The sequence below is a fragment of the Takifugu flavidus genome, chromosome 1 (genome assembly GCF_003711565.1).
Source record: "Takifugu flavidus isolate HTHZ2018 chromosome 1, ASM371156v2, whole genome shotgun sequence".
In the NCBI taxonomy this organism is placed as follows: domain Eukaryota; kingdom Metazoa; phylum Chordata; class Actinopteri; order Tetraodontiformes; family Tetraodontidae; genus Takifugu; species Takifugu flavidus.
The window spans coordinates 20,889,846-21,034,024 of record NC_079520.1 but is presented as its reverse complement, the minus strand read 5'-3'; the positions used below and the strand labels follow the sequence as shown (position 1 = coordinate 21,034,024).

Sequence of the window (144,179 nt, the reverse complement as noted above, 5' to 3'; positions counted from 1 at the left end):
TCATGAGACATAATATCCTTAAATTATGTTACACAAAGCTTGACATTATTTCTTCTATTTTGGCCATGTAACCTTTAATCTTTGGAAATATCTCACTATCTCAATATATTTTTGACCAAATAAGTGCCTCATTCTCCTCTCAGCCATGTCCTTCTCTCATCACTGACACCTTAGGTCAAAATATTAAATAAAAAAATGTGTGCAGTTTCCTGTCAGCAATAGTACAAGTAGAGATTGTTTGGCTGTTGACGTTGTGGTGCTGATGTTCTGTTGTGCAGACTCAGCCAGATGAGGTAGAATTATAAGAAACTAGCTCTCAGCCTGGGGCCACTGATGCTGGTTCAAATGAATATTATCCCTTTAGACTGTGATATCACAATGACAGGTATCAGAGTGGGACACTCGCCAGTTGACTCCACGTGTATGTGTATGTGTGTTTAGTAGTTTGTTTTGATGAAGAAGAGCATCTACTCCCATCCCAGATGTGTGTATTAACAAACCACTGTTCTAGCTTGATGCTCAGTAGTGTGAAGTGCTCTGTTGGAGATGGTAATCTGCTCTAACAAGCATGACTTCAGCATTTTGTCAAACAAAAAGGTAAAATGTTTAAAGTAGGCCTTTCAACATTAGATTATACTTTGACAAAGTCAGCCAGAATGAAATAACAAAGGCATTTTGTGCCCTAAAAATAACTATCATTTCCATTCTTCCCATCCCATCAATTTTTATTGATGAGAAGAAGCTTACTTAATTTGAATGGAGGTTAAGGCCTTTTAGTTTTGGGAATCTAATGCAGTCTTTTGACTTTGCAGACTCTGGTTTTATATGATGCCACCTGCACAAGAGCATTGCTTTCATCCTGATTTTTCATACAGAAAGTAATCTATTATCGATAGCACTGTGGTTTGTCTTTTGTGTGGTCAAGTCTTTTTACTGTTCTTCTGAGCATTTTCTCAGACAGATCAGCAGATCCAACGACATTTGTTAATGTCTGGACAAATGTTAAAGTTATTTTTTTAATATCTTAGAAATTAAGCATTCGTAAGCATTCCCCTGATTGAAAAGGGTGAAAACATTCATTTGATTCATTTGTTTGTCACTTATTTTCAAGCATATTCATGGTGAATCAGGGCAGTGCAGCCTTCCTGTGCGACACATTTTTCCGAAGTTCTCTAGTTGTTTTTATGAGTTTAATTAGAGGCCAATTGGGACATTTACCTAGTAAAGTCTAATGCATTAACAATACTTTATGTTGATGCTGCCCACATCAACATTCATAAAGCACTGTAGAAATGATTCATGATAGTATTTAAAAGTGTCTAATGTCTCAAAGTGTCTAATTTAAACTCTTGCGGGTTTATAAACTAGAGATCAAGCAATTGGGCTGAAAATATATGGTTGGTTGTATACACCTCAGCTAGGCTAGTGTGATCATATCACTGGGTGTCATCGTAACCATTGATGGTGTGTAGATTTCTTTACCTACATTACTGACCATAGGTAGTGAGCACCAAATGAACATACACATTGTTGATGTGAGAATATACTTACATTTTTTTCCAGTTTGTCAGGCTTATTCCAGAGAGTGCCTAAAACTTGTTTCAGGTCTCCAAAAATCTTGTTAGCATGGCTTTGAAAAGTTCTCTTCAACACGGTTCTTTGAACAACATGCGTGCTCTGATTTAGATACTTTAGATACTCTGATTTAGCGATGTTTCAAATCAGGCCCAAGTTATCCAACTGCAGCACTCTGCCCTCACGCTGTTAGTCTTCAAATGTTCAACATGTAACTCACTCTCTCTATATCATTCTAGGCAGGACAACCATTTTGTTTTTCTGTCTGGACTGTGGTGCTTTAGCGTTTTTATGTTTGCCCTCTTGAGCTCTGAGTAAACATGTTGCGAAAAAGAGACGGTGGGCTGCGGTCAGCTGGTTTACACTACACTACCTTCGGCAAGAGGAGTGAACCGTTTATTGAGACGAACAGCAGCTGTATTTTGTTCCACCCTTTTCCTTCAGAAGTGGTGATGTATTTTTGAGCCAGAGTGCATCTTTACATGTATGTGTGGGTGTACCTGTGTATGTTTTTTGCCCCCTCCTCCAACATTTTGTGACAGGACCAGGCTGTTGGGCTTGCCTGCAGCATTAACCCCTCACCTTAAAGCTCCACGTTCTCTCACACAACACTCCCAATGATGTCTTCAACCTCCATGCGGTAATGTTGGAAACTATGTGACCCATCTGTTAGCAGCCACTTGGACAGCGGATGTGTACATGGCTTACAGATTTCCTGTAATTCTGTCACCTCAATCTGGTAATGACAGTGAAGACTTATATGAGCAGCCAATAGAAGAGATAAAGCTCCTGATATATATATATATATATGCACATGTAAAATCCTCATGTAAATAGGGCAGTCCCCATTGAAAATTATGTATGCAATCATAATAGATAATGCAATCACCCCACTACTCGTATGTGCAGTTTTGTAGTGTCCTCAATTTAGCGCTAGTAGATCAGACCATAACTGTCTTTGCAAGTCCATTGATGTTTGTATGTTATGTCCTGTGTGTGTGTGTGTGTGCATGCGTGGTGTGTATGAGTGAGGGAGAAAGAGAGAGCGAGAGAGAGAATGGAGCTATGATTGAAACCAGGGTCTATTCCTGTCCTCTCACATGAATGCAAAATAATGTTATATCATTACTCACACACATGTGAATATCATTAAGACATGCGCGCATTCATGCACTCACACAAGTCAGATAGCTAATCTAAAGCTGGGTACACTCCAGCCAATCAGCATTATTGTGGAAGTAAAGTGGCAATATCAGGTTCATATCCACACAATGTAACACCTTTGGGGTTAATGTTGCACTTGGCATCAGGGATCAACAAACAGCATGTAAATACTACCGCAAGGTGCCCATAAACAACATTCATGGCAACAATCAAAGGGCAGTCTCTGCCCATTGTAACCTAGCAGAATATAGCCCCCAAATGTTTTTGCCATTTAATGTAATACTACTTTATTCATAAAGTGTCTATTAAATTAAATTCTTAATGATTAAATTCTTAGTCAGTTTACAGAAACTCAAAAACTGAGTCCAAGCCAACAGTGGCAACAAAAAAAACCTCCCTTTTAACAAAGAAACCTTGAGGAGGACCAGAGGTCAAATTGGGGGGCCTTCCTGTTGATGGCTGGTCTGGTAAAGGAGGAGGAGAATGGGGCATAGAGCAAGGAGAAGGATAGAAAGAGCAGAGGAGCAACACATTCATTATACATAAAAATTACAATTAACATGGCCTTTGACCCCTAAAACTAGGGAGTCAGTGGGGTCAGAAGTCAGAAGAAACATTACTACAATTCAAGATTTTCACAGCAGTCACAGTTAAAGAGCTGATGTCCTGCTTGTCCAGAGATCTTGTCTGAAATGAATACCGTTGTACTTTCTTCGCAGTAAACCATGGCAATTTCCCAAAGCAGGAGGATTCCTATGCATTCGAGGAGGACAGCAGCAGTGAGTGTTTGTCCCCCGAGCAGCACAACAGTGATGAATCGCAAGGATCGGCATGCCCTTCATCTGATGTTGTTGGCAGGGCAGCCTCCTCATCCTCACCTGAACTTACCAGCTCACAAGAGGTAAAAATAAAAAGCCTTGTTTTCTTTATGTTAATTTTATTATTTTATATACCTTCCAGAAAGAACTACTTTGCACCTTCTGCCTTCTGGTGGTGACAGAGTGAACTGCACCACTAACTGGCAGAATCAGTTGAACTGGTGACACACTCCTGCATACCAAGCCTGCAGCCTTCACAGCTGCTGTTATTTTTACGTTGCTTACCTTGCTCCAATGATCGTCATTTATAACGGTCACAAAATTCCTCGTTCCTCGTGCCAGAAAAGGTCCGTTCATAGTCGTCTCCAAAATGTTCTCCTGTCAGTGGAAAGTTGGTGTTTGGAACTTTTCGGGATAGTTCTGTAAATTGAACATCAATACATGTTCATATTTGTGTATAATTATTCCATTTCATGTAAACTCTCTTGTAACTGTGCCTCCTCACTTCAGCTATAATTCAGATATAGTATGTTAAGGAAGGATTGAAATCACAAAATATGAGGAATCTACACAGAGAAAACTAAAGTAAATAGACATTATTATAGTATAGTATAAGATTTAAAGACGCACTGTCCAGGTGTTATTTGTATGCATAAAATAGGCCTGCTTGGACATGTTTTAATTTAACAATTACACAACCATTAGAGCCTACAGTGAATGCCCCCCCAAATTTATTTCTAAAAAATATGGCAAAATGTACTAAAAATGGTAAATCAATCAAAAGATTTTTAAGTGTTGGTTTTATGTTGTTTGACCCACTTTGAGGTAGATTTATTATATAAATACTGTATATACATAAGCACTATAGCTTTTTTTAAATTCTTTTTTAAATAGGGAAATGTGACCCAAGATCCACCTGATCAAAATGGGGATCAAGGCCTGTCTGGAGCCAACGGCCCTCAGAATACTTCTCCAATAAGTGTTCCTGCCATTGTCAAGGTCAGAAACATGTATCATTCTTTTCATTCCTCTGTGATAGTTAATTTGAATAATTTAAAGTGGCTAGTTAAATCATGCATGTTGACAATGTTCTCATTCATAACAGTCAAAGACATCAGACAAGAACCGCCATAAGAAGCCCAAAGATGTGAAACCAAAAATTAAAAAACTCAAGTACCATCAGTACATTCCTCCAGACCAGAAAGCAGAGAGGTCCCCTCCACCCATGGACTCTGCCTATGCCCGACTGCTCCAGCAGCAGCAGCTTTTTCTGCAGCTACAGATCCTCAGCCAGCAGAAACAAGCTCAGGCACATCAGCAGCCATCACAGAGCCAAGCCCAAATCCAACAGCGACAGCCTACATTCAGCTACCAGCCTCACCTACAGAGCCAAACTCAGAAGTAAGTTACTGTAGATGCCTCTAAATAGGTTTTTAACCAAAACTAAATTACACAGAAGGGTCTTTTACAAGTGTCAGTCTGATGAAGTGCAATTTGCAGCTCAGTGTCGACGTCAACTTTCAAATTTCACCCTGCAGAGGTGTCAGTGAGCAGCTACTGGGCTGCAGCTCCAGTGGTCCATCCAATCAAGCCAACAGCAACACTTCCTCTCCAGTTAAGAACACATATCCTAACCAGAACATCATCTCACCAGTCAAACCTGGGCCCCTGCCACCTAATCTTGATGACCTGAAGGTAAATGCCTCGAAGTGAAAGAAACTATTTAACAGAAATACCTAAAGAGGACCTGAGAAACTTTCAAATCTTGTTGCTGTAGGTATCAGAGCTCAGGCAGCACCTCCGTATTCGTGGTATGCCTGTCTCCGGCACCAAGACAGCTCTCATTGAGCGACTCAGACCATTTAAAGATTCCACCACTGGCTCCTCCCCTTCGGGTTGTTCTGATATCACCACAGTGACTTTCCCTGTCACGCCCACGGGATCTCTGTCCTCCTACCAGTCCCCGTCCTCCTCCAGTGCTGTTTCCCAGGGAGGATATTACCCCTACCCCAGCACCTCCTCCACCCCTCCTATCTCCCCAGCATCCTCGGACCTGTCCCTCAGTGGCTCCCTTCCCGACAGCTTCAGTGATGTGCCAATGTCTTCGCCAACCCAGTTTGGCCTCCAGCCATCCCCACCACAGTTTGCCGTAGAGGACGGTCTCGGGGGAGGCAGTTTTGGCACTGGGGGACTAAGAGCAGGTGATGGTGGCTGTATGGCGGGAATGGAAGCTGAGAAGGATAAGATGTTGGTGGAAAAGCAGAAGGTTATTGAAGAGCTGACATGGAAGCTCCATCAGGAGCAGAGACAGGTGAGCTACAATGAACTATGCGTTATTTGAAAATATACAAGCAAAATGCCAAATGTGGGATTTCTTTTCAGGTTGAAGAACTGAAAATGCAGCTTCACAAGAGGAAACGCTGTTATGGAGCAACACAAGACTCCATTCCCCCTCACTCTCACCCCTCCATGCATCAGCAGCAAAGCCCAGCAATCATGGATCAGCACTTCTTCGGGGTGACCGTCAAACAGGAGTCAATATCATTGTCTTCCAACTGTCCATTGTCCTCTCCCAAACAGCTGAAGAGTTCTTCCCGCAGCTGCATGGAGGAGATGGGACATTGTGCAACTCCCCTCTCTAACATGCCAGGCCATGATGGGCCAGGATGCATGGACATCGCCCCATCCTCTGGCAGCCCATGTACAATGTCGGCTTTTCTAAGTCCCCAATGTTCACCACAGGACTCCCCTACTGGAAAGCCTTGCAGTAGCCCTCACCCACCCTCTCCCCGGAACACCTATTTACTATCACCAGCACTAGGAAGAGATGGCTCCATTCACCCCCACTCTCAAGCCAACAACAAAGTACACAGCATGCAGGTATGATGTGCAAATGGAAGGTTCACTAACTGCAGTTGTGTGTGGATTTTGATGTGTGTGGATTTTCTAAAATTTGTCTGCTTACTCCAGGTACCCCAGAAGAAAAGTGACCATGCAGCCAACTGCTCTTATCTGTCAGACCAAAGTGGCCTTAAGGGAGTCTTTTCAAACTCAGATGAATGTGAACATGGCTGCCCAGCCAAGCCTGACAACTCAAATGTTCACCCAAAGGTGAGGTGAATGAATTACATTGCATTTTTTGCCATGTCAGTGTTGTGTGTGTCCCCCGGATCGTCTTACCTAACATTATTCTTTTTCTATTACTTTGTGTTCTGGCTTCTCTGATGAGTTTCGGTATTACTTAAACTTTGATTAAATCACTCCTTTCTTTACACGTTAGTGGCTTTTTCCCCAAGAATGACCCTACACCCAAACCTAGTTCCAAATTCGAAATGTATGAAGACTAAAATCGGCAGTTCACATAAAACATTTAGCAAATACTCCTCCAAAAATTGGTTGCTAATATCGCTTTTCACCTATTTCTCATATAGATGTCAATAATGCCCTCTCTGTGGCATGTTGGCCAAAAGGGCCAGGTCTCCCCACCTTCCTTCAGTAGCTCAGATTCAGATGCTTCTGACTTAAGACAGCCCCCTTGCTATGAGGATGCAGTCAAGCAGGTAAACATAAATTCATGCTGAAATTCAGTAGCCAATGGCTGGTCAGAGATTTTAGTAAACCTACCGGCATTGCTCTTATCCATCATTCCACCTGACTCCTGTGTCTCATCATCTGTCTTAAATCATTTTTTTCATTTCCAAACTCCAATGAGTCTGAAGCAGTTTAGTGTTTTCCTTGAATAAACATGTTTACTGAAAGTGAGAGCTATGAGAATCTAAAACAATGGACACTCTGGTGTTCAAATGTTATTTGCATCAATAACAGTCTAGAAATGTCCAAAATATGTTGACAGTAATTCGATCAATTTTGCTTAAACTTATAGGAATCTGCAAAGCCAATAACCAGAGCAAGGCTGCAGACATCCATCAGTTGAGTCCCTCAGTATTCTGCAGATGAGAATTTGTGACTATATGCTGAGTAGCTCTAAAATTATTCATATGCAATATCTAACGATTTGGTCACCTGACAACATATTATAAATTCTTATCAAAAAATTTGCTCACAATTGACAAGCTAATTCCAAAAGTCTATTCTCTGTATTGTGCAAAAACTGAATGCCTATATTTGTATATTTTATATGTTGTGCATTGTAAGATGCTGATGTGTAATCAAATCATTGAGACACTGGTTAAAACAATCAGTGTTTTTATTACTGTTACAGCAACTGAGTAGAAGCCAGCAAATGGATGAACTACTGGATGTGCTCATAGAGAGTGGAGGTAAGATGATATTTAATATTGAATAGTATTGTGTTTTTTGTTTATTTTTTACCTCTGGAAGTAAAGGAAATCTACCATATAAGACAACAGAGCTGCTGATTTCAATGTATCATTTTGCTTTCTTTTTTCATCATCATCATTTTCAGTATAAAATGTGCCAATTTTAAATCAAATCAAAATCAAATCAAAAATCAAAATCAAATCAAATCAAATCAAATCAAATCAATCTTTATTTATATAGCGTCTTTTCTAATCAAAATTGTTTCAAGGCGCTTTCCAGAATCCCAGGGCCTAACCCCAAACAAGCAACAGTGGCAAGGAAAAACTCCCCTTTAACAGGAAGAAACCTTGAGCAGGACCGGGCTCATGTAGGGGGACCCTCCTGCTGATGGCCGGCTAGGTAGAGAGAGGAGAAGGGGGAGGACAGGTAGAGGAGAGGAGAGGAGAGGAGAGGAGGAGAGGAGAGGAGAGGAGAGGAGAGGAGAGGAGGAGAGGAGAGGAGAGGAGAGGAGAGGAGAGGCACAGAGCACAGAAACACATATAAAAATACACTATTTATGCAAGCCGCCGGCCGAGTGGGTCAGCGGGGCCGGAGGTCATCATGCAGCTCTGACATTTTGACATTTACACATTTTGATGACTAGCAACAAGACACACCAGTAAATGATGGATGTGCTCCTGTATTTCTCTTTCTCTTCAAGAGATGCCAGCAAATGCCAAAGAAGACCGGGAGAGGTCCTCCAACACCAAAGGTGCACCTCATATAAATGTATCTCAGGTGTGCCCTGGACTCCGCATCCCGAGGTTTCACAGACTCTATGAACACCTGTCCCCTGCCCAGCTTACCCTCGACCATACGACCAATCCTGCAAATGATAACCAATTTGAGATTATTCTGGGAAGTGCATCTGGCCGTGGAGGGGAAGTGCCACTCATTAAATCAGCTACTGAGGCTCGGGGACAGGAAGGTAATGGGACCCGGGAGCCTGAAGAATACAGCAGCCCACACAACCTCCACTGTCACCCTCAATATACCCAACATGATAAAATTTTGACCAACAGAGACCTGGTTGAGACACCTCTGTCACCTTTCAGCACCAAGCTTTTGACCATCCCCGAAGTGCAAGGGATGGTGAGTATGACTTTTAGCGAGACATCCTGGGAGACAATGGAGTGGCTGGATCTTACGCCACCCAGCTCAGCCACAGCCTTCAGCATTGCACCTCCCAGTGCTCCCAGCATATTTAATGCAGAGTTTCTGGATGTCACTGACATTAACTTGAACTCTGCTATGGACCTTTACCTGGAGCACTGGTGAAAACCAAAATAAATATCATGCTAGTGTGAAACACAAGACACCAGCTTACATTAGCTGTTCAGAGTAATCATATCAACCACACCAAAGAACTATTGAGTTCTACCAAAAACCAAGTGCCAGACATTGCCTCTTGTTATTTATCAGAGGCATATTGACCATTCAACACTATTGCTCAGACTAACTTGTAAAGTGTGCAGTTCACACTACAGGACTTGCTGTTTTGTGATCAGGAGTCATGGAATCTTTTACTTTTAAACGAAAGTTACTCAAAGGAATTGGTGAGTGAATAGTAAACAGACAGCTTAATTATAAAATAGACATCCAACAAAACACTTTGGGTTATAAAATATGGGAGATTATCATGTTTATACTTACTTATACATTTTCTGAGTACCCAGCCATTTACTGTTATTGACAAGTTCAAGATATTTAGCCATAATAAACAGGATTTTGTAAGCGATCTGCAAAAAATTGGGATCAAAGTTGTGTAGTGTGAACAAAAGACACAGAATTATGGGTGTTATACTTTTACATAAATGGGAACATGTGATTTATTTCACCACTTTGTTTTATATCAGTATTATGCCACCTTAACTTGAAGACACATTTTGAAAATCATTGTATCTTTTCTAAGATGTGTTACTGGAAAAAAATTAAAGGAATTACAAGGTGAATTGGGTTGCCATTATTAAGGCCATTATGTAAATATCCTGACTAGCTGTACTGAGAGAGACAAGGAGACGTCTGCACATATTTGTCTGTAGCATGAGAGTACACAAAACACGATTCAAGTGTATTATGTAAAAGGTTTATTATTTGTAATGTAAATATAACTAAATCTCACTTTATACCACTAGCTAAATGCACATTTATCACAGTTTGATTGACTTTAGTTCTTGTGTGTAGAAATGGCTCTTATTGTTTGATTGTTTGTTTGTTTTTTTTGGGGGGGGGGGGATTTTTGTTTATTTTATTTTAAATACAGGCCTCTTTTCACTGTCTTTTTTATATGGAGGACCAAAAATGACTTAAGCATGAACAAATACATTGATAAATTAACACAGGATAATATACAAATATTTTGGTCCATAAAAAATTTATATAGGCTAGTACATTTGCTATTTACTGTTTTTACATTAATTTTTATATTTCTTAATTTATTCATTTTTTGTGTCACTATGTGCAATTTGTTGGGTGGTGCTGAACTCAAATTAAGACAGCTAGTATGGCGAGATCTCTAGTCTTGATTTTTACTGCCTGTTGTTGCCAAGGTATTCACTTGCCTTTAGCTAGCTAAGAGGCCCTTTAATTCGTTGCTGTCTACACTTTGTTTAGGATTCTGATGGCAGTTTTTATGGGCCATTGCCCAGCAGTTAAGACCATTAGAAAACACATAGGATAAAAAGGTGAAAATAGATAAAAAATAAATCGTTTCTATCTGGTTACCTTGGCTGACCTACAGCCCACCAATCTCACCCCACAAATTAGCATACAGTGGCACAGAAATAAAGAAACAAACAAAAAAAACCTGGAAATACAGAAAGAAAGAAAAAAACAATAAATGTGAATAAAGAAATGAAAAAAATCATAAATGAATGTAAAAACAAATGAATAAGTGAAACAAATTAATATACATATACACAAAGAGCCCATATTCAATTTCTACTGACCAAAATGTTTTCATTTTGTATATATGCCTGCATTTATATATCAATTTATGCTTTGCTAATTTTTGGTTCTCCCTGTTTTAACACGTGTATAACTAAGATAAATGTTTGGTCTTATAAGTTGTAATTGGCAGAAAAACTGTGCCTTATTTTTCAAAGCTTTTTATTACATATTTTTATATTTCTTTCCCTCTCACTTAAAAAATACTATTCCCTGAATATGTACGTTATCAATGAGCGCTCCTAAAATGTCTGCATTTTTTTAATGTTAGACTATTATTCAGAATTAAAACTTCATCTCTAATTTTTCTGAGTTCCAAGTTTCACCCTTTAAATTCCCAGGCCAAACAATTATTTATTTCTTATTTTTATATTTATATTTTATGCTGTATTTATACTGACATTCCTTTATATGCGCATGTAGCTGATTTAAACAAAAAGCCAACTAAAGCCAAAAAAAGAAACATGTGTAGCTCAGTTATTCTTAACCAATGTGATGCAAAGTGAATGAACTACTCCGAAAAGCCATGCTTAATTTTTAATCTTTTTTGAAAAGCTCAAATCATGTAGGGGTGAATCATTAGCACTTGACAATAGAACAATGTAATATATTCAGATCTGTGAACACAGTGCAAATGCTTGTAGCTACAATAATACCATCATTTCAGACTCTAAATAGCATTGGTCCAATAGCATGGTCCAATTTTTCACACTTAGAAGAGAGCAAACAAAGTAGTTAGTATGCAAAAATTGATGCCACTTGCAGCCTGCAGTCAGTTACTACGAACTGATGTTAAAAAAAAATAAAAATCCAAAAATCTGCTTTTGGCCTCAGTCTTTCCATGCAGTGATCTTGAAAGAAAATTTGATTACACACCCTAAAATGCCGAACTATTACCTGAAGCAAACTACCGTGCTTGCATTCACATCCATACAGATCAGACTTGTGTTCTGTTTCGTTTATTTTTAATGGTTGATAAGTGTTGCACTTGATAAATGGGTTTTATTTTCTTGTATGTGGTTCAGCATCAGGATATTCTTCGTTAATGCTGTCTGGCCATTTTGCTCTTACTTTTGCAGGGACTCATTTGCAACACATGACAGAAGCTAAAATGTCGCTTTGCCACCAACTTGATTTACTATTGTTTGAAATTAAACAGTATTTGCCTATGACCCTGTATACTACAGAGCAATAAACACACAGTAAAAACCATTTCTGAAGTCATTTTTCTTATATTCATGTCCAAACACACAATAACACAAAATTTCTTTTCAATGGAAACTTTATTTGTAACCCTTGATAAAGATACAATATAATATTCATCATTCTTAATATTATTTTAGAATCTACTAAGAACATTCTAGGTAATTGAAATTTATATAAAAAAAAAAGATACCCTGGAGTTGACCAGTGGTAAACTAGCTTCCTGGAAATGAGTCTTGTGACAGGAGCATAGATCTGTGATCTGTTGTGTCACATGAAACTAGGGTTTTTAACTGGGCATGCACCAATGCACTGAAGAAGCTGCATCAAAGTTCCAACATGAATATCTGACCTGCACTGCATGTAAATTGACTATTTTAATGTTTCATCTCTATTAACTCGTCAGTGGTGGCCATTTCTGAAGGATGGCTTGTGTAGAGATCTTTAAACGAAAGTAAAATAAATTTCTTACATTTCCAGCTCACAGGATGAGGATTTTTAAAAAAATTAAACAATGATAGTGTTCATTTTTACATGACATGATAACACTTTTCCTCTGATAAGAGTACAACCTGTTTTCTATAAATGTATTGAAAGATTATCAATTCTGGAAAGTCTAGAGGAAATAAAGTTACAAAAATACACTAAAAAGCAATGTCAAGGACTTTGCTAAATTAACAGGGGATTTTATCCCACAGATTTGAAGTTAAATGGCAGATTATTCTTTTGACAGTTTGGGATTCATATTTATTTTTAAGGAAAGTAGTTTTATCATTTAGAGACTAAAGTGGGCTGGTATAAAGTGGGTCTTTAACCACCAATAAGGACCATCACCACCATGCGCCATATGGGGCCAAATTCGAGCAGGTGTAACATTCCGGGTGGAATTTCAACAGTTTTCATTAGCACATCTCTACTGTGGGGTTGTAATTTAGTACAGGGTCTGAAAAAAATGAGTCAGACTAATAAATCTGTGCTTTTGTATCCCATTCTATCAGTGCAAATCAGACACACCGAGTGTCAGAGCAACAGTCTTCAGGGTCAAAGAGATGCTGTTTGGTGAAAATATGTGGTGTTTAGCAGCATTGGTTGATTTTTTGTTTTGCTCCCTGGGAGGGAACTCCCTTGCTAGGAGTTTTAATAATGTACTTACTACTCCTTGCCTCTGTGTGGCAGCAAGATGGATCAGTGAACATTGTCAACTGAGCACTTCAACTGTACAGTGCTAGAACAAGCTGCTGTAAAGGCTCATTGACAAACTAAAAACATGCACGGAATCTCAGCGGGCACCCTAAACCTAAATATCCTCACTGTCGCACTTGAGTTGTCTTCATGAGTCTAAATTGTAAAGCAGAACCATCCAGGAACAGCAGACTAGATGTACTATATACATACACATTTACATCAGTGGACATAAGGTCCACCTAAAGCAACTTTATATTAGGCAATGTAGCATCAGGTTTTGCCCTGTCTGTATGCATCAAATACTGTCATCAATGATTTGAGTTGTAGGACTGAGTGTCTGAAATAAACAAACATGTTCTAATAACTTTCTGTCCCTCTGGATTGCAAAATCAAATCTCTCATATTAGATTTTATTTCCATTACCATTTTTTTTTTACCATTTCACATGCTAGTTTAGAGGCATAGACACTGACTACTCAAAAGCCTTGTCTACGGAACATGCAGGTAAGTGAACAGAGCTAACGATTGCACGATTATGCTGACCATAATTGTCTTGGTTTATGGGGACATTGTTGTGTCCTTTTTTCCTTAGCTGAAAGTATATTTGTGTAATTGTGTCTGCTTGTTGACAGAAACTCATCTACTTTAAAGTTTTGTTTGACTATTTGAAGGCATGTCTCATATAATCTCCAAAGTATCTTTGTTATAGATAATGCACCTGACTCATACTTCTTTTTGATGCAAAGCACCTTTGTTGGTGTGCCTGTTTTCTTGTCTTTGATGTCTTGTCTTTGACAGTGAGTCTAACAACCAAAGTGGAGCATCAAAGACACCAATAAAAACAGAGACCAGGCCAGGAGGGGGCATATGATGGGAGGTACAATAACTTTGTGATCATGCCAGATTAATCCACTCATACAAATATAGGGTTAGGAGAACAATGAGGTGTGAGGAACAGACAGGGTCATGATTTTAAGGTATAAAAGATCAGACACAATCATTAGTTTACAGTACTCCCTTTGGAACTCCCATGGGAATGCTAACTTGTCCACAGCTGTATCGTCGCTGTCTTTGGGAATAAGCATTTTGGATTTAATTTTCCACGTCAAGATGGTGAGCCAGTCAGGAGGGGCGCAAGTCTCGAGGGCCTGCCTCACACTAGAGGCTCCTAAATTAAAGGTAAGCAGAAACTTGCACAATTTGGATGATGTTTAAATGTGCAGCACGCTGGACACACCATGGACAAAGTACGGACGGACTAATCCCTCAAAGAACCTAGCACAAATTTAGAACAAACCTATAAAGTGTAAAATTAACTAAAACAAGCTGAGGTAAAATTAAAATGCACGAGTCCAGCAGAAATAAGGTCAGGTATATTCTGCATGATCTGTAAGTCTGACCTCCAAAGCTTCCTACATCGCCAACCAGACAAGCATACATGGGAACTAAATTAACAAAGGGGATATGTGCGCCATACTCGCCTGACAAAAAAAACAAAACAGCACCATCAGTATGTAGTGACGCCAGCACCTGCTATGGGAGAGGCACCAGGAGAATTTAGTGGAAAGTTGTCAGGAAATTTAAAGTGACTGGCAAAAGAGACAGAAGGTGAACACACAGTGAGGGGAAAACTGACACTTCTGAGAGAGAAGAGAAATCCTATCATCCTTTCATTACTCCATCAAGGCAAAGTAGATGCCCAACTCCAGAATCTGAGATAGAAGATTACAGAGAAGTCAACTTGATGGTATTCAAAGAAAGTTGGAGGGTGTTTTAGAAGAGACCACGCTTGAAGAGAAATGGAGACAGGAACAGGAGACTGTAGCCGGTGCCAGAAGAAGCTGCCTACCAGACCAAAACCCACATCAAGCTGCTGCAGCATGTAGCACACCTAAGCCTACAAGAGAAACAGATCAGCAGCAAATAGAAATAATGCAACATTCAAACAACCTAATAAAAAAGTGTCTACAAATCCTTGACAAAGAATTAAGAAAGATACCTAGAGAGCTGAAAGAAAAATCAACAGATCCTGTTCCACAAACAGCAACAATGCAGCTGTCAGGCACCATGACGGAAGTGTGTAGGTGCCTGGTATCGTCAACTAGACTAAATTGAAGACACCCTTCAAGTTATAACAAGATCACAGAAGAAGGAAGAAGAGAGACTTCAAGAGAACGCAGAAAAGTAAAAGTCAAACTAAAGGACCAGCTGAAATGAACCGAATTACACAATGAAGTGGGAAAGTGCTCCACTAGTAATACAGCATATTTGGCAGTGATAGTGATATGGATGAAGACATTGAGGCATGCTCTATGTTCCCGAATGTAACACAGACTTCAGGTCAATAAGAATGTTGCATGGTCTTTTTGTGAAATAGTAGGCCTCACTTGGAGACTGCAAGACCTTACTGAAGGAGCTAACAAGTGGATCATAACTGTGGAGGAGAATATGGCTGGAGTAATTCTGACATTGGGAGGCATAAAAGCATTACTCGTGCACATTGTTGGAAAACACACCATAGAAGACAATTCCCAGAATGCAGAATTACAAACGCTGATAAAGGGCAAGACTGTAGTTCGATTCAACACTTCAATGGATATTGAAACAGAGTGTGGATGGTATTGAGAAAACACTATCCAGAGAAGATGAATCCATCAAAGCTGGAAAAAGAATCTCCAGCCTGGGCTCAGGCTGGACATTTTCGAAATGAAAGGAGAGAAGAAACTGGCAGTGCAGGGAATGCTAACACCACCACTGAAAGCTTGTTCAAGGCAATGGTGACCTGTGGTCACAACCAAAGGTTCAATGAATGGGACCTCGACAATTAAGTCAGCCATTCCTTCAGCACAACAGCCGCCTGCAATTCATGTGCATTTCAACCAACCAGAAACGAATGGACAAACATTACCCTGAAGAGGTACATTTTGATTACCTCCATGGGGAGTGTGTCCCCTGTAACAAGAAGAATGCTCACGATCAACCTCTCATCTGAATTATGGACCAACTGACAGAAATGCATGTTGGGGATGTATCCAGCAAGGCACCAGCACAAAGATTGCCCAGATAACTCATGGAGGCCCAGAGAAGCTTGAGGGGTGATGAGAATTGTCTTTATCTTGTTGTATGTTTTTTACCATATGTTCCTGTCTTCTCTTAGAAGTTAGGCATGGTAGATTCATTGGCAACTATAACAAGGATCAGAGACATTCCTTTCACAGGATTGTTGTTTGTTGTTCCATTGTAATCTCAGGAACCAGTCAGGCAGGGGGTGCTAAACACCAATCATAAACGGGACATCATGGTGGGGTTGGTGATCTTATTTGCATAAAGAATGGGAACTTTGATCTGGCCACCTGGGAAGATAATGGACAAGAAGGACTGTATCAACACCAAAGGAGGCTGGAAGAAGAGGACGAGGTCATCCCAGCAGAGGAACTGGATTGGATTGCATGAACATTGAGAATTTGCATGTGTGTTTCTATAAAAGACTGGGCCAAGGGATAGTTAGGTTGTCAGACTTCGTGCCCTGGCAATTGACTCTGTTGTTGCTAGGGTTATGAACTGGCCCGGAGCTCTGTAATATTTGTATCTCGAATTGGTTCTATTGTTAAATACATTTTGAAATTGGCATTTTTCTTCTTGAAGTCTTCATTCAAAGAACACGCGGATTAGCAGCTACATACGAGAGGTATTGCGATCCAACAGGGGGAAATAATGGCACCTGGAGTTTCGATACAACTGCAAGCTGAGCCAACTGTAGCTGTCACATTACAACGTCAAAACCATGATTGCATGGTACATTTCATATATGATGAGTGTCACACAAGGACTATAATGAATTAATGTTGGCAGAACATGATGAACCAACAGTCTTTTTTTTTGGGAAACGTGAGATATTTATATTGGCCCACAAAGTGTAGCTGCAACTATATATTATGTAATGTTTTATTTTAAGTCATTGATCTGTGAAAGCGGTTTCTCCCTGGTAGGATGCAAAGCCTGGCTAGATTCCAGCCTTCATGGATTGGACTTGCCCATCAGAGGAGGTCAAATCCATTCCTCGAGGGTTGAAGGCCGGGATTTACATCCTACCAGGCAGGAAATGCTTTCACCAAGGTAAATGAAACCCCAGGTGAAAGTGTTTACCTGTAGGACAGAAAATCTGGCTTGGATACAGCCTTCGATGCCCACCCCTGAGCCAAGGGGAGGCCTAAGGTTAGTAAGGAAAAGTTACAATTCTGTCAGGATGAGGTGGAATATTTGGGAAGAAAATTATCAAAGGCACATATCCTCGTCACATATAGAGGCACTTACTAAAATGCCCAAACCACAAAGTCTGGGACAGATGTTGTCTATTCTGGGAATGGCAGGATATAGCAGACCTTGGATTTGCGATTTTGCAATTTAATTTAATTTTTGCTCCTTTGTGTGCGTTCGTGCTGCAGGGCAATCAGACACTTCATTGGCTTTCAAGCACTAAAACATGACTTGCAAACTACAGCAGCTCTCAAAAATCCAGATTACAGTAAAGCATTATTGTTGTACACCGTGTTCTAAATTATTATGCAAATTATATATTTCTATTATTTTTTGTCGTCGACAGTCAGCATAATTTTAAAGTCTAAAGTGAATGTTAATGAACAAACCTTCCAATAATAACAGTATTTTATTCAGAAATTAAAAAAAAAAAGCGCCGTTCCAAATTATTATGCACAAGAGTTTCAAAACATTTTATAGATTGTAAAGAACTGAAAATGGTCATTTGTGGAATTTGCTGCATTAGCAGTTCATATTTACTGAAACCAAAAGTTATTTCAAAAACATCTTAACAGGTCAAGTTACATTTTAACAGAGGAACCCTTATTTGATAGCAGCTTCACAATTCTTGCATCCATTGAACTTGTCAGTTTTTGGAGAGTTTCTGTTTGAATTTCTTTGCAGGATGTCAGAATAGCCTCTCAGATATTTTGGTTAAGGATGCTCCAGAGGCTTAAAGTTATGCATAAGCCTTATATTTGGCCACCCCCAAACAATGCTCACAAGCCGATATGGCTGAAATACATGAAGACTAATTCTCAATCAGTCACTGATCAGTCCTGGCTGTGCAACCCAGGATGGTCCAGATGGATGGAGTAGTGGATGATTGGTGGATGGCCACCATGTCCCAGTAAGGCTGCGAGATCAGAACTTAGGTGGCGAGAGAGCTGATTGGCCACTTTAGGGTCACTGAAGATGTGAAAATGACCTCTGAATTGCAATAACCGTGTACATCCCTCCATCGGCTGATGCTGCCTGCGAGACCATACACACCATAGTGTCAAAGCTTCAGACATTGCACCCCCAGTCCCTCCTCCTCATCTCTGGTGACTTTAATCATGCTTATATGTCCTCTACTCTCCCAACCTTCACCCAGTACGTGAAATGCCACACAAGAGACAATAGAACTTTGGATTTAATGTATGTGCACACCAAGGATGCATACACCTCCTAACCCCTCCCCCCGCTGGGCCGTTCTGATCACAACCTGGTTCATCTGTCCCCTGTATACATACCTATGGTGAATAAACAACCACCCCCTGTCCCTCCTCCTCATCTCTGGTGACTTTAATCATGCTTATATGTCCTCTACTCTCCCAACCTTCACCCAGTACGTGAAATGCCACACAAGAGACAATAGAACTTTGGATTTAATGTATGTGCACACCAAGGATGCATACACCTCCTAACCCCTCCCCCCGCTGGGCCGTTCTGATCACAACCTGGTTCATCTGTCCCCTGTATACATACCTATGGTGAATAAACAACCACCCACCAAGAGGTATGTAAGGAGCTGGTCTGAGGAGACCAGCATGGCTCTGAGGGACTGCTTCGACACCACAGACTGGGATGTGTTATGTGAACCTCACGGGGAGGACATCGACGGCCTGACGACCTGCATCACGGACTACATCAACTTCTGTGTGGAAAATACTGTGCCTACCAGGAAGGTTCTGTGTTTCTCCAACAACAAACCCTGGGAGACCCCTGATCTAAAAGCCCTGCTGAATGAGAAGAAGAGGGTTTTTAAATCTGGGGACAAGGAGGAGCTGAGGAGAGTCCAGAAGGAGCTGAGAAGGGGGATAACGAGAGGCAAGGACAGCTACAGCTACTGGAGGAGCGCCTCAAGGGGAGCAATGCCAGGGAAGTCTGGAGAGGCCTAAAAACCATCTCAGGCCACACAAAGGACAGCGGGAGGGGCCCTGAATCTGGGGGCCTGGACTGGGCAAATGAGTTGAATTCCTTCTTCAACAGATTCGGCTGTGCTGCCCCTCCCTCTCCCACTTATCAAAGCCCAGACCTGACTGTGCTGTCACACCACCATCCCGCCTCTTCCCCCGTAACACCCCCGGCACCAGCAGCTCTCTCCTCACACTACGCCACCTCCCTCCACCCCCTGCCAGATCGACCCTCACACTCCAACCCTCATCCTCACCCACCAGGAGTGATCAGGTGAGGAAGGAGTTGAGGAGGACCAAGACGAGGAAAGCTACTGGCCCTGATGGCATCAACTCCAGACTACTTAAGGACTGTGCAGATCAGCTCTGTGGAGTACTCCTGCACATCTTTAACCTGAGCCTCAGCCTCGAGAGAGTTCCACTCCTGTGGAAAACATCATGTGTGGTTCCTTTTCCTAAGATTGCGCACTCCAGGGAGCCCAACCACTTCAGGCCAGTGGCTTTAACCTCTCACCTGATGAAGACCATGGAGAGGATCGTTCTCACCCACCTCCGGCAGCTGGTGGACAGCAAGATGGACCCTCTACAGTTTGCATATCGACCGGGCATTGGTGTGGATGACGATGTCATCTACCTGCTGCACTGGTCACTTTCACACCTAGAGGGCACTGGGAGCACTGTGAGAGTCATGTTCTTTGACTTCTCCAGTGCCTTCAACACAAGGGTACAGTTCTCTCTCCCTTCCCCTTCACTCTCTACACATCGGACTTCAGCTACAACTCAGACAGCTGCCACCTCCAGAAGTTCTCCGACAATACAGCCATCGTTGGACGTGTGTCTGAGGGGAACAAACTGGAGTACAGGGAGGTCATCACCAACTTTGTCGCCTGGTGTGAACTTAACCATCTGCGCATCAACGCCAGCAAGACAAAGGAGGTGGTGATCGACTTCAGTAAGGAGGCTTCTCACATTGCACCCGTGAACATCCAGGGTTTGGACATTGAGATCGTGGAGGAGTACAAATACCTGGGTGTTCATCTCAACAATAAACTGGACTGGACTCACAACATAGACGCCCTGTACAAGAAGGGCCAAAGTTGTCTCCATCTGCTGAGGAGACTGAGGTCCTTTGGAGTGTGCACTGCTTAGGACTTTTTATGACACTGTGGTGGCATCGGTGATCTTCTTCGCTGTGGTCTGCTGGAGCTGTGGAAGCTCAGAGAGGGACAGGAAGAGACTTAACAAACTGGTCAGAAGGGCTGGTTCACTCCTGGACTGTTCTCTGGACTCCATTGATGAGGTGGGTGAAAGAGGGATGTTAGCCAAGCCGACATCAATTATGGACACCCCCTCTCACCCCCTACACGAGACTGTGGGGGCCTTAAGCAGCTCCTTCAGCAGCAGACTGTTACACCCACGGTGTAAAAAGGAACGGTACCGCAGGTCATTCATCCCAACTGCAGTCAGATTGTATTTTCACAACATTCACAATTCAAAGTTTATCCCTATCCCCTATCCCTGAAAAGCATGTGAAGTTTCTGACTGACCACTTTCTTCCATGGTACTAAAAGAAGAACTGTACTATTTGTAACAAAATCATTTTCATGCATGAGAATGCACCATTTCATGCTGCAAGGAATACCTCTGTATTGTTGGTTATTGGCATTGAAGGAGAGAAACTCATGGTGTGGCCACCCATCCTACCCTGACCTCAACCCTTTTGAGCATCTTTAAGTAAAATAACTATGAGGGTGGGAGACATCTACAAGGTTATCGTAACAACCCCAACTGCCTTGATAGTGCAAGTTAAGACAGTTGCAGAGCAAGAAGCCCAAGTGTTTCAGTGGAAACAGCCCGGGTTCGGCGAGGGTGACAACGTCTCCCTGCAGGGAGGAGGTCAACCAAGAAGTGACAATCACAAAGAATGCAATGCCACCCCAAGAAAGATGCCACTCCCTTGTGGACTGTACAGCGAGCACTGCAAGTTGGTGCAAAGTGGCTACAAGCTGACGAGAAGCATAAAGAAATGCACTGCCAGAACAAGAGGAGAAAAAGTGGAAAGGAAGGTTCCTGACCTGCCTAGACAGTGTAACAGATTCCGACGCTGAGCCTGAGTAACAACGGATGTTTTTGGGGTTTTTTTGGGTAAATTGGGGTATATGACATGCTCTGCCCCGTTAGCATGAGGCCTCACTACCTGCCGAGGGAGTTCACACATGCCCTCGCGGTGGTTGTGTACATCCCCACCCCTGCTAACGCTGATGCAGCCCGTGATGTCCTGCTCTCAGCAGTGAGCAGGCTGCAGACACAACACCCTGACACCCTCCTCCTCATCTCTGGAGACTTCAATCAAGCCTCTCCATCATCTTCTCTGACCAAATTCACCCAGTATGTCGCATGCCACACCAGGGACAATAAAACACTGGACCTCTTCTATGCCAACACCAAGGAGGCATACCACTCTCTCCCTCTTCCTCCCCTGGGCCGTGCCGACCACAACCTTATACACCTCCAGCCTGTGTACAAACCTCTTGTGCAGAGGCAGCCTGCTGTCATCCGCACAGTGAAGAAATGGTCCGAAGAAGCCGAGGAGGCCCTGAAAGACTGTTTCAACACAACCCTGTGGGATGTATTCAGCGACGCCCATGGGGAGGACATTGACAACCTCACCAACTGCATCACAGACTATATTATATATTATAACTTTTGTGTGGAGAACACGGTACCCACCAGGACTGTACGGAGCTTCTCCAACAGCAAGCCCTGGATCACCCCAGACATAAAGGCCCTCCTGAAGGAGAAGAAGAGGGCTTTTGTGTCTGGAGACAAGGAAGAGCTGAAGAGGGAACTGAGGAGGAAGATCAGACAGGAGAAGGACAACTACAGGAGGAAGATGGAAATCCAGCTGCAACAGAACAACATCTGTGGTGTATGGAAGGGACTGAAGACCATCTCGGGCTTCAAGGAGCAGAAGTCCCAACCTGTGGGTGACCGGGGGTGGGCTAACGACCTGAACTTGTTTTTCAATAGATTTGATCAGGTACCCACCCCTCCCCCAGCCCAGTCTCCTCTGCTGCTACCCCGCCACTGTCTGTGCCCCCAATAGACTGTTCCTCCTGTCCCCCCTCCCCCTCTCTCATGAACTTCAGCTCACACATTCCCGACACTTCACATTCTGGCCCATGCCCATCCCCCCCACCAACACCTCCCTGCTCCAGCCTGTCCCTCACACCACACCAGGTGAGGAAGGCCCTGAAGAAGAATAGGGCCAGGAAAGCAACGGGTCCGGATGGCATCAGCTCCGGGCTCCTGAAGTCCTGCGCAGACCAGCTGTGTGGGATCTTCAGTCACATGTTCAACCTGAGCCTGAAGCTGGGGAGAGTGCCACAGCTGTGGAAGACGTCCTGCATCGTCCCAGTGCCGAAGACACCGCACCCCAAGGAGCTCAACAGCTACAGGCCAGTAGCTCTGACATCTCATCTGATGAAGACGCTGGAGAGGCTCATCCTCGCCCACCTGCGCCCACTGGTGAGCTCCTTCATGGACCCGCTACAGTTCGCCTACCAGCCGAGCATCGGGGTAGACGATGCTGTCATCTACCTCCTCCACACCTCCCTCACTCACCTGGAGAAGGCTGGAAGCACTGTGAGGATCATGTTTTTTGATTTCTCCAGTGCATTCAACACCATCCAGCCCAGGCTGCTGGGGGACAAACTGCAGGTAGCTGGAGTGGATCACCGCCTCACAACATGGATTCTGGACTACCTCACACAAAGACCACAGTTTGTGACGGTGAAGGTCTCCGAGTCAGATTGGCTTCTCTGCAGCACTGGTGTCCCGCAGGGAACAGTTCTGGCTCCTTTCCTGTTCACCCTCTACACCGCGGACTTTTCACACAGTACATCTTCATGTCACCTCCAGAAGTTCTCTGATGACTCTGCTGCTGTCGGTCTCATCACTGATGGGGACGATACGGAGTACAGAGAACTTATTCAGGACTTTTTGGACTGGAGCCTGCGGAACAACCTCCAGATCAACGCTGGCAAAACCAAGGAGCTGGTGGTGGATTTCCGCAGGCGTATCAACCCCCTGCCTGCACCAGTGAACATCCTGGGAACTGATGTTGACATGGTGGAGTCCTACAAGTACCTGGGTGTTCACCTAAACAATAACCTGGACTGGACACACAACACAGACGCCCTTGTCAAGAAGGGCAATAGCCGACTGTTCCTGCTCAGGAGGCTGAGGTCTTTTGGAGTGCAGGGACCACTCCTGAGGACTTTCTATGACTCTGTGGTGGGATCAGCCATCTTCTGTGGGATTGTGTGCTGGTCCAGTAGCATCACGGACAGGGACAGGAAGAGGATGGACAGACTGGTAAGGAGGGCCAGCTCTGTCCTGTGATGTCCCCTGGACTCGGTGGAGGTGGTGGGAAACGGGAGGATGATGGCTAAGATGTCATCCATGTTGAACAACACGTCCCACCCCCTACAGGACACCCTGACAGCACTGGGCAGCTCCTTCAGTGAGCGGCTGCTCCACCCTCGCTGTGTGAAGGAGAGGTATCGCAGATCTTTCCTGCCGGCTGCTGTCAGACTGCACAATAACAATAATGCCCGCTAGCACAATCTGAATATTATATATTCTGATATGTATATTGTATTCACCCTCTGTATTATGTACAGGTATACAGGGGCCGAGTATCCATTTACCTGAATTATTGTAAATATACATCCTCTTTGTATATTCCAAATTCTATTCTATTCGATTTTATCTTATTTTTCTCTGTGTGCTCTTGCTGTTGTTGCACTGTAAATTTCCCCGTGTGGGACAATAAAGGACCTGAATCTGAATCTGAATTTACCGCATACTACCTTCCACGAAAAATGCCTGTAAAACTCTGAACTCTTACCTCACTATTTTTTGAACTGTTACAATAATCTGGAATACCAAAGTGTTGTTTCCTGCTGATTTAATTCCTACTTAAGTCTTTGATCATGCTGTTTTATGTTAGGTGCTACTCTTTGGTTCCAAATATTCTATGCAACTACATACATTATACAACTAAGTTTTACATGTTCCTTCTGTTCTCAGCTAATTATTAGTAAGAGACAGTAACACATTTACTGAGTAGTTTAGTGATTTTTATCTCAGCATTTTCCCTTTTGACCTGGCTTTGATCTTTTCAGTTGAGGGGATAACTAGACTATACAGTATATGTGATGTGTTGAATCCGTGCAGTTGGTTTATTTACACCCTGCATGTTACAGTGAATCAATGGGCAAGACATTTAACGCCTTTTAGTGAGAATATATCATGAAAGGGGGAAATGTAGCGTAGTCTTTTTCTCCCCAGCTGGAAATATGCGATTTGTGTAATTGTAAATCTGTGTAATAGTTGTGCATCTTGTGGAAAACACCTGCTTGTTGACAGAAGTGCATCTACTTAAAAGCTGGCTCTGATGGCATGTTCACACCAGGCGACTGTGTAATCTCCAAAGTATCTTTGATATAGATAATAATGCACCTGACTCTTACTTTGATGGTGGGCCTGTTTTCTTGTCTTTGATTTAGACAGTGAGTCTGACAACAGTTTTATCTTTTACAAAAAATAAAAATAAAACAAAGCAGAGCAGAGCATCAAAGACACCAATAAAAACGAGAGGGGGCATATAAGAGGAAGTCCAATAACTGTGACACTAAATAAAAAAAGGTTTGTGTTGTGATTATACCAGATTAATCTGCAAATAGAAATAACTTAGATAAGGTTAGAAGAACAAAAGGAGGAGTGAGGAACTGACACTATCACCCCTGTTTGTAAGGTATAAAAGATGATACAATCATTAGTTTTCAATACTCCCTTGGGGATGCTCACATTTTTCCCTCTGCTGTACCATCACTGTCTTTTGGAAATAAACATTTTGGACTTAATTTTTCTGGACTCCTATGCTCATTTTAGTCTTTTTGGGAATTTTCACATCAATATCCTACAGGAAAATGTCTGAAAAACCATATAGAGCACAAAGGCCTAATATTAAATTTGTAACCTATAACAAATAATTTCTTCCAGATGGACAGAACAACGCTATGTGCTGAGCAGTGGGTCTGAAAGCAGTTCTCTCAATAAAGTGTTTGGCAGAACTCCCATAGGTTGCATATTGAGGATTAAAATAAAAAATAAAGACCACACTACCGAAACCACGAATGTATCAGAGAAAACACTTTTGCATACTTAAAGAGCCCAAAACAAACTATGTGATAGGTGCACGCTCTATCAGGAGACATCTGTACATGTTAGCGGCTTAGAGGTGAGCAAACACATTAGCACACATACAGTCCACAATGCAAAATCCAACAGGTGGCTATTTTTGTCATGAGTGTCACTGCTCAGTGACTTATTTGGTAAATTCTATTTTTATATACTCTTTTTCCTCACATAAAAAAAAGTGTTGCATTTTACATTTTACAATCTGTCTTAATGTTTTTTTTTTCTTCTGGGCAGAGATACTATTCTGGATTTTTCTTTGCTTGACAACGCTCTTTCATGTTGCACTGGGTAATTTGGACTCAGTTCTTTGGAACATGCGGATACATGGGTTAATCTAAAAAACTCCCGAGAGTCAAGGTGTCAAACATTGCATCGGAAGGCTCAGTGGCCTCTTCTATGAGTCAGTCCACATACATAGGAGACACGGGAAAGGCTGGGATCTGATCCAGGATGTGACACACATAACTGGCAACGTCCACGAAACGTTCTTCGTACATCAGAATGAAGGGGTGTTTCTGGAAGAAAGAGATAAATCACAGAACATATTAAATTAAAAACATACATATACTGTATTTTTGTGACCATAAGGTGCACTTAAAAGTCTTTAATTTTCTCGCTTTTTTGTGCACCGAGTTCTAAAATCTGTAAATGCTTTTCGGCTTTCGCAAAAGCTATTTTCAGATTCATTTCGGATACAGAAGATGATGTATGTGAGTACTTTGCTAAATACACGCTAGCATGCATGTTTTAAGCTAGCGTACTGGTATGTTTTACCATGCCAGTGCCCTATAATCCAGTGCACCTTATGTATGTGTTAAATACAGAAATAGCTCCCGTAACTGAAACTGTGCCTTTTAATACGGCGTGCCTTATGTCGCAAAAATATGGTAGTTTAGAAAATGATGGTTGCCAAGGTAACACCTCGACTGGAATTATGGAGTCCTGTTAATCTGATAAACACTATATGAACTGAATGAATGGACGCAAAATTATCAGAGGTTAATAAGTAAAAGAGTAAACACTAAACAAATTATTTACTTTCATTAAATAATTAATGAGTTATAATTTATTACAAATAAAACAATTGCACTGTGAGGTCATAACTGAAACAAAAAAATGAGGGAATATATGTTCATTGTGAGAGCTATGGATATGTGAAAATTAGTATTTTCTTAACATCACTATTGGCTCCTGGATTGTGTATCCACTTAAAACTGTCAGTGTTTCTGAGGAGGCACCAGGAGTATCCTGGAAGGAGACCAATGAAGATGTGAGGTCTGTATAGTCCAGTTCCCGCATTCCTGATAGGACCAACGCTAGGTACGTCGTTGAAGTGCTGATTAGACATCATCTTAACATTGCTTGACTGTTATCCTTAAACCAACAAAGTGCTACAATTCCATTTTCTCTCTTATTGTAAAGCCTATCAGTTAGGTTAGCATTACTTGAGCTAGGTGTTGCACAGCCACGGAGTACTATCAGGCACAACGGCACAACTGGGATATATGCTCATTATACTACTTCACATTAGGTGAATTCACCTTTCCATTTTAGAAAGTGTTTTATATCATTCGATATCAACAATAATTGATATTTTTTATGATCTATTCAAAATTAGGACCAGGAGACAAATATATTAAATTTAGGAATAAAGCAAAGGCTGAGGGAAAGGAGGATACGTGTACTGTTGGCCACAAAACTAGTACTAATACTTAGTATATGGTTACTGTCTGGTGATTTATAAATCATTGACACGTAACTATCAAGGATAATCAATAATTACATTAATCATTCAAAACAAACCAGCTGGATAGTAGACTTCTCTTAAATACATCTGTGGCATCCGTTCAATATTACGGGGAGACATTGTTCAGTTTAATGGCACATTAATTTTGTGCAATTAGAAGCTTAATTATTAACAATTAGTTCTCTCATATTAATGAATATCAGCAATATGTCCGGTTGTTCAGACTTGAGTAATATTCACAGGTTCTGCACTAGCAGATAAATAAAAACACATTTTCCAAAAGGACCTCACCATAATTGTTGCATTCTAAACTACAACCTGATTCTTAATTTATAATCAGAGTTATTCTGCAGATTAACACCTCTAACATAAACACATTGTTGTTTGATATTATTTCTTGTTTTGTTTTTTGTTAGTCTTATACATTATATTTTACAGTATAATTTACCTAACTGCCCTCTCTTCATAACGGTCACAGCAGCTCGGGCACATTCAGCCCATTAACAAGCTCATGCACGTACAGTGATAACCACAGACACTGTCAAATGAGCCCGAGAGAGACCTAGCAGCAGTTTGGCTTGCTTTTTGGAAATGCTAAAATGCTATGGGGCTATGGAGCGTGCTCTCAGACTCAGAAGTCTTCGTGCAGCATTGAGAAACTTTCATGGAAATGAAAGAAGGCTTCATCACCAACATGTTATCCAGTTCTCTTGATAGATCCATACTTTTTTCAGGCAACCAACCTTGCTACATTAATTCTGGCTTTGTCCGATGAAGAAGAAAAAAAAAAATCAAACGTTTTATCAAACACATTTTTATTGATATTGATTACGTGTCTATAAAACATATCATTATCAATTTATCACACAGCCCTACTTCCTTTACAAATTAATGAAAACTTTGATAATTTAGCAATATTATCACTTATAAAGTCCTTGACTATCTGCTCTTTCAGTCGAGCAGCTTTCTAAGCTTGAGGCCCTAATTATATTACTTAAAATTAAAGATGCTTGGACTCAATGCCAAATGCCAAATATTTTTCACGCTCATCTTCAGATTTTTTCAAGAGTGAAACATGTGCGGCAATGTGCTGTGTACCATGCCAAATTTGTGGCTTGTGTATGCACATTTCTAGTGTTTTTCAGCTGTTGGCCACCACCAGTGGTGAAGCTGGAAAACTGTTAATGTCAAAAGAAGCACTCCTGAGGTTGATGTGCGCAATGACAGTAAACAGATGAACAATTAACACATCCAGGTGTTTGCAATTACATTTGTGGATAAAAAGCATGAAATAGTGCAGAAAATCCTGTTAACATAAATGGCAGCTTTGGCACTATTACTACACTCTACAGAAGATATTGCCAATGGAACATTGTACAGTGAGAGTTTAAAGAGACAAAGAGGATTTTTTTCATTTAGGACGACAACTAGCTCATCGGCTACTTTAGGTTTCCAACTGTGAACTGTGTATGGAGCTACGGCCACATTTTGAGTGTGACATGGCCAGGAGTCTTGCCCTACCTGTGCTCATATAGGTTCTAACAACACTGGGCTTCTTAGTCATGGGGTCATTTCAGAGAGGGCTGGGCGACCGATCAGCACTGAGCCAGTTGTGTCATACCAGCTGTGTGGGATGGAAGTATCCAAATGTCAGCCACATATATCAAATTCCCATATACTGCAGCAGTTGAACAGGCCAACATAAAAGCGCAATATGTAGCATGAGCTGGTCTTCATGTAAATGGAGCTATAAAGGGACCATCAGAAGATGTCTTTGGGAAGTATTTTCATTCAGTCAATGTACGGATCATTTTTGATGAGCAAATGAGATAAAACAATATTATTGGGAGGTGGCCTGGATCAAAAGACATTTTTTTCATTCTGACCAACCATGGTTGGCAACAGGCTACAGTGCAGGATGGGTGGCTTTTTGGGTCCTAAAAAGAATCCCCTTGACAGGTGTTGAGCATGTGCACCCCCGAATATAATCCTGTGTTCAGCAAAATGACTCACCAGTGGTTAGTGACTTGCTGTTTTTTTGCTGCTTACACTAAGGAGTCAAAGCTTTCCAACATGCCCCTTATTGTCTTCATCTTTAAAGTATTTATTAAATACAAATGCAAGGCATTAAAGTGACTTGATCGGCCTCAAGTTTTTAACTCATAATTTTTCACTTCATGTTCAAAGCTTACATGAGGACCAAAAAAATGCACTTATTTCTCTTCTTTTATAAAAGAACATAGAAATGCTGGAATGTTCCACCTATTGCTCCTTATCCATCCTGAACTGTGATATAAAACTGTATGCAAAAGTCTGGAAAATGACCGGACATTTGTATCTCCTCCTTGATTCATCTAGACCAGGCTGGCTTCATTAAAATCACTTTGGCTATTGATAACATCTGCCAATAACTGCAGTTTATTAAAGCAGCACTGTCTCTCGAGCACCCATCTGCTATAATTTCTGTGTGCAGAAAACGCTTTCAAGTGTTTGGAGTGGGACCATCTCTGGGCAGTCTTAAAACATTTTGGATTTTTTTCCCCACATTTATTAATATGGAGCATAACTTGTATACCAGTCCCACTGCATGTGTTGAGACTGGCCACCCTCGTTCACCGGAGTCTGCACTATACAGATCTACTAAACAGGGGCCCTCTCTCACCTGGCCACATTGCAATTTCTTCAGAATCCTTGGCACCAGCACCATTAACATAACTCACCTATCTCAATCGCAGGAACATTTCATTCTATTTAAGTTTAGGAGATACATTTTTTCTTCATCCAAAATTCTTGCTCATTAGCTGAGTCATTTTAAAGCTGTCTGCAGAGGTTATTTTACCTCTGAATGGAGAATTAGAATGAAACTGGCTAGAAGTAATCTTTGTGATACTAGGTGCCCTCAGTCGAAACTAGGTAGCTCCATACATATTTTCCGAGACCGTGTACCAGTAAAAACTCTTCAAGTCTATGTTGCTCAAATGCTGTCAGATTTGTTGGATAAATAAATATCTACCACTTTGGTCAGCCTTTTGGCGTATTGGAGACTTTTTTCTGGAGACTCATATTTGTACAGAATTGTGTTTTCCATCATGTTTGCAATTGACTGCATGATTTTTATCTAATTGCATATAATTTATTGGTCAGTGTTGTATGGATATTTAATAAATGTTCTTCATTAACAGTCATTAACACAACTAATGCTACTAATGCTTTAATAGTTTACTCACCATATGAAACAGTAAAGAATTTTTTTTATTATATGAAATACTGTATATGATTTCCATTTTAGTTATTTTTTGTGGTTTGTTCTTATTAGTTTTTAAGCATTAATCTTTGGTTGTATCTCTGCTAAGGGATTGTATTGTTTAAAAATCTAATAGTACTACAGTGAGAGTAAAAAGTATTTGATCCCTTGCTGATTTTGTTGGTTTGTCCACTAATAAAGACATGATCATTCTATACTTTTAATGGTAGATGTATTCTAACATGGAGAGACAGAATATCAAAAAGAAAATCCAGAAAATAACTTTAAAGAATTTATTTTAATTTATTTGTTTTTCATTGAGGGTAATAAGTATTTGATCCCTCTATCCAAAAGCACTTAATATTTGGTGGCAAAGCCATTGTTTGCAAGCACAGCGGTCAAACGTTTGTTGTAGTTAACCACAAGGTTAGCACACATATCAGGGGGAATTCTGGCCTACTCTTCTTTGCAGATCCTCTCTAAATCATTAAAGTTGGTGGGCTGTCGCTTGGCAACTCGGACCTTCAGCTCTCTCCATAGATTTTCAATTGGATTGAGGTCCGGAGACTGGCTGGGCCACTCCATGACCTTAATATGGTTCTTCTTGAGCCACTCCTTTGTTGCTGTATGCTTTGGGTCGTTGTCATGTTGGAAGACCCAGCCACGGCCCATTTTCAGATTCCTAGCAGAGGGGAGGAGGTTGTCCCTCAGCACTGCACGGTACATGGCTCCGTCCATCTACCCAGTGATGCGGTGAAGTAGCCCTGTGCCCTTGGCAGAGAAACACCCCCAAAACATAATGTTTCCACCTCCATGCTTGACGGTGGGCACAGTGTTCCTGGGATCATACAGTGCCTTGCGAAAGTATTCGGCCCCCTTGAACCTTGCAACCTTTCGCCACATTTTAGGCTTCAAACATAAAGATATAAAATTTAAATTTTTTGTCAAGAAACAACAACAAGTGGGACACAATCGTGAAGTGGAACGAAATTTATTGAATAATTTAAACTTTTTTAACAAATAAAAAACTGAAAAGTGGGGCGTGCAATATTATTCGGCCCCCTTGCGTTAATACTTTGTAGCGCCACCTTTTGCTCCAATTACAGCTGCAAGTCGCTTGGGGTATGTTTCTATCAGTTTTGCACATCGAGAGACTGAAATTCTTGCCCATTCTTCCTTGCAAAACAGCTCGAGCTCAGTGAGGTTGGAGAGCGTTTGTGAACAGCAGTCTTCAGCTCTTTCCACAGATTCTCGATTGGATTCAGGTCTGGACTTTGACTTGGCCATTCTAACACCTGGATACGTTTATTTGTGAACCATTCCATTGTAGATTTGGCTTTATGTTTTGGATCATTGTCCTGTTGGAAGATAAATCTCCGTCCCAGTCTCAGGTCTTGTGCAGACTCCAACAGGTTTTCTTCCAGAATGGTCCTGTATTTGGCTCCATCCATCTTCCCATCAATTTTAACCATCTTCCCTGTCCCTGCTGAAGAAAAGCAGGCCCAAACCATGATGCTGCCACCACGTTTGACAGTGGGGATGGTGTGTTCAGGGTGATGAGCTGTGTTGCTTTTACGCCAAACATATCGTTTTGCATTGTGGCCAAAAAGCTCGATTTTGGTTTCATCTGACCAGAGCACCTTCTTCCACATGTTTGGTGTGTCTCCCAGGTGGCGTGTGGCAAACTTTAAACAAGACTTTTTATGGATATCTTTGAGAAATGGCTTTCTTCTTGCCACTCTTCCATAAAGGCCAGATTTGTGCAGTGTACGACTGATTGTTGTCCTATGGACAGACTCTCCCACCTCAGCTGTAGATCTCTGCAGTTCATCCAGAGTGATCATGGGCCTCTTGGCTGCATCTCTGATCAGTTTTCTCCTTGTTCGAGATGAAAGTTTGGAGGGACGGCCGGGTCTTGGGAGATTTACAGTGGTCTGATACTCCTTCCATTTCAATATGATTGCTTGCACAGTGCTCCTTGAGATGTTTAAAGCTTGGGAACTCTTTTTGTATCCAAATCTGGCTTTAAACTTCTCCACAACAGTATCTCAGACCTGCCTGGTGTGTTCCTTGGTCTTCATGATGCTCTCTGCGCTTTAAACAGAACCCTGAGACTATCACAGAGCAGGTGGATTGTATTTATCATCATCGCTCATTTAGGACAACATTGGATCATTCAGAGATCCTCGCTGAACTTCTGGAGTGAGTTTGCTGCACTGAAAGTAAAGGGGCCGAATAATATTGCACGCCCCACTTTTCAGTTTTTTATTTGTTAAAAAAGTTTAAATTATTCAATAAATTTCGTTCCACTTCACGATTGTGTCCCACTTGTTGTTGTTTCTTGACAAAAAATTTAAATTTTATATCTTTATGTTTGAAGCCTGAAATGTGGCGAAAGTTTGCAAGGTTCAAGGGGGCCGAATACTTTCGCAAGGCACTGTAGGCAGCATTTTTCTTCCTCCACACATGACGAGTAGAGTTTAGGCCAAATAGTTCAATTTTGGTCTCGTCTGACCACAGAACCTTCTCCCAATCACTTTGTGCATCTTTGAGGTGATCATTGGCATACTTTAGGCGAGCCTCCACATGTGCCTTCTTAAGCAGGGGTACCTTTCGGGCACTGCAGGATTTTAATCCATTGCGGCGCAAAGTGTTGCCAATTGTTTTCCTGGTGACTTTGGTCCCAGCTGCCTGGAGGTCATTCACTAACTCCTGCTGTGTGGTTGCAGGCCGATTTCTCACTGTTCTCATGATCATTACCACCCCACGAGGTGAAATCTTCTGTGGAGCACCAGACCGAGGTCTATTGATGGTCATGTTATACTTCTTAAATTTTCTCACAATTGCACCAATAGTTGTTACTTTAATACCCAGCAATTTGCTAATGTTTTTGTAGCCCATCACAGATTTATGCAGGTCAACAATCCTGTCTCTGAGGTCCTGAGAGAGTTCTTTGGTCTTACCCATGGTGGAGAGTTTGGAATCTGTCTGATTGTCTGATTCTGTGAACAGTTGTCTTACATACAGGTGATTAGTTAGACCTGGTGTCTTCAATTCAGGTAACAAGTTGTTTGGGAGCATCTAACTGGTCTGTGAAAGCCAGAACTCCTAATGCATACTAGGGGATCAAATACTTATTTCCCTCAATGAAAAACAAATAAATTAAAATAAATTCTTTAAAGTTATTTTCTTGATTTTCTTTTTGATATTCTGTCTCTCCATGTTAGAATACATCTACCATTAAAAGTATAGAATGATCATGTCTTTATTAGTGGACAAACCAACAAAATCAGCAAGGGATCAAATACTTTTTACTCTCACTGTATGTCACATTCATATTGGCTAGGTACTGTTCAAAATCAAATAAAGAATTGTTAAAAAAATAAAAATAAAAAACACTGTATGAACTGGCAGTGTCTTGTTGAAGGCCATCACAACTTTACAGCCTAACACAGCCTTTAATATTCCCATGATTCCTGGGGAAATTTCACTGTTATACTTTTTAACTTTCATAAATGTTAACAAAATCTGAATATTCCTAAGCCTGCGCATCCAAGGTAGTTTTCTCTGTCAACTGGACTGGGTTTCTTCTCTTGAAGACGTTTCGCCTTCTATCCAGAAGGCTTCTTCAGTTCTGAAATCGCTTGGGAGAGAGCTTGAAAATATATAGCCCCTGTGGACCATTTGCATGCTAATGATCCGGGTGGTCACCTGAGAGTCGTTAGCAGGGTCGTTGGTTGGGTCGTTCACCTAGTTTCTGTTGAGGTGTCTCCCCTTTGTCTGCTGGGTCACATGGTGATGAGTCACTGGGTCTCCTGGAATGGTGTGAATGTTTGTTTTGCTGTTGGAAGGAGTGGAGGACTGCATTGTATGTGGGTGATAGGAAGTGCCTCAGGCCACCACCTCTGTTCAAGGATGGTTTCTCCAATTTAACATGGATAGCTTCCTTAACCCCCCTTTCAAACCAGCGGTCTTCTCTGGCCAGTATCCTTACTTGGCTGTCCTCGAAGGAGTGCCCACTCTCCTTTAAGTGTAAGTGGACTGCTGAATCCTGACCCGAAGAGGTGGCACGTCTGTGTTGTGCCATTCTTCTGTGGAGAGGTTGTTTGGTTTCCCCAATGTTTCAAGCTCTCTCCCAAGCGATTTCAGAACTGAAGAAGCCTTCTGGATAGAAGGCGAAACGTCTTCAAGAGAAGAAACCCAGTCCAGTTGACAGAGAAAACTACCTTGGATACAATGACCTGGATGACTGAGAATTTACACAGACATCTAAGCCTGCGCAGTTACACTAACTTGTTGGTATATAAAATAAAAAGCTTACCAAAAGCTCCCTGTACTTTGGCCTTTTTGATTCATCCTTTGTAAGGCTGGAAGATAGCAGAACAAAATAATTTTAAATCTATTGGCTTCAACATACAAGTGAAATCTTTGCTGTGACAATGCTGAACTATTCTTACCATAAGTTAACAAAGTTGATGAACTTGGGGGAGAACTGCCTCTCCTCTGAGTTGCTGAGTTGTGGAGGTTCACCTTTCACCACTTGTGTCAGCTGATCAAAAACACTGTTCCACTTGGGGTAAGGAAACCTTCCTGTAGCCAGCTCATACTGAAAGCAGACCCACAGCAGACTGACAAGCCTACCCTCTCCACAGCGCCTCTTCAATTCAAACTGACCCACAAAGAAGAATGTGGTTTTCTGTGAAAACCTGTGGCTTACCAGGGTGATTCCCAGGCTCCATACATCAGAACGGACATCGTAGCCTTGTCTTGAAGCACTGGGGTCTATCCTTTCAGGCTGAAACACACAGAAGAACAAAAAAAACCCCAAAAGGTCAAAGGTCAGTTTCTTCATTTCTGAGAGTGTACACAGTTTATCTGATAGATTTAACTGTTGTTTGCATACTGCCATATAAGGCCTGCAGCCTGCATCTCTAGTTTTGGCTATGGAGTCCACTAGTTGACCACTGATGCCAAAATCACACAGCTTGATGTTACCCCGTCGATCCATTAGAATGTTGGAAGGTTTGATGTCTAGGACACCAAAAAGAGACCAAATTATTGAGTTGAAGCAATTCAGACTGCAATAACATTTGAATGCAGAATCGATTATTTAAAATTACCTCTATGAATTATTTTCAAGTTTTCTTTTAAGTGGTTCAGTGCTTTCACAGTCTGTTGGGGGAAAAATAAAAATGCATTTAATTTTTGCAGATTATTTAACTGTACAAAAAGTGAAACACTACTTACCGCTAATGTTATTTTGCCTAATATTTCCTCTGGAATGACATTATCTAATGCACAGTATACATATTTGTAGAATTTGTCTAATGAGGTAGACATAAGTTCCATGCAAATCCAACAGTCCCCCTAAAACACAAGAGCTGTGGTTAGTTTTTCTTAGGGCATGATTCATTTCTGCATGTCTGAGGTTCCCTTTGCCTTTCACAGTTCTGACATGCCCCGCCTGTTCTCTACCAACATTGCTGAACTACAGTATATAGCAACCAAGAGGTTTCTGTCTATATAATTAGTGTAACAAGTCACACCTCCCTGAAGAGGGCGCCGTAGAACTGGACGATGTAGGGGCAGTCACTGCTCCTCATCACCACATCAAGATCCATCAGTAGCTGCTTCTGCTCCTTCTCATCCACAGTGGATCGAATCCTCTGATGAACAAACAGCAAGAAAAATCATTAAATGCAACTTTTCTCCCTCTTCCCTGTTTCATTTATCTCAGTCTGTAAGATTTGGAGTCACTTATGAGGCTGTAGAGCTGTTCTGTTCACTGTTCACTTAGCTACAATTACAGCTTCAACATGTTAAAAAGCACCTTTACAGCCATGATCTGGCCTGTGGGTTTGTGAACCATCTTGTTGACGGAGCCATAAGCCCCACGACCAATCTCCCCGAGGTCTTTCAGGTCTTCTGCTGTGAAGTCACAGTGATGCTCTGGAGAGATCTTCAACTTTCCTGACGACTCGATGCTGTGTGTACGCAGGCGTTCTCTGGAGAACAAGAGGACATTAAAGGATTGAATCAGGAAGTTAAGACTCAGGACAAAACCAAAGGCATGCCAAGGAAAGTAAAGAAAGACAGAAGCGACTACAAAGCCATTAGAGGAACATGGGTTTTGGATGCAACTAAAAAGAAATACGTTTCAGTTATTAACTCAGTAGCATCGTAGGCTGACATTTTTAATATGTGAACATTATTGGGGACGTTAATCAAAATTAGTATCCAACAAGGATAGAATATAGGACAACCTGACATTACTTTTGGATGTGGTTATTTCCATAACACACATCTCCCCATGTTCTAAAGCCAGCTGGACTTAAACAGAAGGGCAATAGCCTGTGTTTCACCCTCATGTGGTTAAATATTCTATTTGTCACTTATCAGTTCTAACATATGACATCTGAGGTAATTCAACAGAGGCAGTGTATGGAATCTTAACATCCACTGAATCTATGACCCCCTTTTCAAAAAAGGGGGGTGTTGCAGGTCCATTTTTATTGCCTGGAGGCAAATAAATCTTCTGTGTGCTCCTAAACATTTTGAATAACGAATAAAAAATTGTATTCTAAAAAAGACATATTTTCAAACAACTCTTTTTAGACTTTGTGCAGAAATGTAACTGGTAATGCAGCCTTTTTTATAAAGAGATCAGCCAGGTGATAAACTAAAGTGAGACTGTGCCAGAAAGTCCATGTCTGCCATACTACTCACATGTGTGGGTTTTGGAAAGAGGGGGGAGTTGGAATGGGCGGCAGCCTCGATGTGGGTTTCACCGGGGGGTTGGCAAAATTCAGCTTGAGAGCTTTACGTTTACCTGGAGGCAAAAAGAGAAATAAACACTTCCGGATTCCCAACAACATGCACACCAGGCTGGACTCAAGCAACTGTCGCAAATCTTGCTTCAGTAATTTCTGTGTCTATGCACTTGAGATAAACCTTCACCTGTGCCAGAAGCAATAGTGCACAACTAGCCCGTCATTATTTCAGCAAATTAATGTTGCTAATAAGTCAGCAGAGAATGGCAAGCAGAAATATTGTTCCTGACAATGTTTTGGAAAGATTGAAGGATCCAGATTCTTGAGGAGCTGCTTTCACCCAGACTGACCATTGGGTTATCTCAGGCTGACAGAGGAAGCCCACAATTCACAAGCAAAGTACCCACAAGAACAGAGGTTCCCAATACATCTTTGTTTTCAACCTGTTTACACATTAGTCTGAAGAATCCACTGCTCTTCCTCTGCATGATACCTGCTCAGCTGATCCTTACTCTCAATGAATTTGATCTGGACTACAGTGGCATGAGAAAGTTTGGGCACCCTTGACATTTGGCATTATTTTTATTCACCAATCATTGTGTGTTTTAATTCACAACTTAATTTTGATATATCAAATAACTGATGAACACAATCATATTTCAGCAGTGAAATGAGGTTTATTGGGTTAACAGAAAATGTGCAATATGCCACAAAACAAAAAAAGGCCTGTGCATAAATTTGGGCACCCTAATAGAAAAATCATATTAGTGTTTAGTAGAGCCTCCTTTTGCAAAAACAACAGCCTGTATGAGTGTCTGGATCCTGGATGATGGTATTTTGGCCCATTCCACCTGGCAAAACCTCTGCAATTCAGTGATGTTTGAAGGATTCCGAGCTTGGACAGCCTGCTTCAAGTCATCCCACAGATTCTCGATGAACGCTCAGAAGACAGTGGAGATGATTGTGGACTTCAGGAAAGTCACAGCCCCTTTGCCCCCCCTTGCCCTCATGGACTCCCCCATCACCATCGCGGACTCCTTCAGCTTCCTGGGCACCACCATCACCCGGGACCTTAAGTGGGAGCCAACCATCAGCTCCCTCATCAAGAAGGCCCAGCAAAGGATGTTCTTCCTACGGCAGCTGAGGAAGCTCAAACTGCCTCCCAGGATGTTGGCACAGTTTTATATGGCCATCATCGAGTCCATCCTCACCTCCTCCATCACCGTGTGGTATGCTGGTGCCACCGCCAGGGACAGACTAAGGCTGCAGCGCGTCGTGCGCGCTGCCGAGAAGGTGATCGGCTGCAGGCTTCCATCCATCCAGGACCTGTATATCTCCAGGACCCGGAGGCGTGCAGGTCGGATCACGGCCGACCCTTCCCACCCTGGTCACGGACTGTTTTCCCCCCTCCCCTCAGGCAGGAGACTACGGTCCATTCGGACCAAAACCTCCCGCTACATGAACAGCTTCTTCCCCTCTGCCATCAGGCTGCTGAACACCAAGTGACTTATCACTTAAGCACCACGTACAGCAGCCAGTCGGACTCACGAACAATACATCACATTACTCCTGCATTGACCTGCACTATTTCTTACTATTTATGTATATACTGTATATATGTCTTATCTTATTTTATTTATCTTATTCTAGTGTTGTCTTCTTTATGTTGAATGTCGCAGCGTCACACCAAGACAAATTCCTAGCTTGTGTAATACTGTGTATTACATGAACAATGGCAATAAATCTGATTCAATTCAATTCAATTCAATGATATTCAAATCTGGGGACTGGGATGGCCATTCCAAAACATTGTACTTGTGTACAATGTTTGGGGTCATTGTCTTGTTGAAACACCCATCCCCGGCGCAACTTCAACTTTGTGACAGACTCTTCAACATTATTCTCAAGAATCTGCTGATACTGAGTGGAATCCATGCGACCCTCAATTTTAACAAGATTCCCAGTACCAGCACTGGCCACACAGCCCCACAGCATGATGGAACCTCCACCAAATTTTACTGTGGGAAGCAGGTGTTTTTCTTCGAATTCTGTGTTCTTTTGCTGCCATGCATATTGCCTCTTGATGTGACCAAACAATTAAATTTTTGTTTCATCAGTCCAGAGTATCTTATTCCAAAATGATATTGGCTTGTCCAAATGTTCTTTCGCATACCTCAGGTGACTCAGTTTGTGACGACTGTGAAGAAAAGGCTTCTTCCCCATCACTCTTTCGTACAGCATTTCCTTGTGCAAATTGTGCTGTATTGTTGACCGATGCACAGCGACACCGTCTGCAGCAAGATATCCTTGCAAGTCTTTGGAGGTGGTCTGTGGGTTTTTTTTAACCATTCTGACCATCCTTCGTCTTTGCCTCTCTGCAATTTTTCTTGGCCTACCACTTCTGGGCTTAACAAGAACTGTGCCCGTGGCCTTCCATTTCCTCACAATGTTCCTGACAGTGAAAACTGACAGCTGAAATCTTTTGGACAGCTTTTTGTAACCTTCCCCTAAACCATAATGCTGGATAATCTTGGTTTTGAGGTAATCAGAAAGTTGTTTTGAGGCTCCCATGTTGCAGCTCTTCAGAGGACTGTCAAACAGAATGAGAACTGGCATTTGGCCACCTTAAATACCTTTTGTCATTATTTTATGCACCTGTCAATTAAGTTCAAGGCTTAACGAGCTCACCAAACCAACTTTGTGTGTCCAGTTATCTTGTGATGATTAGTTACAGGCCATCAAAGCAACAAAATGACAAGGGTGCCCACATTTTCGCACAGCCTATTTTTTTTTTTAACATTTGATTTAATTTCATACAATTGCATACTATGAATACTTAAAATCTATGTTTGGAAATCAAGCTAACACTTGGCTCTTATGAGCAAATGAAGGACATGCCACCAAGATAATTTTGTGTGAAGTCAGAGTCCATTATTACACAACCTCAGAGGGGGTGCCCAAACTTTCTCATACCACTGTATGTCAAAGAAACATGTGTATTAATAATTAGAAAAATGAGACTGAATGTAACAGAATCCAATTGCATCTAGGGATGGTGACACTGGTCAGTGAATACCTTGCAATGATTTATATCAGTATTTTATTATTGCCTACTTAATAAATGATTCACTGTCAAATATAGCAGCTACCAAGTCTACCAATCAGTTGGCAGAGATTGTATCATGCAGGGGTAATAGTAGTTATAATTGTAAAACTTGTCTTTGGCATGAAATTCTAGAATGTCAATATTGGGAATCCCTGCTCAAATAATGTGAACTTTTGAGTACAGTATGCAATTCAAATTCAAACAGTGCCCTTGAGATACAGAAGTGACCCAACAATTAAAAATCACACTTATTTAGTGCTGCATTTGACAGCATTGTTTTTAAGTGCATGATATGATTTCAGGAGAGAATTATTAATTGATTGTTGATTTAAGTGTTGAGTCCTCAATGCCATGTCCTCATCGATCAGCCCTAGAGCACAAACTGGGCCAATCCAAGCCCAAGTGTGAACGGATATCTCGCAGCCAGAACATTGGACAGAATCCTCGATTATCACATAATTACACAGATCTTTTCAATATGATACAGAGGCATCCTTTTACCAGTTTTCCCCCAGTGCCATATAAATGCTGGTTAAATACACAGCAGCAACGTATCCATGCCTCAATTAATCACTGATCAGAAATATGGCTCAAGAAAACCACTTTCTGAGGTGTACCAACAAAGAATAGAGGGTTTAGTGTGCAAGCGTCCTGCTTACTTTGGGAAACTCCAGACAGGCTTTTCTGAACTCCTGAGGTAAAAGGAAAAAAGGATTTTACAACAGTTTCTTAGGTCCTGTTTTCGTGATTTGTGGAAGGCAACGCAGAAAATCTGGAACTGATGCTACGTTACTTTAAATGTGTTAAAGAAACACACATTAAAAATGTGCTTTGACGGTCATGTCTCATCCATGACATATAATGCACCGGCTGCGGCTCTATTCCGATCCAACTCAAGCCCAGCTACCAGTCAACCACCATCGACCAGAGCCCTTGGAAAAACTACGCACAACTTGTTGCTGAATGGTGGAGTACATGGCAGCCATCTGACTCAGCAGCACATGCAAGACAGCAAGTCGGGTGCCAAATTTTTTATGTGGGCGGATCATTTTCAACAGTGTCAAAGGGACCCACACACAATATATTTTAATGAAAAATGAATAATGATACAAAATCTGTCAATTCAACATTTGGGTGGAAGTAAGGAATTTACGCATTTAAAAGTCTATGTAGATTCTCACTCATCCAAGTCATAGTTATCCAAGTTAAGTTTTCTGTGTCAGCTGGCCTTTTTTTTCTTCTCTTGAAGATGTTTCACCTTCTATCCAGAAGGCTCCTTCAGTTCTGAACTTGCTGGGGACAGAGCTTGAAAATATAGCCCTTGTGGACCATTAGCATGCTAATGATCTGGGTGGTCACCTGGGTCAGCGACCCTGCCAACAACTCTCAGGTGACCACCCAGATCATTAGCATGCTAATGGTCCACAAAGGCTGTATTTTCCAGCTCTGTCCTCAGCAATTTCAGAACTGAAGAAGCCTTCTGGATAGAAGGTGAAATCTCTTCAAAAGAGAAGAAAAACAGTCCGGTTAACACAGAAAATTACCTTGGATACACATTTAAAAGGCATAAAAATCCAAACAAAAATAAATGTGTAACCTTCTACTCCTCTGGATGTAGGAAAGGTTTTAAATAATGTCTACTTTTGTGGCTCATTTTATATACTATATAGTGGAAATATTACACGACCGTACTTGACCAATTCACTACTGCCTGCGGTGCTGCATTGAAGATGCAGCCAATGCATTTTAGTAGAGTGAACAGAGGACAGAGTGAACATGCAGTAAAGTCAGCCCAGACTGCAATCGCCTTCAGTGTGTTGTAAGTGCAATTACACGCACATTGAAATCAAACTACACTTGTTACTCAATTGGCATGCATAATTTATGCAACTGAACTTTGTCTACAAAGCAATTCACAGTACTGTATTTTCACAACTATAAGGCGCACCTAAAACACTGAGATTTTCTCAAAAATCGACGGTGCGCCTTATAATATGGTGCGCCTTGTGTGTGGACTGGGTTCCAAAATCTGCTGTGTGCCTTTGGTAGGTGCACTACGGTAAACGCTCTGCCCATCGATTAGTGGTACACCTATGTGTAAGGATCCCCTAAAATGGCGCCGGTCAAGCGACACGCGTATCAGGCTTACTTTACTGGAGAAAACAAGAAAGTGAACTGCGCCAATTGAGGAAGACGAAGCTGAGTTTCCGCGGGAACAAAGCAAGGTGGCCCGAGCTGGAAGACCGAGTGGAACAGTTGGTTGTGTTACAGCGAACAACTGGAAGGGGCGTCTCTACTGTCACCATTCGACAAAAGGCCAAAGCGATTGCTGAAGAAATGGACATGGAGCACTTCCAAGGAGGTCGGCCTTGGTGTTTTCGCTTTATGAGGAGGCAGTATCTCTCCATACGCGCAAGGACAACACTTGCGCAGCGGCTGCCCGTGGATTACCAGGAGAAGGTGGCCATCTTCCGCACCTACTGCCGTGACAAGATAACCGCGCCCAGCCACATCAAAGAGGCAGCGGAGGGCAAGTTATGCCACCATATGCGGGTGGATTGTAGACGCATGGGCTATGATACCGACTTCATGTATTGTAAGAGCCTTCACAAAAGCCAGCATCAACACTGAAGCGGAATCAGTCGGGGAGTCTGATTCAGATGATGAAGAAGAGGAATTCGGGATGGTGGACATTGAAATAGTGCAGCTGTTTAATTCAGATACAGAAGATGAAAACCTTGATGATTTTGTGGCGGAAGAATGAATATTTTGTTCAATAAATGTGTCGAAACTCACTGTTTTACTTCCGTTGTTATTTTTTACTGTATGTTTTAGCATGCGCCTAATAATACGGTGCACCTTATGTATGTTTTAAATACAGATATAGCACCCATAACTGAGACTGCGCCTTTTATTACAGAGCACCTTATGGTCGTGAAAATACGGTAGGTGTAATGTGGTTGGAGTCAAGCCAGTACAACAAACTATAAAGAAGTTAGTAGGCAAGGTAATAGCCACAGCTGAATCAATAGGAGTGATAGTTTGTGTCAATAGTCGGTATACTGTTTGTATGTCTTATTTTTGGAACGCTAAAGAGCCATAAGTGCTGTGATAATGGTGGTGCACGGGGCAAACATATATTGCAACGGGTTTGAGGCAGATACAGTCTATCGCCAGAGTCTAACCCATTTTGGATTTTGTGCCCATCCACAGACTTTAAATTGAGTTCTTTCAGATGCATAAGCACCGTGGAGGTCTTCTCATCCTTTCAATAATACTTGGCCATACTGCTAATGCATACTGTTTCCCTGTCAATGAAATATAAGAGAATGTAGTGCATGTACGGATTACATCGGCCAGCAAGCTGTCCACATACTCTGGAAAGGCAACTCACATCATAAATGTGCATACTAAATAAAGTCTTTCAAACGTATCCTTAGTAGAATTATATTGATGAACTGGAATGTAAAAATAAAGCAGACATTGTGATATCGCAATTTTTGAAATGAGTACTACAGCTGATTATGACATAACATAGCAGGTTTTGAAGGAATAAATGATAGGGTTGGGTTAAATCCACTCATCCTGCTCTTTTTGTCTTTGTCCAACAGAAGAGTCATCCAATTCATCTATTACACAGGGGCAGCAAATTAGGCTCAACTCCTGGAACTACCTACACCAAACCACTTTACATTACCTCTTCCCCCACACACAGGTAGTCTGCAGCCCAGTTTTGTTTTGTTTTTTTAAATCTTACTGCAGTTCTAGTGCAGATACGTTTCTAAATCAAAATGAGTGGTCATATTCAGAAACTCTGATCTAATGAAAACCCCTAAGTCAATATGGAATCAATGTGCAATTACAAAAACATTATGCAGAGCAGCAACTGATCATGTTGACCATGTTTTATTGCAGATTTGGCAAGAAAGGTTGACCATAGTGTCATCCTATGCACTAATTATTGTTTGCTGATTTTTTTTACCCCCTTAAGTTAAAGTGGCAGATGAATTTCAATTAATTCTGTATTTACACTGTGGCAACAGCACCATAGGCCTGTCTGACATCTTCAGCCTATTATAAAGCAGCAGTACTGCAGCAGCACACTGCAACCTATTACATCTCCCACATGCACCCACCAGCCTGAGTGACCAAAAACATGCAGGAACTGCTGTGTGCTGTATGTAGAAAGACAAATGCGAAGAAACTCCTGATGATATTCTTAGCAGATCTGCTGGAGTCCATGTGTGAAAAGGGTTTTAAAAATATTGGCACGAATACCTGTTTCATTTTGACATCTCCAGTAGGTTTTGGTTTCTGTAAGGTTTAGATAAAACATTTCAGACTTTTGACACACAGAAAACAACACAGATAGCTTTTGCACTTAATATGTTATAGTTATAGTGTTCACAAGGTCGATCAGTGCATGGAAATATTGTTATACGATGGCTGCCATCAAAACGACCTTTATGGGTTTATGACCCTGTATCACCTGCTTAAAGTATTATACATCATACTATCTGGACACAGGCAAGTTTGTTAAATGTTTTAGATTTTGATTCAAACAATTTGAAGTCAAAGTAAATGTGTCTGAAATCAGAAGCTATCCCAAATAAGTCAACACTATACATCACTGATTTACCCACAGGCAAGCAGCAACAGTGATTAAATGGGAAATCTTAAAGATGTAATTTTGAGCTAGCCAAGTTTGCAGGGTTTCATTAGCTGTACTACTTACTATCATCTTTGAATTTTATTTCATTCTTCTAATTCTCGTCATAACACAATTGCTTTTTGTACATAATGCAGTTATGCTGCTAAATTGACCCTGATGCTGCCTGACAGAATTCTATCATATGAAAATGCACATCTTTTTTATCATTGTGATCATAGTACTTAAAACACAAAATAGTTACAACTGTGTTGTCGAAAACGTAAAAATATAGTTTCTGTTTAGAAGCGTAAAGGACGAACCTCATCTACGTAGGAAACGTGTTTACGTTGCAGACATGCTACGGAGAAGCAAAACGAGGCCTTTAGGGTTGAATGCATTATCTTAATTGTTTATATCGTACTACTTAACGTCTTAGAGTCTCGGCAAAGTAGCAGAATAAAGCATTCCCGAGTATTAATTACCATTTGAACAATTAATGTTATGAATAAACACCAGTTCAAACTCCAATACTACCGTCATATTTGAATGAGCGCAGACAGAAATGCATTTAAACTGTGGCCTTGCTTCAGAGAAATATTACTATGCAGGCTTTGATGATACATGTAACAGCCTGGTGCTAGTAATATCGTGATGTTTGAATTTATGGTTGTGTTTTAATGTAAACCGTGTTGGGAACAAATATCCATCACGCTATCTGCTGATCTGTTGGTTTAATCGCTAGCAACACAAGCTACAAGCTAGCAAAATAAAGCAAGATTCTTTAAAGGAAACTGGTAGCTCTTGACATAAATACGACCGTTGGATAAATCGACCTGGTTCAAAATACAAGTAAATGTTGCGACTGGAAACGAAATTACCATCTTAAACAAAAGCTGTTTGATATTTTACATCTTATACAGGAGATATCGGACTTCCAAGAAATTATTAAATTCGCCGAATCGACTTTTTTAATGATTACCTAACATTTACACGGCAGCAAACTTAAATGGTGCGCTTTATTTTCAACAAGGCGATTTTATTTTGAAAAATCTGAACGGAACTATTAATTTCCATGTTGATTTCGACTAACAGTATTTTGTTTCTGGAAGCTAAACACTATCATTTTCTCATAACTAGATGTTTTTAATTGAAATCGAATGAATGTTTAATATAGACCACTGTCAGATACCTTGCATGCTGCTGCTCTGCGTCTGCTGTTGAAAATGATGCGAAGTAGACCTTAAAATGCTGCTGTTATTGGAGCTAGTCGAGTTGCTATCGGGACTGGGAGTCGCCATTGTTGTGTTGGATTCAAGCGTCGGCACCAAAATCCGCACTCTGGCAAAAGTGTGACCACAGGGGGGCGCTATTTTGCACTTCAATTCAGAAATAGTTTATAATAGTTGATATTAATATTAATTGATATTAATTAAGCTGCCCAACCCCATCAATTTAGTTAACTTTGAATAAATTGCAATTTTGAGTACTGGAACAAAGCATTCGTGGAGCAGGGCAGAGAACCTGGTACTGATGGAGTTTTACTACGGGAGTAACCCCAGCGAGAGAGGGTACATGCAGAGGATGTGGGAGGAATGAGTTCTTCGAAACCCCACATCCTCACTGACTAAGAAGCAGCTCTTAGCTCAATGTTCGAATATCCGCAATAAGAAGTTGCTATCACAACTAGAGATTGATGAGGCACAGCATTGTACCTCATCCATAGTACAAATATGCAACAGCAAGGGGGAGCCAGGACGTCAGGTCAGCCTGGGGGTGATTTCATCATGAACAAATATCAAATATCAAGAATGGTTATAAAGCCCCAATGACAGAGAGAGACTCAACACAAGGGCAGCTGAGAGAGAGAATCATGAAGTCCTGGAGGAACTCAACTACCTCCCTGCCAAGGCTAACAAACGAAGTACCAGACCAATCTCTACTGGAGGACATGAACACGGCACTGTCAACCATCCCGACCACTACCATCACTGAGACCAATTAGCTGATGTATCCAGCGGCAACAGTAATCCTACAGATGCTTGGCTACAAGATGAAGAGCATGAAAAGGCCAGAAGGAGCAAACGGCCCCATGGAGGAGAAGGTTAGAGGCATGGAGAGAAGTCAGCCTTCTAACAGAACTCAGTAGAGGCATGAATCTAAGGACAGAGCTGCCCAAGAAATATAACTAACTGTCCACAACTGAGGCACTGGAGACTGCTAAGCAAAGGCTCACAGCCCTAGCTACCCGACTGAAGAGGTACACAAGAGAAGTAGAGGCAAGGAGAATAAACAAGGTGTTCTCCACCAATCCAGCTAAAGTCTACTCTAAATGGCAGGGCAACCAGATGATAACAGACCCCCCTCAGGGCTGAGAATGAGCAATACTGGAAGAGTATTTGGGAGAAAGACGCCACACACAATACTAATACCCAATGGCTGTAAGACCTACAGACAGAGCACAGCCAACTTCCAGAACAAGACCCAGTAGTCATCACCTTAGCAGACATCCAAACAAGGGTGTCCAAAATGAAGAGCTGGGCAGCAAGATTCACACCTACTGGCTTAAGAATCTGACTGCACTCCATGAAAGCCTGGCAGCACAAATGAACCAGCTGCTAACATCAGGGAACCACCCAGCGTGGCTGGAGGACCCCCAAAAGGGCACAATACCATCCAACTACCGGCCCATAACTTGCCTCAGCACCACATGGAAGCTCCTATCAGGCATCATAGCGGCTAAGATCAGGCAGGCACATGGATCAAGAATGATGAGAGCACAGAAAGGCATAGGGAACAACACCAGAGGTGCCAAGCACCAGCTGCTGGTCGACAGGGCAATCACCCAGGACTGTAGGACATGACACACCAACCTGTGCACTGCCTGGATTGATTACAAGAAAGCCTGACTCAATGCCACACACATGGATACTGGAGTGCCTAAAGCTGTATAACATCAACAGAACACTAAAAGAGTTCATCTAGAACTCCATGAAGCTGTGGAACACGACTCTGGAGGCCAACTCAAATTGCACAGGTGAGCATCAGATGCAGCATATATCAAGGAGATGTTCTGTCCCCCCTGCTGTTCTGCATAGGCCTAAACCCCCTCAGCCAGATCATCACCATGAGTGGCTATGGGTACCAGTTCCGAAGTGGAACAACCATTGACATTGACACTGCGTGACATTGACTCCCTGATTCACCTCGCTGGTACTAGATAAATGTGGGCGGATGATATCTAGAGGAGGAAAGGTCCCTGTTTATACTGTAGTGTAGGCAAATCCAATTTGTTGCTCAATTCTGAACTTGAACCCCAATTGTCCGCACTGTTTTTTGCAAGTGATCAAATCAGTTTGTGTTGCTTTCATACATGTTGTATCCAGATTGGTTTTCTTGATAATGCCGTGAGCTTCGGTACATGTGCGAGTGATGTGGTATAGCAAATGGAAGCATGGGCAGCAAGACAATGGATCCACAACAGCTCACTTTCCAGTTTCTACTTGCTGTGCCTCTTGTTAAATGTTGGGCTGTTATTACATCTTTGTGATGTCGGCTGTAGTTTGTCATGCTGCAGAGACACAACGGGCTCGTCAGATCCAAGCGTTGATGCATATTTGGCCAAAAAGTTTGTTTAGGTTGGACTGGAGACACAGATCTTTGTGTCTCTTGCTCCAGAGAGCTGCATCTTGCGTTCCATCAATACCTATACCTATTCACATGATACCCCAAGTGTAATACAAACCCCGCATGACAAACCCCACAGACCATTGATAGAAATAATATTACCGGTACCTTTTGACCAATTAAAAATTTACAGGTTTTTTGGAATTTTGGGGTGGAATATTGACTTTTGTTATATGTGTAAAGTCTGTGCCGTAATAAAACAAATGTCACACACTTCAAAATACCAGATGAACCTGTAATTAATAAGTAATTCCAGACAATTGAAATAAGGTGGTTCTAGAGGGAAAGAAAGGCTGAAAGAACAGTTAGAGAGGCATTCAAAAGCAATATTATCCAACACACATTCTATATTTATTCTTACATTTAACACAGTAGCATTTACATTTGAGTTACTTCCAAATATATTAGGACTTTTTTTAATTTATAGATAATAAAACTGCAACAATTTTGCTTCAATTAAACTAGAGAACAGTAAGGCAATTATTACAATATGATACGACACGATATTCAGTATACTATATATTCACGTACACATTCACTTACATATTCCCATACTACTGCTGGGTACTTATGATTAAACCAGTGTTACTCTATACCAGCAAGAATGTCACCACACCAGTTCAGGAGCAGGTGAGAGGGTGGCCAAAGGATACATCTCCTGCACTCCAGGACTGCTTGGAAACTACGGAGTGTGTTTATACAAGCAGCCAGTATATCTCAAGTCCCTATCACACTGCATGGAAATAAGATGATGCGGGCAAAGACCAAAGACCTTCCTCTTGCTGTCATGATTGCAAAATCATGGCAGCAAGATCATGAGATCTCCAAGCTGCTCAGTTTCTGTGGAGAAGAGATTCACCTGGCAGATTTTGGGCAATGTGCGAGAAACAGTTATTTATGGCAATTTTGCCAGCCTCACTTTTTCTTATTTAAAAAAAAAAAAATCCTGATAGAAATTCTTTACGAACTACTCTTAGTAGTGATTAGTAGCCTAAACACTGGAGCAATAAATTTAACAAATAGACAAATGTTGCCCATAGAAATCTTTCCACAGAAGCCACATATTTCATCCATCTTCGCTGCATTAGTGCTTGGACATTGTTCAGTCCGCACAAGTATGAAAAAAAATGCTGATTTAGGATTGTTCATGCTGTCCATCCTTTACCTCGAAGTGCTCCAGCAGACGTAAAGCTAAAACTGAAAAGGTTAAAATGACTTTTGAAATAAAATCTTTGCTTCCACTAAGAAAATCACCTCTCTGGCCTTTTTCCAGTCTTATGATCTGCAGCTTTGGGGAAAGAAAAATACTCGATCTGCCACTCTGCCACTCCCTTTCAGTTCCATTCTATCCTCATACACAGACACAATAGCAAAAGCATTGCTGTCAGGTGGAGTCTCTATTACACCCTCAAATGTCACATGATGTATACCTGTGTCTTCATCAAAGTAGTATCCTCCATCATGGTCATGTCCCGCCATGAAACACACCACACTGCTGTGGGACCGTATCACAGCCAGGACTTCATCAAAGTTCCAAAGCAGACAAAGAGGATCTGTGGAATTGGGGTGTACAGGAAGGTGACCTGGATATGGAATAAAAGAGTAAATAACCACAATATCTTGTAAATTTCAAATGCTAAATCAAAGCGACAAAGTGCCATTAAAATGGATGCTTTGTACCCAGCTGGCACAGCAAGACTTCATAAGGATAGAAAAATAGAGGTAATAAAACATGTCATTTTACAAAGGCCTACATTAATTTTAGTTTTCAAACTGTATGTTGATACGTAGTGGGGGTTTCATTTGAGGACTATTTTCTCTGGGTTAGAGATTTGTAATTAATTTTAATCCCAATTTATATTACAGATTCATCCCGACACTGGAATTTTCCTGCACAGTACTTGTAGACTAAAAAACGACTTGATTTTTGGGCTGCATGCCAACAATAAACACACACTCAAAACACAAAATCAAGTCTAATTTGGCAGCTTTGTACTTCAAATGTACCAAGGTTTATGTTACTTACAGGCAATCGTGACCTTTTCATGTCTTTCATCTGTAGAGGTCAGAACAGAATCTAGCCAGCTGAGTTGTTTCTTGCTGAATCCACCATTGAACATCACAAACCTCTGCAGCAAACCCACACCTCAAACACAAAAAGTGTCACTAGCAATTCAGATCTGTTTTGAATGAAAAACATCTACTATACGTTTTTATTTTATGCTGAGATAAACGTAGCGTTCATTTTGTATTTACCTTTACAATTATATTGATTTATACCTTTGTATGAGGCATTATTGATACTGAGGCCCAAATTACAAATTGACTGTGTCACATTAAATAGTGGAAGACAAATTCGTGTTGTATTGAAACTTATTCATAGCATAAAGGCTAATGACATCAGCCACTGTACCTGGTGGACAGTTGAGATTGTCGTTTTTGTTGAAGCGTCTCAACAGTGTTAGAGCCTCTCTGTACCCCGGACTGGACTCTTCTCTGCCCAGCAGGGCCACATCATAGGCGTCCAGGACGATGAAGGTGAACCCGGGGTACGGGCTGAAATGGTAGGCATACACGTTACTCCCGACTTCTTTCTGACTGCCTTGGGGTGTGCTGTTGAGTTTGGACCTTAGCAGCCAGTCCCTGCTGAAGTTATAAAACTCGTGGTTGCCCCAGACGTGGTGCGCGTCGACGGAGCACAGCTCTTTCAGCACAGCGTCTACCGCTCGGTCTGAAGCAGCGAGAAGCTTATTATGGCCGTCGATTAGGTCCCCTAACTGTAGAATGAACCCTGGTCTTACCGCTGCCTTCGACCAACTGTCCAAAGCATTTCTGAGCAGCTCGATGCTGCTTCGGTAATATCGCCGATTTGTCCTCTGGAAATTATATCCGTCATCGATATCGGCATATTGAATGTCGGCGATCACTCCGAATGCAAATAGTGGCTGCTGTGGACGAGCGTCAACCATGACTGTCTGCCTGCGGACTATTGGCGTCTTTACGAATTTATTTCCACAACAGGAGCTGACTTTGTAGGGTAGATCCTAGCCCAACGCTTTAACTTTAACTGTGCTGCAACCTATTAGAGTGTAATCAAAGTTAGCTTTCGCTTTATGTCGCCTTCACGAGTTGTTGACATGGATGGGCGTGCTGGTTACGCCAGGATAACGCCCCCTTTTTGATGAGAACGCACGTGATTGGTGGTTCAGATGGGGAACGTCTCCTCAATTAAATATTTAAAAAAGTTAGAGGGTAATTTTAGCGGAGTAATACTGGAAAATGAGAGTTATGAAGGAGTGCTTATTTGTCAAAGTAATAATTTGAATTTATTCTAGACATACCTAAAATGATCATGTGACTTGACAGTTAAAGTAAATAGTGTGTGCGCGTGCGTGAGCATGCGTGGGTACCTTTGGCAGGAAAGAAAATGAAAATGCTGGTCATGATTTTAAAAAAGCAAATTTATGCAGCAAATTTCAAAAGTGTTGAAGATACGTTTGTTTAAAATTTACAGGTATGTAAACTGCACTCATTTGTCTCTTATACATATCTGTATATTTTTGCTGAGTATAATTTCACCTCCTGTTTCAGTAAGTGTACATGGGGATTGGACAGCTCTGAAGTCCTATTACCTTGATCAAATGACACCACCTATGAGTTTTGCAATGACATAAAGCCACATTAATTTTGTCATTTGCTCTCTAAAAATCATTTACTATAAAAAAAAATAGATTTGCTGTTGATACGCAGGTCGACTGATGCTGGGATTTAGGCTGATCATACGGATGAATTCTCCTTTGATTCCTTTCCAGTTGAACTAGATTTCTCTTGTCCAGCTGATAAACAGATATGCAGATCCATGCAAAGACCCACATATGCATGCGCACACACAGACGTACACACACACACACACACACACACACACACACACACGTTGTTTTTCAATCAAATTTAAATTCATACCAAGAAGTTTAGCCTGGCTTCACAGTACCTGGAGTGATAGGAGTAATGCATATGGGAATCCACTTGAAAACAGAGGGGGGTTCGGCATATTCCAACTCATCTGGGTCCTACATTAGAGCCAAAAAGGAAACAAGACTTCCAGTTTTGTTAAACAGTATTTTCAGTATAATTTCATCTACCAATTTGGTAATTCAGAGAACTTATCTTAATTAAAAATGCTACATTGAAATGTTCATAAATTACCTGCAGTATTTGATGATATTCACCATGTTGCTCGCACCCAATGTCAAATACAAACTTTCCAGAACCACAAGGCTGAAATGAAGAGGCAAAAAACCACTGAAAATTCTTTTTATATGAGCCTGATACTTCTATGTTTAGTCATTATGATATCATACCCATCAGTACACTAATTCTTGATTGATAACAGCAATTTGTTTATTTTGCACGTCACAATGTCCCATTAGAACACAATATCATCAGTGTTCACATTAAAAATGAAACATCAATCATTATTGTATACTGTGTTGCATACACTATTTGCTGCATACACTATTTCTGTATTTGGTTGTTGCGTTTACAGCATGAACTGTGTTTGAGGTTTTTTTTTTCTAATTGCATTGTTTTGTGTATTGCATGGCTAGTAACCAATTTTTCTGTTTGAGCTTCACTTGGATGTTCATTTTGCCATTTTGCAATGTTACTGTTGGAACCCTCCCAATCATCCTAAAAGAGCTAAATCGGTTAAGAAGATGAGACAAGACTGTTGGAAAAGTAAAACCTAACTGAGACGGTAGAGAAATAAGTAGTTACATCACACTTACTTATTTACATAAGCAGGAAAAGAATACTAATTAAACATGAAAAATTTACATTGTTGTTGCTAAAGTTTCCCTTGTATCTGTGATTGGAATGAATGTATTCTCCAGCATGTTCCATTTTGCCATTCATCCAGCTGCCTTTGTACTTTGAGCCAGTGGCGTGATAGTGATAAACTCCCTGTCCATGCCTGATGATTAAACATCAAGAAGCATCTGTAAATAATTGTAACTTGACCGCAGCCTGCCTTGACTATATTGACTGGGGCTGTACCTCATATGATTCAACCACTCCCCTTCATACATGTCTCCATTGGGGTAGGCATAGACACCATGACCCTCTCTCACATCCTTAACCCAGGTTCCTGACACACAAACAAAAGCACCAAAATGAAATCAATTATTTATCAGTACCTTTAGACATTTATCTAAAATGTATTACCTTCAAATTTAGAGCCATCTGGATAGTACAACGTGCCTTGACCATGTTTCATGTTCTGCTGATAGTTTCCCACATATCTAGAGCCATTCTTGAAGTGATATGTTCCCTATTAGAAGAAAGCATTAAATAATAGATGAAGTGATAACCAGTTTAGTACAACCAATTTAAATCCATTCAATAATGTTGCTCAAGATGTTTTTTTACCCTTTAGTCATACCTCCACTAAATCCATAAAATTAAGTAGTTCTATTGTATTTTCAACCCCAAATCTTTTTTACATGAAGGAAGAACTTTTTACCTATCACACACAGTGAGTTTTCCATTTTCACAATGTAGAAAGATTGAAGTTAGCATATGAATAGCATTTGTATTTATTTCAACATATATGATATTGTTTTCTTAAGTGTAACAGGTTTTACATTATTAGTAAAGACACTACACAGGTAATCTCCAGCATGCTCCATTTTGCCATTAATTTTAATATTTATCAAAAGATTATATTAATGTACAATCTCTAAGCGCCAGAATGTGTACAGAAAGTTGTTTTGAATGCACTTTATTAAAAGGAACAGCATTCTTGCAAACTGATATAATCTTAAATGGGGATCCTACCTCAAACATCTTAACCATTAAAAAATATGTCTTACAAAATCCATCTCTTTTTACACGAACTTGTGTCTGATGTGTCTGGTGTGTTTACGTCTGTGAATGTGTCAGGTGTTCGGTCATGGATGGGTGATGCTGCACCTGTGAAAGAAAGTTCTAGTGTTTTGATGATCTATCTAAATATCTGTGTGCATTTGCCTATATATGATTTTTGGTATAAAACTGATTTTAACTGGTGGGACAAAACTGACCCTACCATTGTACTCTGTTGTCTCTTTAAGTAAAATGGAGGTTCAACTAAAAAAAGGAATTACCGGTAAGTGTTTTTTTCTGCTGTTAAGTGGTAAAAGTGGTGATCAGGTCATTTTGACCCTAAGACAATGCAAGGGAATGCTTATTAGTTCTTGTCTATTTTCCTTTTGATACATAAATGATGGATACAGATTTTGGGGTAGAAAGCTATAAAAATCCTGATTATTTTCTTGTTTAATGAGCTGGATGAAATCACAGTTTGTTTGACGAGGGGTAGTCTCCTTTGGACATGTAAATATGTATAGTATATAATTCCTTGATATGAATTTGACTAAACAATACTTACCTCTCCATGTCTTTTGCCATTCTCATAATTCCCTTGATAAATATCTCCATCGCCCAGAACAGCTCTACCAACTCCATGCCTCTCATCAGCCTCATTTCTGTCACCTTCATATTCCTTAGTCAAATTAAAAAGTACAGCTCATCAGCCCCTAATAATGCCCACAATTTGCCCTGTTTGTTGTCAACATCTTACCATGGTGTCCTTTTATATTTCTTTCTGTAGGTGCCGACTGTGGTTGAAGTAATTGCTATCAGTGATATAGAGGGCAGCTGTAATACACTGTAACAGTTTTGATGTAGTACTTTGGGTCAAAGGTCCTTTGATCATTGTGAGATCACATTTCAAAACTTCTTAGAGCCTTTGGGTTTTTAGAGATGTTTGATTGGTTAGGCATGGTGATGGCGATAGTGATGGTGCTGTGTGTGTGTGTGTGTGTGTGTGGTGTGTGTGTGTGTGTGCGTGCGTGCGTGCGTGTGTGCGCGCATGTCACAGCCAGGACTTCATCAAGTTCCAAAGCAGACAAAGATAATCTGTGGAATTGGGGTGTACAGCAAGGTGACCTGGATATGGAATAAAATAATCAATAATCAATAATGGAATAAAAGAATAAATAATCACATAATTTTAGTTTTCAAAACTATGTTAACTAGTGACACAGTTCATTTCCTCTTCAACCCAGAGAAGATTGTCAAGATAATTTTTAATTTTGACCTGTTAAATTACATGACACATCAATTAAATGCTTCTAACTAACCTCTAACCCAATTTATATTACAGATTCATCCCCACACACTGGGTTTTTCCTGCACAGTACTTGCCGACTAAAACATTTGACTTGGTTTTGGGGTTGTGTGCCAACAATAATCACACACGCACGCAAAAATCAAGTCAAATTTGGCACTTTGTACTTCAAGGTTTATGTTACTTGTAGGCAATTGTAAACTGTTTATGTTTCCATCTGCAAAAATGAGCAAAATGTGGAATTGACAGTCCAGCTTTGTTTTGAATTAATCACCTCTATGTGTTAGTTTATATTGAGGTCTTTTTTTATATTGATCCTAATTACTGATAGTGTGTTGCATTACTTATGATATTCCTAAAATACTACGTTCCTTACAAATTAAATGTGAGTCAGTCATTTTAACTCGTGGAAGACCGATTTATCTAGCATTACAAAACACTACTGCATTTTATCTTGTGCAGAAAGTTATTTAGACTTTAAACTTATTTACCTGGTGGACAGTTGAAATTGGCATTTTTGTTGAATTGTCTGTGAAGCATTAGAGCTTCTCAGTACCCCTCCTTGGACTCTTCTCTGCTCATCAGAGCCACATCATAGGTGTCCAGGACGATGAAGGTGAACCCAGGGTATGGGCTGAAATGGTAGGTGTACATTGACTGCTGCCCCTTTTCTGACTCACTTGCCATGTGCAGTTGAGCTTTGACCTCAATAGCCAGTCCCTGCTGAAGTTCTGAAACTTATGGTTGCCCGAGACACGGTTCGTGTTAGTGGCACAAGAGCTTTCGACACAGTGTCCAGTGCTCAGTTTGGGGCCATGTGCTTGTTATAGCTGTCCATAGCCACGACAAATAGGGCCAATTTGTTCTCTGGAAATGAAATGCAGCATCGATATCTGCATATTGAATGTAGTTAAGGGTGGGCAAAAATTCAATATTAAAAAAGGCCAATTTTATCAACATAAGCTACAATACAGACACAAAAGGTATCAAGATAAAATACTTTGTATTTTCAAAATACCATGCAAAAGAATGACTGGCAGTCTATGAGGGCAATGCACTACAACAAAGAAAATCACCCTTGTTCGCTTCTGTCAGCCTACTTAGGAAAGGCATTACCATGGCATCAGTCTGGACTCATCACATAAGCTGTTTTTGTACAGTATTTCCACCTTTGGCTTTAATCAGCATTTCAGTAACCATTTAACAGGGCAAACAATTCATTAACTGAAAATTTACAAAGTGTGGCAGCTTAACAATTTATGTGGGCCACAAACAATTTCTGTAATAAATTCTGTTTAAACCAACAGTCTAAACACTTCAACCAAGAGTTTGTGATTATGCCCTCTAAATACTTGGCTAACCAAATTGATCCCTTCATGGATCCCTTCACAACACGTCCCACCCCCTACAGGACACCCTGACAGCACTGGGCAGCTCCTTCAGAGAGCGGCTGCTCCACCCTTGCTGAGTGAAGGAGAGGTACAGTATCTCAGATCTTTCCTGCCGGCTGCTGTCAAACTGCACAACAAACATAATGCCTGATAGCACACACTAAATATTATATATTCTGACATGTAAGTATATTGTATACACCCTCTGTACAATGTACAGGTATACAAGGGCTGATTATCCATTTATCTTAGATTATTGTATATATGCATCCTTTTTTTCTTGTATATTTTCTATTATCTCAAATTTTATTTTATTTTATTTTTTCTGTGTGCTTTTGCTGCTGTTGCGCTGTAAATTTTCCCGTGTGGGACAAATAAAGGAAATTTGAATCTGAATCAAAGCAATTAATCAAGACAGTTCTAACATGCAAACAGCATTTTACAAGTGGTTAACTACATTATCTATTTTGACATTAATGGTATGTGTCATTATGAGAGTTGGTAAATGGAGGACAAGAGGCCCATATTGCCTATATTATGGGAGGTTCTTGTAATGTATTTTCAGCTGATGCTTTTCAGCACAACTTTTTAAACATTTTGGCTCAGACAGCAGACAATTAAGAATAACAGCTATACCGGAGCAGATGATGGAATGGTCATACTAAACCTTGAAAAAAGGAGTTTGATGAGACAATATTGGTCCAGGAAGCAAGGCCTTCCCTGGGTCCTACAGAAGTGAAGCGTTACAATGTCATCTTCTCAACAGACCTCAACATCTTTAAAAATGAAACAGTCTTCCTGTTCCTGTGTTGAAGTAGACAACATTAACATTAAAACAAACTTGTCCAGAATGCAAACAATTCATGGTTGAGAGCAATAACATAGGAAATAATCTGTTAAATAACTTGACAAATCTGTTTGTCTTGTTTTGCGTTTTCTGTTTTATTTTGAAAGTAACTTCTCCAATTGTAGATAACTTGACTTCTGAACCCAGGGTGTTTCCCACCTGTATGATTGTCTGAACTTCCCTGATTGTTTCCACCTCTTCCCTGCACATAGTCTGTGTAAAATCAAATCAAATCAATCTTTATTTATATAGCGTCTGTTACAGTCAAAATTGTTTCTAGGCGCTTTACAGAATTCCAGTGCCTGAAACCCAACAAGCAACAGTGGCAATAAGAAACTCCCCTTTAACAGGAAGAAACCTTGAGCAGGACCGGACTCATGTAGTGGGACCCTCCTGCTGATGGCCGTCTGGGTAGAGAGAGAGGAGAAGGGGGAGGACAAGTAGAGGAGAGAATAGGCAGAGATCAGAGAGATACATTACAAGCTGCTGGTATAAGAGTAGAGTGGGTCAGCAGGGTCGGAGATCGGCAGGACATAGACACATAGTCTGTGTCTCCCTTGTCCTGCGCCAGTTAGTCTCGTCATGTCAAGTCAAATACTTCATCTTAGTGTTCCAGCATGTTAGCGATTGTAAAATCAAGTTAAGTATTTTCAAGAATCCTCTGGATTGTAAATTATGCTTGAAATAATTCGTGCTTGTTCTAGCATTTGAGTCCTTCTGAGATCTATAGCTTCTTTTAAACTAGCAAAATTAAACCCCTCACTCCAGTAGGCCAACATCCTCCACAGTGAGAACTCAACAAGCCCAATTAGCATACCGTCAAATACTGAGGCAATTTCTATACAGTTAACTCCTTAAATATCAAGGTATTTTTATTTGCTTTAATAAAATACAAATTTTGAAATAGTATTTTGTATTTGAAATACATATTTTAGGTATTTGAAATACTGCCCATCCATGAATGTTGGCTATAGCAGCATAAGTGGTGGCTGACAGGCAACAATAGCTGTGCTAAATGTATTTATATCAGTGGCAGGAGCTGACTTTAAAGAAAACAAGTAGACACTGCCCAAGCCTGGCCAGGGAGTAATCAAAGTAAGTGCTTTATGTCGTCTTCATGAGTTGTCATAAATGGATGTTATTGTGAACCAGATTACCTTTGAATTTATAATGGGAATGCATATGATTGGTGTTTTAAGAGGGGAAACACCCCTTTTGACGTCATTTTGTAATAGTTACACCCTTCCCTAACAGCTCTTTTGGGTTGGAAATTTGTGGCCTTTCAAACATTGCCATTTAGTGTGGGCTATCAAACAGCACCATTACTTCCCATTTTACATCGTTGCCATTTAAAGTACAAACATCTTGACCGACCATGATACTCGTATTTTTGTACAAATGTTTATTATTTTTGCTATATCTCGTATTTTGTTTGATGTTAACTGCTAATATGCACTCTAATTTCCTAAGGCATTATTACAATTAATCAATTTTAAAATATAAACCTAAGAAAATCAGAGAGGCTATATTGTAAGGAGGTAATACTGGAAAATCAGGTAGTTTTGAAGGAGGTGTCTTATTTGCTCAACAGAGGAGTCATTTGAACTAGTCCTAGACATAGGCGTTAGTAACTCAATCTGGAAAGGCGCCTTCCCCTACTACCACAACACCTTCAGAGCATTGCTGAGGTACCCTTGAGCAAGCTATTGAACCCACATTTGCTCACATAGGGCCCTGTTCTGAACTGGTGAGCCATCCAGGGGTGTACCCAGCCTTTGTCCATATGTTCACATTCCCCGTGACCCCGAAAGCAATAAAGCGGAATAAAGGGTTCAAGAAGACAAGATGAGACTTCGTGTTATTTGACAGGTGTTAATAAAAGAAATCCTGCTCACGATTAAGAATGAATATTTTAAATTGTTAATGATATTTAAGAGACAGTTTACCAATTACATTACCCATTACCATACTTATTCACAGCTGCATGTTCTTGTTTACTAGGAAAGTCACTTCCTAGGTGTTTCAGTAAGGGGATTGGGGCTTAGACAGGCCACATTACCTTAATGAAATAAACCTGCCTGTGAGTTTTATTATGACACAAAGGCACATAAATTCAGTTATTTTTTAATTGACATATTGATTCAAACAAAATGTTTATTTGCTGTCACTACAAAGGTTGGCTAATGTTGATTGCGGAATGATCATACAGGTGAACTATCCTTTCTTTCCTGTTTAACTACATTTCTGTGGTTGAGTTGAGAAATATATATGCAAATACAGGTGCACATACAGACAGAAACACACACACAGACACAGACACACACAGAGCATGTGAGACATTTGATTGTGTCAGACAATTGCAGGTTTAAAATGAAAGTGTGTCAGTATTTTAAATCAAACTCTTTGCAGCCTTTACGCTTGATTACAAGTAAGTAAATATAAACTGATACTTAAACTGAAGACTTTTTGGGTGTGTCACAATACCTGGAGTAACAGAAATAATGCATATGGGAGTCCACTTGATTGAAGTGGCTGGTATGGTATATTCCAACTCATCTGTGTCCTGGATGGGCCGAAAAAGATACCAAACTTGAGTTTTATGGAACATAGTATTTTTTGTATAATTTAATCTAAAAATTTGGTATTTGAGTGGAAATTTTCATTCAAAGTGATTTGATTCCACTTGCTTGAATATGCACCATTATCAAAATAAAATAAAATGTCAGAGAATGTTTTAGAACCACAGACCACTGCACTGAAACTTTTATATAATGTATTTCACATTGGTAATGTATTGTTGTACAAAAAAGGACAAAAGCGCACGTAAGACACCAATGCAGCACCAACGCAGTGGCACTTCTATGGAGGCAGGAGGCAGCACCTCCTATGCTCCTCCTGTGGTCAAGTTAAGAAAACTCTCTGCTCTGGCTCTGGCTTTGCATAGTTCTACTCACCAGTGGGAGTGAGTCAAGAAAGTGTTAAAGTGTTCTTTCAGTGTGCCCTTATAAATGACCAGATTAAAGACTATGTGTAGTTGTGTCAAATAAATACCCAGACTGAAATGCTAATAAATTACCTGATGTATTTGTTGGTATTCACCATTTTGCATGCAACCAATGTCAAACACAAACTTTCCAGTCCCACATGGCTAAAATGCAGAAATGAAAAGCAGATCAACCACTGAAAAAAATAATCTTTCATTGTGTAGTTGCTACAAATAATCATCATCTCAAAACATTAGATCAAAAACCTAATCTTAAAATCGAACAATAGTTTATTGCAAGCATAATTATATAACCCCTTATGCTTAGTCAGTATGACATAATACGTATCAGTACACTAATTTGTAGTTGAAAAACTTTAGACAATTTTTTCAGTATTAAAAATAAAACATCAATTATTGTATACTGTGTTACATGAGGAATTCGGTAACTGGATCTGAGTGAGTGTTTACATCAAGTACTGTTTAGTTATACAGTATTCTTAATGTATTGTTCTGTGCTTCTTTTTTCTGTTGATGCTTTGGATTTGGATTTTTTTGGCTGCTGGAAACGTAAAATCCAACTGAGGCTGAACATAGGACATAAATAAATTGATATCAGTCATTTGTCAACAGAATGGAGCTGCATTAGCAGGAAATGAAAGTAAATATTCATCTTTCACAAAAATTCTTTAAAAACTTACATTGTTGTTGCTAAAATTTCCCTTGTATTTGTAGTTGGAATGAATGTACTCTCCAGCATGTTCCATTTTGCCATTCATCCAGCTGCCTTTGTACTTTGAGCCAGTGGCATGATAGTGATAAACTCCCTGCCCATGCCTGATAATTAAATACCAAGATGCAGTTTTTCAAATTTCCAGAACAAATAATTGTCACTTAACTGCAGACTGTCTTCTGTCTATGTTAAGACTGGGGCTGTACCTCATATGATTCAACCACTCCCCTTCATATATGTCTCCATTGGGATAGGTGTAGACACCGTGACCCTCTCTCACATCCTTAACCCAGGATCCTGACATGCAATCAAAAGCAATAAAATGAAAGCAATTTCAGATTTCAGCTATCAGGACCGTTAGAAATTTAACTAAAATCTACTGTGTAATAGTACCTTCGTATTTAGAGCCATCTGGATAGTAGAAAGTGCCTTGTCCATGTTTCATGTTCTGCTGATACTTTCCCACATATCTGGAGCCATTCTTGAAATGATATGTTCCCTGTTAGAAGAAAGAATTAAATGAAATATTTAAAGTCATGATTTGACTGTTCAGAAGGAAGAAAATAATTTCGTAAATTTCCTAAACCATCTTTTTCTCTGTCTGCAGCCAATATTGTTCCTACCAAACCACATAAGATTCCAAATGTTGCTACTGTGGTTGTTTTAAATAGAAAATGCAGTTTGAAATCGCTTTTTACTTCCTTTATGATACATGAATGATGAATACAGGTTAGAGGTAATAGAAAACTGTAAAAATCCTGGCACGTCTCCTGTTTACTGAGCTGAGTGAACATCTAGAGTTTGCTTGAGGGGGGCTAGCTTTCTTGTGTATCACATATACCTTAATACGACTTTGACTAAATAAAACATAATCCTTACCTTTCCATGTCTCTTGCCATTCTCATAATGACCCTGATAAATATGGCCATTGGCCAGAACAGCTTTTCCTACTCCATGCCTCTCACCGGCTTCATTTCTGTCTCCTTCATATTCCTTAAACTGTAAAACAAATATAAAAGTGCGCATATTAAAATAGTTACATAGTAGTTTTTATAAATGTGTCATGATTTGCTGATTTTATTTCCTGCACTACAGATCAAAAATCCCACATTTATTCTTTACTGGGGTAAAGAAACTAGACTTTTACTATATTGAGTGATTTTGTATTGACCTAATTATAATTCAAATTATTAAAAGTTTACACATTCGGGTACTTACTTTTGCACAAGACAGGCACATTTTTCTAACAACAATAATAATAAAAATAATGAGGTAAAGCAGTAGGAGCAGTAGAATATTTGATTTCTATAAACACACTTTATTTACAATTTCACATAGTTGTTCACAAACACAAATACACTAAAATACCTGAAATAAATAAATAAAGCGGCAATACAGTCATTCATGAAGAAAATGTACAATTGGTCACCAACAACAGTGCAAAGAAGATTCTTGTGACACTAAATGTCTGAGAATTTGTTTGTCATTTGAAATAAACCAAACTCCATTACAAGTCTGCACCAGACATTGCAGCGCCACACTGAGGCACCATTCTGAACTGCTTTGTCCTCTTTTTTTTCTCGAAGTGTAAATTGCTAAATTGTACCCTGCTGCCAGAATAAACTTTTTAAATAAAATATTTCAGTAAAATGATTAAAAATATTTGTTATAAACACTGAGTCTCTCACACTCGCCATACACATGAAACACTGTCTGATGGAGGCAGCAGAATGGGCACTAGCTCGACACAGCAGGATTTATAACAAAATAAAAGCATTTGAGCCGATGGCTTAGTGTAGAATCCTCCACTGTAGATTGGCAGGTTGGCAGTTGGCAGTGTCGCCGACGACACGGTCGAAGCCGGACGACCAGGACAAGCCCTACCCCACATCAGCCGGCCAAGACGCTGAAGGTCCTTACATTATGTTGGCTAACTTACCCCAAGTTTGTTGTGTTCCTCATCGGATTCCGTATCTGACATTACTACGTATAAGTGCCCTTGTATTTTACACTTTAAGTGCAGAATAGCCCAAAAGTTCAACCAACCAATATGTTCTTCCAACCCAGTACGCTATGTCTTGGTAACGGCTTCCATAACAACGGTCACGTGATCAGAATCTACATAGGCGGTCTATCGATTTCTGCTGTCAAATTTTGGTCTCGTTGCTTTTATAAGTCTATATTTGCACTGACGTTACACTATAAAAAATAATGTGTATATATTAATTTATGTTTTCTCATTTGAGTAAATCATATAAAATCAACATTACCTGATTGCCCGAGCGTGATTAATGCCAGTGATGTGTTTTAGTCAATATTTTATGGGGAGCATAGTTTTAAAGATATGATGTCACAAATGCAATGGATAAGACATAAAAATACAATTATTCACATAATTTTCACGAGATTTGATTTGTTTAAAACGTCATCTTCATATTCAACAGCAAAGCCTATATAGAATGTATATTAACTCCTATCCCGTTTATTTTAAAAAAACAAAACAACAACAACAACAATGACATTTCAGATGATATGGAATGCACAACCACAGAACAGCGCTTTCCAATGGGAAGGAAATGCTGACAGAACCACCTGTGTGTAGCACAAATGTCAGCATTTCAGCAACTATGAAAATGCCCTGCAGACAGCGCCAGGTAAAGAATATCTCTTCATTTTCAAATCCCTTATGGTATTTATAAAAACCTTCTTGCTTGAAGCACCTGTTCACCTACATCCTCACAATATTATGTCCATGGGCAGAATAAGTATACATAACACAACAAAAAAACCTTTTGACCAGTTTGTGATCAATAAACTATTGGGTCAGGCCAGCTCTTGTGGGGGTGTTCCCAGGTGTGTGCAGACTGGTCAGCATCCTTAAAAGGTTGTCCAAGGACGAGATAGTGGCGACCCAGCAATTGGGTCATGGTTGCCCCAGGCTCGCTGCTTGTCAGTGTATGTGCGGAGTAGATGCAGTTGGTAATGAAACTATTACTTGAATATCTAAATAATGGATACCATATTATTTCAAAGGAAGCAGTCATGTGTTTGTTAATAAAGGGCGTGTTTTTGGTTATTTGGGAAAGAGATTATTCCTTGTACTATATTTTTACTCTTTTCTCCAATGTAGAATGTCTCTTGTGACATAAGTAGATATACTGAAATCCTTCAGTAATATTTTAGATACCAGTCTGTAACTTGGATTGAAAAACAGACATTGAGCTTTGTACATATGAAAGGATGTTCTAAAATTAATTTGGTAGAATAATATATTTTGATTCAGCAGTGGAGGGTGCTGTTGTATATATTTTCACCAGAAAGGAACCTACGAATGATAGAAATTGAATACAGGGCAAAGTTCAAAATTAATTTAAATGCATTCATGAAATGAATTATTGTTCACAATTCTGTTTTGCATGGACAGTTGGTAATTAAGTCATTTCAAAGAGCATCAGCAAATCATTAATGGACCATGTGATATCTGCTTAGCAGGCCTTTATTTAGACAAGTTGAACTTGACTTGACATTAAGTCATAACCCATGAGATTTTTCCATCTGCTCTATTAAAGATTAAAATAAACTGCCATCAAAATCCATTGCATTCACCTTGGCTTTCTGAGGAGCCCATGTTCAGAAATGTCTGAAGCAGTTATTTAATCAGTGGAATCAGACATGCCATCAGGAAAAAGCTAATGAAAGGCAGGTTGTCACTCCAGCGATAATTTATATATATATATATATATATATATATATAAAATATATTGCATTACCATTCCCACATGCAGAAGTGTCTCTTTGAGGACAGGCCCTAAGAATATCTCAGTCTTCATTAATCCCTAAAGTAGCCAATGTTTAAGATGGCTGAGTAAGCCTTGGGTTCAATGGCTGCTTGTTCATGATTTAGCACCCTCCTTGCTAGTTTACAGGCACTTGATCTCTCTCATGATACAGGATAGAATGCCAGTTCGAAAACCGAATTTGATGCTGCATTACTTGGTCCATGTGGCATACGTCTGCACTAATTTAGGAAAATAAATCATTACAGAGATAGAGTGTCTTGTTGTGAATGGGCTTACTTTCTGTGGGCTCAGAGGATCAATCTCAATCTTGTGTGTTGAGGTCACATCAGCAAGTAGAACACCCAGTGGAGTTAAGTCTGTAAAATATAAATGAAAACAAAATATTACAGTATGATGACATTTTTTTAAACATTATTACTCCACCAAATCTAACAGCTTACTTAAAACTGAGAACTATTATTTGATTGAAATAATAGACAGATGAGATGAAGTCACAGTGTTGCATTAGATCATTTGACAACAGTCTGAAAGAACCAAAATTGCCAGCAGAGGAAAATTCTTATATTGCTATCTGGGGAAGGGTATCATCTAGTATTTCATGGTGATTAGTTAGCATCCACAAGTTGGGCAGCACATGTTTGTAAACACCTCTGACCAGGTGAAGAGAAAGGGCTAGATATGTCTAGGCACTTATTTCATTATTGATCTCTAAAGCCAGTCTCTTTTATTGATATTATTCCTTATTTAAGCAAAATGAGTGACAGTATCTTTAAAAATTCTAAATTGAGAAAAATATTTTCTCATTCAAAATAGAATGTTATTATAATACAATATAATCTAATTCAATGTAGGGATATTTTTATTTAAACTATGTGAAGTTACATACTTTGAGAATTACATAATTCAGGTTTTCATGCATGCATATATGAAAAATGATGATGTTCTGGGATATTGCTTATCCATCACATATTTCTTATCCATCACATAATGTCAAGGACCAGATGAGAACCCAAATGCGACACACGAGTTTGGCTAAAGACCGCTTTATTGTCAGAAACAGACAACAGACAGGATTCACCGGGGAGCGAGCAGAATAGAATAGTCGGGGACAGGGAAGGTCGAGATCGGGTAGAAGGCAGACACAGTTTACCGGGGAGCAGGCAAAACAGAATTGTCAGGAACCGGCAAGGTCGGAACCGGGCAGGCAGGCAAACAGGAATACGCTGGAAAGTCATCGGAACACGAATAACGATCTGGCAGGGGGCAGGTGTGCCTCCGGGGATTAAGAAAGGGGCTCATTAGTGTCCTGATGCACAACAGGTGTGCGGGGCGAAGTGACTCACGGGCATAATTGCCCGCAGCTGTGACAACATAAAGTAATAAATCCTGGTCATTTTTACTCTCATGATCTTCCAATTGTGATGATGATGAACATGCTAAAAAAAATACACTGTTTTACTGGAGCATTCCAGAATCTATGCTTGGGCTAGATCATTGATAGAGGTCACCCCCCTATGGCTCTCTCTGAGCGTGAGGGTGGTGAGTGTGTCGGCTCCGGGAGTGAGAGACAGATTTCAGCGTTTTTCCAAACTAGCTATATTTGAATCTTTATTGTTACACTGGGTGGTGTTTAATCTGAAATTTCGAGCGTTCATTCACTGCTTTGGGTGGAATTGTTTGGTGGCCACTGTCGCCATGCCGGTCATGGCAGCGGCGCCGGGAGCCTCCGAGCTGGAGAAACTTACCCGTGGACACGGCGTCAAACTCTATCCACCGGACGGTGTGTCCGTGGAGGAGTGCGCGCTGGCTGTGGGGGACATTGTGGGGCACTGAAGCGTGAAGTCCGCGTCCAGGATGAATAAAATGGTGGTGGTTTTTGTGGGAAGCACGGACAAAGCCGATCAGCTGGTGGCGGCTAGGGTGGCAATTAACGGTGAACGCACACCGGTGTTCCCCCTGTCGAACCCGGCGAAAACGGTGGTGGTGTCCAACGTTCCTCCGTTCTTTAAGAACGACATGTTGAGGGAGCTCAGCAGACACGGGTGCATAGTGTCCCCGCAAGAGCTCAAACTGGCCCTTCGTTTCAGGGTGGATGATTTTGATTACACTGTTTATGTCACCACCGACTCTCAAATGTTTTAGTTGTGGGGAGGAGGGCCATCTGATCCGGTCGTGCCCGAAGGGCGCGGAGGCTCGCCGGCCAGCCGATCCGCACGTCAGCGCATGCCGTGCGCGCACGACGGGGACAGTGAGGCCGCGCAAACCACGCGGGGCGACGCGGGCACAACCGCGGAGGTGGAGGAGCCAGCAGGTCCGCAGGGGGGCCCCCCGGGGGACCACCTGGACCTGCAGAATGAACGTCTCACCGGAGAGATGGTGGAGCAGACGGTTCCAAGAACGACTGAGACCGTCCGGGACATGGAGGATGTCGGAGTGGAGGAGAGAAGCCTCAGTGTGTCCACGAAAAGGAAGAGCAAGGATATAAAGGTCAACAACGACAAAGTAAAGAAACTGTCCACAGCAGACCCTCACGCATACAGCTCACCGCACGCACGTATCCCACAGGACACACACAGCCCACAGAATGCACATACAGTGCCTTGCGAAAGTATTCGGCCCCCTTGAACCTTGGAACCTTTCGCCACATTTCAGGCTTCAAACATAAAGATATAAAATTTAAATTTTTTGTCAAGAAACAAGTGGGACACAATCGTGAAGTGGAACGAAATTTATTGAATAATTTAAACTTTTTTAATAAATAAAAAACTGAAAAGTGGGGCGTCCAATATTATTCGGCCCCCTTGCGTTAATACTTTGTAGCGCCACCTTTTGCTCCAATTACAGCTGCAAGTCGCTTGGGGTATGTTTCTATCAGTTTTGCACATCGAGAGACTGAAATTCTTGCCCATTCTTCCTTGCAAAACAGCTCGAGCTCAGTGAGGTTGGATGGAGAGCGTTTGTGAACAGCAGTCTTCAGCTCTTTCCACAGATTCTCGATTGGATTCAGGTCTGGACTTTGACTTGGCCATTCTAACACCTGGATATGTTTATTTGTGAACCATTCCATTGTAGATTTGGCTTTATGTTTTGGATCATTGTCCTGTTGGAAGATAAATCTCCGTCCCAGTCTCAGGTCTTGTGCAGACTCCAACAGGTTTTCTTCCAGAATGGTCCTGTATTTGGCTCCATCCATCTTCCCATCAATTTTAACCATCTTCCCTGTCCCTGCTGAAGAAAAGCAGGCCCAAACCATGATGCTGCCACCACCATGTTTGACAGTGGGCATGGTGCGTTCAGGGTGATGAGCTGTGTTGCTTTTACGCCAAACATATCGTTTTGCATTGTGGCCAAAAAGCTCGATTTTGGTTTCATCTGACCAGAGCACCTTCTTCCACATGTTTGGTGTGTCTCCCAGGTGGCTTGTGGCAAACTTTAAACAAGACTTTTTATGGATATCTTTGAGAAATGGCTTTCTTCTTGCCACTCTTCCATAAAGGCCAGATTTGTGCAGTGTACGACTGATTGTTGTCCTATGGGCAGACTCTCCCACCTCAGCTGTAGATCTCTGCAGTTCATCCAGAGTGATCATGGGCCTCTTGGCTGCATCTCTGATCAGTTTTCTCCTTGTTCGAGATGAAAGTTTGGAGGGACGGCCGGGTCTTGGGAGATTTGCAGTGGTCTGATACTCCTTCCATTTCAATATGATTGCTTACACAGTGCTCCTTGAGATGTTTAAAGCTTGGGAAATCTTTTTGTATCCAAATCTGGCTTTAAACTTCTCCACAACAGTATCTCGGACCTGCCTGGTGTGTTCCTTGGTCTTCATGATGCTCTCTGCGCTTTAAACAGAACCCTGAGACTATCACAGAGCAGGTGGATTCTGTTTATCATCATCAGTCATTTAGGACAACATTGGATCATTCAGAGATCCTCACTGAACTTCTGGAGTGAGTTTGCTGCACTGAAAGTAAAGGGGCCGAATAATATTGCACACCCCACTTTTCAGTTTTTTATTTGTTAAAGTTTAAATTATTCAATAAATTTCGTTCCACTTCACGATTGTGTCCCACTTGTTGTTTCTTGACAAAAAATTTAAATTTTATATCTTTGTTTGAAGCCTGAAATGTGGCGAAAGTTTGCAAGGTTCAAGGGGGCCGAATACTTTCGCAAGGCACTGTAGCTTACAGCCTGTGAGCTATGTGCATATGTTGCTGTCACTGCTGTGGGCAGTGACAGCAACGAGACCGACTGGAGGAGAGAGGGGGAGGTGTTTTTAAGCCACAGCACTACGGTCAGTGCAGGGGTGGGTATCCTCTTCTCCAGGTCATTTAACCCAGTCGCTGTCACAGTGGAGCACGTCGTTCAGGGATGCTGCCTTTTAGTTAAAGCTGCTTTTAGTCACCTCATGGTTGTTTTTATTAATATTTATGCTCCCAACAACGGTGCAGAGAGGAAGCTCTTTTTAGAGAAAATCAACGACCTTTTAAACAATCTTGGCTCGTGTGATTTGCTGGTTTTAGGGGGGGATTTTAATTGTACAGAAGATCGCATTTTAGATCGAAATCACAGAGCCGCATCCAGTTTCCCAGCAGGTTCTGAGGCAGCTGGTCCGCTCCCAGGGTCTGGTGGACGTGTGGAGAAGGATGCACGCGAGCCACAGACAGTTCACATGGTCCCACATGAGAGACGACACCATCTCTTTGGCTCGCCTTGACCGCTTTTACTGTTATAAACACCATTTTAGTACTTTCAAAAAGTGTGATATTTTACCAGTGGGTTTTACAGATCATTGTTTGGTTTTAGGCTGTGTGCTAGTTAGGGACATTCGCCCCAAAAGCGCCTACTGGCATTTTAACTCAACTCTGACTGCCGACAGAGGTTTTAAGGAGGCTTTTAGTTACTTTTGGGCTGGGTTTAGACAGAGCAAGAAGGGTTTTACCTGTCTACGACAGTGGTGGGACCATGGCAAAGTTCAGATCAGGTTGTTGTGTCAGCAGCACACTCTCAATGTCACCCGTTACATCACCAGATCAATCGGAGCTCTGGAGACCGAGATTATGGAACTGGAGCAGTTTCGTGAGTCCAGAGGAGATCGAGGGTGTTTGGAGACCCTCAAGACCAAAAAGATGGCCTTGGCCAACCTGCTGGACACTAAGGTACAAGGTGCGCTGGTGCGGTCCCGGATCCAGGACATCGCCGAGATGGATACCCCCTCGACATTCTTCTTTGGCCTGGACAGGAAACGTGGGCAGAGCAGGGTCATCCACTCCCTACTGTCGGAGGAAGGACTGGACCTGACGGAGACGGAGCAGATCCGGAGGAAGGCGGTGGACTTTTACTCCACTGTTCAGGAGTGAGTATAAGGAGGACAATGAACTGTTTGAGGAATACTGCTCTGGACTACCCCAGGTGCCAGAAGAGGCCAATGGCCAGCTGGAACACCCCCTGTCCGTCCCGGAACTCTATGCTGCTCTTCAAAACATGCAGAGCCTGAAGGCTCCGGGCATCGACGGACTGGGGGTGGACTTCTACAAGGCCTTCTGGAGCATTGTGGGGCAAGACCTCCTGGACGTCTTCAATGAGAGTCTTCGCTCTGGCTCCCTGCCGCTGTCCTGCAGGAGGGTAGTAATTGCCCTCCTACCAAAGAAGGGGAACCTGCAAGACATCAGGAACTGGTGCCCCGTTTCCCTGCTCTGCTCGGACTACAAAATCCTCTCCAAGGCCTTGGCCATCCGGCTGAGGGAGGCCATGGAACACGTCATCCACCGGGACCAGACGTACTGTGTGCCCAGCAGGTCAATGGTGGATAACATCCACCTCATTTGGGACGTTTTGGAAGTCTCCGCTTCATTAGGAACACAGGTTGGTCTCCTTTCTTTAGACCAAGAAAAGGCCTTCGACCGTGTTGAACACAGCTTCCTGTGGAGAACCATGGAGAGGTTTGGGTTCAGCGCTGGTCTGATAGCCATGATCAAGGTCTTGTATCGTGACATTGAGTGTCCTGAAGTTCAACGGTGGCTTGTGTGCTCCTTTTAGGGTGCATAGAGGTGTCCGTCAGGGCTTTGCCCTGTCAGGGATGCTCTATGCGCTCTGCCTAGAACCCCTCCTGATCAAATTACGTGCAAATGTTCAGGGTTTGGTTTTATCGGGTTTTACTGGAAACTTGGTTTTATCTGCTTATGTTGACGATGTCATTGTTTTTACTAGAGATCAGCAGGACATCAACATTTTAAATCGCATAATGGACAGGTTTTCCATGGTGTCGGCGGCGAGGGTAAACTGGGGAAAGAGCAAAGCCCTTGCTGTCGGCAACTGAGGTGGGGGTCTCCCGGTTCTCCCAGGAGGCTTGACCTGGAAGCGCAATGGACTTCGGTATCTGGGGGTGTACCTCGGATGCCAGGAGATGAAAGCCAAGAACTGGGATGACATCGTGGAAAAGGTGGACAGCAAATTACACAAATGGAACTGGATCAAGCCCCACATGTCTTTTAGAGGGAGGGTTTTGGTTTTAAATAACCTTGTAGCTTCGCTGCTGTGGCACCGACTGGCCTGCCTGGATCCACCGTCGGGCCTGCTGGCCCAGGTCCAGTCAAAGATGGTGGATTTCTTCTGGGACCGTCTACACTGGGTTCCACAGTCGGTATTGTTTTTACCTCGGGAGGAGGGGGTCAGGGCCTCATCCACCTGGCCAGTAGAGTGGCCACGTTTAGATTACAGTTTGTCCAGAGGTTCCTCGGAGGGCCTCCTGATTTAGTGTGGAGGGGTGTGACCGGCTGCATACTCAGATGTGTGAACAACCTGGGGCTGGATGCTGCTCTGTTTTTAACTAAGTTAAACTTTTTATCGTTACGGGGGCTACCACTATTTTATCAGGGTGTTTTTAAATCCTGTGCTCTTTAGATGGAGCTTTGTTCAGACTGACTCTCTGCACTGGCTTTTAAAGGAGCCGTTAGTCTGTGGTGGCAGGCTAGACATCTGCAGCAGCGCCACCCCTGGGGTGAAGGAGGCCCTGATCAGAAGGAGGATGGTGACACTGGAGCAGCTGGTGGCGGCAGCGGGACCAGAGCTCACCAATGCCCAGGCTGTGAGCTCGGCACTGGGGGTCCGACTGATCCAGAGGAGCCTGGGCCTCTGGAAACAGAGACTGTCGACAAAGGAGAAGGGTCTCCTCCTCCTTCACGGGAGAGGAGAGGCTGAGACCGACCCCACGGACGATTTCCCTGAACTTCACCTGCACCTGGACCTCCTGGACCTTGGGGGCCCTCTCCTGGATGGCTGTGGCTCAGGATCCCTTCACAGCATGGACAGGAGGATTTTATATGGCAACATCATGAAGGCACTCAACAAAGACAAACTGAAAAACAGAGGTGGCAGTATGGAAGGACAGGCTGGGGGGACAGAGTCCTCAGTGGAGGACTCTCTACAAGCCCCCCATCAAGAAGAGGACTGGTGACCTCCAATGGAGGATTTTACATGGAGCCATCACCACCAGTGCCTTCCTGTTAATTTTAAATCCGAACACTTTAAGCAACTGCCCTTTCTGTGATTTTAACGAGTGTCTTCCATGTTTTTACCGGGTGCAGTAGGCTGGTGGGTCTTTTTAGGGTTTTAACTGATGTTTTTAGGCTTTCTAATGTCGTGTTCACCATAGTGTGAACACGACATTAGTGTTCCCGATGAGGCTAATTCCTCTCGGGTCCAAGTCCCTGCTGCTGAGCCATGTGGTGTCTTTTCGACGGCAGGTATCGATGATCCTGAATAATAATGAGGAAGAGCTCAAACTGGCTCTTCGTTTCAGGGTGGATGATTTTGATTATACAGTTTTTGTCACCACCGACTCCCAAAAATGTTTTGGTTGTGGGGAGGAGGGCCATCTGATCCGGTCGTGCCCAAATGGCGCGGAAGCTCGCCGGCCAGCCAACCCACCCATCAGCGCAGCGCCACGCACGCATGACAGAGACAGCGAGTCCGCGCAAAACACGCAGAGCGACGCGGGCACAACCGTGGAGGTGGAGGAGCCAGCAGGGCTGCAGGGGGACCGCCTGGGGGACCACTTGGACCTGCAGAGTGAGCGTCTCACCGGAGAGATGGTGGAGCAGACGGTTCCAAGAATGATAGAGACCATCCTCGACAATGAGGATGTTGGAGTGGAGGTGAGCAGCCTCAGTGCGTCCACGAAAAGGAAGAGCACGGATACAAAGGTCAACAACGACAAAGTAAAGAAACTGTCCACAGCAGAACCTAGGACACACACAGCTCACAGGACATGCACGGCATCCCAATGGACACACAAAGTACACAAAGCCCTTTGGTGGGCATACAGGAGGCTTCAGCTCATGATGATGACGTAAAGGTGGAGGTACGTCCTGCTTACACTCTGGAGAGCATTAAGTTTTTCCTCAGGGTCACGAAGAAGCAGAGGTCTGTACAAGTAGAGGACTACTATCCAGACCCCCAGCTCTTCCAGGATTGTGTTAAGATGTTCATGAAGATGGAGATACGGCGAGCCCGCTTTCAACGACCGGGAGACGTACCGCCTCAGGAAAATGCTGGTCAAGATTCGGTCTCAGCTTGAGAGCGCTGACTAGGACACACACGCTCCCTCTGCCTCTCCGATTAATTCTTGCTGGACAATAAACAACAATGAGGAATTCAAGAGCACAAAGTGCCTAAATAATGAAAAAAGTTTTTTCTTGTAAGAATCATGTTCTTGGTCTTTGTAATGTCAAAATAAATTGAGTTTTGAAATCTCAAATCTCTCTCTTAAAAAACACAGAGCGACCTTATAAAAGCAGAAAGGGTCAAAACCATCTGCATTATTCATCTGGGACATCTGCTGGTGAGGAAAATGCTTCAGTTTAGTTCATGTGTGAATGGGTTGTACAGCATATACAGTAATTTTGACTCAATATAATGTAAATTTACGGGTACATTTAATAGTGTGGTATTCCAAGGCAGCTTTGAAGTAAATGCACTATGCTTAATGATGTTGGTTGATATTGTTGCTTTTTTCAAAATGTATTTAATAAATTATTGACTGGATATGGAGGACATGTGATAACTGCGAAATATATTGAGTTCTAAACTGTCTTGATTTTAACATATATACATACTTAAAAACGTATAAACTAATTTTATACTTTTATGTTTAGAGTTTTTTTCAGAACAATCTGAAGTAAGAGCTGTTTTCCTATAATTAAAATCATATTTTACTTTATATTACTCTTTTACTGGAGTTTTACTTTTGTATATTTACTACAATGATAATGACATCAGCGTTTAAACCTGCCCTTTCAGACACTTCTGGGTTGTGGCATACTGCAGAAATGAGTTCAGATTCTGAGATGACTGTGTTTGGCCAAGTTGCTCCATACCTCAGGAGACCAGAACAAGAACGGATTGAAGCCCAGAATTGGCCATTTGATGCTAAAACTGCTGTGTTTGTGGTGGATCCTAAAGAGCTGTTTGTCAAAGGAACCTTGTACAGCAAGGACAGTGGCAAAGCAACTGTAAAAACATGCATGGGGCAGATATATCAGCAGAACATTTATTTATTTGTTTATCTATTTATTACATAGTTTCCATTTTTACCGATTAATCTCTTCTCCCAGGTTGTAACAGTGAAGGATACGGAAGTGTTCCCCATGAACCCACCCAAGTTTGATAAGATCGAGGACATGGCCATGATGACTCACCTTAATGAGGCGACTGTGCTGTATAACCTCAAAGAGCGATATGCAGCATGGATGATCTATGTAAGTAATGACAAAAGTGGAACTTTACTGGAACTGATGGTGGTGACCTCCATGTAGCCTGACAATAGAGCTGCTGTATGGATCTGATGGGTGATGGCATGTAATTGTTTTCTTCACTTTTTTATGTCCACAAATGTCAATTTGAGGGATTACGGTAGATTAAAAACAACACTCAGGGTCATTAAAGGAAATGTTTAAAAGTGGGGAAAGTTAGCACAGGTACACATTTTTGCATTATAACTATTCCACACAGACAGTTTTATAGTTGTATTATTACCAGTGATGGAGACTGTTTTGTCAATGATAAAATCGATGGTCTTTTTATATGATGCTAACCATGAACCATGAGCACAACAATGTAGAGTTCTGTAGTTCTTCTGTTTTGTTGGTATTTTTTACTTTGGATTCTGTATATTTCTTTTATGTTTATTTGACAATCATTCCCCAAAACTGCTTTTCCTCTAACATTTTACAGACCTACTCTGGGTTGTTCTGTGTCACTGTTAACCCGTACAAGTGGCTCCCAGTCTACAGCCAGGAAGTAGTGTGGGCATACAGGGGCAAAAAACGTCAATAGGCTCCACCACACATCTTCTCCATCTCCGACAATGCCTATCAGTTCATGCTCACTGGTAAACTGGAATGTTTGAATGCATTTATATTCCATTTTCTAGAAACTCTTTGATGCCGTCATAATGCGACTTTTGTTATTTTGTTATAGATAGAGAAAACCAGTCTATTCTCATCACGTAAGTTGTGTGTTGATGGAAATGTCACAACTTGTCTGTGGTACATTTCCCACAAAAGGAGCAAGTTCACTCAAGAGAAAGTTCAATATTTCTGACCTTTTCCTACCTTCTACCTGTTTTATAGCAGAGAATCAGGTGCAGGAAAGACTGTAAACACCAAACATGTCATCCAGTTCTTTGCAACAATTGCAGGACTAGGGGACAGGAAGAAAGACACCATCTCCCCAGGGAAATTACATGTAACATTAACATAAGTTAACATGTGATCAACTGGTGTTACACATTTGACTGTAGCACTTTTTTTGACAGGGGAACCTGGAGGATCAGATCATCTCTGCCAACCCACTGTTAGAAGCGTTTGGAAATGCCAAAACCGTTAGGAATGATAACTCCTCTCGCTTTGTGAGTGAAAATATAAATGTTTTGCATTTGCACTTCCATCAGTTCTTGCATTACTCTTTTATGTGATAAAATGTTTTAGCTTTTTTTTAACCATTTTGCTTTTCATCTTCAGGGTAAATTCATAAGAATCCACTTTGGCACCACAGGAAAACTGTCATCTGCTGATATTGAGACATGTGAGTTACAAAACCCCACTAACCCTAACCCTAACATTTTTATACAGTTTGAGCTTATCCAGTTCTCTCTCTTCTCCCTACAGACTTATTGGAAAAATCCCGAGTGACATTTCAACTGTCAGCAGAGAGGAGCTATCATATTTTTTATCAGATCACGTCCAACAAGAAGCCTGCGTTGATAGGTAACATGAAACATGTCATTTTTTGTATACTAGAGGTAACCTGTAATATTACATGGTTACCGAACACAAGTGAAGATAAACTAAGAAAATAATAAATATACTCTACAGTGGCCTTGGCACACTAAATAACGTCAGTCAAATGGGAATTAATTATACCTTTAATTCACACAACTATAAATTACTATTTGTGTGTAATTAATATTCTGTATTTATGTATTTTATGAGGCTTGCATTTATTTAGATATTTGTTTTTTGTTTACTCAGAGACACTCCTCATCACCACCAACCCCTACGACTACCCATTCATTAGCCAGGGGGAGATAACTGTGCCGAGTATTAATGACAGTGAGGAGCTGTTGGCCACGGACGTGAGACAGTATTTACTGTTGCCTCATGAAAAAAACCTTTTCAGATTCTTTCACCATGCTCCCTGTGCTTTCAGACAGCCATCGACACCCTGGGATTCACTAGAGATGAAAGGATCGACATCTACAAGCTAACAGGTGCTGTGCTGCATTATGGGAATATGAAGTTCAAGCAGAAGCAGAGAGAGGAGCAAGCAGAGCCAGATGGAACAGAGGGTAACTAGATTTATCTCAAACTTCAGTATTATACATTTTTTTTGGGCATATACTAAGAATATATTTTTCTGTTTTTTTTCACTAGTTACTGATAAAGCAGCTTATCTGATGGGGCTAAACTCTGCTGACCTGCAGAAAGCCCTGTGTTACCCACGAGTGAAGGTTGGGAACGAGTATGTGACCAAAGGACAGACAGTAGAGCAGGTAAAACCAAATTGATACTAAAAACTAATAATACTAATTTTGATATTCATGACAGCACATTAACAATAGTAAATTTCTTGTCAAGGAAAAAAAACACACATTAATGTTGTGCATGTGCCTTAATAAGAATCAACATAGTACAATGCATTTAAATATAGAGCGGCTCCCTTAAAATCCATATAATACTTATATGTATTATTCAGCACACCATAACCAGCTGGACGGTCCCTTTGCTCTGTGGTATACACTTACACAGCAAGGCAGAGCTAAAAGAAGAGAAATATTTTTTTTAAATTTACATCAGGTCTGAAATAATTTTTCACGTATATGTTGCGTAGGTGTACAATTCTATTGGGGCTCTAGCCAAGTCAGTTTATGAGAAGATGTTCCTGTGGATGGTGCTCCGCATTAATCAGATGCTGGACACAAAGTAGCCCTGGCAGTTCTTCATCGGGGTCCTGGACATTGCTGGGTTTGAAATCTTTGATGTAAGTATGTGATGTATCAATGCCTTTACTGTAACATTTCAAACTCAAGTGACTCTGCCTTTATGCTCTAAATGTCTCGTCAGCTTAACAGTCTGGAGCAGCTATGTATTAATTTTACCAATGAGAAACTGCAACAGTTTTTCAACCATCACATGTTTGTACTGTAGCAAGAGGAGTATAAGAAGGAAGGCATTGAGTGGGAGTTCATTGACTTTGGGATGGACCTTGCTGCCTGTATAGACCTCATTGAAAAGGTTAGTTCATACAAGTCATCATATTAAGAGGTCTTGGTTTGAACAATTATTCATTATTTGTTAACCCATTCAGTATTTGTACTTCAAAAGAAAACTACTAGGAAAGAATGAATGCACTATTATTCATTTGAAAAAGTTAAAGATTTGCTACATTGAGACAAAATCCACATTTGAGGAAACTAAAAAGTTACATATCTGAATGCTAATTGCATCGATATATGCATATCATTAACTGTACCTCTACCTAAATGATCCACATGGAATAATTTTCTTAAATATATCTTAATTTTCATTTTAAAAGGTTAAATAGGACAACATGATTAAAAGTGAAATAAATGTCTAAGTAAGTCAAAGGCAATGTTAGAAAATCAGAAGTCTGGGGAACAAAACACATTTCTATATTTCCAGTTAATGTAACCTACATTTTTCTTCCAAATTTCCACTTTTTTTTTACATATACAGTTCAAAGTAGAAGGCATTTTATATTTCCACATTATTTTATTCTCTAAGTCCAGCCTCAGCACATAGGAGAAGAGACATGTTCAGCATTTATAAAATTTACAAATTCTTGACTAAATGGAAACATCTTTTAAGTTTTCAGATTTGAACAGCTATCATTATCTTTGCATTTTATGTAGGGACTGGAAAGCTATTCATTACTTATGCAATGTATTTTTTGTTCATAACAAATAAAAATAATTCACCCATCTAATCAATTTATTTATTTCAAACTAAACTTCTGTGATTCAACAGCCAATGGGAATCTTTTCCATCCTTGAGGAGGAGTGTATGTTTCCCAAGGCTTCAGACACCACTTTCAAAAACAAGTTGTATGACCAACATCTGGGAAAATCCAACAACTTCCAGAAGCCCAAACCTGTCAAAGGCAAGACTGAGGCCCATTTTTCCTTGGTGCTCTATGCTGGGACTGTGGACTACACCATCACAGGATGGTTGGACAAGAACAAGGACCCACTGAATGAGACTGTAGTCCAGCTGTACCAGAAAGCCAGCATCAAACTATTGGCCTTCCTCTACTCCACTTACTCTTCAGCTAATGGCAAGACAAATGATTAATATCATTAATGGTTATTTCTATCGATTAAAAAATGACTGAAACTCATCTTCATCTAGATGAATCTGGTGTAGCAGGTAAAAAAATCAACAAAGAAGAGGGGTTCATCCTTCCAGACTGTGTCGGCTCTCTTTATGGTACCTGAATACTCATACTAATAAGAGCACCAACCGAGTGATTTCAAGACAAAACACGATGAAAACACTCGTCTGATTACTGAAATAAACAGCCAAATGGCCAAACTTTGCAATGAAAATGGTAACCAACAGTCATGAATTTTAATAAACAAAACTACGAAAACAGAAGCTCTTTTTCTCATATTGTTTCCTGGAACCTCTTCAACAGGTGAGCTTTCTCATTGTCTTGAGGAGAAAGAAGCAGCACTCTCTAAGGCACTGAGAGCTAAACTAACCTTTTCTCAGCAAATTGAGGAACTGAAAAGGCAGATTGAGGAAGAATCTAAGGTTTGTCACCATCCAGGTGGACGAAGGCACTCACTTTCTACCGCTTGTTCCTCCACTGAGGGTCGCGGGGGGACTGGAGCCTATCCCAGCACAATGGGCGGAGGCAGGGTACACCCTGGACTGGACGCCAGTCAATCGCGAGCTAACACATATAGACAAACAGCAATTCTCTCTCACACTCACACCTACGGGCAATTTAGAGTTTCCAATTAGCCTAATCCCCAATCATGCATGTCTTTGGACTGTGGGAGGAAGCCAGAGTACCCGGAGAGAACCCAAGCAGGCACAGGGAGAACATGCAAACTCCACATAGAAAGTCCTCAATCCCAACCGGGGATTGAACCCAGGGCCTTCTTGCTGTGAGGCAACAGTGCTAACCACCACACCACCGTGCCGCCTTGGATGAAGGCAATTCTGTCAATTATAAAATGGCCAATATGCTATTTTTTTAAAGGACCTTACAACTTTAGCAGCATTTAGTCCAACATTTGATCACTTTGTTGACCTCATTTTCCACATCTGACGTTTTCTTTTTTCTTTTTCCATTTGATTATTTCCTGATTCTGTTAGGCAAAAAATGCACTGGCCCATGCTCTCCAGTCTGCCCGTCATGATTGTGATCTTCTTAGGGAGCAATTTGAGGAGGAGCAGGAGGCCAAAGCTGAGCTCCAAAGAGCCATGTCCAAGGCCAATAGTGAGGTGGCCCACTGAAGGGCCAAATATGAGACGGATGCCATCCAGCGCACTGAAGAACTGGAGGAGGCCAAGTGATGTTCCTCATATCAATTTTTTTGAATTGGAAGAGTGAAGGCTCAGTAGTTTATAGTGATTACTAAGTATGGTATTTTTCTTTGTTCTTAGGAAAAAGCTTGTCCAACGTCTGCAGGAAGCAGAGGAGGGCTATGAATCCGTAAATGCTCAGTGCTCTTCTTTGGAGAAGACAAAGTAGAGGCTACAGGGGGAGGTAGAGGACCTAATGTCTGATGTGGAGAGGGCAAACGCTCAAGCAGCAAGCCTGGATAAAAAGCAGAAAAGCTTTTATAAGGTGAGGCATCTTGATTATTATGTATTACATGTAAATTATGTTCTCTGCTGGTTAGTCACTATAGTCTATTAACAAAATAGTCTCTCATCTTAATCTCATTAACTTCATAAAACCTGCAGGTTTTGTCTGAATGGAAGCAAAAATACGAGGAGACTCAGGCTGAGCTTGATGGATCACAAAAGGAGTCTCAATCTCTGAGTACAGAGCTCTTCAAAATAAAGATTTCTTATGAAGAAGCTCTGGAGCACCTTGAAATCCTTAAACGAGACAATAAAAACCTGCAACGTGCGTACATTACTATCCAAAGGTCCATGTTAAATATGTGTGACATGATTAGAAATGATTATATGCCTGTTAATTATTATTCATGTCTGTTCATATAGTAACTGCAAACACATGTTTTCTGTTGTTTTTTTCTTTTACATATAAAGAGGAAATCTCTGATTTCACTGAACAACTTGGAGAGAACGTTAAAGCCCTTCATGAACAGGAGAAGATAAAGAAACAATTGGAGACAGAGAAGGCCTGCAGAATGCTTTGGAGGAAGCTGAGGTCAATTGATGGAAATGAAATACTTTCTGTTGCTTTTTCCTGCACTCATCAGTTAATTTTGAATTTGACCTGTCTTCACTCATCTCTGGAGCACGAAGAATCCAAAATCCTACGTGCCCAACTGGAGCTCTCTCAGGTCAAAGGAGAGGTGGATCGCCATGTGGCTGAGAAAGATGAAGAGATTGAGCAAATGAAACGAAACCACCAGCACATTGTGGAGAGTCTGCAGTCTGCTTTAGATGCTGAGACGCGCAGCAAGAATGACATCATGAGAATCAGGAAGAAGGTGGAGACAGACCTCAATGAGATGGAGATCCAGCTGAGTCACGCTAACAGACAAGCAGCTGAAGCCCAAAAACAGCTAAGGAAAGTCCAAGCCCACCTTAAAGTATAATTCTTTAACAGCTCAACCTTTTTCAATATTAATATTAATATTAATATTTAACATTTGCTTTATTTTTATAATATACATAGAATACAGATTCTGCCTTTTACACAAGTGTAGAGGAGAAAACAGCTTTTAAACATCTTAAGCAAAAAATTAAAAAGTGAGTGTATCTATACAAATGCATGTATTTTGAAAATGTTTTCAGTTTTTACATAATTTCAGAGTTGCAAATTATTACAACTGCAGAGAGAACTCTGTGAAGATGACATCTGCAAAATGTTTCTATTTACCTTTAAAATATACACAAGCTCTACCACCCACCAGTAGATAATTTACCCCTTACAGTAACTGAGGTGCCTCAAACCTGGATTTTCACTCAGTACATAAAGTCATTTACTGTTTGATTATCCACTGTAATGTTAAATAAGTCATGACTCAGTGCAGGAGCAAACACTTCATCATGATGAGGCATTGCACAGTCAGGAGGAGCAGGTGAGCTCTCAGGTGAGCTGAGGTATGACGACAAAGACAGGAATGTGATATTGATTTTTCTCAATTTGTCTTAATCAATGAAGGTCCTTATTCACACGGGTCAGTAAATATGTCAGAGCACACAATCAATGTTCTTTTAAAGGAGCTATGGAAGATAGTTTGTTTCACTGATAAGTCACATATGAAAGGATATAAAGCATATAGAATGGTAAACTTCTTCATATATGTCACCATATTGTGCATTGATGGATAGTTACTCAGAACATGACATTTATATGTAGTCCATATGATACTTATGGTGTATTGTAGTTTTAATAGCAGCATATCAAGTGTACACAGTTACACATGTGCTTGGATGCTTTTTATGTTGCTGTTCCTCTTTTGCAGAACACCGGTCTCCTAAATACCAAGAAGAAGTTGGATGCTGATGTGACCCAGCTGCAGGCTGAGGTGGAGGATTTCAACCAAGAAGCTCGCAATGCAGAAGAAAAAGCCAAGAAAGCCGTAAATGATGTAAATATCAGTCACTAAAAGAGTGCTTAAAAAAGTGCTCATAAACTTAATTTTCTTAAATTTATTGATTGCCTTTGGGTATTAGCATTAAGTTGATATCCGCAATGCCAAAATGATGATTTTACTTTCACACACCTTTGAGTTATGGGTCCATCCTCGACACTGATTGTAGGCTGCCATGATGGCTGAGGAGCTGAAAAAAGAGCAGGACACCAGCAGTCATCTGGAGAGGATGAAGAATAATCTAGAGGGTTTGTTGAAAGACTTGCAGCACCGTCTGGATGAGGCAGAAAGTCTGGCTCTGAAGGGGGGCAAGAAAAAACTCCAGACTGGAGACTCGGGTATCAAACAACAAATCAGCTTCGATAAATAGCAAAATGGATGGGTGTTGAGGATTGTGGGGGTTTTGCACTCCCTGACTTCAGGTGCAAGAGCTAGAGCGTGAGATGGAGAGTGAACAAAAGCGAGCTGCCGATGCTGTGAAGGGGATCCGTAAATATGAGAGGAGGATAAAGGAGCTGACCTACCAAAGTGAAGAGGAGAAAAAGACGGTGGTCAGACTGCAGAATGTGGTGGACAAACTGCAGTTCAAAGTCAAAGCATACAAACGTCAGATCGAAGAAGCTGTAAGGCTTTTTTTTGCAAATTAAATAAATCTTTTTTATCCTTATAGAGAGCTGTATTTTTATTTTGCTTCAGGAGGAGCAGGCCAGCACTCATCTGGCTAAACTGAGGAAGGTGCAGCAAGAGCTGGAGGAAGCTCAGGAAAAGGTCGACATTGCTGAGACCCAGGCCAATAAGTTGAGAACCAAGAGCAGAGAGTTTGGAAAGGTAATTTTTTTTTACTTTATTTTGATGTATTTATGTCATTTTTCTTTTGCAGATTCCAGCAAATACAAACATTAATGCGTAGTATACACTGATGTATGCACTGAAAGTAAGCACTGAAAAAGAAACATAGTGCTGTTAAGGTTAACATATGTTTTTCCTTTTTCAGACTGCTGAATCTGAAAAATTGCTGCAGTGGTGATCAAATTAGTAAAAGTAGAAAAGGAACATTTTTGCTGTGCAAATTTAGTAGAATAAACTGGTGTTAAGCATCAGCCTTGTCTGCTTTTTTCACTGTGTAGCTTAATATTACCACTTATCTGAATACCACCAACAAATGGAGCCTGAGGTATGTTAATCACAGTTATTTGCAGATAAGGATAATAGATTTTGACTCTGATGGGAGTTTTTTTCCCCCTGCAATCTAATTAGCAGAGACCAGTCAATGTCAAAGGAGCTATGACCCTATCACCCAAATACCTACAGGTTTTAAGCCTAATCTTAAAAGTAGCGATGGAGTCAGCCTCCCGTACCTGGACAGGGAGCTGGTTCCATAGCAGGGGGGCCTGGTAGCTAAATGTTCGGCCCCCCATTCTACTCCTATAGACTCTGGGAACCACAAGTAGACCAGCATTCTGAGAGCGGAGCGGTCTATTGGGCTGGTAAGGTGTCCCTAGCTCCTCCAGGTAGGATGGAGCTAGGCCTCTGAGGACCTTGTAGGTCAAAAGAAGGGTTTTAAAAATGATTCTAAAATGAACGGGCAGCCAATGAAGAGACGCCATTGCAGGAGTAATGTGATCTCTTTTATCAATACCTGTCAGAACTCTGGCTGCAGCATTTTGGATCAGCTGGAGGCTTCTTAAAGAGTTGTTTGAACACCCTGATAATAAAGAATTACAATAGTCCAGCCTTGAAGTAACAAATGCATGGACTAACTTCTCAGCATCATTTAAGTCAGTAGTTTCCTAATCCTTGTGATGTTCCTCAGGTGAAAAAAGGCACTTCTAGAGACTGTTTTAATGTGTGAGTTGAAGGAGAATTTGGTCAAAAGTTACTCCAAAATTCCTCACAGAGATGTTAATGAGATACCATCTAGAGTGATCATGTAATCTGATCTATCTCTGAGAGGTTCAGGACCAAACACCATGACCTCAGTTTTTCCTGAGCTAAGGAGGAGGAAATTTGAAGACATCCAGGACTTTATGTCTTTAGGACAAGTCTGAAGCTTCACTAACTTCTCTGTCTCCTCTGGTTTCATTGATAAATAAAGCTGAGTGTCATCAGCATAACAATTGCATGTTCTTTATCAAAGGAAATAAACTCTATGTAAAACAGAAAATTTAGAATTAACTCTCATATATTTCCATTTGTGTATCTACACTAATCATGTTATTTCTTTTCTGAAACAAAGCCATAATGGGTCAAGTAAAAATATTGGTGCGGATTTGAAGTATTACTGTTACTGTTACTGAAGCTCTGCTGCAGATCACAGCTTGAAACTACTCATCTAGAAGTTTTCAAATTTAGGTTGGGAAGATGGTTTTTAGGGTGACAGTATGTGGTCATGTATATATTTATTTGTTTTAAGAACAGTTTGAAACATGGCCACTGGATGGCGATATAACACTTGTGGCGAACATGCAACCCACTGTAAATTAACATTATTATTTCTATTCATTTCTGATCGATTTGAATACATTTATTACTTCAATAAAAATGTAACTGGGAGAAAGAGCCCTCAGAGAGCACAGACCTCGCCAAGCAGGTCAATTCCCCAGATAATGACACACTTGAAATATAGTATTTAAAATATAGCAGGTTGATTTATGATCAAAACCCTTGAAATTGGAAGATCACAGGTCAAAGTCTCTCCTATATTAGGTACAACCAGAGATAATTTTCTCTTCCTTAGCCCATTATCAAAATTTCCTGAAAATTTCAAAAACTCGTTAATACATATTTGAGGTACAGTATTTTGCTAACACGCAAACGCTGGCTGTTACAACTCCTGGGCGGAGGTAACAAACATAAAAATCATGACAAGTAAGATTCGAGCCATACAACCAGACAATCTTAGTAATAATTACGTGACATGTTAATTACCTTTACCCGTAGTGAGGCCTTCCAAAAGAAAAGTCAAGAATAAACAGGCAAGACTGAAAACGTAACGACACATAAGTCACTAGAAATCAACAGATAGCTCAATCATAAATAAATGTAATATCGTCTTAGAAGAGCTAACATCTTAACGGTAGCGCCTGAGTTTTAGCCTTAAAATACGCCTGTATTGATAGTTTCAATGAGTGTAATCATTTGAGTCTTTATTTTAAAAAGTCGTTTCGTTTCATTTCCAGTATGTGTTGCCTAACTTGACTACAGCCGACAGTGCAGCACGAGGAAGGGAGCAGAGCGACGAAGGGCGTCAGAGAGAGGAGGAGAAGGAGGAGAACCTGTCCGTCTACTCCAAGTTTTACTCCTTTACCAGCGCGTAAACGACAGGAGCGCCAGAACTGTGAACTTTATTTCAGTTTACCCGCAGAAAGATTTCCCTTTGTTCTCATCGCAGTCCGATGTCTGGATCGTACTACAGAAGTTTGTACCCGTTTAGCGGGGACCAGCACCAGCAGGGACTGAGCTTCGATGCCGGGGAGATTATCAGAGTGGTCCAGGCTCTGCCTGGAGGTTGGTGGGAGGAGAGCGTGATGGACACCGAGGATGGTTCCCCTCCAGCTACGTCCAGATCCTGGAGGTATACTCCGATAGACGTTTGCATCGAAACGTAAAAAGTTTGGATTTCTCTGCAGTTGAATCGTGACATAGACCATGCAAGGTCTATGTCACGGATGTGTCACGGAACTCCACTCTTTGGATGATAAAGGCAGCACTGACACACAGACGTGTCGCGCTTACACATACACATGTGCTTATCACACTTCTCGATGCAAACTTCCTCCTTCCGCAAACATTCCAGGCGCATTCTCTGGTTCGCCTGATTGCACAGGACAGGCTGCTCTCTCCGGCCAACACCTATCCCCTACTTCCAGGCAGTCTTACTTCACCGTCTGGATGAGGCAGAAAGTCTGGCTCTGAAGGGGGGCAAGAAAAAACTCCAGACTGGAGACTCGGGTATCAAACAACAAATCAGCTTCGATAAATAGCAAAATGGATGGGTGTTGAGGATTGTGGGGGTTTTGCACTCCCTGACTTCAGGTGCAAGAGCTAGAGCGTGAGATGGAGAGTGAACAAAAGCGAGCTGCCGATGCTGTGAAGGGGATCCGTAAATATGAGAGGAGGATAAAGGAGCTGACCTACCAAAGTGAAGAGGAGAAAAAGACGGTGGTCAGACTGCAGAATGTGGTGGACAAACTGCAGTTCAAAGTCAAAGCATACAAACGTCAGATCGAAGAAGCTGTAAGGCTTTTTTTTGCAAATTAAATAAATCTTTTTTATCCTTATAGAGAGCTGTATTTTTATTTTGCTTCAGGAGGAGCAGGCCAGCACTCATCTGGCTAAACTGAGGAAGGTGCAGCAAGAGCTGGAGGAAGCTCAGGAAAAGGTCGACATTGCTGAGACCCAGGCCAATAAGTTGAGAACCAAGAGCAGAGAGTTTGGAAAGGTAATTTTTTTTACTTTATTTTGATGTATTTATGTCATTTTTCTTTTGCAGATTCCAGCAAATACAAACATTAATGCGTAGTATACACTGATGTATGCACTGAAAGTAAGCACTGAAAAAGAAACATAGTGCTGTTAAGGTTAACATATGTTTTTCCTTTTTCAGACTGCTGAATCTGAAAAATTGCTGCAGTGGTGATCAAATTAGTAAAAGTAGAAAAGGAACATTTTTGCTGTGCAAATTTAGTAGAATAAACTGGTGTTAAGCATCAGCCTTGTCTGCTTTTTTCACTGTGTAGCTTAATATTACCACTTATCTGAATACCACCAACAAATGGAGCCTGAGGTATGTTAATCACAGTTATTTGCAGATAAGGATAATAGATTTTGACTCTGATGGGAGTTTTTTTCCCCCTGCAATCTAATTAGCAGAGACCAGTCAATGTCAAAGGAGCTATGACCCTATCACCCAAATACCTACAGGTTTTAAGCCTAATCTTAAAAGTAGCGATGGAGTCAGCCTCCCGTACCTGGACAGGGAGCTGGTTCCATAGCAGGGGGGCCTGGTAGCTAAATGTTCGGCCCCCCATTCTACTCCTATAGACTCTGGGAACCACAAGTAGACCAGCATTCTGAGAGCGGAGCGGTCTATTGGGCTGGTAAGGTGTCCCTAGCTCCTCCAGGTAGGATGGAGCTAGGCCTCTGAGGACCTTGTAGGTCAAAAGAAGGGTTTTAAAAATGATTCTAAAATGAACGGGCAGCCAATGAAGAGACGCCATTGCAGGAGTAATGTGATCTCTTTTATCAATACCTGTCAGAACTCTGGCTGCAGCATTTTGGATCAGCTGGAGGCTTCTTAAAGAGTGTTTGAACACCCTGATAATAAAGAATTACAATAGTCCAGCCTTGAAGTAACAAATGCATGGACTAACTTCTCAGCATCATTTAAGTCAGTAGTTTCCTAATCCTTGTGATGTTCCTCAGGTGAAAAAAGGCACTTCTAGAGACTGTTTTAATGTGTGAGTTGAAGGAGAATTTGGTCAAAAGTTACTCCAAAATTCCTCACAGAGATGTTAATGAGATACCATCTAGAGTGATCATGTAATCTGATCTATCTCTGAGAGGTTCAGGACCAAACACCATGACCTCAGTTTTTCCTGAGCTAAGGAGGAGGAAATTTGAAGACATCCAGGACTTTATGTCTTTAGGACAAGTCTGAAGCTTCACTAACTTCTCTGTCTCCTCTGGTTTCATTGATAAATAAAGCTGAGTGTCATCAGCATAACAATTGCATGTTCTTTATCAAAGGAAATAAACTCTATGTAAAACAGAAAATTTAGAATTAACTCTCATATATTTCCATTTGTGTATCTACACTAATCATGTTATTTCTTTTCTGAAACAAAGCCATAATGGGTCAAGTAAAAATATTGGTGCGGATTTGAAGTATTACTGTTACTGTTACTGAAGCTCTGCTGCAGATCACAGCTTGAAACTACTCATCTAGAAGTTTTCAAATTTAGGTTGGGAAGATGGTTTTTAGGGTGACAGTATGTGGTCATGTATATATTTATTTGTTTTAAGAACAGTTTGAAACATGGCCACTGGATGGCGATATAACACTTGTGGCGAACATGCAACCCACTGTAAATTAACATTATTATTTCTATTCATTTCTGATCGATTTGAATACATTTATTACTTCAATAAAAATGTAACTGGGAGAAAGAGCCCTCAGAGAGCACAGACCTCGCCAAGCAGGTCAATTCCCCAGATAATGACACACTTGAAATATAGTATTTAAAATATAGCAGGTTGATTTATGATCAAAACCCTTGAAATTGGAAGATCACAGGTCAAAGTCTCTCCTATATTAGGTACAACCAGAGATAATTTTCTCTTCCTTAGCCCATTATCAAAATTTCCTGAAAATTTCAAAAACTCGTTAATACATATTTGAGGTACAGTATTTTGCTAACACGCAAACGCTGGCTGTTACAACTCCTGGGCGGAGGTAACAAACATAAAAATCATGACAAGTAAGATTCGAGCCATACAACCAGCGACAATCTTAGTAATAATTACGTGACATGTTAATTACCTTTACCCGTAGTGAGGCCTTCCAAAAGAAAAGTCAAGAATAAACAGGCAAGACTGAAAACGTAACGACACATAAGTCACTAGAAATCAACAGATAGCTCAATCATAAATAAATGTAATATCGTCTTAGAAGAGCTAACATCTTAACGGTAGCGCCTGAGTTTTAGCCTTAAAATACGCCTGTATTGATAGTTTCAATGAGTGTAATCATTTGAGTCTTTATTTTAAAAAGTCGTTTCGTTTCATTTCCAGTATGTGTTGCCTAACTTGACTACAGCCGACAGTGCAGCACGAGGAAGGGAGCAGAGCGACGAAGGGCGTCAGAGAGAGGAGGAGAAGGAGGAGAACCTGTCCGTCTACTCCAAGTTTTACTCCTTTACCAGCGCGTAAACGACAGGAGCGCCAGAACTGTGAACTTTATTTCAGTTTACCCGCAGAAAGATTTCCCCTTTGTTCTCATCGCAGTCCGATGTCTGGATCGTACTACAGAAGTTTGTACCCGTTTAGCGGGGACCAGCACCAGCAGGGACTGAGCTTCGATGCCGGGGAGATTATCAGAGTGGTCCAGGCTCTGCCTGGAGGTTGGTGGGAGGGAGAGCGTGATGGACACCGAGGATGGTTCCCCTCCAGCTACGTCCAGATCCTGGAGGTAAGTACTCCGATAGACGTTTGCATCGAAACGTAAAAAGTTTGGATTTCTCTGCAGTTGAATCGTGACATAGACCATGCAAGGTCTATGTCACGGATGTGTCACGGAACTCCACTCTTTGGATGATAAAGGCAGCACTGACACACAGACGTGTCGCGCTTACACATACACATGTGCTTATCACACTTCTCGATGCAAACTTCCTCCTTCCGCAAACATTCCAGGCGCATTCTCTGGTTCGCCTGATTGCACAGGACAGGCTGCTCTCTCCGGCCAACACCTATCCCCTACTTCCAGGCAGTCTTACTTCACTGTCTGTTTCTGCAAACCAAAGCATTTCACTTTTATACACGCTTTAAAAAAACCCCAAAACGAGTCATTCTCCAAGCACAGCTTTAATTTAAGTTTGCAAATATTCATTTTAGAAACATTACAGATTCAAAAACATCATTTTAATAGTTTTTTTTAGTCTGGTTGTGGAATAGGGTTGCATAAAAGTCAAATATCAATATCAGACTTCTGAATTTGGACTAATATTAGTCCAACATCATGATACCACAGCACATTTCTAATGGAACAGATTGGTTCTGTTCCATAGGTTTTCTGTAACCAGTTGTTGGAATACTCCTGTTAGAAAGTGGAAGGTTTTGTCACACTCCGATTTATTCCAAATTTTAAATCTTTGTCTCTGACTTTTTCTTTTTTAGCTTGAGGTGAACAGAAACCAGTTTTCTGTAGAGGTCTGGCGTTTACGGGCCACAACTAACAGGGAAATCTACCATACTCCCTTATAGAGGATGTGAATGTAAGAAATGTTCAAGCACAAGAGAGGCATTCAGGTGTATGTAATTCTCAGGAACTCTGACCACTCCACTGGTCATAGTGGTGCAGTGGTCAGCAGTCATTGCAAAAAAAAGTCCTGAGTTCGTTCCACCTCTAGAATCTAGATTTCCTCCCACAATCCACAGACATCTATGACCTCGCTGTTTTGATTTCACTGTTTGTATTTTGGGTGTTTGTTTCTGGGACCTTGAACTCTGACCCAGTGACATATGTGCAGTCTGTGTTTCAGACACTAGATCTTTTATATTCTTGACCTCAAACATTGAAATCCATTTTTCACTGAAGAGATGACAATAAGGAAGAAAGCTTTGGGCAAACAGGTCCTACCTCTGAGGCAGATGTAGACACATTTTATGAAATAATGATGCAACGTGAGATAAAGGCTTAACCCTCCAGCAAGGTTAAATTAACCACACACCACATGCTTATCTGATGGTGACTTTGGCTTATCACACATTCTCAGTGTCATGTGAGCCCTGCTGTTGGATGCTTGTCATGTTGCTACTTCAGATCACCAGCAATGCATTTTCCTGTCACCCCCCACCACGATTTTCCTGCAAAAGTCCTGGAAAATGTGTAAAAATGTGACAATTCAATGCTTTGTTTTGGTCTCTGCTGAAAGCTTCAGCATTGGAAAGACTCCTGGACACAGCTAAAGCTAAAGACAAACCAGAAGGAACAAAAACAATGGCTCAGATGTGCCTATTGCTGCCTGTTTCATAAACACACTTAAGGCATAGCTGAAGACTAGGATAAAATTTTATTAATCCGCACACTGGGGAATTCAATTGTCTTAGCAGCTGATTAAATGCATCTTACGACAAAACAATTTGCAGACATTTCTTGTAATTTTGAGTGTCTGATCTTTAAATACATATTCCCAGATGATTTTGCATAAATACAACATTATATTGTATTACGTTCCTTGCAGTCCTATACACTGGACCTGGAACATACATTTGTTGAAAAAATATTAATTAGCAGAAAAAATCTAGGTTTACTGGAAACTATATCATATCCTGGTAATGGACGGCAACATTTCCTGTTCCTTTGGTATCAGTCGTACTGTATACATGAGAAATAAGGAACTGATCTGAAAGCTGTGCAGAGAATTTGCAGCTAATGTGAGGATGAACCCGAGCTGATGTGTGCTGTTCATCTAGATGTGTTTCCAAAGCTAGCAGCGTGAACAATGCAGGTCTGTTTTGGTTCTGTCATCATCAGGGCTGTGGCTCTACATGCAGTTTCATTCTCCCAGACATGATGAATCACTCAGAATGTTGCCATCTGCTGTGTCACACAATTCTTGTATTCTTTTGGAACTGCAACATGGACTGTGAAACATCTGATGCTAGCATACCTTAATTTTGTCATGAGAGATGAATAAACAATCTATTGGCTTTTTAAAACAGTGACGCTATAGAATAACATCAGTAGGGAAAATAAAAGAAAATTCTTATTCATATAAGTCAAGTGGCCCCCTGAGGGCTTGAATTGGAATCCTTCACACTGTGAGGAGACAATGATGACCGCTACACCACCGTGCTGCACTGTGTGCGGGACACTGTCAAGCAAATGCCCTTATTGGGGGTGAATCCAAAATATTGGATTCTGCCTCTGTGATTGTATTTGTTGTTTTTAAATCTAACTTATAACACTTATAAATGTCGCATATAAACTAACTTACATCCAAAATCCCGAAAAGTTACGAAATTTGTATCATGCTTGCTGAACCAGGAGAATCAAATCAAATCAAATCAAATCAAATCAAATCAAATCAAATCAAATCAAATCAAATCAAATCAAATCAATCTTTATTTATATAGCGTCTTATACAATCAAAATTGTTTCAAGGCGCTTTCCAGAATCCCAGGGCCTGACCCCAGACAAGCAACAGTGGCAAGGAAAAACTCCCCTTTAACAGGAAGAAACCTTGAGCAGGACCAGGCTCATGTAGGGGGACCCTCCTGCTGATGGCCGGCTGGGTAAAGAGAGGAGAGGGGTGGAGGAGAGGAGAAGTAGAGTGAAGCGGAGGTAGAGGAGAGAGGAGAGGAGAGGAGAGGAGAGGAGAGGAGAGGGAGAGGGAGAGGCACAGAGCAAAGAAACACACACAAAAATACAATATACAATCACTTCATCGGGGCCGGAGGTCATTATGCAGCTCCGAACGCGGCGATACCTGTAAATAAATAGGGGGGGGGGAGCAGAAAAACTACACAAGAATCAGCATAACTAGTCTGCTTGATGAGGAGGAGGAGAGGAGAGGAGAGGAAACCATGATCCAGTGGGGTGACAGAGGCCTGTCAGGTGATCATGTTTCCGGACCCCGGCAGACTTGGCCTATAGCAGCATAGCTAAGATGTGACCTAATGATTAGACGACCCCCTAAGTATGATAATCTGTCTGTCTATGATAGTAACTGGAACTACAGAATTAGTAGCAATAAGCTTTTTCAAAGAGGTAGGTTTTAAGTCTGATCTTAAAAGTGGCGATGGAGTCAGCCTCCCGTACCTGGACAGGGAGCTGGTTCCATAGCAGGGGGGCCTGGTAGCTAAATGCTCGGCCCCCCATTCTACTCCTAGAAACTCTGGGAACCACAAGTAGACCAGCATTCTGAGAGCGGAGTGGTCTATTGGGCTGATAAGGTATCACTAGCTCCTCCAGGTAGGATGGAGCTAGGCCTCTGAGGACCTTGTAGGTCAAAAGAAGGGTTTTAAAAATTATTCTAAATTTAACGGGCAGCCAATGAAGCGACGCCATTACAGGAGTTATGTGATCTCTTTTGTCAATACCTGTCAGAACTCTGGCTGCAGCATTTTGGATCAACTGGAGGCTTCTTAAAGAGTTGTTTGGACACCCTGATAATAAAGAATTACAGTAGTCCAGCCTGGAAGTAACAAATGCATGGACTAACTTTTCAGCATCATGCCGCGTCAGCAGCTTCCTGATCTTTGTGATGTTCCTCAAGTGAAAAAAGGCACTTCTAGAGACTACTTTAATGTGTGAGTTGAAGGAGCCTGCCTAATACACAGAGCAGCAACAGTTTAGCCACAAATCAAACTACTGTATGGTAAGTAAACAGGTGGTGACATAATAATGTGATTTTTCCATCCTGCATCTATTATTAACACTTTTTTTAAATTATTGTTTAATTACAACTACCCATAAAGGTTGTGTGAGTACTGGGGGACAACTATATGATTTTCCAGGATTGGGGGGCCAGGGGGTCTGGTTTTACACTCTGTTTAATTCATGAACATATGTAAAACACTTGGAATCATTGAAGTAAGCTTCCCTTGACAGGCATTTGAGGGTTCAGTACCTTGCTCAAGGGCTCCTGGGCACTGGAAAGGTCCATTGGAAAGGTCCACAATTTTTGGTCTGCATCTTGGGTTTGAAACAGAAACCCTTAGGGTGGCAACCCATCATGTGAGTGCTGTTGTCAACCATATTGTTTTGCTCTGTTTAAACTGTAACAAATAGTTTAGCATTGCTACACTGGGCTGAGAAGCAAACACTTGAATGTACATTTTAATAAAAGCAATTAAAATCACAATTGTATTTTTCTTTTTAGAGTTTGAGTATTTTTAGAGACATTGTTGTAAAACATTTTTCCTTAGTTTTTAATGAATTGTTTTTGGATGCACAGTAGATGAAATCTAAGGTTCTAATGAAGTAACCTATTTTCTAAAGAACAGAAGATAAGATAATATTTCATTTCTGTACAGCACACAGCTCAGAGATTATGTTGTGATGTTAAACAGAGTTTAAACTCTGCTGCTCCCATGTGATTTTAAAATGCCCATTGTGAGCTGGAGTGACAATGACTTTGTCCCGAAGCATCATAAGCTACAAGAGTGAGTCAGATCAGCGTTTGCTTCATTATCACTCACTGTTCATCTAATAAAAAGAAAACGGGGTTCAAGGAGGTTAAGGCAGCAGTTGGAATTCACCAGCAATGACTCAGTAGCCGCAGGTTGTCATCGGTGCTTCCTTTAATAATCACTGTAATAACCTCCATCCATCCATCATTCTCTGCCGCTTATCCGGGGTCGGGTCGCGGGGGCAGCAGCCTAAGGAGAGAATCCCAGACTTCCCTCTCCCCAGCTACTTCCTCTAGCTCATCCGGAGGGATCCCCAGGCGTTCCCAGGCCAGTCGAGAGACATAGTCTCTCCAACGTGTCCTGGGTCTCCCCGGGGGTCTCTTACCGGAGGGACATGCCCTGAACACCTCACCAGGGAGGCGTCCAGGGGGCATCCTGACTAGATGCCCAAGCCACCCCATCTGGCTCCTCTCAACGCGGAGGAGCAGCGACTCTACTCCGAGCTCCTCCCGGATGGCAGAGCTTCTCACCCTATCTCTAAGGGAGAGCCCAGCCACCCTACGGAGAAAGCTCATTTCAGCCGCTTGTACCCGTGATCTTGTTCTTTCGGTCATTACCCAAAGCTCATGACCATAGGTGAGGGTAGGAACGAAGATCGACCGGTAAATCGAGAGCTTCGCCTTTCGGCTCAGCTCTCTCTTCACCACAACGGACCGGTGCAGAGCCCGCATTACTGTGGACGCCGCACCGATCCGCCTGTCGATCTCCCGCTCCATTCTTCCCTCACTCGTGAACAAGACCCCGAGGTACTTAAACTCCTCCACTTGGGGCAGGATCTCCTCCTTTACCCGGAGAAGGCACTCCACCTTTTTCCGGTTGAGAACCATGGCCTCGGATTTGGAGGTGCTGATTCTCATCCCAGCCGCTTCACAGGCGGCGGCGAACCGATCCAGTGATAGTTGGAGGTCACGGGCCGATGAAGCCAACAGGACCACATCATCCGCAAAAAGCAGAGACGCGATCCTGAGGTCACCAAACCGGATCCCCTCAACACCATGACTGCACCTAGAAATTCTGTCCATAAAAATTATGAACAGAATCGGTGACAAAGGGCAGCCCTGGCGGAGGCCAACCCTCACCGGAAACGAGTTCGACTTACTGCCAGCAATTCGGACCAAACTCTGGCACCGATCGTACAGGGAGCGGACAGCCCGTATCAGCGGGCCCGACACCCCATACTCTCGGAGGACCCCCCACAGGACCCCCCGGGGGACACGGTCGAATGCTTTCTCCAAGTCCACAAAACACATGTGGACTGGTTGGGCAAACTCCCATGTACCCTCGAAGACCCTGCTGAGGGTGTAGAGCTGGTCCACTGTTCCACGCCCAGGACGAAAACCACATTGCTCCTCCTGAATCCGAGGTTCGACTATCCGGCGGACCCTCCTCTCCAGTACCCCTGAATAGACCTTGCCAGGGAGGCTGAGGAGTGTGATCCCCCTATAGTTGGAACACACCCTCCGGTCCCCCTTCTTAAAAAGAGGGACTACCACCCCGGTCTGCCAATCCAGCGGCACTGCCCCCGATGTCCACGCGATGTTGCAGAGTCGAGTCAACCACGACAGCCCTACAACATCCAGAGCCTTAAGGGACTCTGGGCGGATCTCATCCACCCCCGGGGCCTTGCCACCGAGGAGTTTTTTAACTACCTCGGCAACTTCAGCCCCGGAGATACGAGAGCCCATCTCCAGGTCCCCGGGCCCTACTTCCTCACTGGAAGGCGTGTTGGTGGGATTGAGGAGGTCCTCGAAGTATTCCTTCCACCGATCCACAACATCCCGAGTTGAGGTCAGCAGCACACCATCACCACTATACACAGTGTTGACAGTGCACTGCTTCCCCCTCCTCAGACGCCGGATGGTGGTCCAGAACCTTTTCGAGGCCGTCCGAAAGTCGTTCTCCATGGCCTCACCGAACTCTTCCCATGCCCGAGTCTTTGCCTCGGCAACCGCCGTAGCTGCACTCCGCTTGGCACGCCGGTACCCATCTGCTGCCTCAGGAGTCCCACAGGCCAGTAAGGCCCGATACGACTCCTTCTTCAGCTTGACGGCATCCCTCACCGCTGGTGTCCACCAGCGGGTTCGGGCATTGCCGCCACGACAGGCACCAACCACCTTGCGGCCACAGCACCGGTCAGCTGCCTCGACAATGGAGGCACGGAACATGGTCCACTCGGACTCAATGTCCCCCGCCTCCCCCGGGACATGGTCAAAGCTCTCCCGGAGGCGTGGTCCTAGGTGAGGGACCAGACAAAGCGTAGCCCAGGACCCCCTAATGAAGATAAATAACATTGGTCTCAAGTTTCCCTTGCCCGGATGCGGGTCACCGGGGCCCCCTCCTGGAGCCAGGCCTGGGGGTGGGGCACATTGGCGAGCGCCTGGTGGCCGGACCTCTGCCTATGGAGTCCGGCCGGGCGCAGCCCGAAGAGGCAACATGGGACCCCCTTCCCGTGGCTCACCACCTGCAGGAGGGGCCAAGGGGGTCGGGTGCATTGTGTTTTGGGTAGCAGCCGGAGGCAGGGACCTTGGCGGTCTGATTCCCGGCTGCACAAACTGGCTCTAGGGACATGGAATGTCACCTCTCTGGTGGGAAAGGAGCCTGAGTTGGTGCGCGAGGTTGAGAAGTTCCGACTAGATATAGTTGGCCTCACCTCGACGCACGGCAAGGGCTCTGGAACCAGTCTTCTTGAGAGGGGTTGGACTCTCTACCACTCTGGAGTTGCCGATGGTGTAATAACCTGCCTACTGGAAATTAACATGTTAGGTTGTGGTTGTGATACCATATTTTGACAGTCAGTCGTCAGTTATTGGTATTATTGCCCTGGTAATATCTCACCTACTGTGTGTGTAATGGAAGAGGTGAGAAAGAGTGAAGGATGAGGTTAGGGACAGTGATTCAGCCTAGCACTAATGTACTGGTATGTCAAAGTGGGTCTGCTGTTGGCTGCACAGCTCCCAACAGATCCTTCCTCTGCATGCTGCAAATTTAACAGTAGTGAACTCTTACAAATATACAACCATTCTTGTCTTGGAGTCATTTTTTGACGTGCTAATAAATAGACTGTGAACACACGCCACTAACCACATGATACCCTTTGTTGGAGAAGAATTTTGGCGTTTTTCAGATTTGGAACAGAGAGGGGAAAGAAGAAGCTATTGAGTTTCAGTCTGAGCAACATTTGCTGAGTCTGGACCTAACTACACCATTAAAAATAAAATAAAATTAGCCCACACTTTTATTTTTATCTATATCCTGATGTAGCTTTTAGATTTATCCGTTCACCCTTAGTGATACCAGTCCATTAAGAGTTTAAAGAAGCATGACTGTTTTTTTTTATCAAGCTCTCCCCTCAATTTGTAATCTTCTGAGCATGGAAAAAAAGCATTGTAGAAGCAAATAAGTGTGGCAGTTTCAATTTTAGGTAATTTGTTTTCCATCTTGTTGCTTGGCAACAGTTAAAATGCATGGGCTGGATCTTCTCCCCAAAGGAAACTTGTGTTATTGGCAACCTGCAATATACTATATGATTAGAATTTTATTTTTTAACTGGCAAACTGAAATTAAATCTCACTAATACTGTATCGATTTAAGTTTTTTGGGTATTGTAGCACAGAATCTAAAACACCAATGAACTGTATAATGTGATGATGTACAACATCTCAAGGCAAAAATAGAAAGCTGCCTTTTGCTCTTTCTTAAAGAGTAGCTTGAGTATCAGATGGAAATATAAAAGTGTCCTGACAGAACAGAAAACACTCATAGAATCTAAAGATGGAGGAAAAATTAGGTCACCTGGATGGAGCAAGATTGAGCTTACTAGAATTTGCAAAATGCACATGCTCCCACAGAACCAGGACACCAGCTGTGTGAGCTCGTACATGTCCTGCCTGTACATTTAACAGTACACTCCCCCATCTGCCGAAGCCAAAACAATATCTTCCAAATACAGATATGCACCACAGCCCCCAGTGGCCTTCTTCCCCCTTGTCCTTGTCTCACTCTGTCTTCCTGTTAGCCCTGTTGCATTATCTCCCCTCCATTCACTCCAGTTTTGTGACATACTGTATTTCAACACATTCTTTTCCAGTCCGTCTAGTTTTAGCAGCCAAAAGACTTCTCCCAGGCTATATTTCGCACATGAGATCCTAAAACTCCCGGGGCTGTGGCCCCAGCTTCAGACTTCATAACTAAGAGGTTAGAGTCCAGTCGGACAACTGGCCTAAGCATCAAGGAGTAACATTTCGAATGTTAGTTCGGTGGAGCTCGGTTCTGAGCAGTTCTTGATAGTTTTGAAAGGCATAACTAACGTAATTTGTTACATTACAGTCAACAATGTACAGTATGTTCACCAAACCAACTATGCAATCAGTGCTGCTTAAACTAGCACCCTTTCTGCAGATTAAGAAAAAAAAAAGTATTACCTTTGGTCATGCTTCAGCATATGTAGACATTTTTAAGTTTATGTTAATTTACTGACTCCATGGTGACATTTATATCCTCTCATGAAGTGATATGACTGCAGTTTTGTTCTCAAATATGATAAAGCTGTGTATTAAATTTAAATGCTTATAAAGGAGCACACCTGTTTATCATATGCAGCAATACAAAAAGTTGCCACATACGTAAGATCAAATCTTTAATATAAATGTCATGGTTGAATATTAAAGTTTGATCTTTCCTTACTTTCCTCATAAAAAAAACCTTACAATGGCATAACATGCTGAAAGTAATAAATTAGCTTCATTCTAAGCTACACATGATATTTAAAGTTACCTTAGTGCACTGTTGCCATAGGGTAACCCAGATATTATTTTTTTAGGGCTATCAAGCGAAATTGTGAAAGTCAAATTTTGACAGAATACAAAACCAGTAACCAATCAATATTAGAAATTCTACACAATTTATTCAAGGCTTTGGAGTAACCACATGGTATGCGAATTATTTTTGTAGATTTTAGCTACACTTTGCATCACCTGTCCCACTTTCTGTTCTGTTCCAAAGCATGAACATCATTCTATGATGCAGTTTAGCCTGGTCACAAATAGACTTGTCTGGTGGAGAGGGGCTTCACAAGGCTGGTTGCTAATGGTTGCTATAAGAATTATGCTAGTTCAAGTTTATAAAGGTTTTACATCTTAAATTACATCATTATCCTGTTTAACATTATTATTTAGATTTCCATTATATGTGTTGTCCAATTTATTATCAACTTATTAAATGTAATATTCTCCTCAAATATCAACTTAACCATTTCTTTTTACCCTAATTCTTCAAATTGATTATCCTATGCCTTTACTTGACTACAATGTTGCTTACACGCTAGAGAGGGTTGTTCCCCTGTTAACTAATTGTGTAGGTATGTGACCACTGCGTGCCAGTCAGAGTAAAACTGAAAATGAATTCAAGACCCCAATCAGTGGTGAAATACAAACTGCATGGTGATCCACCTACTGAATAATTTAGTCTTAACTGAACTATGTTAAAGTGCTGGGCTTTTTCCAGTAAATTGGCATTTAAGTTGAACATTTGACATATTTAGAACGACCAGAGTGCTTTATGGATGCCAGCATTGTATTTCTACTCTCACAGTGTTTTCTTTCTGAGTGCCAAACAGCTGTGTCTATGCTCACCATTTGTGTGTGAACTTCTCAGTGACTGGTGGTGTGCAGATGTGACAGCGTTGCCCTAGAAAGGGAAGGTGGAGGGATTCACGAGTGAACAATAGGAAACAGACACTTCCCCCTGACTGTCACACTCTGTTTCAATAAAATGATAAGCAAGAAGAACAACCAATTTAGGAATATTCCTCACAGTACAAATCCCATCAGTAGTAGAGGATTCAGACTATAGATAGGTTGGTCTGCTTCCTGGTTTGTGGTTTATTGCTTTGCTCTGGTGTGTATACAGCTGGAATTTGTTTGCTGTTAAAGCAGTGCATGCCTGTATACAGTATTAAATGTCTTAACAGTTATGCATGGTAGATAAACATACCACACACTTTCCGCTTTGGAAAGATTAACTGTAATAGTGTGCAGACATAATCTGTGAGTCATGTATTGTGACACTCTTGGCTCCCGTAAAAAAAAAAAAAAAATCCAAATAACTAAAAGTATGTGTGTTAAACTTCTTTTGAACACAGATACTTGGTGTTAAACTTCTTTGTTCAGGTTTCTGCTTATCACATTTTGCTGGAATTGTATATGAGTAAAACATTTTATTCAGTGCTTTGGCTGGTTACCTCACCAGGTCAGGTTATCCAGTGATCAGCAAACAGCAGCAAGCAATGACTTACCTAATTTATAAATAAGTCTAAATACGTCACACCTGGTAAAACTCAGGAAAACTGCCATCTAGTTTAAAGCATTATTTTGGTTTGAACAGTGACTTTAACATTCTCTCACAAAAAAATACTGTGGCACTAATTAAATTAGCTTAATGTCAGAATAAAACAAAAGCATATATTTGCTCTTGTTAATTGTATGTGAGCCAGTGATATGGAAACTGCAATCATGGTTATCTATAAACAAGCACCCTTAGCCTAGCTGTGTTATTTAAAGATACAGTTTGTGGATGTATTTTAAGAATTAAATTTGATTTCTACATAGACTGTGGTGCATGAAGTTGTAAAGTTGGCCTGATAATCTTCGAGATTTATTTTGGTGGTAGACAAGGGAACCTGAGTAAAATCAGCTTTTACCTGGTGGATGCCACTAGCTGGTTGAAAATTAAACATTGCACACTATTGTGACAGTGTGGTGTGACTATTACCTCATAGGAAGATTTTTCACATTGTCGCCATAGCCCAGGAGCAATTTATTAACCACATTGTATGCTTATCTAGGAACTTCCCCAGCATGCATCTTTCCAGCTGGAGGGCCTTGACCCAACAGTCCCCCCCTTTCCTAATCCAGATGTTTCCACAGGGCCCACCACAAATCAGCTCCCACACTCGAGACAGGACTTGACAGACACAGTGCACACACTATACACTCAGTCAATCAAGTAGTGAGTTAATCAAGAGTAAATCCATTCTGTTGAAACTGCAGAAATGAACAAATATAGTATGTAATAATAATAATATTTAATATTTGCAGCCAGCTTCCTCTGAGGAGTTTTATATTACCATAATTTCTGGACTATAAGCCGCTACTTTTTTCCTACACTTTAAACACAGCGGCTTATTCTACAGTGTGGCTTATTTATGTTTTTTTTCGTGGCGCACTATCACAACTGAATTGGTCATTTTTACTAAATCCTCATCAACGTGGAAAATACTAGAAGAAAAGCATATGATGCTGGAGTCACGTGATCGGCTGGACAAGATGGCTGCCTAGGCTTACTGCTCTCTGCCCGGCGTTGTCAAATTGTTAATTAATTCGTAGCTACAGGTTTCTAGCTCGACATTTTGGGGTGGTACAAAACATATGCCTCTGATGTCCTCCAAGAAAAAAGTCCCCAGCGTCTCTCGAGACACCGACGTCGACGCAATTGCCAAGTACATGATGCAGAAGCAACGCGAGTACCTGGAGTCGCGGCTCTCCGAAATCCAACTACTGGGGAAAGATAACGATGTGAAGCTAAGTGCCATTCAAGCTGAGCTAACTACGCTCACGACTGCCCTCAATGCCATTAAATCCGACGTAGACTCACTGAAAACTACTGTCGGAAGCAATTGTAGCAAAGTGGACAAGCACGACCGGGCTTTGCAGGCCATAGACTTTAAGCTAGCCGACATGGAAGACAGGAGTAGAAGCTGCAACATCCGTGTCATTGGCTTGGACGAAGGGCTTGAGGGCTCTAGCGCTACCCAGTTTATTTCACAGTCTCTCCCTAAGTGATTCCCCACTCTTGGCGACACCCGGATTGAGATTATGAGTGCACGCAGAATCTACAGCGACGGTGCCTGCACTCGTGGTGCTACTCGCACCCTGATTTTCAGCGTGCTTCGCTACTCTTCCCGCCTAGCCATTCTCCGTGCTGCCAAGAAGGATCCCCTCTCCATCAACGGTCGGAAGATTCGCTTTTCTCCGGATTACAGCAACTTCACTGTCAGGCGCCGTCAAAGTTTTCAACGAGCTATGGATACAGCTCGAGCTAAAGGTTTGGACTTTTTTTTGCTCTACCCGGCCACTCTCAAAATTAAAGACGGTGCCCAGTTCAAGGCCTTCACGTCGCCGAAAGAAGCGGAAGGAAGACTTTTTGGACGCCGGTGCGACCCACGAACCCAGTGGCTCCGGTACAGAATAACATTGCTTCATTGCCGTAAACGCAGCTCATTCTCGAGTATTATTGTTACGAGACCGAGTTCTACTCCGTTTTTCACCGGAATTGACTGCACCGATCTCATATCGGTTGGTATAGTGTACTGGCTTTGGTTGGTGTTTACTCTTGTTACTTTGGTTCCAGAGCTACTTTGTCCCGAGATAGGTGCCCTGCACCTGCTCTGTACGTATCTCAATGTTAATTTGTAAATGAGCACAACGTTATTGTTCGCTTATGGTGTGTGTGTATATATATATATATATATATATATATATATATATATATATAAGCTACTTCACTTCCCTTAGGAGTGGTAGATTTCTTTATCTTATTTTTTCTGACTTGTTTTTGACGCTGTTGGCGCGATTTGAGTGAACATCTAAATACTAGTCTTACTGTATGCTACAATCATTTCTATTATTGTACTGCCGGGCTGGGCCTTCTACCCTGGCTGCCCCATATCCAATATGATCACAGGCCTACTTAACTATTTGCCTTTTGTATGCATGTTTATTGTGTTTTCTTTTTTCTTTTATTTTTGTGTTTTATATTTTATTTTACATATTCTTTTTGTTCTGTCTTTGTTTTATCCATATTGTTTAATGAGGGACCCTTTCTCAAATACACTTGTGATTGCACTATTAATGGAGGAGGACTATGGTAACATTTTCTCTTTGTTTGTGCCTAGAGCTTTTTTCTTAGAACATGGGTGATCTTAACATTTTAGTATGGAACTGTGGTGGATTGAATGCTCCCCATAAGCGTACTAGCACTCTTACTCTGCTTAAAAGAAAAAACATTGACATAGCACTGCTGCAGGAGACACACCTGCTGAAGGCTGACATGGGTCGTTCTGCAGACAGATCTTTTCACACTATAGCATTTTCCTCTGCAGACACAAAAACTAAAGGTGTGGCCATTGTTGTGAGACGTAGTTTGCCTGTAAAAACTGCAACATCCTGGGCTGATGAATCGGGTAGAGTTGCGATAGCTCAGATAGAAGTTCACTCAAGGAAGATAGCCCTTATATCTCTATATGCCCCTAATGATTTCAGAAAAGTTTTTTATAATTTAATCACAACAAAAATGCTAGAATTGACAGATTACTCTTTCATTGTAGGAGCGGATTTTAATGCAGTATGGGACCCAGTTTCTGATAGATCTAGCGCAACCTCATCGGGAGGCCAGTCTATGGCCACGAATGCTTTAAAATCTTGGGCTAATAACTTGGGCCTGATGGACATTTGGCGGTTAGTCAATCCCACCATCAGAGATTATACTTTCTTCTCTGGCCGCCACAAATCTTTTTCTAGGATAGACTACCTCTTAGCTTCTCCACAACTATTTCAACTTGTCAATACTGCAACCTTACTCCCAATAGCTCTTTCAGACCACAAGGGTGTCTTCTGCTCTGTAACTTTGAATTACGTCTCCAAACGCGCTGTTAGATGGCGCTTCAATACCTCATTACTTAAAAATGAAGAGTACACCAAACAATTTGTTTCAGGCCTCGAAGAATTTCTCAACTTCAATGTTGGTTCTGTGGAGGACCCCAGAATCCTTTGGGATGCTATCAAAGGCTTATTAGAAGCAAATATTTTATTTAGCTCCAATGCACGAAAATCAAGATCCCTTCATTTACAAAATCTTGAACTAGAATTTACCAGGTTGGACTCCATTTTGCAATCCAATTTTACAGAACCAGTTGCTCTACAACGCACAATAATTAAAAAGGAAATCAAACAACATTTTGAAACAGCAATCCGAATTTCAAATTCACAGGACCAGACAAAATATTATTTTCATGGTGCCAGATCGAGCCATCTCCTGGCTATGAGAATCAGAGCTAATGACCATTTTGCAGACATCCCTGCCATTAAACTGGCAGATGGCAACACTAGCACTGATCCTAAACAGATAAATTGCACATTCCGAACTTTTTATTCTGAGCTATATAAAACAGAGGTGTCCTTGGATAAAATTCAATGTGACAGATTTTTAAATCAATTACGTTTACCCCAACTATCAGGAACTGACTCCTCTCACTTAGAAAGACCAATTCTCCTGGAAGAACTTGAAAAAGCTGCAAAAAACAATGCAGAAAGGGAAATCACCAGGCATTGATGGCATCCCTCCTGAATTTTACGTTACTTTCTGGGAACATTTGGGCCCATTTCTTTTAGATATGATTGTGTTCTCGATTGAAAGGGGTGGATTTTCGAGGGATGTTAACACAGTCCTCATTTCCCTACTGCTGAAAAAGGATAAAGACCCCACTGATTGCTCGAGCTACCGTCCACTCAGCCTCCTAAACTCTGACTTGAAGATTTTTGCTAAACTCCTTGCTCGCCGTCTTGAACGTTACATGCCGTTGCTGGTCAACCCTGACCAGGTAGGTTTCATAAAGTCACGTTTGGCAACTGATAATGTTAGGCGTCTTCTTCACATTATTGAGGCAGCAACAGACAACAAAACACCTATGTCTGTACTCTCGCTGGATGCCATGAAAGCTTTTGACCGTCTGGAGTGGCCATTCTTGTGGTCTGTCTTAGAGACAATGGGCTTTGGCAAGAATTTGATTGGAATGATTAAGACGCTTTATTCAAATCCTTCCGCTCAGGTTTTGACTGGTCAAATGTATTTTCTTTTCTCAGTTTCCAGGTCCTCACGCCAGGGCTGCCCGCTCAGCCCTGCATTATTTGTACTTTCTCTGGAGCCTCTAGCCGAAGCAATTTGTCAATCTAATTTGATTTTGCCTATCTCTGTCTGCAACACCCAACATCAGCTGTCGCTATATGCGGATGATGTCAAAGTTTTCTTAGAAAATCCAGCTCAATCTGCATCACACCTACTGGCTATTTGTGAAGAGTTTGGGAATTTGTCAGGGTTTAAAATTAATTGGTCCAAATGCTCTCTTACATCTCAATGAGGCTGCTAAATCTTCTGTTCTTCCAATCAACATCCCCATAGTACCACACTTATATATTTAGGAATTGAAATATTCCCCTCTCTAAACCAGATCACTAAATATAATTACTCTGTAGTTCTAAACAAAACATTAAGGGATTTGGACCGGTGGGTTGATCTTCCTATGTCTATCCGAGCCCGTGTCTCTGTCATCAAAATGAACATCTTGCCTAGAATTAACTTTGTTAGCTCTATGATTCCCCTCCCTCCTCCATCTGACCATTGGAGCAAGCTCCAATCTGCAACCACCAAATTTATATGGAACAAAAAGCGCCCTCGTCTGAAAATGTCCATCCTGCAGAGAAGGAGGGAGGATGGAGGTTTGGCGGTACCTGACTTTAAGCTATATTTCTGGTCATTTGTGCTTAGGCCCTTACTCTCCTGGTTTAATCCTGATTGTTCTGTCTCCTGGCGTACGCTAGAAAGCAATGCAGTTCAACCATGGACTCTTCAGGATGTTCTCTTCAGCAACATTTCTAAAAAAACAGTGTCAATTACGTTTTGGCACCCTAATTTCTTACCTTGTATCGACATGGAGACAAGTTGAGACACACTGTCGTCTGGCCTGCAAATGGCACCCCTTTTCCCCAATTTTCAACAATAATGGGATTTTAATAGGAGGACGGCCTATTGCTGCTCCTCAATGGCAACAGAGGGGTGTTTGCTATCTTAAGGATATCTGCAATGACTCTGGGTTACTCTCTTTCAATGATATTAGTGTGGCTTTTGACTTGCCAAATTCCTCTTTTTTCTTTTACTTACAACTAAGATCAGCACTTAAAGCACAAAGTGTGCCCCTGCAGTGCTCTTTACCTACCCACCCATTAAGAGACTTGTTTACTAAACATAAAGGAGCTAAGGGCGTAGTCTCTAAACTATACCGTTTTTTGCAAAGGGACCCAGCCTCACTCCCCATCGAGAGAATTTGGAAAAAAGATTGTCCTGACCTTGCTCAGCAGTTTGATTGGAATGTGGTCTGGTCCAGTATAACGGAAGCATCCCGCAACCCAGACCATCAATATATCCACTTTAACTTTTTGCATAGAACATACCTTACCCCTGTTAAACTTCATCATATGAAAATTACCAATGACCCATATTGTACACTATGCTCTCTGAAAGCTCTAGGCACTTACATCCATATGTTTTGGGACTGCCCTCCCGTCCAAAGTTTCTGGAAGAATGTTGCTGCTAAGTTGTCTGACCTGACACATGTAGTGGTGCCTGTAACTATACCTGTTTTGATCTTAGATGATCTTTCAGTTCTTAAGATTTCCAAACCAAAAAAAAGACTAATTTTTGCTGGATTAACAGCAGCAAAAAAAATGATTGCAACTCGTTGGAAACCACCTCACTCTCTGACCACCCGATCTTGGGTATTGTCCCTGCTCGATGTCATTTACATGGAGCTTTCAACTGCTCGGATTAACTGCGCAAATGAAACTACAATCAATATATGGCGTACCGCCGCTGAGTCTTTGAGTAGAAGACATATAAAATCTTATCTCCTCTAGAGCTTCTAATATAGTTCCATTGCCGTTTCCCCCTTTTTTAAGTGCAATTCCCTCCATTTTTGTCAATATGTGATTTTTTTTATTTTTTGTCCTGTCTTTCTTTCTTTATATACATATTTTTATTTTTTATTTTATTTTATTTATTTATTTATTTTAATTTCTGTAGTGTCTCTATTGTATTTTGTCCTATGGCATGTTCTTGGCCTTAGGCTTGTTCCTTCTGTATTCTATTTTTTGCCTTTACTTTAAAATAAAAAATTTGATCATAAAAAAAAAAGCATATGATGCTGCTTTTAAGTTAAAAGCGATCACTCTGGCGGTTGAAGAAGGAAATCGAGCTGGCGCACGTAATCTACGGTAATCAATGGCGAGAAGGTGGAGAGGCCAGCATAAAGAACTGAGCCAAAGCAAAAAGACAACAAAAGCTTTTAGACATAAACATCGCAAGTGGCCCGAGCTTGAAAACGTTCTGGAAGACTGGGTGAACACACAGAGAGCAGGTGGCCGCGGTGTTTCCGCTGTACAAATCAGACTGAAGGCAAAAGCAATCGCCACCGCGATGAAAATAGAAGATTTTAGAGGTGGGCCATCGGGGAGTTTTAGATTGTTCATTGTTTGACTAAAAAAAGCATAAACAACGTAATTTGTGTGTAGCTGATACAAACGTATATTTCACGGTAGCTGCGTTACAGACACCGTTAGAAGAAAAAAAAAAAGCATTTACCGGTACAATATATTTGTTTATGTTGCTAAGCGGATTAAATTAAATGAAAAGTTAAAAAATCCTGATGTGATAAAAATTGGATTTAAGGTCTCTGTTTAAACATACAAGTGCAAAGAGTGGCTGTTGTTTTGTTTTGGCCAGCGCTGTCACCTCACCATCATGTTTAGAGTTTGCATTGTGTTGCCATATGTTTGTGGATTTTGCTGTGGTTGCTCTGCTTTCCTCCTACAGTTGAGACATATGCATGCTAGGTTGATGCTCATACCCTGCATAATCAATCTTTAATCTTTATTTATAAAGTGTCTTTTACAATCAGAATTGTTTCAAGGCGCTTTCCAGAATCCCAGGGCCTAACCCCAGACAAGCAACAGTGGCAAGGAAAAACTCCCCTTTAACAGGAAGAAACCTTGAGCAGGACCAGGCTCATGTAGGGGGACCCTCCTGCTGATGGCCGGCTGGGTAGAGAGAGAGGAGAAGGGGGAGGAGAGGTACAGGAAAGAATAGGAGAGGAGAGGAGAGGAGAGGAGAGGGGTAGAGGAGAGGAGAGGAGAGGGGTAGAGCATAGAAATACATACAAAATACATTATATTGAATTAAATTGAATTGAATAAGCTACTGGTTGAGTGGGTCAGCGGGGTCGGAGGTCAGTATACAACTCTGAAGGCGGCGATACCTGTAAATGGATACAGAAGGGGGGAGGCAGAAAAACTACACAGGAAATAGCATTACTAGTCTACTTGATGAGGAGAGGAGAGGAGGAAAGAGAAGAAACCATGACCCAGTGGGGTGACAGGGGCCTGTCAGGTGATCATGTTTCTGGACTCCGGCAGCCTTGGCCTATAGCAGCATAGCTAAGATGTTAACCTAATGATTAGACGACCCCCTAAGTATGATAATTTGTCTGTCTATGATAATAACTGGAACTTCAGAATTAGTAACAATAAGCTTTTTCAAAGATGTAGGTTTTAAGCCTAATCTTAAAAGTAGCGATGGAGTCAGCCTCCCGTACCTGGACAGGGAGCTGGTTCCATAGCAGGGGGGCTTGGTAGCTAAATGTTCGGCCCCCCATTCTACTCCTAGAATCTCTGGGGACCACAAGTAGACCAGCATTCTGAGAGCGGAGTGGTCTATTGGGCTGGTAAGGTGTCACTAGCTCCTCCAGGTAGGATGGAGCTAGGCCTCTAAGGACCTTGTAGGTCAAAAGAAGGGTTTTAAAAATGATTCTAAATTTAACGGGCAGCCAATGAAGCGACGCCAGTACAGGAGTAATGTGATCTCTTTTGTCAATACCTGTCAGAACTGTGGCTGCAGCATTTTGGATCAGCTGGAGGCTTCTTAAAGAAGAGTTTGGACACCCTGATAATAAAGAATTACAACAGTCCAGCCTGGAAGTAACAAATGCATGGACTAACTTTTCAGCATCATGGTGGTTCAGTAGTTTTCTAATCCTTGTGATGTTCCTCAGGTGAAAAAAGGCACTTCTAGAGACTAATTTAATGTGTGAGTTGAAGGAGAGATTTTGATCAAAATTTACTCCAAGATTCCTTACACAGAGACTAGATGTTAATGAGATACCATCTAGAGTGATCATGTGATCTAATCTATCCCTGAGAGGTTCAGGACCAAACACCATGGCCTCAGTTTTTCCTGAGTTAAGGAGGAGGAAATTTGAAGACATCCAGGACTTTATGTCTTTAAGACAGGTCTGGAGCTTCACTAACTTCTCTGTCTCCTCTGGTTTCATGGATAGATAAAGTTGAGTGTCATCAGCATAACAATGAAAATGTGTAAACAGACAAACATACATGTTTACATATTTATCACCAATTTTATTTCTCTCTTCTGCCACTAATTGGATTTGATCTTGATGAAGTCTGTCAAGGTCAAATATTCAGAATTTTAAAAGCATGTATCAAATGGGACTTAAAATTTAGGTCAAGGGCCAACATTTACTGCATTGTTATTCTGTGACTGACCTCAAAGCAGGACCAGCTATTTATTTTAAAATGTTTTCCAAGGGAATTTGACAAATTATTCTTGGTTTTCCAGGCAGGAAGCCAGTGGTACTCAAATAGACCGTGAGGTATTTTTTTTCATTTTCCATAATAAGATGCTGCTTGTGTTTAGAGATGTGTGGGAATCTCCCCCTCTATAATCTGCTAGAATTTGCATTTCCACAAAGACTAGAGAAGTATTTATCGTCCACATTTTAAAAATAATTTTATCTGTGTGTGAAAATCACACACACACACACACACACACTTTTGTCCTGTTTCTGCTATCATGATGAGGACTTTCGCCTTCCCCGGCTCATTATCCGAACCCTAACCATCATAGCTACATGCCTTAACCTAACTCTAACATTCACCTGAACCCATCCAATGTCTAATCATAGCCTTAGAATCATGAGTGCTCCATGAGTATGGGCCCTCTACTGTGGGCCGTTCGGTCTCTGCACAATCAGACCACGAGAATGGTTTGCATTGCTGGCAGTAAGTCAGACCGGATTCTGTTGCATGTTGGACTTCGGCAGGGCTGTCCTTTGTCACTGGTTCTGTGCATAAGCTTTCCTCCATTTGGTGGCTTGGCGTTCCCTTACAGATAGGGTGAGAAACTCAGTCACTCAGGAGCAACTCAGAGTAGAGAGGATTCAGCTGCAGTGGTTTAGGCACCTGTTTCGGATGCCCCCTGGGAGTAGTTCCAGGCATGTCCCACTGGGAGGAGGTCCGGAGGAAGACCCAGGACACGCTGGAGAGAATGCATCACTCGGCTCACCTGGGAGCACCTCGGAATAGCTGGAGAAAGTGTCTGGAGTGAGGGCAGTCTGGGCATCACTACTTAGGTTGCTGCCTCCGCAACTTGGTCCCAGATAAGCAGAAGAAGACGGGACGAGAACAGAAACCTTAGAACCTTAATACCAGAATCATCAAATGACCTTTTTGAAGTTGTGAGACTCCCAATGACACTGAAATGCAAATGCTGCTCCTCACTATGTATCAAGAATATACACATGGTTGTCAGAAAAAAACAAAATAAAAATGTTTTTTGCCACTCTCAGACAGCTATAAATGCATTTTTATTGTGTAGTAATGACTGTGAGGCTTTTGTCTCTTTTGTTCCTCTGATGTTGTTGCTGTAATGATTAATCCAGCCTAAATTAAAAGACATGTCAGTGTCTGTGGTGTCCTGTCACGGTGTCTGAGCCAGTGATGGGCTCTCCAGTTCTGTGCCACAGGCTCTTCTGGCATGCTGTGAATGTGGAGCCAAAGGCAGTCTGGGGTTTACGGGGTCAACCATCTGGAATGGTGCATTATTTAATGTTGCATATGTCGAGAGAAGCAGGCTCTGAGAGCCTCCCTTTACATCAGCGGGATGCTGCCACTCTCTGACTCATGCGTGTTTTTCTTTCTGCTGGATCTCTGAGGAACACTCATTCGAAGCTTGGCTCGCTCTTTTGAGAGCACGTGCAGCAGATTGCAGACTGAACCAGATAAAGAATCCAGCATGTCTTCAAGGCCAAACAGTTTGAAACGTCTCTGTGCCCTGACTCTGAGTAGCCCACTACCGTCTATCCTCTCCTCATCAGAGACATTTCTGTTTAGCACAGAGAAAAACAATACTGTTGTATCAGTCTGCATGTTTTTGTTAACACGTGACAAACCAGCGGCCCATCTCGTAAAATTCCTGTTCGAAAAATGTGTCTTTGTAACCAGTACATGCTAACAGTGGGCCAGATTCACCAATATGTTCTTAAGAATCTTCTTAGATTCTTTCTTAAGTTGTTATTAAGAAGTTTTTTAAGAAAACCCTACGTCGGATTCATCAACGAGTTCGTAAGCCCCAGAATTGTTCGCAGCTGTGTTCTTAGATTGATGAATGCCATCTGTTCGTAAGTTGAAAGCGCGTGCCAGGTGAGTCTAATTAACATACGATTAGCATGTCACCGCCCACTAATGCCCATAAAAGGAACTGCAGCAGGACCCTGTAGACAGAGCAAAAAGCAGCAAAATGCCCAAAGCGAAATGCCCAAAGCTTGCCCCTCCACGCCTGATTTCTGACGCCGTGTTGAACAATCAAGAAAGGATGGCTAACACGCTTGATAAAATTGCCTCAACCCTGATGACTATAGCCAACACGCTTAAAGAAATCAACGAGAATGTAAAAAAAAATAAGAATGTAAAAAAAAATAAACGTGTAAAAGCTGTGCTCGGACAATAATGCATTTTATTCACAAACGGGCAATTAATCGCGCTCGAACGTGAACCGCGTGCCTGCAGTCTGGCCCCATCATTGCGTCAGGACGCACATCCTCACGGGGTTGTGGCTCTGTGTTCAAACACATCCAGCGCCCCTTTAACATGCCGATGATGCGTTCAATGGTGGAGCGACTGCGCGCATGCATCTGATTGAATAAAACTCCTGTGGAGTCTGAGGGTTGGTCAGTGGTGTCAACAACCAGGGCATATCCTCGATCCCCTAATAAAATAAATCAAGATAAAATCAAATAAAAAGACAGTTTTGGCATGGTTTCCAATTAGGTTGATTAATGTTAAGTCATTGGCACATTTACGTAATTTTAAAATTCTCCGTAAATCACCAAAAATAGGAAATAAACAAATAAATAAATAAATATGACAGAATTATCATTGTAATATTGAATTTTATTGAACTGCACAAGAGAAGAAAACACAACCATGCCAACATGTCGGCACTGAAATGTGCGCAAGAGTACTCCTGAGTGTTCGTAGGATTTGTTCTTACCTACGAATAAATCCAGGATAAGAAGAAATTGGTGAATGCCACAATCTTCGTCAACTGTTCGTAAGTGGGACTTAAGAACAAATTTGTTCGTAAGAACGCTTCGTGAATCGGGCCCAGTGATTTGGTGATAGGTAAGTCTTCCTCTGATAATTTGGCTGGTACAATTGCTGAGTGGCTTGTAAAAAATGCCGCCAACAAAGTCAAACAATAAATACTAAATGGACTCATCTAAATGATTTGATCATTTCACAGCCCAAAAAATAAGACTACCGGTACAATGATTTCAAATTTTTACTTAGCTCCTACTACTTGTAATGGCCTGCATGCATTACCTCTTCAGAATGCTGTCACCCACTGGTTACTGAGGTCACTGAAAATAATGATGTTTATTCATAGTGACCATGTGCTCCACATGGGAATCATTCAGTTTTGTTCATTTTACTTTATGCAGCCATATTATCGTGTAATTAAGAAAGTATTTATTTGAAGAGGTGGCCTTCATTTTGCAGTGATTTTGTGATTGCACTGCATGGATAAGCAAATACAATCCCCTACCTTAATCTCTTGAGGGTGAAGGATTTTAATCTAACTTTATATTGGTTAATGATCATCAGTGTTAGAGGTTCACATATGTAAGTCATTTCTGTTTTGGCTAATTTGTGATTTTTCCACATGCCATCAAAACAGAATTTATATGCATATGCGATGTCTTTTTTAAACAGATCTGCTCCTGCTACTGTGTTGCATTTCCCCCCACATTTTAATTAGAACACTGAAAAGTTCATGTTGGTTATCTAAAAATTGATGGGGTTTTCAGAATATGACATATTTCACATACCGGTATGTTCTTCCCTTAAAGATTGTGTAGCTACAGATTTGAAAGAATCTCTGCTCTTCAGAGATCAGTCTCTGTTGACAGGCTGTCCAGTAACAACATCACAATGCGAAAAGCAGGTACATTGACATCATCTAGTAATGTAGCAGGCTGAGCCAGGACGCCTTTTATATCGCAACCCTAGCAAAGATGCTAATTTCCAAAAATGCCTTGACAACCATTTCACGGTGATGAAACGACTTGTGTTGACTCGGGGCAATGCACTATTTTGGTGCAAAGTGTAAGGGGCTTAATGGGCCATTGTGTTTCCCCACACATTTACATGCTGTAGCTTCATTCTAACTGTATCTGTGGTGTGATTGATTGTTTTTCTGCTTCAGTGCAATGTGATGAGTCTCTGTCACCAACTGACTGGAAATGCTTTAGATTTTCTATCTTACAACTGTTCATCAAATTTGCTTCTTGAAGGCGCACATGACCAGAAATATAACAGTGATCACCGTGACCATCAAAGGGTAAACAACTGCAATGCCCCAAGCAACTGTGTAATTACATGGTGTCATAAATCATGCTGGATTACTGTGGATTCATATATTCCATCCGTTTTGTGCTCTAGAGTATGACATAATTTTCTGAACTGATTCTGGATATTTAAAGCTCGTATCATATATGGATTATCACGTTGACAGGGTCGAATAGATTCCATATGTCTTTTGAATTTGTTAAGAAACGGGTTGTACAGGACCAGAACGCAGGCCAGGACACAGTGGTGGAGTGGTCAACAGCTTTATTTACAGGGAAGGGGAGCACACACCGCAGGGGGATCGGGAGGGAGTGTCCGCTCGTCACAGGTCCATCGGTGGGTCCCCAACCAGCTGCAGTCCCCCTGGACTGCGGGGAGCTCGGAACACCGGTGAGTCCTCAACCCGAAGCAGTCCCCCTGGACTGCAGAGAACTCGGTAGTCCGGTGCAACACACTCACCGGTCCAGCAACGGCATGAAGACCGCGAACATGCCCCGAGACACTGAAGACAGGGGCAGTCCTCCTGGACTGCAAGGGGAGCAGGAGCAGTCCTCCAGGAGACACGGAACAGGAACAGGAGCGGCCCTCCAGGAAAACCGGAAGCTCGGGAACAGGAGCGGCCCTCCAGGGCGACAGGAACTCAGGAACAGGAGCAGTCCTCCAGGAAAACCGCAAGCTCGGGAACAGGAGCGACCCTTCAGGAAATACAGAGCACCAACACACGACAGGGGAGGCAACCAAACAGCCTCACCACGAACAGACACCCTTACAAACACCAAGGAAACCGAACAGACACCTCTCACATACAGAAGGAAGATGTACAAACACCCACACTAGACAAACAGACACACTCCCCACACGAACAGACACCCCATCGCAGGCAGGCACAACCTGCTTAAATAGGCAACAAGATGCAAATCGCCCACAGGTGCCCTGCCTGCAGCGGCAGCTGCACCCAATTGTGCTCCCTTCCACCCCCTGCAGGACAAAGACCGACACAACCCAGAAACCCCTCCAGAATTGTTTCAATAAAATCAAGCAATCAAAGTGACTTTATTTTTCCATGAGGAACTATATTGCAGCAAAAGAACATCAGTGTTTGCACAGCACTCTCCCTCCTCCTTGTCTTTCATTCCTCTTTCCCATCACCCACCTCATTCCAAAAAGGTCTCTACGCCTCCCAAAAAATTTCAGTCATAAGAGAATTTGGACTTAGAGTTTTGCTGATTACCCACTTCCTCAATTGTAACTGTTTCCTGTTTTCATTGACTGGCTTGCAACAAATGTGATATGTTACATGATCATCCTGGAGGTCTATGTAGACCTGAATTCATCATTTATTTGGGGACTTAGAAAAGATTTCATTATTAGAATTGAGTGACAATTGCACAGATACTGTTTAATTTTATTTATTTATTTTGAAATTTCATACTTCATAATGCAATGTTGTTGTTTGATCTTACATTACATGCGGGTCAATTTAGCACCTGGATATTTTTATCAAATGTGCTAAATGTGGTTTGACTGAAATAAGCAAGGCTTTTAAAGGGATGATCTTTTAATGTCATCAACCAGCTACAGTGATTCAGAGCATGTTTGCTAAAAAGATACTCTTCGAAATGATTTAATGAGTAGATGAAGTCCCTGCTACCCGAGCTGGAGGTGATATGGAATTTCATCCAGCTCTCCCTGGTCTCTGGACAACATCTTTGCTATGTTCCAGTGATCCCAATCCCTTGTTTTCCTGCTAATCACAAACATATGTGTGTAGTTTGTATCCCATGGTCCTCGGCTGTGTGTTGAAAATATCAGTATGGCTGCAGAGGTATGCAGAGGCGTTGCTCTCAGCATCTCTGCAGCAGCAGCTCAGCATGCTCTTCGATGATGTCATTGGTTGCTTGTTTGGAAAGTGTTGTGAAAATTAGAACCCGATTGAACTTTCTACAGCATGGTCTTGTTTGTCCTGATCTTTAGTGGTTTAGTTTCATCTTCTTTTAATGTTTGTTTTTCTTTTAACTAGCTGTTGTTTCAGTTGTGATACTCTTGAGAAGTCCAGCCTTGTTATGAGTGCAAATTGATGATTTGTCAGTTATTAATATTAGCTGATATGGTGTTTGTGCTTTTTCTTGCAGAGGACTGCATCTCTGAGTCAGCTCCCAGTCGAGGACCTGCAAGACCCCCTGCCTCCTCAGTGGAAATGCTACATGTCACCACATGGGCGGCGATACTATGTCAACACCATCAACAATGGTGAGAGTCAACTGCTGGAAACACACAGTCTGCCTCAGTGGGAGTAGATATCTTCAATTGCTGCAATCACTGGGCAAGGAAAGCAAAGGGTTACATTGCTATGCAGTAAATTGGAACACAATATGAACTAAATATGAAATAAATGTGATAATCAGAACAGTCCTAGAAATTGCAGTTAACATTGTTTTTAACTATAGTTGTGTTTGTAGCATTCAGCTCACTCTTCCAACCTAATCTTTGTGTTATTCCTGCGTTCATCAAGCCAATCTGTACCACCTGTGTGTGTCGGCGTTGTAAAACGCACCATATTCCAGAGGGACAGAATCAGAACATGATTAATGTGCCACAGAGACATTGTGTGCATTAGCCTTCATTTAAAGTGGCCGTGTGGTTGTGGTGCTGTAAAACTGGCCCCTGTGGACACAAAAATTCTCCAGGATTTATTTTTTTGCTTCCGCTTGCATGAACAAATGAAAGTTTGGTACTAACACATGCTCACTAAACCAGAGGCATGTGGTTCTTTTGAATTGTTAATCACAGCATCTGCTTCCACACAAAGCCATCTGATAACATTTTTGTTTGATAGCTGTTATTTATAACATCGCTCCTGTTTTCAATGGGTCTCACTTTTGTTTCTTTAAAGTTCAGCTAGATTACGTAGCATCCTGTGCCATTTGTGGATTTGTATTTCAGCATCACCGTGGCAACGGAGCAACGTGCGTGGGCGCAGGCTGCACGTCCTTGAATCAACTCTTTCTCATACTTTCTTGCTATTTCCCTTACTGTGTTGCTGGGTGCAGCCTTCTCCTCAGACTCTCCTCTTTTACTAGTCTGACAATTGAGTCTGACAATTGAGTTGGTCACAAACCTAACCCAGTCAAATAATTTTGTATTTTTATTGTTTCAGATCCTCCTCAGTGTTTTTTTTCTCCCTTTTTTTTTATTGAAATCAATCATTATATTAAATTTTGATGTGACATTCCTCTATTGTGGCAACAACCTGACTCATTTAAAAAAAGATGGCAGCAAACACCAAAACAATGAGCACAGATTAATGAATTAAATATAGTCATGTCATAGGGCATTAACTAGGGCATTTTTTTCTCTAATCATTAATGTTCTGTCACATTATGGTGATCTGATGCTACAGTGTTGTTTTTATTTTGTTCCTTTCTAAATCAGCTGATGATTGTTCATTTATGATTTCCCATTTCCATTGAGGGAAATATCCTCACTGCTTTTCTCTGTAGTTAGTCTGAAGTAGTGACACAACAGAATCTGACGTGAAAACTAGACTGATAATTCCTTTGCAAGACTCATCATTATCACTCTCAGTGAATATAACGTATTTATCTAACATCTTTTTCAATCCAAATTATTTCGAGATGCTTTACTTATCCCTCAGCAAGCAACAGTAGCAAAAAAATAATTTTAACAGGAATAACCCTTGCAGGAGCAATCTCATATGGGGTAAAGGAGGAGGTGAGTGGGAAATAGTGCAGAGTAGTAGGACAGAAGAATAATAGACAGATAAATAATAGATGCAAATAAGCTACACACATGTGCAACATTGTTATGTATTGTTACCCTGAAGATATTCATCTAATACTGAAGTGGTCAGCGTTGTCAGAGGTGAGTGCACAGCTATTTAGATAGATTCAAAGACAGAGAAGCCAAAAACTAAAGACAAAAAGGTGTTACAGGAGAGGAGAGCAAAGGGGGAGAGAGGAGGAGAGGAAAGGACTGCTATGCAATGAGTTCAGAGAAAAGTTATTACATGAGCAGGTGTGAATTGGACAGCATTCGCATCTGATCCGTCACCTCCACGAGAATCCATTTGCTGACCAAATAACAGCTGGCTTTTCAAGTGCATATTTGACAGTAAAATGAACCTAAACTATCTCAGATGTTATAATTTCATATGATATCTATCTGAAAGCATTGAAACTTTGCATCTTGGTTAGGACTTTTAAATTGCATATTATTAACATGCTTAGTGTTGTGTAAATTATGTTATGATTGCTTGTGTGTTGGCAAAGCTAGCAGCCACAATAAGAACCAGCTTTCCAGAGCTACTATAAGTAGATTAAGTGTAATTCTGCCTATATCAATGTCCTGTTTTTCCTCACTATATTGACTTGTTGCTGACAACCCAGTGAAGAGAAATTGAGACTCTGCGCTCAAACGTGAAGCCATGCTCTCTTTTTGTAAGCTTGCTGCTGCTCATTCCCTCCATGCGTGTCATTTGAGCTGATGGGCTTGCCTCAGCTGTATCCTCAGCTCGGCAGCACCAATGAGACCTGAAGCGGCTTAAAAGGCCCAAATGAAATAAAAGCACTTTCTATGTCCGTCCCTTTTTTATGTGCTCACAGTAAATAGATAATTGATTACAATTTGGACAGAACTGAAATTAAGGTCAGCACAAGAAATCTGGGAACAGGAGTGATACCGGTAATAAAGCAATTAGAAACAGGTGAATTTATCAGATTTTACTTTTTGAATTTTGTTGCTGACAACTTCTGTTGTAATAGCACAGGTACACTGATAAGGCTGTAGTGGATTGACTAGTTTTTCACATCTATATGCCAATGTTGCTGATTCAGTGGGTCAGAACAATCAGCTTCACAGTAAATCTCAGCTCAGTGTATGCTTCATCCTATGCAATGTGTCAATATCTAGTTTCTTCAGTATGATACACTACCATTCTTCACGCCAACACCCAAATTGCATTACATTAGGGAAGAATTTTCACATGATGTGGATTGCTGCCTGCAAATCCTGCTGTAGAGTGTCTACAGACATAAACAAAGAAGTTCACATATAGTGGCCTTACATTCTGAATTGTTGCCAGACCTCATGGCATGGAGGGATTTAATAATGTCATTTGCCATTTGGATTCAAGAGTCAGCTGCGAAGGAATTCATTATCACATCTCTCAACAAGGTAGTGTGCAGCTTGAGTAGTTACTAATTGTAGTTCCTCTGGTTTAACTGATGAAGTATGATCAGCGCATAAATCAGATTGTGATAAATAGCTTTACCACTCCTGACAAAATGACAGAAATAGTAGGATATTGCTGCTGCTGCTCTACTAATGTCAATGTTATTTTCTTTTCCTCCCAAACAGAGACCACATGGGAGAGACCGTCCAGCACGCCCGGGACTCCTAAGATGTCTCTACGACACAAGACCTGCTTGCCAGCAGGTACTGCAGCTCTCTCTCTTCCCATCCAAGTTCTCTGTCACTACTGCTTCCTTAAGAATTAGTAGCCTGGGGCTGGGAATTCACCAAGAATTCCACAGTGGTACAAAGCAATCGTTCATGCACACCAAGCACATACTTTCTGTGACTAATTTCATCTGTAGCCTCAATGGTGGAACTGAGACCTCCTCTGTCTTTCTTTGGGCTCTGAAAACTTGTAGAGGGACGATAAAGGTTTTCTACTCAGTGAAGTTTCAGAATGTTGGGGGCAGCCCTGATATATCTTTTTTTTCACTGTAAATTCCCTTGTTTCTTCCCGTGGCTGTGAGAAAGGAATAAAAATTATAAAGACAATATACACCACCACAGCACAGCAGTCACTGCTGGAAGTAACATTTTACATATCTGTCTGGCAACAAACCTTCTGCAAAGACTTCTAAGGCTTCTCCAGTGTTCAAAAGAACATTAGATACATAACAGTGATCTACGCTAACCTTATCTATTGGTTTAGCATGCTCAAATGTGCAACAAAGAGTGGTTTGAGTTATGTTTAAGCTATAAAGGATACACTTCTTTGTTATAGTGAATGGATTTCACTCGGGGGGCAGTCCCCTGCATCATGCGGAGCACAACAGCCTGGTTAGGAAAAGCAGTACAGAGCTGCAGGTAAAGATACCAGATTCTCTTTTTTGTAGTTCTTGACAATGTGGCGAAGTCTGTTTGGATCGGCAGCAATCAGAAACTGGATTGACAGATTATTGTTGAGTTGAATAACATTTTCTAGAAATTGTTGGGACTTTTTTTCATGGTCTAATTTCAAAACTACATTATAAACCTAGTACAAAAAAGATGGCAGTGAATACATTTTTAAGATTCTTGATGTTTCCGTAGGTCTGTCACAAGCTCCCCCTTTATACACAACAAAAATGTCACACAATATTCAGACGCATCAAACCCCCTCACCGTTTTATGAAGATGGAGGCTGATGTCAGTTAGAGCTGATTAATCCTGCCTACAGTATCTCTTCCCTCCATCATAATTAACAAGGCAGCCAGGCTGCAGTTATCCTAATCTAAATCACTGCACACACACACACAATTATTCAGACCATATGAACAGACTCTTAACACCTGCTGATTCAATGTCCAATCCATTCACACATCTCATTCAGATCCACACTTATTCCCACATATGTATTATTCTAAGCTCAAGCGCTGGAAACACACAGTCATTCACAACAGCAGCAGTAATTTTAGACAGAGCACCACTAACTGCGACCGCAAGGAAATACAGCTGTGTTTTACTGCGTTCGCACGTCTGACATGGAGGGCGCTAGTTTTGAGGGAGCATCTTTTTTCTTTTGCCAGAGCCCAGGATCGACGTCGCTTACCAGAAAGCAGGGCAAGGAGAGCACTGTCACGGTGAGTGGGGCGATTAACTCTTACCACACTGATGATTGCCTGTGGCTTTTGGTAGCCCAAATGATTGATATGAACTGAGGAGAACTTGTAAAATTTTTGAAGTCCAATGTTCATGATTGTATCCTATTGTATCAAGTGTTTTTTTGTTTGTTTTTGTTTTTTTTGGCAATTTAATAGTCATACACACAGCATCTAGTTTTCTGCTTTGGTGTTAGGTTGTAACATTCTTCACACCTGATAAATATCAGATGTACTGCTACAACACAGCCAGTCATGTTAGGCAGTGGGATGGAATCTCTCTAAATTTATTTTAAGTAATACATATATTAGCAGCTTAAACCAACTAACTGCTTGTGTTCTGGGGTGTACCGGTATGTTGGGGGATAAATTATTCCAGAGCAATCTGCAGGGTACATATTTTCTCTAGGTTTTTATTTACTTACTTTTTAGCCACTGTTTACATCTGTGCTGAGGTCCGTTTCTGCTCACCATCACAAAACATACCCGTTCTGGAGGAGTTTGTAAAACTAGCGACAAATGTTAATGGTGTTTTTATACAAATGATTAAAAGCACCATGTAATGACCAGCTCTGTGGAAAGGTGGGCAGAATTTGCACCGGTACTAGTATTGTACTGTGATTTATCATTAAGACTTCTTGTCAAAGACTGTCTGAAGCACAAGACTGAAGTGTTTGTTTTTATTTTTGTCCAAAATTTAGTCCAAAAGTTATAATACAGAGAAAGCTAATAATGTTTGGTGAAGATCAATGTTCAGCAAAGTCCAAATACTATAACAAACTTATCATGATCTCTCAAGATTTTTTTTAGAAAATTGCAATCAACAAGCTGTTTTGATAGTTGGAGTGCATGTGGGAGACGATAAAGGTCTAGTTGTTTTCCCAGGGAAGTTTGAGTCTGTATGGCCTGGATGCATGACAATGTACTATATTAACCTTAAAACTTTTACAGTTTTTTTCATCATAGTGGCAACGATGACAAACGTAGAATGGCCACCTTCTGTGGTTTTGACTCAAATTGTTCATTTTCTTCCATGCAGATCCCCCAGGTTTAAATACTGGACCAAAGATCTGGTCACCTTTCAGCCTTTTAATCTTCTTATACACAATGTTGTTTTGTGAAATTGAGCTGTTTAGCAGATATTGATATCAATGTAACACAGTTACATTTGTAGTAAAAAACAGAGGGGCTTTAACACTATGGATTTTAGAGAAACCTTTTCCCCATCTTTCTAGCACCACTTGAAAGCAGCTCACACTGATCATATAGTTTAAGAATCTCCAAAGGAAATCTGCTATTCCTTCACCAAATTAATAATGCAGAGAGTTTAGAGGTAATTACCTTAATGTGGAGGTTTTAAACAAAGAATTAAAAAGTTTGGCATAAAAGTTCCAAAGACGAAACATCCTAGGCATGCATGGTATACTGTCCTATTAATAAGTGTGGAGGAGAAGCAGGCATCTCACAGCAGGGAGCACTGCAGCTGACATTGTTGCCACCACAGACAATTAACTTGGGAAATCAAAGGCAATAGGGTTTCAACTCCCTTGATTGCTCTCGGTAAAGATCAGAAGTTTTGAATGTTGTGTCAAACATTGGTTGATCACTCCTGATGAGAGCAGCGACCTGAAAGGCACCACATTTTGGCAAAGACAGAAGGCTCATTTAATATGTCTTTTTTTTTTAAGAGGCTTTCTCTGCTTAGTTATCTGCTACATTTGCCATACATTTGCACTTGACGTCAGGAGATGAGGCGATAATGTTGCAGAACCAACAGAGTGCAAAATACCTTGAATACCTGATCTATGCACTGAGTGCACAGTTCTGTGGTATAAAAACAATGTTGGTTTATTGCGTCATAAACCACCACAACCAACTGCTCTCCCGCTGGTATTTTCTCCACAGATCAACTATGTAACGTTCCCCTCCCTTGCTTGCATGACAGAGCAACAACTGCTGAAGCCAAAAGAGTGGAGCTACTGTGATTTCTTTTGGGTAAATTGACCTACACTATTCATTTCACCCACACCAATAATGCCATAATATGGTATGGATGTTATTAATCTGGAGTTGTTCCATAACAGCACAGAAATTGCAATATTGGCCTCTTCAGCTTACACACCAATCAACAAGAAACCCACTCTTTCACAATCAAAATATGATCCATCACTCAAATGTAGCAAACCAAACCTTATAGCAAAAGTACACCAAAAAATAGCTATTTAAACTAGAAGAATCTAAAGAGGACATGGGAATAATGCACAAAAAATGCTGTTTTTACACTTGTCCTTGACAGGTCACATGGTTCCATATGTGTGTGTGTGTGTGTGTGTGTGTGTGTGTGTGTGTATGTATGTATGTATGTATGTATGTAGAGAGAAAAATGTGTGTGTGTGTGTGTGTGTGTATATATATATATATACACACATATACACACACACACACATATATATATATGTGTATATATATATATATACATTTTTTTTCTCTCTGTAGAACTCCTAGCTGTATATGAGTAGATCTATGAGCTATACAGGTTGTTTCACTTCCAGGTTTCAGCTGTGTTGGTAGGCAACTGCTGCTGTAAACAAACAAAGGCCTATGAGCAAAAACAATACATTGCTTTAGCAGGGACTTTTTTTTGATGATGAAAAGTTCAGTTAAAAACCTGAAGTGTACATGACGATGTAGCTGAAAAACGATATTAAAGTACCACATGAAGAAAGAAAGAAACTTTTTAAAAAAGGGTTTTTCCCTGTTAAGGGGTCCAGCAAAACAGAAATAGCAACATTGTCCAGTATGCATACAGACATTCCACTTTATCATTTGGTTTGATAACACAACACATGTGAGTGCAGCAAGCCAGCTGTTTACTGTTGGACCCATGTGATGGGATCTGTTGGATGGATAGCGAGTAAAGTTCCTTGAATTTGATCTGAGAAATGCATACATTGGTAAAAAGAATTAAACTTTAAAGCAAAACACACTTTAGTCTCAAAACAAGGTGCTGAAAGGAGCTTTAAAATTATAGAGAAGAGAAATCACCCTGTAAGCCCATGATCATGCACGATTGATTGCTGTTATTATTGATTAATTGCTGTATATAGACATGATAAATATTGAACTACATATTATTTTAATAGTGTTACTAATTCTCAGGGACAAATCATACAAATATCTATAAAATATTGATAAATTCTCACATTTTTACTTTCTTAACATAACTTTTCATAACCCTTTTCATGCTAATTTCTCTCTGATCAAATCAATATCATTACATTTGCCATTTGATTTATTGCTAATATTACAGAATGATAAGAGGGATGCCCAGAGCAACAGCTGCGTCACAGGATTTGATGTTTTGCTGCAGAAACAGCTGAAGGGAAAACAGATGCAAAAAGAGATGGCCGAGTTCATACGAGAAAGGTATTGTTCCTCAGTTTTCTCCCATGCTTTCTTTTCTTTCACTGGTCCAGGACCCAACAAGTCATTTCCCCTTTTCTGTATTCTTGCCTCGTGCATCGCTGCATTGCACAAGACCATGAAGTACACATGGAAATAGTCAGGTTGCAAAATGGCGTTAGTAGTTGAGTAATGAAACTCTCTACTTCCTTTTCAGGATAAAGATAGAAGAAGAGTATGCCAAGAATCTCTCCAAGCTCTCTCAGATTCCTCTGGCAGATCAAGAAGAAGGGTGAGCAACCTTTGTCCCTAAAGTCAGCTTGAGCAAAAAAGTGCTATTATTTGTTAAAATTGAGGGGAGCAAATTATGTCCTGCTCTTGAGACAACCTTTATGGGGCAACAGTAAAGCCTTTATTTGAAGACATTGTGAAATGATACAATACATTTTCAAAGCATTATTACAGTTGCAACCCTAACCCTAACCCTAACCACTTGAACTTAAAGCCACTTAATGGCATGTTAATTACTATATTTAATAAAGAATTTACTTTTGAAACAACTTACAAGTCCTCCACTCAGTAATAAAAGGAATTTGTCGCCAATCTGATGGTCAGCTTGCCAGACAGATAAGGTGACCTGGTGTGAGTCTAGGTCTCAAGGCCATGTCAGGGATTCTTTGAAACAGTGTGGAGCTCCTGTATATCACCAGTAGCTTTGTCTTGCAGCAGAGTTCAGCTACAGTGGCGGGAGGGTCAGTAGAAGATGAAAGTAGCAAGGTTTGGGGCATTGGTGGGCTTTGGCGGAAAATGGACTATAAGGAAACCCTTCAGGGATAAAGCAGCTACTCCTCTCTTCAGCAGCTTGACAGGAAAGGAAAGCTCATGCTGAGAGAAGGTCTTTGTCTAATTATGGAAGGGGGTGGGGAACCAAGAACATGGAAAGTAAACTAACAGGAAGCCTGGAAGGCAGCTTTACACCCACAAAGAAAAGAAGCTGTGATTTGTTCAGACACCGCCCATGTCATCTGAATTAAACTCATTAAAAGATTCCACAAAGATGCAGCATGCACCACAGCAACAGGCTCAAATGTCATTCATACATCACAAAGGTTACACTAAACTTTTTAAAACAATCGTCGATTCAGGTGCACTTGATTTGAGACCTACTTGTCTTTCAGTTGTCAGTCCAGATGACATTAAAAAGGTGATTCAGGCAGTTTAGACTGGGACAGCAAAAGTCAGCCAGAGCTACATCTCAAACATTCAACTCACCCTCACAACCTTTGGTCCTAGTGGGGCGGAGATAGCTCAGTCTGTTGGTTACTGGGCTGAGGGTTCTCACCCCATTGTAGGCAAAACATGGAAGGTGTTCTGGTTGGAGGGGAAGGTGCCAGAACACCTTCAGAGCACTGCCGAGGTACCCTTGAGCAAGGTACCAAACCCACAAATGCTCATATAGGGCCCTGCGATTAAGCGGTTAAGAAGACCAGACGAGAGACAAGAGAGATGTAAGACCACCTTTCAAACATTTGTTGTCTCAAGAGGATGGTGTTCAGATTATCACGTGTTCACATGTAGGATAAACCCCCCATTACAAATAAATAGCCCAGAGTAGGATGGAGTTGTCTCATAAAAAATCCAGATTATACCAGTTAGATCAATCTGCCCACAGTCAGATATGCACAACACAATACTTCCATTATTTTCTCCCTCAGGCCAGCCCTGCCGTCATACTGGACAAGCAGAGTTTTGTCCACCAGTTCCTACTGTAGCCTAGAAACAGCTGCCTGTTTATTCCTGAAGTTATCATTCATCTTGTTGTCATACAGTTCTATACACCCTGTCTGGTCCAAAAAAGTCACCTCCTGGATTTAATTAAGCAAATACAGAAGAAGCCTCCTATTGCATAATTACTTCATGGGTGATTCTCTTTCAGCTGTCAACAAGTGATTAAGTCCAAATGATGCAATGTGTAGCTTCTCGTTTCTTAAATAACCATGTTGGAGGTCACATTCTGTGGTCATGGATAAGATGTTGGTCTGTTGGAGGAGAGTCAAATCATTGGCATGGATCAAGCAAATAAAACTTATAAGAAGATCACAGAAACTACTAAAATTGGGTTAAAAATTGTCCAATGTATTAACAACTAGAAGCATAGTGGTGAACCATTGTCTGTGGTCAGAAAATGTATGGCAAAATCAAATTGTAGAAAAACAACAGGGTTCAGAACTCATGTTTGCTTGTTTGTCATGTGTGTCATGTGATCATGAATGTAAGAGCAATTCCACACAGGTGATATGAAGGAAACTCAAAGATTAGGACTGAACAACTGTGTAGCATTAAGAAAACCACTAATCGGTAAGACTAATCAGAAAGAAAGGCTTTAAGATTGGACTCTGGAATGGAAGAACGTCATTGGATCCAAAGAATGAGGTCAGCTGACTACTTGAACATACTGAATGACCAGGTTATTCCATCAATGGCATATAGCAAGATGACAATACCGGGATTCAGCAGGCTCAAATTGTGAAAGACTGGTATAAGGAGCAGGAGGCACCATTTTGAAAGATGAATTGGCCATGACTAGGTCCATAACTTAACCCCATTCAGAATTTTTGGGATGTGCCGGAGAAGGCTTTGCACAGTGGTCAAACTCTCCCATCATCAATACAAGATCTTGGTTAAAAATACAATGCAACACAACGGAAAAAAATGGTGTGCATTGCAGAAGCTTATCGAAACAAAGCCACATTGATTGCATGCTGTAATCAAAGCTAAAGGCGGTCCAACAAAGTGTGGTCCACAGTGTGTTGACTTTTTTTGGTGGCAGCATTTTTTTGGCCAGACAGCGTATTTATAAATCTCTAAAAAATAATGTGCTGTTGTGCTGACAGTGGAGGAAGAGATTTTTCATGATGAATTATCCCCAACTATTATTAATAGTGCTGCACTTTGGAATAATCAGAAAGCTTTGCTGGTGTTTATAAAATGGATAAATTGTTTTTTTATGTTGTGAGCCTGTTGAATCTGCTTTCGCAGCACAGCTGCTCAAAATTGAGATGAATGTCCAGTAAGTCATCTATTTCCTCTGACAAACTGATTTACAAGGAATGATACATGATTTAAACATGTTTTTTCTGGTACAGTGGGTTCTCTACTTACGAAATTAATTGGTTCCGGAAGTTGTTTTGTAACCTGAAAATTATGTAAGTAGAGACGCGTTTTGCCCTAATCCGTTCCAAGCCCCCAAAAATTCGGACATAATTTTTTTTTAAAAATCATAAAAATGCATCAAAACATGTAACAAATACATGTTACAATTAGATTACCGCACATTAAATGTAGGAATTCAGTGCAAGGCTTCTCCAGGAACAAAATGAACTTTGTTACAGGCTAATCATACATTAGCCGTCATTACTAGCAACGAACGTTAACACTTGTGGTAACACCGCCATCCAATGGACAAACATTTGAACACCCACAATAAATCCCGTGCCGATCGTCGATGTATTACGGCCATATGCTTTGGCGAGATCAACCAAACGCATCCCTTTTTCACGCTTTTCTATTATTTTTTGCTTCGTTTGTATGGACAAAAAGGCTCTCTTCTTCTTCTTTTCTTCTTTTTCAATTTTCTCCATCACTTTCCTGGTGTCCATAGCGAATAAGTTAAACGAAGACAACGCTGGGATACACACATACCTGTCCATATTGACGTCCCTCCTAGCCAATGGGATCAAATCAAATCAATCTTTATTTTTATAGTGTCTTTTACATTGAAAATTGTTTCAAGGGATGACAGGAAGATGCTAGGCGATAGCCAATGGCAGAGCAGCTACAAGCAAGTTTACATTCGCTAAACTCCGCGAGCTGCGAGTAGCAGCGGTAGCGTATTTTTGCCTTTCGTATCCTGAAATTACTTTCGTAACAAGAGGAAATATTTTCCTGTTGAGACGTGTCGTAACCTGAAAATTCCGCATGTAGAGACGTTCGTAAGTAGAGGCCCCACTGTAATGTTTGATATTGTTTCAAGATATAGATTCCAGATATTGCTTTCCATAAATAAAAAAATGGGATACTATTTCATAGCGGAGACTTGTAGGTGTTAAGACCCTACCCAGACAAGAATATTTGTGATGTCCCTCTGAATGAATTCCACTTATCTTTTATGCTGGACAATGCTTTGAAGTAACTCATAGTCACACCCATCATTTCTGCACTCCATGTTTTCCTTATTACTCCCTGCTGACTGGATTGTTTTTTAAAGTCATCCATTTGAAGAAACACGCTTTTTTCTCACCACTCTTGATTTCAAACAAGAGGAACATTACGTCATGCACTTATTTGTAATACTTATCTGGAACAATACAAGTCTTGTCATTGTTATTGCCCCTCGCTGTATTGGAGAGCAGGGGGATGAAATGAGGCATATCTCTTGTTCCACACAGCTTCATCATCTGTTGAACTGGTTGTGGACCTGCACATTTATGGTTATTGCATATCTCTGAACTTTTCCACTAGCATTGCTGTTGAACCCCATGTGTACATACTTATGTGTACTGTAGTGCTGTCTGCCCTCCCTGCATGTTTGTATGTTAAAGTGTGTATGGCCATTTTTTCAGTAATATTAACCACGCACACACACATACAGTCATCTACCTCTCTTTATCTCTCCACAGCACTCTGGGGGAGGCTTGGGCTCAGCTAAAAAAGAGCTTGGCCGATGAAGCTGAGGTTCACCTAAAGTTCTCTTCAAAGGTATTTCATCAGGCTTTTCTCCACCAGTGTCATGCCTGTGCTTTATATAATAGTCACACATGCATTACCTGTTTATAAGCATTTGAGTGATGAAATGTTATGTGAAGTCAGGGCATACGTTCCCTTTAGAAAGGAAAAGTACATACAAACTGTCCAGATGTCAGCTGGAAACAGCTACCCCCCTACCTTATGTGAGGCCTGTGCTTTTCTGCACCCTACTCTGGCTAATTTTAGAAATCAGTCTGCAGGTTTTTCAGTCATCAACCAAATGTTGATGATTCATATAATATTAGAATAGTTTTGCCTTGAGTCATATTACCCTGAGCAAATTTAGAGAGTTTCCTCATCACTGACATCTCTGTATTAATTTTATATGCATCTCTAAATGAGCACTGTATGCTCTGGATATTGAATTTATAGTCAGCAATGGATAATGCAGGGATATGAGGTGATGGGGTCTTATTCAGTTCTTGTCTGTAAACATGCATCTGATATTCATGAATTCATGGAAAAAAGCCTCAGTTGGAATGAGCCAGGTGTTGGAATGAGACGAGTGTCTCTGTTGAACATCAGTCTGTGAACTTTAGCATGATCAAGAGCTATTTGCAGCCCAGTATGAACCGCTGGGCTGAGTAAAAGAATAGATTGCTGTTGCTGAAATGACACTGTGTTGGGGCCCCAGTGTTTCACTGATATTGTCCTGAAGTGTCCTGAAGAGAACATGTAGTGTTGTACCAGACAGACTTGATGAAGGAGGAGATGAAATTAGATCTTTACATTAATCAGTGTGTGTTGTTACTCTCACAACAGCACCGATACAGGGAGCTAAATGAGTTTTCCTGAGTGGAAGGCAGGGTCAGCATTGATTTCCCAGAGGGAGTGGTTGGAGTTAGATCTTCATCTGGTCCGTTTTCAGTAATGCTGCTCTTGGGGTTTCTGTTTATGATTTTCTACCACCCTGTGTTCTCTGCTCTCATTGGCTGTCATTGTTACCACTTTGGATAAATGCTGGTTGGAATCTTTGAGTGCACACGGTGTCATGTGAACAAATAGTTTTTGTCTGAGTGTTTTATGAGGAGTCAAACATCGCAATAAAAGTCGCATCAGTTATGTTGTTTGACACTAGCCACTCAGTCACAAATCAGACGGAGCCATTTTAGGAAAAGAAATTCTTGCATGAACCCGGAGGTCTTTGGATTACCTCGAGTATCCTGGTCATAATTTTAGAAAGGAAAGTTGTTGTTTTGTTGTGTGTTTTGCCTCTTTAAGTCATCCACTTTTAATGTTTTAACACATTTAGTGCGACATGTGCCATCAATAATTTAGCGGGTATGTTCCAGCATATTAGTTAATATAAATTAGGCTGTTAGGGTTTAAAAGGGTGTGTGTCATTAAGCAACATTAATAAAAATGTAATTACATTTATTTCCTTGTGCACTTTCTCTGAAGTTAGGGGATTTCACTGGGATTTCTATGGAACAAAACACTGGGTCAGTTTTTCATGTAAGGTCAGACAGCAGATGTAAAAGCAGGCCTGGATTAGAGCTGGAGAGGTTGGGGAAATGGAAGCATTAATGTTAACATCTAGAGATGTGCCAATCTGAGGCGCAGCCCCAACATTCCACAGGAGAAGATAGGAACTGAGTAGAAATCTTGACCAGTTCAACATTTGACCAGCTTGATCTACCGTATTTGATAAAGATCATATATCAATTATCAGCACTTGCTCCTCAAAGTTAAAGTTAAAATATCAGGGCTAAAGGAGCTCAAATCTAGCAACAGTAATGCTTTATTGAGCCAGAATCTGCATAATGATGAGGAAGCAATGGTATTTGATTTTGTTTTCATCCAATTGGAACAGAGGTCAGATTTCATGATGTGAAAAATCACTTTTTAGGACACTGAAAGAAAAACTGTACTGTAGAGCATGTTAGCAATAAATTTAGTTTAATTGTCCAGTTGTGGTCATGGAGTATGCGCTTCATGGGGTGAATAAGATTAAATAAGATTAGGTCTTATTTCAACATCAAACAGCCAGAAACTGGATTTTAATTTTGTCACATTTCTGCTTAATTACCAACCCCGTTTCTTCTTTCTTCTTACCTGATGCCAGTGTTGAGTTTTAATATGCTTTTGTTTTGAGCAGCTCCAAAGTGAAGTGGAAAAACCTCTGCTGACCTTCAGGGAGAACTTTAAGAAGGACATGAAGCGGTTTGACCATCACATCTCTGACCTTCGGAAGCAGCTGGCCAGCCGTTACGCTGCTGTGGAGAAGGTAGCTGATGGGGACATTAGATCAGTTCTACTATAGAAGCAGATAGATTTAGGGCATCATCTCACTGACTTAGGTTCTGGACTGACTCTAATGTTTTTTAATATTGTGACTGCAAATCCATCTGTCACTCACTGAAACAGTCTTTGATGAACAACTGAGCATTTATTCAAGGACAGGAAATTAGATTCTGCTTGTGTTGTACCATAGTAAAATAGCTTTATCTTTGTAACCCAGTAATGAAATGATGCTTTTAATATCACAATATTAATGTTTGGACTGTGAAGAATGGAAGAGTGAAACCTGGGAGTCGTTGCAGATCTTTTACTATTGATGAAATAATGTTCCTTACAATGCTTCTATACCACCCTACTTACTTTTGAGGGCAATTATTGCGAGAGAACCAGTTTTGTTGTCAAATACTTCAAAACTGTTATTCAGGAAGTACTTATTAAGCCTTTACCTTGGCCAATGTCATTCGTCAAGCTCATATTCTTAATTTTACTCAAGTAAGGCCATTTATGGGTTGCATCAGATTGTTACTCTGAATAGAGTCTGTTTATTTTTTCGGCAGGCACGTAAAGCCCTCGCAGACAGGCAGAAAGAGCTGGAGGTAAAGACACAGCAGCTGGAGATCAAACTCAGTAGCAAAATCGAAGAAGACATCAAGAAAGCTCGGAGGAAATCAACACAAGCAGGTGAGGGGCTGGGGTCAGAGGTTAAATAGGTGTTTTTGTGTTGGTGTTTTCAGGCATAAAGGAAGACTGTTACCTTTGATCATGTTACTGAGGTCCTCCTCAAGATGTTCCTACATTAGCAAAGAGACCTTTAAATTTATCACCATTCTGTGGTATGAAGCCTAGAACCAAATGCTTAAAAGCTGTGTGAACGTCAATCTTCTTGGGTAAATAAAATTACATTTACAGACTAGATTAAGCCATACAGACATTTTAAATAGACATTTTTGACTGTTTTCATTTCAGTAGAGCAAAAAAATAATTCTAGATGTATCTGAACCCATTGGGTGTCAGAGGAATCTTCTCTAACCATGGTGACAACTTGTGAACAAACTGAGAGGAAAATGGGAAGTTAACACAGCTTAGCTGTGTTAAATGGTAATGTATGGGAGCATGGTTTGTATAGCAAAAGGTTTTGCCATAGAAACATATTTTAAACCATCTGCTGCTGTGCAGTTTACTGAAAATCCTGAATGATCAGGGAATCAGTGGAAGTGGTGGTAAATGGTTCATGTCACAAGAAATTAGCAGCAGCTCTAAAAGCTGCAATATATTCTCCAACACAAAAAATGAGACTGAAAATGTGAAGAAAGGATGGCAAAGATCTAATTGAGGGGTCATTATGATCGAAATGAGACAAGAATTCCTCATAAATTCGTTGTTGAATTAGGTGTTTTGTATACATTTGAATTAAGAGCTGAATACTTTGAACAGCTCCCTGAAAGAAAGGTCAAGGCTTTTACCAAAAACTTTCAGAACGATGATACACACTGTCTCAGGTCTAGCTTGACTCGAGTCACTATTCCTCTCCAGTCCTTATCCTCAAGGGATTACAAGTTATTGAACATGTTGGGAGCGCAATAGAAGTCTGTCTCACAGCCATGATGATCTGGAAGTCATTCATTGTCAGAGATCATCTGAGAATGATCCACATGCTTTGGGCTGGCTGCAACAAATCAGATTCCAGTCCCAGCAGATCTCCCTCTGAAGAACAGAATAGGCTGATTTCCTCCTCCAGTGTTTCTCTAGCCCGATTTGTCTGTATGGTGGAGATTTTGAGTTTTCACACTAGTGAAAATTTTTATCAGCCAGATGAAAGATTTTATTCTAATGTGAGAGATAGAATAGGGTCTGAGACATCCTCTGCAGACCCATTCACAACAGACTGACAACAGAAAGGCATGGCTGAATTCTTTAATGTTCAGATCACAAATTATCATCAGCATAGGGTAACTGATATAGCTGATTAATATGACTCTCATTGTAAGAATTTTTATTTTAGATCATCATTTTGATGGAAATGATAAATTGTAAAATTCCACTAAGAATGGAATTTCTCCAATGAGGAAAACCCCACATGAAGCTAATGTTTTTAATGAAAACTTTTCAAAGACAAACTGAGGGACTGAGCCATTCACTGTACTGCACATTCACTGTATCAACTCTGGGTTTACCAGTATTTACAAAATTACATTATTAATGTTAAATACCTATGGAACTTGCACTTCTTCTCTCTTGCTCCCCAGTGAGATCAGAGGGAGGCCACAATATGATTTTAAGTCTTATCTTCTCTGATACCTGACGCTCCTCTGAAATTGTTCATTCTGCTTTTATATTTTTACATCTTTCTGGTCAAACTCACAGTACTATAGCACCCTGCAGATGTGCTCACATCAGGAAATAAAAGAAAATAGAAAAAAATATGCAGAAACTTATGGAAAGTATTATTCATCTTTAGGCACGTGGAAGATAATTTTAGAATTGCTTGCCCACTTCCTAATACAAGTAAGAAGTAAGCACATTTTTTGGTTGTGAAAAGTTAAATGCAGTAAATTGCAGTTCCTGCTATTTAAAGAAACAGTAATGCAACAGTCATCTTATATTGTAGGACTTATTTGAGTGTGCTCAATAAACTACCGTAATTTCTGGACTATAAGCCGCTACTTTTTTCCTACACTTTAGACACTGCGGCTTATTCTACGGTGCGGCTTATTTATGTTTTTCACAACTATTGTGAATCAGTCATTTTTACTAACCCTCATCAACATGGAAAATACTAGAAGAAAAGCATATGATGCGACTTTTAAGTTAAAAGCGATCACTCTGTAGGTTGAAGAAGGAAAGCGAGCTGCTGCGCGTAATCTTGGCATACATTACGGTAATCAATGGTAAGAAGGAGGAGAGGCCAGCATAAAGAACTGATCCAAAGCAAAAAGACAAAAGCTTTTAGACGTAAACATCGCAGGTGGCCCGAGCTTGAAAACGTTCTGGAAGACTGGGTGAACACACAGAGAGCAGGCGGCTGCGGTGTTTCCGCTGTACAAATCAGACGGAAGGCAAAAGCAATCGCCACTGCGATGAAAATAGAAGATTTTAGAGGTGGACCATCGGGGGGTTTTAGATTGTTCATTGTTTGAGTAAAAAAGCATAAACAACGTAATTTGTGTGTAGCTGATACAAACGTATATTTCAAGGTAGCTGCATTACAGACACCGTTAGGAAAAAAAAGCATTTACCGGTAGAATATGTTTTTTTATGTTGCTAAGTTAAAAAATCCTGACGTGATAAAATTTGGATTTAAGGTCTCTGTATAAACATACAAAAGAGTGGCTGTTGTTTCTTACCTGTCTGTTTGTCACTCGTCAGTGACTCGTCTCTTACGGTAATGAAAACATGTACCAGTACTGAATGTTTTCGATCTAATTTTTCATATTACTACATGGGATACCCGCAGCTTAAAATCCGGTGTGGCTTGTATAAATACAAAATTGATTTTCTTTCTAAAATTAGATTATGGGGCTTATAATCAGGTGCGCTCTATAGTCCGGAAATTGCGGTACATTGGATCTCTAGCATGATTTAATGTTAAACTTAGATGCTGATGCATATTTGCAACTGTTACCTGTCTTGGAATAGGAAGATAATTCATTTGATAAGCAACACAAACATTATTTTATGGTGCTGAATGTTTATTTATTGGGAATACATGCGGAGCATTTAGTACCAAAAGTGTGGGAGCCAGTAATCATGCCAAAGTAAAATAAACAAGTAAAAGAAAGATCAAAAGTGTTATTTTGATAGATGATATTGTATAAATATCCTTGCTCGCCAATCTAATAGACAGTTTCTGTAAATAGGCTGCCCTCTTGTGGCGAATGGTCGCATTATATTGTCTGTACATGCAAAAGATAGCTACACATCTCCTACATTGTCTCATCTATGCTGCCTGTCACTTTACTCACGGGTTGTTAATTTGGCTGTAAATTTTTGACTTGCCAACAGATAAACACATATAGGTATGTAAATTAGCCCAGATGAATCCCCACATTTTTATCACTTTAGTGCCCCACAATAAGGCATATATGGTTTTGAAAGTTGGAAAGAAAAATAGGAATTGTGGAAGGTGGAGCCTGAGTATTGTGTTTATTTTTAAGAGACATGTGACCTAAAGAAAGTGACTGGCTAACAATAAACAGATGTGGACTTGCAGCCCATGATGTCATGACTCAACCAGGCACGACCGCATGCTGTCACAGTCCCCCATTGAAGCTATCCATCTTAACACACACACACACACGCACGCACACATGCACGTGTGCGCGCGCGCACACACACACACAAACACACACACACAAACACAAACAGTCATTCCCTCCTCCATGCTGGTTATGCAACCAGCCAGAAGAAGAGCAGCAGTTGTCGGTGGCGCTCTTGGTGTCTGGTGTACTGTGATGATGATTACAGTGTGAGGGAGAGAATAGGTGAGCATAGCCAAAACAAGCAAAAATGCAGCGTCTGTCGGCTTATCAAACACCTTCAGTCATTATTATCCTTTAGAATATGGAGTTACCATTTGAAGGTATTTGTTATTTGTTTATTTATCATTTACACAAATGCTGATGCTGAGGTACAGGTCTAGACTGGCCTGCTCAGAGTACATATCTGGACCCGACAGAACACCTATAGAGCAGAGTACCAAGGTTGGCTATCCTCATAAACACAACTCAACTTTGTTAAAAGCCTTCACAAAAGTCTCATTTGTTTTAGCTTCAAAAGGTGGACCAACCGCATAATAAACCCTACAGATTAAGAATGGGATGTCATTAACATTGAGTGTATCTGTGGACCTGTTGGACCTATTCGCCGGTAGCATTTCCTCTTTGAATCAAATCCACTCTAAATGATCCACTCTCTTTAGCATAATCAGATGAGACATCAAGAAAGAATATACGCTTCTATTTGTGTCATTATTTTGTGCGAACGTGTTTAAACTCCTCTCTCTGTTAAAGGAGACGACCTGATGCGGTGTGTCGACCTATATAACCAGTCTCAGTCCAAATGGTTTGAGGAAATAGTTACCACAAGTCTGGTAAGAAATCATCCTTCTAGGTTCTGCTGCTTCAAACATTTCAACGGTGAATGATGATATTGCTGTTGTATTTAATTACAACTCCACTTACAACTCCACCATTTGAATTTAGTGTAGTAGATGATCACCTTATCCAGTCATAATGTTTTAGGTGTAATAAAGGTAGCTAACATGAATAGTTTTGTAATACACATATGTGAACTGTACCTGGAAAAAGGTTATTTATGTAAATTGTAGACCTTTGCGCACTTACAAAAGTTACATGTAACGGATTATGTGACTTTTGCTGCAAAAATAGGTGAACCCTATATCCAGTGCTTCAGCTTCCATCAATAATCGCTTTTATATGTTGACATCTGTCATGGTGTCACATTTTGAATAGGTTAAGGTTGACTTTTATGCCTCCTGCTTGTAAATCCGTTTGTAATTTTTTTTAAAGTTTCTATACAGTTTGTGTTGGGAATTAACACCATCAGACCTTTGCTTTCCATTAAGTGGAGACAGGTAGTGTGCAGACATTTCCAAAACTGTTTATGTTCTCAGGAGCTTGAGCGGTTGGAGGTGGAGCGGGTGGAGATGATCAGGCAGCATCTTTGTCAGTACACCACCCTTCGCCATGAGACAGACATGTTTAACCAAAGTGTGAGTACAAGAGTGTGAATCAGAACAGCATTTTCTTCTCACTGGTATTTCTGTATTTTCAGTTTTTAGAAATGTTTTTCTCACCCTAACTCAATTGAATATAATAATCCACAATTTAAAGTAATAGCAGACAAATGGTATGAATATAAATGCATAATATATATAAATGTATGTACATTTAGTTTGTACAACATATTAGTCGCAGTGCTACAAAATCCGTGGGAACGTCAAACCTGTGATTCCATTGTTATCCACTAGAGGCAGGTATATTATCAAAATGAGGATATGAGAACTTGTTTGTTTTCCTCAGACGGTGGAGCCAGTGGACCAGCTGCTGCTGTGTGTGGACCCAGCCAAAGACAGAGAGCTGTGGGTGAGAGATAATAAAACAGGAGAAATCAGACCAGTGGACATGGAAATCTGAGCTCGGCATTTCAGGAGCACCAAGCACTTGCTCCAATCTGGAATCTGCTTGATCTTCCTGTGACTCCTGACAGAGTGAGGGATGATTGGCCAGCCAATTCCTGCTCAGGTTGAAGGTGACTGTCTCTGGGGAGTTAACCTGAGCTATGAATGATGATGCCAGGTTTCAGTTTGTGCGGCCTGACATCACACTGAGGCGCTTTTGGGAATTGCAAATGATCAGGAGGCTACAAGAGAACATTTAGCACCTGTAAATGTTGGATAGCTTCATGTTGTGCAGCAATGTTACACTGCAGTTTTGTTTTTGCTCCGTGAGGTCACCCTGTGAGGGCACATGACTAAACAGATGCTGCTCAGCAAGATGCATTCTGACCTTAGAGTGTTTTATTACTGTACCAGAAACAATATCAGACTACTATTTCTATCCCTTCAGGATTTTGCATTGTGTTTTTGCTCTCCGTTAGGCCACACCCCTAGCTACTGTTTATTTTTTATAAATATACACTTTACTTTTGAGTAAAAGACTGCAATGACAACTTACTACTTACGCCACTTTTCCTCTGCTGGATACAATTAATTATCTAAACAGGTTATTATTCAAACATTCACTGACTTCTATTAAAAGCCAATATATGGAGCAAATTTAGCATTTATCAAAGTGGTTACCAATTTTGTTTCAAGAGATTAAACAAAAGTTGTTTTTTTAAATTAAGCTAGACCTATATGTAAATTCTGTATGGCAAAAGCTGTATAATTGAAATTTTCATTAGTTATTTTATTTCTAATTAGGATAGATATTAATAAATATATTTGGTGGCAACTATTGGATGGAGCTTGATGTGACAATAACTAAAAACTGAAGAACAGAGGGAGTAGAATATATACTGGTAACAGTGGCGGGCCGTGCATTTCACACCTAGGCCTTCAGTAGTGCTCCGTCTGAATCAGTCCAACCCTCAATAACTATTTTATGGCTATAAAACTTCTACTGCAGCTGTGACACACATAAAAAAGCATAAAAAATAACCTGATAAAATTGCAATATTATTTAGGAATATAGCAACATTTTACTCACCAAAAATCCTGATTATTTGTACACAAAATCCATCCTCCTTTCTTTCCTCAAGAAGATTTCAATTACTTGTTGTTGTGCAGATTATCCGTGCGTTTCAGTTCCATCAAGAAGTCCTTTTCTATCGCCATCGAAGCTAATGCTGAAAGTCGAGCCTGCCCTGTCGTATTTCTGGCATAAGTTTTCATTCGCTTCAGGGCTGAGAATGTCCGTTTAACAGAAGCAGTAGACACGGGGATGGTCACCGCCAAACACACAAATGTATATAGCTGCCTCATGCTCACATTCAGATTTTTCTGCTGAAGGAAGTCAAGGAGATCAGTGGGAGATTTTCCTGCAAAATCATCCATGGCATACATTACAGTCAGTTCTGTTCTTAGCCGAGGCAGATCGAAAAGTGTTCCATGGCTCTGTGCTAAGCTGGAAAAGGCTGCATGCGGGAATTTTTTCTGGTATTCACGAAACTTCTGGGGGTCGAGGAGGGTGACAAATATCAGTTTTTCGTGGTCTTGAAATCTGGTCTGTGTCTGGCAAATAATATTGTCCAGAATCCTGCCGTGGAGTTGGCTGTAATGCGCGCGAGGATCTTGCGCTGGACCTCTTCGTGCGCTCGGAGCGCCCGCGGTGCGTTCAGTAGCCTCGTAGATTTCCTCGTATCGGCTCCTCTCTCGCTCAACGGTGTCACAAAACTCCTTCACCCTTGCCACACAAAACTGTACATCCAGTTTTTTGTCCTGTAGTATTGAAAAGAGCACATCTGAGTACTCAAAAATGCCATTAAATGTGTGAAGCAAAAAACAAAACTCAAAATCATCCAGACGTGCTTTAAATCCCTCAGCACAGCGCACAGACTATCCAATCAAAGCGTGTGAATACGCTGACGTTTCCGTACGCCTGCTAGAAGGCCTTGGTGAAGGCCAACTCAAAATCTGATTGGTTGAAGCAACAGTTTGATCGACATTTATTTTGTGCTACAGGGCCCGCAGAACTGATTGTGAAGGCCTCCAGGCAGATTTCTTTGACCCTGGCAAGAAATAGTGGCTGAAATGTGATTGGTTAAATGCTTAAATATGAAAATACACGTCTGGAAGCAGCGCAACCAGGGGAATAGCAATGAAAGGAAGCGGACAGACCATTTGGAATTATTTAATATGTATTCATGGACAAAATATAATTAACATCAGTCTGTGATTCAGATATTTTTAGGCCAGCAGAGAAGGCCTTGCAGACCCTGATGGCCCACCACTGAGTGGTAAATACAAGCCAGTTAGATTCAGCCTCTAATGCTATCTCAACTTAAAAAGGCAACCAAAATTTCTTGCATTTTTCTTCAACCTATGTGTTTAGTATCAATTTTATCTATGTTGCATCATATCATTTACAGCAAATCTGAGCTGTATTGTTCAGTTTTAAAAAGATTAATTTTGATCAACAGGGACCTGACATTCATTTGAAACATTTATATAGTTTTTAAACTATTATATAGTACCGGTAGTTCAAATTGTAATGGTCAGATGTTTACCTTGTGGTGTCTGGAAGAGATATTGATATTTTAAGTGACTTAATTTTTGGTTTTGTCACATTTTTATATAGTTGAAAAGGTATTATAAAATTAATTATAGATTAATAGTTAATGTATGAATGGTTAATGATTAATCCTTAGGAACATGTGGCTACAATAATGTTGCATAACCTTGACCTTATCTAACATTATGGTCGACCTTAACTTATTAAGTCCTTAAGCAACAAATAGTAAACATCATGTGACTGAGGCAGGAAGTGACTTCTCCTTGTTGATGTTATCACCTGTATGCAAAACTGAACTGAAGGAAAGATCTGATTAAATTAATTATGTGTCTATTCTATCTCTGGCATTTATTGTGCACACCCTAACCCTAACCCTAACCCTAACACAGAAAGAATTTAACTGTACAAACATGTTTCCTACTGTGACAAAATTGACAAAAACACTTTAATAATAAATGACACTTGATAATGATATTGACACTTTGATAACGCTTGGCAAACAACTGGTCTACTGTGGTATATATCCCATAATTTTTCCTGAAAAAAATTACTCAAAGTTTGTGGTATTCTGTAAATTATACTTGATTGAGCTATATTTCCAATTTAATAAAGAGTGCATGTGAAAGCCTAACAGCAATATTCGGAAGCCTAATCAATCCCTCCTTTGTGCCTTAGTAGTCTTGGCTTAGACTTCCCAAAAGAGGGTGCCATTGAGTCATTACTTCATGAAAATTGTGATAAAATAGTAATCTTGATTTATCTACTTATGGAAATAACTGCGGTATGTTTTGTATGACTTTCAATGATGGCTCATAAATAAGGCCCTCAGCTCCTCATGCTGCCCCATTTAACACATGTAATCCTGGTAAATTTGGTTCGTTATTTAATATCCATTTTCTCATCTGGCTCACCGTGTTTGCCTCATGTCTTTACTGATATACAGTTACAAATAACAGTATATCTGAATCCCAAATTGGAAAAAATATTTTCAGCAGATGATTCAGAAAAGGAAATGAGCAAAGAACCAACTTACAGTAATCTTTTCATGTACTTATAAAGAATTCTTTGACGTTTAGTGGAGTATTTTAAGAAGAGCCAAAAGAGACCTTCCCTGGTGAGCCAACACAGAATTAAAGCCAAGATCTTTTGAAAAATGTTTAAATAATTAACATAAATCTGCTCCTTCCTGTTTGAGTATTGTTGTTGGAACAAACACACAAAAAGGATCAAACAAGTAGATTCTGGGAATAACAAAGGTCTGAAGAACCATATTTTATTCTTTTAGAGTTTTCTGGTTTCTTAATTACAAAGTCCACATTTTACACATTATGCAGAAATGATTTGGTTTCATAAAGAACCATAACTGGAATAATCAAAAATCTCTAAATTATTCCTTTTGGTTTAGTTTAGATATGAAATTGTAGCTCAATAGAACAAAATTACAATTGTCTCTAATAAAGTAAATTTCCCCATCTGGAACAGAACAGCTGTTTCCCAGCAATGGCTTGATTATCTTACAATTTCCTTTTGTCTCATGCTATTTTTATTTACTTCTTAGGTGTGCTGCTGTAAGAAGAATCCAACAATTGTTGAACTTCAGCTCAAAAATATACTGTTATGCTTCAGTATATGATGCACAACCCAAACTTTTTATAATTATTCCAGTGTGCTCATATCTACGGATGTTAACCAGATAGCAGTGCTTGTCTAGTGATTATCTCAAGGTTTTATATCATGGTTGTTCTGCATCAGCGATGCATTTAGAAACCAGTGCACTGATGTCAGTATTGATCACAGGCATTCAGAGCCACACAACAAAACCTGATAATGAACATTTAGTAATTTCTCGTTATTATCCAGGAATTTATCCCATCAATGTAATTGTTTTTCCATTGTTTCTGTGTTAACATGATGTCACATGGTTTTGTTCTTTTCACCAAATCTAACAAATAAAAAAATGTCCTGTTTTTCTAATGAAGTCTTTCACTACCCTCTTTCAAATAAAGATGCTGACCTGTGACTCATCAGCTAGGAAAGGCTGTTTTCTGATAGAACCTTCTTTAAAAGCTACTGTTTGATCAGCTGCCAATGGCCCTTATGAGAATTTCACATACTTACATTATGATCTGGATCCGCCTATCATTGTTTCACAGATAATTTTAACTATCCAGACATTTTATTCCAAAGTAGAATAATCCGGAAGCGGAATTCTGTATTATGACACTATCCTGTAGAATATTTTTTTCTGTTTTCAGATGATGACATTTTAACAATGCTGTGCCAAATCTATCTTCAGACTTATTAGTTCCACGTTCCAGTGCAAAAGGCGTCATTGTGTTAAACCCTAACCATAGTTTAACCCAGTGTTTGTCAATTGCAGAAACTTGTTTCTTTAATTTCACCACATTGGTATACAGGTGATACCATCAAGTCCCCATCCAGTCACATGAATGTCACCTGATCACCTTTAAGGTTCATTTAAAGTAAAATGAAAATAATATTTTGTTTTGTCTTGTCGAAAGAAGTATACCAGGAACCTTTTCTCACTTCAATGTGTTAGGCAGTCTAAATTAATTTTCTACTTCTTTTTTATCTATTCAACGTTCTATGTGATGAAAGTTCAAATTTGGCACAAAATGATTAATTTGTCTATGTCTATAATTGTTTATTGTCCTCCAGAGGGTCACAAAATATATTTTCTCACAAACCTCAGAAGAACACTTTTGGATTTGCTCATTTTTAAAAGTGCGTTCAACAAAGAAAGATTTCACAACAGCTTATTTTCTTTTGATAATGCTCCTACAATAATACATCCACATTTGTTGTTTCATAAAGTCAGGCCAGGACACACAGCTTACTGGATAAAAGCAATGCACTTACAAAAAAAAATAATAGGAGCCTTGTTGACCAGGAATAAAAATTGTCCGTTTGTGTGGCTCTTCAGGACCCTGTATCTCCTGCCAGAGGGCAGAGGGTTGAAGTGGCTGCTGCCAGGGTGGGATGGATGAGGCAGGATCTTCCTTGCCCTTTTTAATCCCCCTTGAGTCCACAATGTCATCCAGGGAAGGCAGGGGGCAGTAAATGATCTTTTGCACTGTCTTTATGACTCTCTGCAGGGCTTTTCTGTCCTTGGTAGTGCAGCTAGTGTACTATGCTGACTGACCCCCAGATGGCATTAGTTTAGCAGTCTTAAGAAGTGCAGCCTCTACTGCGCTTTGCTGACCACCGCAGCTGTGTTGACGTGCCAACTGAGGTCATCCGCTACATGCACACCCAGGAACCTAAATTAACCTACCCCGTACCTCCTCCCTGTAGGCTGTCTTACCGCCGTCGGAGATTAGACCTACCAATGTAGTATCATCGGTGAATTTCACGATAATGTTGGAATCATATATGGGGGCGAAATTGTGTGTACAATGTGAACAGGAAGGGACTCAGCACACAG

The 144,179-nt window shown here is 41.0% G+C and overlaps 4 protein-coding genes, 1 long non-coding RNA gene and 1 pseudogene across 14 annotated transcripts in view; 3 read left to right on the top strand and 3 right to left on the bottom strand.

Moving 5' to 3' along the window:
• The window catches only part of myocd (myocardin), a 95,537-nt gene extending 83,502 nt beyond the window's left edge, over window positions 1-12,035 (top strand). For 6 of the 7 annotated variants that reach the window (XM_057056048.1, XM_057056092.1, XM_057056038.1 and 3 more), the window contains 10 exons: window positions 3,459-3,640; window positions 4,452-4,556; window positions 4,663-4,958; window positions 5,096-5,252; window positions 5,335-5,868; window positions 5,940-6,437; window positions 6,528-6,668; window positions 6,989-7,117; window positions 7,780-7,837; window positions 8,539-12,035. In XM_057056048.1, coding sequence (XP_056912028.1) covers window positions 3,459-3,640; window positions 4,452-4,556; window positions 4,663-4,958; window positions 5,096-5,252; window positions 5,335-5,868; window positions 5,940-6,437; window positions 6,528-6,668; window positions 6,989-7,117; window positions 7,780-7,837; window positions 8,539-9,155 — 2,717 coding nt within the window. In that variant the 3' untranslated portion in view covers window positions 9,156-12,035. The remainder of the gene's footprint in view (window positions 1-3,458; window positions 3,641-4,451; window positions 4,557-4,662; window positions 4,959-5,095; window positions 5,253-5,334; window positions 5,869-5,939; window positions 6,438-6,527; window positions 6,669-6,988; window positions 7,118-7,779; window positions 7,838-8,538) is intronic. The other variant, XM_057056074.1, reaches the window with a different exon arrangement.
• Window positions 12,036-24,646: 12,611 nt separating this feature from the next.
• LOC130538645 (dual specificity mitogen-activated protein kinase kinase 4-like) lies at window positions 24,647-52,065 on the bottom strand. 4 transcript variants are annotated; one of them, XM_057056476.1, is made up of 14 exons: window positions 51,524-52,065; window positions 51,309-51,451; window positions 50,922-51,041; window positions 50,326-50,478; window positions 37,411-37,513; window positions 36,515-36,689; window positions 36,231-36,350; window positions 35,932-36,051; window positions 35,805-35,856; window positions 35,588-35,715; window positions 35,402-35,479; window positions 35,142-35,290; window positions 35,006-35,051; window positions 24,647-26,208 (listed from the first exon to the last, which is right to left on the bottom strand). In XM_057056476.1, exons 1-14 carry the CDS (start codon window positions 51,862-51,864, stop codon window positions 26,095-26,097), a joined length of 1,842 nt encoding a protein of 613 aa, XP_056912456.1. In that variant the 5' UTR covers window positions 51,865-52,065; the 3' UTR covers window positions 24,647-26,094. The 4 variants fall into 4 exon arrangements, 3 of the variants coding, with proteins under 3 accessions (XP_056912456.1, XP_056912447.1, XP_056912466.1); XR_008953939.1 differs by adding an exon at window positions 28,962-29,064 and having other exon boundaries at window positions 26,072-26,208; window positions 51,309-52,065; XM_057056467.1 differs by having other exon boundaries at window positions 51,309-52,065.
• Window positions 52,066-52,338: 273 nt separating this feature from the next.
• rsph1 (radial spoke head component 1) lies at window positions 52,339-70,513 on the bottom strand. Its single transcript, XM_057048775.1, has 10 exons — window positions 70,480-70,513; window positions 67,563-68,357; window positions 66,094-66,173; window positions 62,897-63,010; window positions 62,411-62,516; window positions 53,951-54,041; window positions 53,732-53,867; window positions 53,102-53,173; window positions 52,887-52,965; window positions 52,339-52,731 (listed from the first exon to the last, which is right to left on the bottom strand). The coding sequence occupies exons 1-10, from the start codon at window positions 70,511-70,513 to the stop codon at window positions 52,673-52,675; spliced, it is 1,566 nt and encodes a 521-aa protein (XP_056904755.1). The 3' UTR covers window positions 52,339-52,672.
• Window positions 70,514-71,482: 969 nt separating this feature from the next.
• On the top strand, window positions 71,483-90,070 carry LOC130534371 (myosin-4-like; annotated as a pseudogene).
• LOC130538765 (growth arrest-specific protein 7-like) lies at window positions 90,002-141,072 on the top strand. Its single transcript, XM_057056672.1, has 14 exons — window positions 90,002-90,329; window positions 116,775-116,892; window positions 120,019-120,096; window positions 120,677-120,759; window positions 121,461-121,514; window positions 123,438-123,527; window positions 124,843-124,958; window positions 125,152-125,226; window positions 129,614-129,692; window positions 131,839-131,967; window positions 132,539-132,662; window positions 136,991-137,070; window positions 137,614-137,712; window positions 138,023-141,072. The coding sequence occupies exons 1-14, from the start codon at window positions 90,150-90,152 to the stop codon at window positions 138,134-138,136; spliced, it is 1,419 nt and encodes a 472-aa protein (XP_056912652.1). The 5' UTR covers window positions 90,002-90,149; the 3' UTR covers window positions 138,137-141,072.
• Window positions 92,965-99,452, bottom strand: LOC130539387 (uncharacterized). Its single transcript, XR_008954112.1, has 2 exons — window positions 97,794-99,452; window positions 92,965-95,187 (listed from the first exon to the last, which is right to left on the bottom strand). It is a non-coding gene; the product is annotated as an uncharacterized LOC130539387 (long non-coding RNA).
• Window positions 141,073-144,179: the final 3,107 nt, after the last annotated feature.

What these genes read in the sequence shown, in the direction of transcription:
- LOC130538645 (XM_057056467.1), bottom strand. Translation starts at nt 51,864, where the DNA reads ATGGTTGACGCTCGTCCACAGCAGCCACTATTTGCATTCGGAGTGATC. An exon ending in CTACTTTGATGAAGACACAG is followed by an intron (nt 37,514 to 50,325) that starts GTATACATCATG and finishes TTTTGCCTCCAG; the next exon opens with GTAAACGTAAAGCTCTCAAG. An exon ending in TAGGCAAAATAACATTAGCG is followed by an intron (nt 35,857 to 35,931) that starts GTAAGTAGTGTT and finishes TTCCCCCAACAG; the next exon opens with ACTGTGAAAGCACTGAACCA.
- rsph1 (XM_057048775.1), bottom strand. Translation starts at nt 70,513, where the DNA reads ATGGTGTCGTCTCTCATGTGGGACCATGTGAACT. An exon ending in AATATCATCAAATACTGCAG is followed by an intron (nt 52,966 to 53,101) that starts GTAATTTATGAA and finishes GCTCTAATGTAG; the next exon opens with GACCCAGATGAGTTGGAATA. An exon ending in CATTACTCCTATCACTCCAG is followed by an intron (nt 52,732 to 52,886) that starts GTACTGTGAAGC and finishes TCTGTTTATCAG; the next exon opens with CTGGACAAGAGAAATCTAGT.
- LOC130538765 (XM_057056672.1), top strand. Translation starts at nt 90,150, where the DNA reads ATGTCTGGATCGTACTACAGAAGTTTGTACCCGTTTAGCGGGGACCAG. An exon ending in GCCGAGTTCATACGAGAAAG is followed by an intron (nt 124,959 to 125,151) that starts GTATTGTTCCTC and finishes CTTCCTTTTCAG; the next exon opens with GATAAAGATAGAAGAAGAGT. An exon ending in GTTACGCTGCTGTGGAGAAG is followed by an intron (nt 131,968 to 132,538) that starts GTAGCTGATGGG and finishes TTTTTTCGGCAG; the next exon opens with GCACGTAAAGCCCTCGCAGA.